Source organism: Sylvia atricapilla, chromosome 1 (assembly GCF_009819655.1).
Source record: "Sylvia atricapilla isolate bSylAtr1 chromosome 1, bSylAtr1.pri, whole genome shotgun sequence".
Taxonomy (NCBI): Eukaryota; Metazoa; Chordata; class Aves; order Passeriformes; family Sylviidae; genus Sylvia; species Sylvia atricapilla.
In genome coordinates, this window is record NC_089140.1 from 146232495 (window position 1) to 146376673 (window position 144179).

A 144179-nucleotide genomic window follows, 5' to 3' on the forward strand; every position below is an offset into this window, starting at 1 on the left:
AGATAACTCAGGAAGAGCAAAAATATCTGCTTATTTCAGGTACTTATTTAGTTCTTATTGCTGAAAAAAAACCCCAAAAAACCAAAAAACAAAACAAAACAAAACAAAACAAAACAAAACAAAAAAAAACAACAAAAAAAACCCAAAAAAACACAAAAACAAAACAAAACAAAAAAACAAAACCCAATACAACCAAAAAACAAAAAAACCCAAAAAAAACCCCCAAAAAACCCACAACCCAAACAAAGAGTAATCATGTAGTTCTACTCCAGAGAGAGAGAAAAAAATATTAAGTTCAAGAATGTATTCACTGAAGAGTGGTCAGGCATTGGAACAGGCTTCCCAGGGAAATGGTGAAATCATCATCCCTGGAAATCTTCAAAAAACATTTAGATGTGGCACCTAGGCACATGGTTTAGCACTGGACCAGGCAGTGCTGGGTTTATGCTTGAGCTTGATGATGTCAAAGGTTTTTTCCAACCTTCAGAATTCTATGAATCTATGATAATATTCTGCCTGTTTTCTTCTACCTTTATTAAAAACACTTGTGAAATTATAGTCAAGTTAAATGTGGGTTTCAGACCTAGTTGTCATTGCGGGAGATTTCAACTTCCCAGACAAAACTGGAGATATCCTGCTGTGACAAAATGACAGATCTTGAAAATTCTTGAAGTTCGTAGGACATAACTTCTTGTCACAGGTACTCAGTGAGCCAACCAGGAAAGATGCCCTCCTAGATCTGTTGTTTGTGAATAGAGAAGGATTCATGTGGGATGTGATGGTAAGTGGCTGTCTTGGCCACAGAGATCACAACATGGTTGTGTTTAAAATTTTCAGTACAATGAGAAAAAGAGAGAGGAGAGTTGCTATCCTGGACTTCAGGAGAGAAAACTTAAAGCTATTCACAAGCCATTTAGCAGATAAGAATCTGCTTTTGAGGGCTTGGAAGTCCTCACGCACTGATCAGTATTTAAGAAAAACCTTTTTGCAAGTGCAGGAGCTGGAAATTCCACTGTGTCTTAGGTCAAGTAAGTGGGAAAGAAATCCAGCTTGGCTGAACAGGGAACTCTTCATGGGGCTCAAGAGGGAAAATAAACTGTATGATCTTTTTGCTCAGGTTTTTTGGGAAGAATACAGAGATTTGGATACTGTCCATCACAGCATCTTCTGGTGAAGTTGTCCAGCTATGGAAAGATAGATACATGGAGCACTGGCTGAAGAACTGGCTGAAGGGAGAGTTACAAAATTGTCACCAATGGTATTCCTCTGGGTTTGTTTCTAGTGCCAGACCTGTTCAATATATTCATCAGCAATATGGATCCAGGAAAATTGGATGCACCATCAGCAAGTTTGCTGAGGACCCCAAAATGGGAGGTTTGCTTTTCTGAGAGATAAAAGGCCTTACAGAGGAAACTAGATAGATAGGGGAATCGAGTTATGATTAATAAGATGAAATTTAAAAGCTGAAACTGTGGATTCTGTAACTAGGGTGGAGTAATGCCTGGCAAAAATCTAAATAGGGAGAGCATGGCTGTAGGTCAGCCCTGCAGACAAGGCTCAGCTCTCCAGGAGCCAGCAGTGAGCCCTGGCAGCCCAGAGGGCAAATCCCACCCTGGGGTGCATTAAACACAGCATGACCAGCAGGAAAAAAGAGAGGATTTTCCTGCTGCGCTCAGTGTTGTAGGGGGTGCAGGACTGAGATCCACCAGGCAAGGATGTGAAGGTTCATTACAGTACCCAGATACGATACTGTAATGAATCATAAAGAAAAAAATATACATAAAGGTGGTGATGGGGCTGGAAATGTTGTGTGGGAGCACCTGAGGGCTCTGGGCTTGACTGAAGGAGGCTGAGGGGCAACCTCATTGCCCTATAACAGCTTTGTGAGGGGGGAAGGGGAGAGGGAAGTGCTGAGCTCTTCTCCTTGAGATCCAGTGATAGAACATGTTGTAATGGTTCAAAACCTTTCTTGGGAGGTTTAAACTGGACATTAGGAAGCATTTCTTTACTCAGAGGGTGATCAAAACAGTGGATCTCATCCTAGACATGTGGTCGATGCTCCAGGCCTGTCAATGTTTAAGGAGCATTTGGGCAATGCCCTAAAAACACTTTAACATTTGGTTATCCCTGAACTGGTCAGGCAGTTGGATTAGATGGTCTTGTAAGTCCCTTCCAACTGAAATAGTCTATTTTGTTTAGTTCTGTTATTGTGATTCACAATGATTAAAAATCGGCTCTGCCCCCATACTGCTCATTGTGCTGAGAGTCCCTCCGAGTTCGTTCAGGGACCTGTGATGACCTGTGTGTGTGTTTTCATCCCTGTGCTAATGAAAATTAATAATATTACAGAATCCATTTTGAAATCTGCCATTTCCAACGTTGATATCAGAGGTAACCTGAAGGTAGTGAATAGTTTCATTTGTTTCATTAAACCATTCAGTCGATCAATTAGCCTAAGCCTTCTGGGGTTACGGGTAACCAGAACAGGTTTCTTAAACCACTTGCACAGAGTACATAATCAGAGAGCATTTAAAAGATTGTATTTCCAATGTTGTTATTACAAATTAGGCCTTTCAAGGCAGATATTTCCTGAAAAATCTGAAATTTGACCAAATGAAGCTCATATAACCTTCATAATTTGGAAGAATAATTTGTACAGGACTGAGGATTCTTTGTCCTTTTTCCCTAGAGGATAATACTGTTTCTACAAGCTGGTGGGAGTAGAAAGCTATAAACTACTGCTGATGGGTTGTGAACTGAATAGAATAGTCATCGTAATTAATAACTTAGTAATAGTCACTACTTTGTCATGACCTGGCAGAAACGTCCATCTATAATTAATTATAGTCCTCATTTTGGATAGACCTTTTTTTTTTTTTTTTTTTTTTTTTAGAAAAAGGAATGACAGTATTTGTGCTTATCTAGTTAAACTGCTAACATAAGCCTAATTTCATTAACAGTGAAATTTTGGGTTTGATTTCAACAATGAAATCAACAATGAAAACTCAGATGCATAAGTCCTGAAAATTACCTTAGAACTAACTAAAGATTTTCTGCTTTTACCAAGGTACAAAATTAGAATTTTTTCATATAAAAATAAATTAACAAAATATGCACTTGCGTACACTTATTGTCTGGAAATTGCTGTCCATTTTTTCCACATCAATAATGTAGTAGCTGTTAGAGCTAAAAGATAGGCTTGGAGGACATTTGCTTTAAGACTTACTCCATGGAGAGTTCCTGGATTTATACGCTTTTGTATGGGAAAGGGCAAAACAAAAACAATGTTGAAAACTAGGTTATATAAATAGAGCATGTACCTAGTTATGTACTATAAATCATGCAGATGAGTGTTTTTAACTGGGCAAAGGAGACACAAGAACAATGAAGAAATATAGACATTCGTAAACCCTAAGGTGATGATATTCTGTTCTGGACACGCCAAAAATGCACATAAACATTGAGCTTACTTCTCAAAGAGAGCTGAGAAATGAGGAAAGGCCTCCCAAGGGGTTCCCTTAGGTTCCTTACATTTAACAAAATCAAAAGTACTCTTCAGTACAATGCTTTTTCTCACATCTTTCTTCAATAAAATGAATTATGCACAAAATCAGTTTAGTTCACTTTGGATGCTTTGGAATTTCTGTTATAATAAACAGGGCTCTGAGAATTTCTCTGTAAATGCTGTTCCTGTTTATTTATGTAATTTTTAACAACACTAACACTTATCTCAACCTCAACGGCTTATCTCCCCCCCCAAAAGCCCCACAAACCCACAAATTATTAAGTTGGAGGTGCTGAGATATTTTTAAGTTGCTACTTCGCTTCATCTTTTCATCTGCAGAACAAATGGAATAGGAATGTTTACATTCCTGCAGGATTAATAGTAAGGCTTTTTACATTCATTACATACTTAGAAAATGAATTCTCTGGCTCTAAGTTAATTTTATAATTAAATCAGCTGTAGGGTTTAGGAATAGTCATGTACAATTAAAAAGAAAAGTGAAAAAAAACCAACCTCAAAAAAAAAACCCCAAAACCCTCAAAAACAAAAAAAAACAAAAAACAAAACCACACAAAAACAAACAAACAAAACAAAACAACCCCAAACCAAACCAAAAAAAAAAAAAAACCACCAAAAAAAACCCCAAAACCAAAACCAAACAAACCAACCACAAAAACACCCACACAAAACCCAAAAACCCCCAAACCAAAACAAAAAAAACCCCACCAAAAACCACCCCCAAAAAAAACAACCTGAGGATATTTTCAATGGTAACTCCATTCTTTACACAAACATGGCTTTTTCTTTTTTTTTTTTTCTCAAACATATGTAATTATGTCTTCTTTCCCTCAGAGTGAGCCTAAAGCATGAGCTCTGTCAGGATCCAGAAAATATGTAGAGCAGTGCCTAAGACTCAGACACCCAGTCTGGAACATGTCTTCTGAGAAGAGTCAGAAGACATACTTAGAAAGACAAAAGCTGCCAAAATACACTTGTAACTTTTTTCTTTATAAAAACTGAGCTGCAGCAGCATCTGTCATTATATTAGCCCAGTAGCCGCAATATTTACCCAGAAACTGTTGAGAACTAACTGTATGCTTTGGGAAGATTTTCCTCTCTTGGAAAGCTATACTAGTCAGCAATTCATTCTTTCACATCCATTCTCCTCTTGCCATATGAATCTTTCCTCCTTTTCAAAACAGGCAAGCACTTTGAATATACCCACATGCTACTATATTTTTCATTCAACAGACATTGGATTTAAACAAGAAATAATCTTGAGGGCAAGTTGAGACTCCAGGATTCCATACTCTAAATTCAAGGCATTAAGCACCGGTGTCAAAAGATTTCTGATTGAGTGTTAAACCCAGAAGGTTACTTTACACAAGAGCATCACAATGATTTTAGCGCAATTTTTTTTTCTGTTTTTTAGATCAGACGTCATCCCTCATAACTGGTTTTGACTCTAGACTCTGAGCAGGTTATCTAGAATGTCCTTAATAAGACTCTGTATGGTGCTTAAATTGCAGAAAGGACAGAAAAACTGACTTCCCCACACTCAGAGTTTTCTACTGGAAACTGCTAAGGTATCAGCAGTGCCCTAGTGAATCTGATTGTCTCCTCAAGGGTACTAGTTCTTCCTAGAGAAGGAATATGGTAAGCTCTGACTTCCATTTCTTGGGATCAGCCATCTAAAAAAAACCTATTCCAAAAAAATCATTGAAGTCTTTATCCATTTGTCTTTAGTGTGCTGTGTGAGACAATTTCACTCCAAGTTGTTTATACTGAAGGAGTCCTACTTTACTGAAGCACTGCCATAGAAAATAGCTGTGCAGATCAGCTCTTTTTGGAGGATAACTTTACTCACTGAAGCAGATGAGAGTCGTCCACAGACTCATACAAGCTTGAAAAAAGCAGGAAGACAAAGAAGGTTCATTTCAGTTAAAATTTTGGTGTCTCTCTGTTCCCATTATAAATGTGCTCATTACAGTCCATCATAAGAGGTCTTCAGATATGCTTGAAGTTAAACACCTGCACAATCTTTTGCACAATGAGGTCATAGCTATTACCAATTTTGCTGGTACTTCTTTTTACATGCTCTCATCCTAGTTTGTTTGTAAGAGGTTACCAAAGAACTGTAATGTCATTAAATACCATTCAGACACGAAAAGCTTGGTGAAGAACTTCAATCCATATAGAAAAAAAAATGTCTAAGCCACATAGAAATAAGTATTTACACTTTTTTAATATTTTTGAAATTACTCGCCTTACCGAGTAGACTTAATCTGTGAAAACAAATCATGTTATGATAGATTTCTTTGGGGTTAACATCAAGGAAACATTGTGTTGCCATTGGATACACCTCAGCCATTTAGAGGAGAATAAATATTGTCTGAAATCAATGTATTTGTGTCCTTAACCAAGATGAGAAATCCCAATCATTCCAATTATTTTTGTCTGTAAAAAGAGATGGTGTTTTTCAGGGACTTTCCATAAGATACAAAGAAATTCTCCATGAATGGGAAAGGGTCCAATTCAGTTGTGAAAGCACAAGCATCTAGTGCTCCTAAATGCTAAGGTGTAGACATACATATGTGTGTGTGTGTGTTTGCACCTTAGGAAACACATAAATTATATGTATATATTCTATACAGCTGCAGGTCAGGTGTGCTATTCCAGATTTTTCATGTCACATCAGACACATATTTGGTCCCTGCCTCCCTGCTAAAGTGAATACTGTGTCACCTTTATACTGAAAGACAGCTCAGGCCTTGCTGTGCACTCAGTGCTGAAGCACAGGGGGTGTGACCTTGCTTCCCACTTTCACTGATGGTCAGTAATTTAAACAAGGAAGCCAGAACTACACTCATGATTATCAGCAATTCTTACTCGCCTTCTATTCTCTCTTCTTCACTTCTATAAGATGTGTTAAGATCTTGGCTAGAGGTAATTATTTTTCATATTTGAAATTTAAGCTATACATTTTTATTTTTCAGACACAGTTCATGCAAAAGCCAGTTTAGAATAGAGTGTTTTGATTTAAACATCGATTAGTAGGTTCAGATTGACAGCTGAATTTAAGAAAGAAGAATTCACTGAGAATTTCTAAAAAGAAAAGTCACACAGTTCTAGTGACCCTGTTATAAAATGTAAGAGATCGCTGTTTCACAAAGCAAATAACAAGTCTCATTTTCCTGGAAATTTTCCTCTGTTCAGATTCAATGCACTAAAACTGTTCTCCAGTGGTAGAGCAACATCTGCCTGCAGGGGAACATTGCAGGAAAACTGACTTCCACAGCGACTAAAACTACACCCTGCATACAACAGAGGGGCAGAAACAAAAGCTCTATCACCCCAGTGAATATTGAAATAATGGCATAAAACAGAGGATTCCAACTACTACTACCAAAAAACAAACAAAAAAGAACCCCAAAAAACCCCAAAAAACCCCAAAAAACAAAACAAAACAAAACAAAACAAACAACAACAACAAAAAAAAAACCCAAAAAACCAACAACAACAACAACAAAAAACCAAACCAAAACTCACCAAACTCCCCAAAAAGCCACTGTCTTAATAAGAGCTCAACAGATAAATTATTGCATGTTGCTCTCAGACCCTATTATGAAGGAAATAATGAACCCCAAAATAAATTATGTTTTTGTTTATTATGTTAATAAAAAACATGTCCTGACTTTGCAGAAAGAGATCAAAATACAGGCTCTAAACCCATCAGATAACCCAAACCAAATGGACCACAAACAAGGTTATGGACCCTTGTTGCACTCTAATGCTCCCTTGCTCGTGCCACAGTCTTTAACTGTAAGAAAAACTTTCACCACACACTACCAACTCTCCAGCTCCTTTTTCTCAGGGTGTTAATAAGGTTTAACTAGCAAAATAACTATTTGCAGTACAACTGCATTTCCCAGAGTGGTTTTCTTTTTACAAAGTAGTTCGTTTTCAATACCTGTCAAGATCCACATAACAGAGAACTTTCTTCTCGAACCTTTGTCAGGAAATGGATTTTAAGACCCTATTGAATCAGTCAATACAATTGGTATTGCAGACTTGTTCTCAATTCAGGGCTTTCAGGTATTTGTAAATGAAGACAAAAGATTAAATTTTTACAGGGACCCTATCTTGTCTTAGCTTACTCCACCATTGCATCTGTACAATGTTTCATATTATAACTGATTACCTCATAACAAAATTTAAAACAGGAATAACACTTTCTAGGAATTTCCTCAGCCCAAGAAGTGTTAAATAACATGTGACACAGGAAACATCTAGAGCTTTTGGGGGGGGGCTTAAATTTTTTTAAAACACACAAAGGATTTTTTAATATGAGATAATTTTTTTCATATTTTAATGCATATTAACTTTTATTTCTTCCAAAATTTCTTATATTGGTGCTAATGCCCTTTTTGGTAGGTTGGTTCTAAGACTCTGGAGAAGCAGAAATGGATGCAAAATTTCAGGGCTTCTTTTTTCTCAGTTCAGATAAAGAAACACATTATAAATAGCAATAGCTGTGTGTGAGGCCTTAGGGTTTTGTGGGTTTTAAGGGTGGACATTGATGGCTTTTTTAAAACCAGGTTAGAAATTATTCCAGTAAAGACTCCTGCTGTGTCAGCAAATCTGGATGAAAGTAATCAGTACAAAATGATGTATGGGTTTCTTTTCTTTAATAAAAAACCCATACCAAACCAAACAAAGCCCCAAAAGAAAACAGAAGTTGAGAGCTCAAAGTAAATGAGGAAAAGCTAGCTGCTGCTGCTGCCACGAATGAGCGGTTTAGGTTGCTCAAAGAATCACCAGCAAGGGATCAGTGATATAATTTGCAAAAGCATGGCAAAGTTTGATGGCAAGGTTCACTCTACTACTGACTATATAAATAAAGCTCACAAACAAAAATTTGTTGAGGAGTAACCTACAAAAACCTTTGCTGAGACCAGGGACACAAATGGATAAGGAGGCAAAAGAGTAAGGGATGCAACGGGGTAACAGATCCTCCTTTTGATTCCCAAGGTTCAGAGTGGATGCCCTTGCCAAAATGCCTCAGAGTGGATCATCAGTTTAGGTCTAAAGGATTTAGCATAATAATACCACAGAAAATCTTTTCCATATATAGTGAGGGGTACTATAGTGGCAGGTAAATTTAGGCTTTTATATTTTGTTTGATATAGACAAAGGGTTACAGGGCACTTCTATAGATACCTAGATTTGAAAAACATCACATAATTGTTCACATTCTTTAGGTTGGGTGAATATTACTAAGCAAGATACAGAATGCATAAAATCACCCTGCTAAACCTGAACAAGTGGGATAAAATTTATTATCTTACAGCTTCAGGGCAGAAGCTCAGGTCCTGCAGCAAGCTCTCTCCTGGTACACTCACAGCCCTCAATGCTTTCCATCAAAGGAGGTGTCTGAAGGTGCAAGGGAAGGCCATTACTAGGGGCATGGTATCCAAGTTTTGGCAGGGCAGTTCACCAGATATTAGTGGTCCCTGGACTCTTTTCTCAGGCAAACTTGGATTAGATGACCTTGTGGGACCTGGTTCACTCTCCTTTTCTTTGGTTCTGTGTCATGCAGCTCACTGTAAGATTGTGCTGTCTGTGTGGTCAAGAAAAAACAAACAAACAAACCATGTTGATATTTTTCCTGCATGTAAAGGACAACAGCATCTGGCAAAGCAATGTTTTATAAAGCTGCACTTGACCACTAACCTGTTGTGTTAAGGACATTGGAATACTCTTCCATATTGAAAAATCAGCAAGACTTTAACACCACTGTAGATAAATACCATAATTCTTGAAATGAAAGGTATGTTTCTTTCACACATTCCCACTTTTATGCTTCAGGTTGTCCCAGCCTACCTGAAGTGTTTTTACTGAAATTAGATCTGTTACAAGCCTAAAACTATAGCTGTTCTATTTCTGTGATATAAAAAAAAAAGAAATAGAAATGTATCTGATTATACTCAGCATTGGATATTTTTAGTATTGTTTCCTAATCTTGCTGTGGAAATCTAATGCAATATAGAACATAAGAGATCACATTATTATACTTATAGCTATAATATAAGCAATCAGGAATAAAAAAACCCAACAACAAGCAACAACGGGTATTAAAAATCTAATTATTTGTGGGTTTTAGAGCATAGTATTTGTTTTATAATACAACCATGAATATGTCACATTTGTGTAACACATTCTGTTTATTGAAAAACAAATCCAAGATGAGATAATTTTAACTGCATATGGTATCATGGGAACAGGAGATTTGTGGCAAAACACCAGGAAAAAAATCACAGTAATGAATGAAAAAAACAGTAGCTGAGAAACTTACAGCAAGGGACCCATTTGTTCTTTAGGATTGTTATGCTAATTTTTGAGACTTGCTAGAGCAGCAAAGTAGAGATTTTAGGATGAAGGCATCAATTATCAAATACTAATGCTATAAAGATATCATTTGCTTCTCAAGGTAATTTCAAAAACCCATTCATACCCTACTTTTCAAGCGCTGCACTTTTACTTGAACTCTGTAAGTGGTAAAACTCTTGAAAAGTCAATAAAACTTACCAGTTTCTTTAAGAAAACAAAAGTAGTTTCCTTGGGAAATATTATGTACTAATCCTTCACTAATTTGAAAAAAGATAATAAACTATTTAGAGGCCCCTAAATAAGACCCAGAATTGAGATATTAGAGTACTGATGTATTATTTTTAAGGAAGTGTGTGCTTGGATACATTTTAAGCCATACTAAGCACTTCTTACCTGAGTTTATGTTTGTGGCTGCTCACTGCCAAAATAAGGCAGTGCGTGAATAAAATTCAAATTATTGATTTTTAGTAACTTATTTTGAAAAAAAAAATATTTCTCAATATAAGTCACATAACTGCATTAATTCAGAATCCCAAATTATTATAGGGGAAATAATGGGGTGAGGGAGGGACACTGCATCTTATGAAAATATTCCATTAGGAAAGAAAAGACATATTTTTGCCTTAACATTTCACTTTATTTCATCTATAATGAAATAGTCCTGCTGTAATGAAATGCTCCTACTTCTTACTTTCCCTCATTTTGTGAAAACTTAATACATAGATGGAAGTGCTGCAATACCTGTGAATGTATGATCAGGACTATTTTCTTTCCATTTGAGTTCTAAATTAAAAATCTGAAATCAGGCTATTATTATCCATTGAATTCTCAGGCTTGGCTTATAGAAACAGGTGTTGGGGGGTTTGTTGAGTTTTTGTTTTGTTTTGTTTTCCCAGTGACTTCTCCTTCTCTTCTCACAGCCATACTTCTTTTAATATCCCCAAAGCAACAACTCTCCCAATTCTTCTTGCAATATCTTGCAGTGCCAACTCTTCTTGGAGTGTCCTGTGCAGGGCCAGGAGTTGGACCCAACTCTGAATATTCTGTGATTCTATGATTCTATCTATGTTCTGTCTAAAGCTAAAGAACTACTTAACTTAAATACATAATACATTGTTTGCTTACTGCAAAAAAAATTAAAGTAAATTTATGTAAGTAAACATTTTATTTCAAAATATAATACCGAAATGATTAGAAGTTTCAATAGAAATAACACTAAACTTATGTGACAAATTTATATAACAGATTTCTTGTGAGATAAAATTCATAAATATATATTGTGACAAAATTCTGCCTTGCTGCCCAAGGTGTTTTTTAAATTATTAGCAATTACCAATGTATACACAGCTGAAATATTTTGAAAAAAAATGTTTTGCATATATCATCTCACTGGCTTTGTGGTATTAAAAAAATAAGCAATGAGATACACGTGCAACAGTCACATCAACATTGTGGAGATGGTATTGGTGGGTAGGTTCAAAGAATTTGCGTTAGAAAACAGACCTATTTTGTGTTATAAGTGCAAATGACATTATTTGGAGCTGGACATAAAAACAACAGCCTTCTCAGCAACTGCTGGTGAGCTGAGCAAATTATTCTCTTTCTGTTCCTTAACTCTTTGCATCACAAAACATACCAAGAACAGGATGCTGAGAACATTTTGTACTGCTTGATCCGTCCACTGTATCCTGGCAGAGTGGGTGCATGTATAAAATCCACGTTTCACAGACTGATCTGTGTATGTGCTTTGAGTGGAGCTGTCTTGCTGTTTTACATGGTGAGTTCCTCTTTCACCTGTTGCCTTGCAGAAGGTATAGGAGCATAGTTCCACTTCCAAACAGAAAATGTGTTTTTTTTGTTTATTCCCTCCCCCCACCCCCGCCCTTGCTTCTTTTGAGACTCTCCTATAGCTGCTTTGCTTCATAATCTCACTTAAAGTATGCAGACTCTTGAAGGTTGCTTAAGAGCAGCATTGCTTTTGTATGCACTTTGGTCTCAACATAGTCTGCAAAGATTTCATGAACTATGTTCTTGCTCACCCTACAGCTTTTTGAATAAGATTTTTTTATTTGAAGAGGAAAATGGACATTTTACTGCTCTCCCTCGTCCCTCTTAAGAGAAGCTTAAGAAATGCTTTTTATAAGACTGCTTTATTGCTACTATGTAGAGTTAAAGTTTAAAAGGAAATGCAATAAACCACCATCACCAAATAGCCTCTATTATATAACTTTAGTTTACTCTGACTCTCTGAGGAGCTGAGCAGTCTGAACAATGTTATTTTCTGATATATTATCAGAAGAAAAGAAACTGTGGTTTTCATGCAGAATAATGAAAGAAATAGGCCATGGGTAAATCAGAAATGAAATATCACAGAAAATAGTGCTATATAGAAGATATTAATGCAGCAGATTTATTTGAGGGTTGGAGTAGCTAAAATACTTCACCTTGGTTCCACTAGGTAACAAGCAAAAAGGCACTGATATTTTCAAACATCAAGTATCCAGTAAACTCATGCAAGTAGACAGGAAAACACAGATTGTAATTTTGAATTGAGTTCTGTTTCTTTTTCAAGAAAACATCACCACACAAAGATAAACGCTGGGAGACGCATCATAGTCTTACAAAGACAATGGATAACTTATGGCTGATGAAGCCTTGGTAGTTAGGAAAGACAGTCTGTGAGAGACAAGCTTTTAATGGATTGAATATAAGAAGAAAAAAATTAGCAACAAACAATTTCACCCTGTAAAAAGCTGTCCTAAGAACAAAAGAGAATATTCATTAGCACACAACACAATGTGTTAAAAGATGTGAAAGCAGGAAGAGGACAGGTATAACAGAGATAAGGGTATACTGGATTTGGCATCACCCACGTTCAGAGCAATAAAAGAGGTACGTGGGAGGACCAGATGCATCAAGATTTGTAATGCACATTGATTGTCCCAGCACCAGAGAAGCCAGTCACAAAGTGCTCAAATAAAATCACTTTTGTAAGTATACTAGGCAGGCATATAGGAAATTAAAGAGCACGCAATTTTGCAGAAGCTCCTAGCAGAGAATTTAGCAATAGTACAACATTCCTTTATAGCTACATTATAAGATCAAGAAAGAGTACTAAAAAAAGTATTTATATTCAAATATGACACAAGAGAAAAAACCTAACGAGAAAGAGGTGTTTTTTTTGCCATGATAACGTTTATATCTTTTGCATCATTAGAACTATAGAAAGTGTGTATTAGCAAGTACATAATAGAAGGATACAAAAATTAGATTTTTAACAAATACTTGTATAAAACAAATAACAAGCTGTAAAATCATTGCATCTTATTCAAAACAAGATTAGAAAAGACCCTTTTAATATGACAAAATGCTTCAGGGCAGAGAATACAAAGTTCATTAAGATGCCTACAGGCACATCATATGACCAAGGCTCATGTGTGTGCAGTTCTAGGACTATGTGCAGTGCTACAACTGCCATTAGCAAAATATCTACAGGAAAGAAAAAAAAAAAACCAAACTTGAGATTGTGGCATACTTGAATATAATGACAAAGGTGGTGAGCTCAGTGCAATGTATTGACTCAATTACTGCACTAGAAATTGGAGAGACTGTTCTGATACAGTGTGTTAGCCTTTAAGACCTAGAAAAAAAGTAAAGTGACCTGCTCCAGATGATGTAATCATTTTGCTCTACCAGCCTCATACATTCTATGCACTTTGTTCTACCTTAACTTGGCTGATTATCTTGATCAGGTCCATAGAAAGTCTAAATTTTGAACAATGAGGCAAAATGTTTAAAAGAGAAAGATGTGAATTTTTAGAGAAAAGCTTTTGAAAACAATTGGTCACAGATATTTTGACATAACAGTACACTTATTTATTTTTTCATATTTTAAAACACATGCAAGTTAAAAAAAAAAAAAAAAAAAAAAAAAAAAAAAAGATAAAAACCACAGAAATACTGGAGAAAGGAGTGCAATGGTACTTTGGTCATGCCTAATAGAAATTGGCAATTAACACACTGTAATATTAAGGAAGCCAGAATTCACTTAGCAACATGCTAGTCAGAAGTGTAGTGAGTCACATCAATCACTAAATGTGGTATTTGCAACAAACTATTCCCCAAACAGACCGTTTTTCTACAGGTCTTCAGCTGTGTGCATTTTAGTGAGTTGAAGTCTCAAATAAATAATGATTCTCTAACAGTCTATTGTGGTCTGAGATTTAAATCAGCAACAAAGGAGTTAATTAGAGGCAAGAACTACATTAGAGGTATGTAAAGTCTACCACAGAATTGGAAATGACACCAGCAGGGCGATAGCCTGTGAATGCAGTGCCTTCTGTATCTGGAGTGAGGATGCTGTGTCAACAAGTTCCCCTTGATTGGGTGCCTTGTAGTAGATCCCAAGCACAAGGTTGATTTTGCCTAAACTACTGTCCACTCTGTTTGGTTTTTCTCCTGTGACAGTGTTCCATCTATTGAATGATCACACCAACCTGTCACTGACTGTGGTGTGCTCAAATCCCACAAAGCCAACCCTGTCCTGGGCTGCATCCAGAGCCCTGTGGGCAGCACAGCGAAAGAGGTGATTCTGCCCCTCTGCTCTGCTCTCATGAGACCCCACCTGCAGTGCTGCATCCAGCTCTGGGAGCCTCAGGACAGGAAATATATAGATCTGTTGCAGGTCTAGAGGAGCCCACAAAGATGGTCAAGTCTGGAACATGTTCTCCGTGAAGACAGGCTGAGTGAGTTGGGACAGCTCAGCCTGCAGAAGAGATGGCTCTGAGGATGGCGTTTTGGTACCTAAAGGAGGCTTATAAGAAAGATCAGAACAAATATTTTAGCAGGAGCTGTTGTGGCAGGACAAGGCAAATGGTTTTTAAGTAAAAGACAGTAGACTCAGACTAGACATAAAGAAATTCTTCATAAGGAGCATGGTGAAACACTAGACCAGTTTGCCCATAGAGGTGCTGGATGCCCCATCCCTGAAAACATTCAAGGTCAATTTTCATGGGGCTCTGAGCAAGCTGTTCTAGTTGAAGATGTTCCTGCTCATTGCAGGAGAAGAGTTGGATTAGACTCTTCCAACCCAAAACATTCAATGACTCCACAGAAATGACAAATATTTAGTTGTACTTGTGATATTTAGAACACAGACTTAATGGTGAAATTACTGCTTGTAATCACTGCTTGTTATGTTGATCCAAAAAAATAAAGAAAATGTAAGTAATTTAATTTGTACAGAATCCATAATCCAGAGAGAGGACACAGCTCAGTTTCTGCCTCTTTACACATGGTTCCCTCACATCCTGTTCTTACAAGAAAGTGAATCTCACTCTTGAAAGTGAAGATAGCAACACATCCTAATGCTTCTAGCACATATGAGTATTAATTTTGGCACCTACAATTTTAGACTATAGATAGGCAGGCACACTGTCAGGTCAGATAACTGGTGCTTAAAAAGGAGCAATGGATATTAGCCTGACATGGTACCTGAATGATGTCCTCCCACCAAGCTAACTTCCTGAGACTACCACATCCATTAAACAGCAAGGCAGGCATGTACTGTAAGGGAAAAAACATATTTAAGTTATGAGTTTTACAAGTTTGGATTCATGGTTTTTCAATATTCATGAATCCTACAGCTAATACTTACCAGTCAGCTCCTTGAGCAAGCTGCTTTTCAAGCTTTGCATAGATTTCAGCAGTAAGGAAGCAATCAATCCTTAAGAAGATGGTGTTTCCTGCATTTCCTGGACAGTAAAAGTGATGCTTAGCAGGCTTTTCCCAGCTAACCACATCCTGTGCTGCTTTCTAGGGCCCAAGGCTCTTAATTTCCCATCCTTTCTGCCCTCATCTTGTTTTATTGCATCCTAGTGAATTTCATTGGAGAAAACAATATCCTGCACTTGTTATGTGCAGGTTTGAGTTTCAACAATAGAGTACAATGTGGATAATTTTATAATTCCTATATTACTACACACCTGGAGAGAACCAAATCTTCAGACTTCCAGTAATTCTTTCTCTGTTGAAAGCCAGAGGAAATTGGTATAATTTGGGAAGAAATACTGTGGTTTCTTGAAACACCAAATGTTTATTTAATCAGTTACCAGGGAGAATATGATTCTTTCCAAGAAAGTGGCATTGTGTTTTACACAATTCGTAATAACATAGCTACCTTTCCGTCTGAGGTCCTGCATGCTTTAAGCACATTAAGGCTTAACTGGCAAAATAAGGATTTTTTTTCTCCAGGTCACTCAGTAAAGATTACACTCCTACATATTGTTCTGTGTCAGAGTTGTTTGTGCCTGCCTGTTTCACAACAGATGGCTGCATTTCAGTAGTTTTATATAGAAGATGTATATGGAAGGTTGAAAAAACATTTGTTTTAATTCAAGTTCTTCCAGCTGCTTGTATGCTTTAGTTCTATCCATTGAGCTTGATGTCATGCAAGTGAATTTTTTAAATAGAACTTTGTGGTTTTTTCTGTTTATTCTGGATCAAGATTTATTTGGAATGGTTGAACAGAGAGTATAAATTGAGTATGCCTCATGTTGTAACATACCAGGCATTGTTTCATGGGGTATTGTCATCTGTGAAATACAACAAGGAATAAGATACCTTGAAGTATAGTCTCTTGGTTTTCAGGGTGAAAGAGCACTTGCAGTTCTGAGAAGGGAACCTTAACCTCTGCTTCTAAGCGTTGAGTGAGCATTTCTCAGGCTGGTCCACTCTTCAGAGCTTTTTTTCCTTCCTGTACTGCGAGGATATGAGTAAGACACACTGCAGGGTTTTTTTGTTTGTTTGTTTTTGTTTAGTTTGGTGTTTTTTTTTCATGAAATACAGAAGTAAACATATGGTTATTCAATTCACAGATATATTTTCAGTGGTCTTTTAAGTCTAGATCATCAAAGTTCCTTATTGGCTTTTCCAGTAAGCATTGATTTAAAACGGGTTTGGCTTCAGTGATTTAGTAATTTTGCTCTGCTTTGTTTTGCCCTTGTGCTCTGTGACAGAGAAGAGCTGGTCTGGCTTCTGACACCCAAGATTCATTGACGAGACACCTAAAGGACTAATAAGGAAGCGATGTAAAGTCACAAAGCTAAAGAACACAGAGAATCATGACCAAGTACAACAAACGCCTCCTCTGAAAAAATAAGAAAATAGGCTTGAGCAACGTCTTTTAAACTTTGCTCCTCTTCCCTGTTTTAGAACAGGGTGAATCCCAAACCCACTTACAGCCGCACATCTGGGTAACTCATCAGAAATACGGTTTTGTGGCTGGTATTTATAAAGTGGTTTGTATTACTAGAGGAGCAAGTACAGAACGCTGGATAGAGGATACCGCTGTTTGGGGCAAGAAAAAAAGAAAATAAAATCGCCTTTGCTCCCCTTTCAATGCAAGATGTGCCTTTCTCTGTAAGATCTGACAGGGACGGAAAGGAGGTCCTGGATCCCCGACACCTCTCACGGATCCTACGACCCAGGGAGTCCCTCGAAGGGGACTTTTGTGTCGGAAGGGTCGCTGCGGGGGCTGAGAGTGTCTATGGTTCTCGCTGACTCAGGCACAGCTCTGCTCCTCACACCACCCGCACGGCTCCCGGCACCGAGCCGCTCTGGGAGCGCTCCCTCAGCTCCGGCCCCACACCGACCGCGGGGAGGCGGGGCCAGCAGCAGTGACCAATGAGAAGCTGTACATCGTCTCTGACTGACAGGCCACGCTATCCAATGAGAGCTTTCACTTGAGCAAGGTGGTGACGCTTGGAGGGCCCTGCTATCCCCGCCCATTGGAAGGAGCTGGGGCGGGGCACCGGTCCTGGGCGGGGCTAAGGGCAGCCGCGGGGGCGTGGTCTGGGGCGGTATATAAACCAGTGCGGCGCCTTTTCCCCACTTAGTCGGCGCGGTGTCGCCGGGCGTGCAGTTTGTGTTGCGGGCTTGTGCACAGCGCCTGCCGCCGCCTAAGTCTCTTTCATTGTGTGCGCAGCCCCCCTCTTGCCTGGGTCACCGTCTCTTCCCCGTCTTACCTCCTTTTGCACTTCCACAGAGTGATTTGTCCGCGCCCCTTGGCCGCTGAAGGGGGGCGTCCCCCCAGCCCGCGCCCCTTTTCTCCCCCCTCCTGGCCGGGGGCTTGCGGCGCTTCCTCCTGGATGCGTCCCCGCAGCCCCGGGCGGGAGGCGGCCAGGGGGAAGCGCTGCCTCCGAGGATTTACCGCCGCTTGGGACTCGGACCCGCTCTTTCCCCGCGGGCGCACCGGTTCCGCTGCCGCTCCGGGCCGCCGCCGCTGCCATGGACGAGAAGTACCTGCCCGAGCTGATGGCGGAGAAGGACTCGCTGGACCCGTCCTTCACCCACGCCTTGCGGCTGGTCAACCAAGGTGAGGGGCGGAGCGGGGGCGCCTTGTCCCGCGGTGGGGACGGGCCGGAGTGAGCGGCGCGGATGCTCAGCCGGAGGTTCGCTCTTCCTTATTGCACCGCTTGGAGGGGTTTGTTGTGCTCAGCCTCCCGGTGAGGTTCTCGGTGAGGGGTTCGCCCTCGCCTTGCACCGCTTGGTGGGGTTTGTTGTGTTCAGGCTGTCGGTGTGTGTCGGCTCCCGGCGCCTTCCTCTGCCGGGCAGCTCCGCCCGGGAGCCGCGCACGCTGCTGCCTTCCCGCATCGCCCCTCTTCCATCGGCGTTTTCTCTGCCATCGCTCACTGATCCAGTTATAGATTATTCCGAGTTGAGTGGCTGTGTAGGACGGCTGCGTGTGCTATGCTCTGCTCGGGCTGCACGTCAATTAAAACCTCATAAGGTTTCCCTGTTTTACCCTGTTTCTGAACAATGAGCAGCCGATTGTTTACATGTGTGAGAGCCTTCTCAAGAACGAGCCTACTACCGATGGCCTTTTACTAGAAACTTAGTTCTCTGCGGCTGTGGTATTATGGAACCAAGACTACATTTTAGTAAACCTTAAAAAAAAAAAAAAAAAACACCCAAAAAACCCCCAAACAAACACGGAGCGTATTTTGTTTTGCAATTATATAACTCCAGATAATAAATTACTCCCACACCTTCTGCATCTGTTGTGTCAGATGTGCTTTAAAGTGCTAGCTTTATGTTTCAGTGGTGCAATACTAACTAGAAAAGTCATTCTGTGTAAATTAAAGTATGATTTAATGTACATTTGGAGATACTGTATAATTGACAGGTGACTTTCAGGTACTGCTCTGGAGAGACAAATGCTTGATCTAGTGCTTAGGATGCTCAAGTGAAATAAGCTATGAAACTGAGCCTTTAATATACGCCAAACATACTGACAGCCAAAATGATTTTGATTTCAATTGCAATGATTACAAAGCCATGCCTGGTGTACTTTACATCCTATCACAGGAACAAGTTGATGTGGGTTCCTCTGACGCTGTAGGTTTTAATGTGTAATAGATGCAAACGCCCGTCTCAGAATCAGAAGGAAGATTGCCATTGTACGAAATACTCTGGAGCTGGGGTAGCTGTCACAGGTTCAGCTGTGGAATGTGTGTGTGAATTGAATTGAAGGTCCATGCCCATGGGTGGTTGATATTTTGCATATTTTTCCCAAACTTTGGATCTGTAAAAATGTCCCTGTTGATTGTGGGAAAAAGAGAATTATGTTTAAATAGCAGGTTTTTTTGCTGTGTTTGCTGTAAATGAAAAAAACTTGTAAAAATTAAACTGGATGGCTACAAATTATTGAAGTTCCTCTCCAGGTGGTGAAGATTTTTATTGCATGTGTAAATTACTCCAGGGAGTTACAGAAGTATGTGGTTTACTAGTTTGTAAACAGGGTTAAAGGGAGTAAATCTGTTCTTTTGACTGAGTTCATATTTTTTGAGGTTCTCATTGAAATGATAAATTGGAGGACTGAATTTTTTGCTTTTTGTCATGGTATCTGCATGCCTACATTCAGCTCCAAAAAAAATATACTATCAGTGAAAAAATGTAAATGTATGTGCATCCAGCTTCTGTAATCTAGTAGATGTCTTGATTTTTTGTTTACTTTGAAAGTCAAGTCTTGCATTATATCTGAAGTGTTTCCCATGTTAGAGATGGGGAAAAGAAAGATCGAGGGTGACTAATCAAGTGGCTAACTGTAGTTTAAAATGGAAATTTGTATAATAGCCATGTAAAATAGATGGTTTAATAGTAGAATCACCAAAGAGCTAGATAAAATGAAGTGACTATATAATACAGGTGGGAAATACAACTTAATGAGGGGATGTTTTACAAATCCATCCTGCCATGATACTAACTTTATCTGGGACTGTTTTTTTTTCAAGTATAATAATTCTGTGTGCTTAAATGAATGACAGTTATTAGTGGAAATGTATATGTAATGGTTCTGGCGTGGATTTTATGTGCCATGTCCACTGAGTATTTTCTATATTAGTTAGTGTGGAGGCAAATGAAATAGCTTATCCAATTTTTTTAACTGGATTTGTTTATCTTTTAAGTTTAGAATGAAACAGGTTTCCAAGTTTGGCTTCTTATGGGTATCTGTGAGAATGTCTTAGCAAAGGTTTTAAGTGCTTTAAATAACCACCTTAATTATGTAATAGCATTTTGGTGTCTTAGTGGTATTAAATTTGCTATCTGTATTTCCTTAAACTGAAATACTGTACATAGCTGGTTTTCTTCAGAAACTCAAGAGTAAGTTATTAAGAGTTCTGTGGATGAAGTAGAATCCTTCTGAGATGCTGAGGTAATTCAGGTCTGTTTACTGCTTAGACAGAGGAGCCAAATTGGTAACAAATTTCCAGTCATGTTGAAATTTTGTTTCCAGGGAAAATTCTGGGTCTAGAGTTCTGAAATGTGGTAATTATAGTTTTCAAATGGAAGTGGATTAATTTGCATATTATGCTTATAATTACATATTATAATTTGTGTACACACAAATTACATAATTTAAAATTTAAAAAGTGGAGCTCGACCTGCTTCAAGTTCCTGTATGACATTTCAGTTAAAAAAGAATAATGTGGAGATAATTAAGATGCTGTAAGAATATTTTTGTGGGCAGTATTATTTATTTTTCTAAATTAAGGTATGACAGTAGCTTTTCTGTCTTGAGACTGTTTTGAAAGTACTAAAATCAAATATCAGTATCCTTCAACGTTCCTGCTCAAATAGTAGGTCCGGATTTTTCTTGTTGAGAACTTTGTTCAATGATTTGATGCCGTCTCCTTGGGACACAAATACAATACCGATTGCTTAAATTTTGTTTTAAAGAGCCATTGAAAAATTTAGCTGCTGCTTGGAACAGTGGGAATCTTTTCCAAGAGACTAGACTTTATCCCTTGTTCTAATTAAGATGTATTTGTATGCTTGAACATTAAGCTGTTCTAAAAAGGAGAAATTTTTTTTTGCCTGTGAACCATTAAACATGCTATAGATTAAAAGCAGACTTATGTGCATGTGTAGTAAGATGCCCATGCTAATAGGATTAATTTGCAGCTGGTACCAGACAGTGGGAACTGGAACATTTTGTCCTGTTATTAGCTTACAGTAAGTTCTGTAAATGAAGAACCAAGAAAGATGAGATTCTGTGAAGAAGCAAGATTTTAGTACATTTGTATTTTTCCTGTTTTTGACTCTTGTGTGCTCATCTTTATGCAAAATCCAAAAAATATTTGCCTGCGGGAGTGTTGGTAATTCTGAAATCAAGCCTTATTTCGAAGGCTGACTTTGCAGTTGTGGTTGTATGTAAATGTTGGTAAATGTGGAAGTGTTGTGTTGATTGTCATGACTTGGTTCATGAGTGATGCTCTAAAAATACTGAAGATCCCTGAGAGAAAAGTTACTTTACCTTTTCACATTTATTTATAGTAGTGATTCAAGATGAGCAGTTTGTGAATGTTGAATGAAGTATGTGAAACTGCAGATGGAAGAAGCTAACTGTAAATAAAACATGGTGATACCAGCCACATTTCCAACGGGGGAGAACTGAAAATGGGTTCTTGGCAGTTGTTTGGTTTGTGTAGATAGTAAGTTGTGTAGATAATGAAAGTTAGGGCTGCTGCCATTGCTAAGAGATGATGCTCTCGTGCCGACTGGACCTCAGGAATTCTTCCTTCTTTCTTCATTTTAGCTGCTTTGAGATTTGAGGTAATATCTGAAATTGGCAAAGCTTCCTTTAAAATGTCAGTGAGACGATGTACAGCAGTACCAAGCCTTCCTATCAGTAGATGGCTGTATGTGCTAACTGTGTATTGAATGACTTCCCTGAGCCACATATCTAGTGGTGATCAGCAGGGGCTTGCTGTTTCTTGTGTCAAATTTTGCTTGGGAGTTCAATAATCAGAGCTGTACCTCCCTAAATATCAGGGAGAATGGAGTGTGAGGGAGTGTACTTGCTGCTTTGTGGAGGATATTAGTAGTCTAATTTTTTTTTTCAGCAGCGATGGCTTTGTAAAAATGGTTGAAGCAGGAGCTTAACAATAAATTAAGATTATATATATATTGCTGATTTTCCTCATGGTTTAAGCTCAGCTTGGTTGGTAGGTACTGTATAGCCACTCGTTCCTATTCCTCTAGTGGAATCTGGGGAGAATTGAAAAAAGGTACAGCTTGTGGGTTTAATGGCTGAAATAAAGTAAAATATAATAATTATACTGGAAAAGAAAAAGAAGAATAAAACCCAAGAGAAACAAGTGATGCATAATACAGTTGTTCCCCGTCTGCTGACTGATGCCCAGGCTGTCCCCAAGCAGCAATCAGTGGCTCTTACTCAACTGCCCCCAGTTTATATGCATCCTGTGGTGTGGAATATTCCTTTGTCCAGTTCAGGTCATCTCTCCTGGCCGTGTTCCCTCTGGGCTTCTTGTGCACCTGCTCCCAGCAGAGTGTGAGACACTGCAAAGTCCTTGATTCAGAGTAGGCACTACTTAGCAACAACTAAAACATCACTGTGTTGTCAAGTCTCATACTGCATCTGAAGCACAGCACTGTACCAAGCACTAGGAAGAAAATGAGCTCTAGCCCAGCCAAAAGCAGGAAAACTTTCAATAAATCTGTCTAAGTATGCAAGGGGGTTTGTGTTTTTCTTTAATTTATCGAAAATAAATGTTATTTTGTGTACTGGCATACATATGTTGTAACGTAAGCAATCAGTTTGCCACTGGAACATCCACTTTCCCATATGGACAAGTTTCCTGGCATGGCACAGACACATTCCCAGTCACTAATGGTATTAAATGTACTCCATCAGGGTAACCTCAAACTCTCCTTTTTGTCATTATAGTATCAATCTCAGAAATAATACTTGTTTCAAGTGTTCTGCTCTTTGAGGATTTCAAAGCACTTCATGGAGGTCATAGATGTTTTGAACATGAGATATGGCCGTAGAAAGCTGATGGCGTTTTAAAGTTATTTGGAGCATTGTATGCAATATAGTAAATTTTGTGCTCCTCACCTTTTCTTTTTTCGAACAGCTGGTTACTTTTAGTTGTCATTTATAGATGTTAACCAGAAATAAACTCTTCTGGTTTTAGTCTGACTACTAGAAGACAACAGTCTAAGGAAAATGTTTTGGTGGAATTGGGTATTTTCCAGGTCAAGTGTGGTGACAGTAATGGGAACAGATATGATGTAATGATTACACCATCAAACTAGGGAAAGCTGACTTGGGTTCTACTTCTGTTTTCTTAAAGCAGCATGAAAAGTAACTCTTGGAGAGCAGAAGAGATATTTGAGTCTCTCTCATCTCTGTACTTGGTAAAACTTCAGAAGTTCACATTTTTGTTATGGTTGCTCTTTTCTTTTACTGCAGTGAAACTGTATTGGAACAGTCAGAGGCTTCCTAAAAGTTAGATTTCAGTCTTGCTCTCTGAAAAGGCTGGGAAAGTTATTCCAGTCATGTTAACAGGGCTTCTGCAAAATGCAGCTGAAGATAATCATACCTTCTTCACCCCTGGGCTGCCCTGTTCCAAAGCCTAGAGCCACTCACTGCGATCATAGTTAGTGTAAAGCTGACTCCTAATTCTCACTTTGGCAGTCAATGAGAGAGACTGAATATAAAGGTTTCAAATGCAGGCTGACATGGTTTGTCACTTTCAATCCTTTTTGACACCAGCCCTGCAAATTAAAGCTGTAACCCTCTGAGTACTTATTTACTGGGGAAATCAGAAAGAAGGTCACAGCACTGTTCTTCTGGCCTGTGGCTTGTTTGACTTCTCATGCATGTACTTAAAATTTATGAATGTGACCTTTCTGCCCTCTGACTTTGTTTCCCTCCCTGACTTGGACTATAATTAATAAACAAAAGAGTTTAGGGTGCGCTTTTGTTTGAAAGAATCAGGTATCAAAATTCAGAGTTGAGAAGCGTCTGTAAAGTATTTAGTGTGGTACTGCATGACTTTTTAATTAGTATTTAGCAGGGTTCAGTAAAAAGCATGTTTAAATAGATTAAGTGGTAACTGATACACCTAATATTTTATGGTGAATTAACTGACTGTTCTTAGCTGAGTTCTGCAGGAATCTTGAAAGCTTAATGTTTACATTATTAATACTGTTTTTCAAATACAAGATAATGCAGGACAGGGCTTCTATACTGGGAATGTGGAATATCTTGATAAAGTGGGGTTGTCTTTCCCTGGACCCTGGGAAGGCAGGTCTCACCCATGCCATTTGCTGTTTAGTAGGGGTAGTGGGAGTTCTGGAAATTATTTTGGAGCTATGTATTTCTAGCCAAGTGTGATTTTTTTTCAAGTGTAGGACTAGGTAAAAAAATAAATATCTTTATGGCCTTAAGCTAAGGCCATAAGGGCATATGGATTTAGGAATTTAATTTTCTTGTGACATTCTAGTCCCAGAAGTCCATATGTCTTAATCTTTGGGGAAATCATGGAAAAAATACAGCTTATTTTGCAAGCTTGAAGGTCTGTAGGCCTCTTGCTAGTCTGGTTGGTGTGTGAAAGTGATCTTCAGTTTGTGCTTTGAGAGCCTGACTGCCTTCAGGAGTGAATAAAGGTGCGAAGAGGCTGGTAAAATGGTCTGGCCAAGAAGTAAAAATGAAAAAATGCACAATGCTTTAGCAATGGTTGATTAACACTCAAGCCAGATGGAAGGACCAGTAGATTCTGTGTCTTTACTTCTTTGGTTTAAAATGAGTTGCATTTATGGACATTTGATCCCTGCTAAATTGTTAAGCTCTTTGACCTGTCAATGACTTGGGCTGTATGGTAGCTGAAGGTTGGCTGTTTATGCCAAGGAGCAAATTAAAGAGCAGCAACTGGACAGATAGCATGAAAAAGTGTTGCTAGACTGACTGATGTATTTTTTTACCTCAACAGCTGAGCAGTGCATGTTTTATTCTGTGTGTTTATCCTATCTTAAAATTTTCTTTAAACTCACCTTTGTTGTATTTATCACTTATGGTTCTTTTATGTTGTGTTGTTTTTCAGCATTTTACCTTATTGTCAAGGTAAACTTTTATTAAGAAATTAGGCAGTTAAATGAATTTCCTTTCTACATCTCTAGTTGCTATTTTCTGGATGCCTTTAATTTCTTATTTTGGTGTGTTTATCAGACTTTTGGCTGCAGGTAGCAACTCAACTTCAACAAAGTTGCAAGGCAGCAAAAAATGTCAATTGAATTCTTGTAGATGGTAAATCTTTCACTTTTTTGGGCTTGTATAGGTGTTCTTTTATAGATCTTTATTTTCTAGGAAGAATTTGTTGACAAAGTAATTGGAAACCTGAAAGATTAGAAATCATTTCAGTAAACCCATTGTACTTGATCCAACAGAAAATTTGTTATAACAACTGCTGCTAGGCTGATCTTGGTATAATATAGTGACAGTGAAAACCTGATGTTGCAAATCCTTTGAGGATTTACTGATTTTGTTTTACTTTAATAATCCATCAAGATTGTTCAAAAGGAGTAGTCTGAAAAAGATGCTTTTATGTGGACAAGACAAAGAATATAGGAAAATGTCTTAAGTACTGTGTGCAGTTTCAGAGGCCGCAATATAAATCACAATATAGGAAAGATTTAAAGCTATTAGAAGGTGTTCAGAAGAGGGCTATGAAGATGAAGGGTCCGGAGGAGAAGCCATATGAGATGTGGCTGAGGTCACTTGGTCTGTTCAGCCTGGAGAAGAAGAGACTGAAGAGACCTCATTGCAGTCTGCATCATCCTCCTGAGGGGAAGAGGAGGGGCTGGCACTGATCTCTCTGGTGACCAGTGACAGGACCTGAGGGAATGGCCTGGAGTTGTGTCAAGAGGGGTTTAGGTTGGATATTGAGAAAAGGTTCTTCCCCCAGAGGGTGGCTGGGCGCTGGAAGGGGCTCCCCAGGGAAGTGATCACAGCACCAAACCTGTCAGAGCTCAAGAAACATTTGAACAATGCTTTCAGCCACATGGTGGATTCTTGAGCTCATCTTGAGCAGGGCCAGGAGTTGGACTCCAGTCCTTGTGGGTCCCTTCCAACTCAGGGTATTCTATGATTCTGTAAATTGAAATTGCTTCTCGCTCCTGCATTTTTTGAATACTTGGAGAGTAAATGTCTGTAGCCTTTTACTGCCTTAGACCACTCAGTAACTGTGCTCTGGGAAGCAGATGTGTGTGTCAAAGCAAAACCTTTTGGATGTTTTCAGCCAATCTTTCCTGCTGATTTGGGATAAAAATGACAATTTTTCAGATGTAGAAATGGAAGGACTGCTTTTAATATGGTCATTCTTCCTTTCATGTGTGCTTTTATGTTAGCTGGTAGTGGACAAAGGTTTTTGTTACTGTTCGTTTTGATCCCTGCCCTGATTTAGTAGAGGTGGTTGTGTACTAGTCCTCCTGTGTCCCTGGTCAGAAGCCCAGTTTCTGGTCCCTGCAATCACATGTGCAGTATTTGAGGGTTAAGGAGATTTCTGTTGCCTTTCTTCTGCTATTAAGCATAAATACTGTGGTGCCCTCTATGCCAACTTCAGTGATACAGCTCCATGGGGTAAAGCAGTGAAGTAAAAAAAAAAAAAAAAAAATCACCCTTTTCTTCTCTACCTAGGTCCAGACTAATGCTAAATGATAAATTTCACTTCTGTGAGAGTGAAAGGCACTATGGTTCATCATGTCTGTTTCATCATTGTTTGACTTTTTATTGTGTTTAACTGTACCCCGTCTCCCCTCCTGAACCTGAAGGAAAGCCGATTTTTCTCAGCTATAGAAACAGAGTTTGGATATGATGTTCTTGATCCATTTGTAGAGTCATGAAAGTTCAGAATGCATTTTTTTCTCTTTACTTAGTATCCAACTGCTTCATGACCACTTCCAGCCTAATGTTTTAGGCTCAGGAAATCCTAATTTTGAAGAAACTTGGTCACAGATCAGTTTTCTGCCATCCTTAAAAGGGTTCTTCAGAATCTTTGTTGAAGATGTTTGGAGATGTTTCTCAAAGCAAAAGGGTTTGTTCTTAATGACTGATTCAGTTTCTCCATTTAAAGTCTGGTGTGTCTGGAGGAGCTATGCTGCTTCACAGCAGATGGGCTGCAGTGACACCTTTAGCTGTAGTTAACACTTGCTCCCTGTGTGGAGTTATCCCAGTAATATCCTAGGCTGGATAGTCTGCAAGGTGAAATGCAGCACCTCAGTACTAGATCTTAAGAACTGGAAAAGACTATTGTGGTCCAATTTGCCTTCTGTTACACAGCTTGGTCTTAAAGATTCTTTTCACTTACCATACACCCTTGAACTCTTTATTACACTGTGCATCCGTGGTCTGGAAAAATGATTAGGTTTTTATTGGCCTACCTTATAAAAGCATACAACAAAAGCTTTATCATGTTTAAAGGCTTGCTGTATCTGTTCTTTAGACCTTTTTGTTTCTGCAGGCACCTGAGTCTTCACAGAAGCCTGTTAATACCATGTGAAATAAATGCAGGGGACAATGTAAGTGTAGTCATAAAGTGCTTGTGAGGGATGTAGTCGTTTTAGCTGAGGTTAATTTTTTGTTCCTAGTAGCCAGTGTGGGGTTGTGCTTTGGATTTGTGATGAAAACAGTGTTGATATCACAGGGATGTTTTCATTACTGCTTAGCAGAGCTTATGCAGAGGCTTTTTCTGTTCCTTCAAGACCTTTTCTGCTCCTCACCCCACTGGCAAGGAGGCTGAGGGGAGGAAAAGGAGTGGGGTAAAACACAGCTGGGACAGCTGACCCCAACAGACCCAACAGATGTCACAGACCATATACTGTCATGACCAGCATATAGAGCTGAGGGAGATAAGGAAGAGAGGAAGCTTGGAGCAGAAGTGTTTGTTATCCCAAGTCACCATTATGTGTGATGGAGCCCTCCTTTCCTGGGAATGGCTGAGCACCTGCCTGGCCATGGCAAGTAGTGGAGGAATTGTTTTGTTTTGCTTATGTGCATGGATTTTGCTTTACCTACTGTTAAACTGTCTTTATCTCGACCCACGAAGTTTATTGATTTTACCCTTGTGATTTTCTCCCCCATCCTTCTGGGGGGAAGGGAGCACCTCTGTGAGGCTCAGCTGCTAGCTGGGGCTAAACCATGGCAGAGAATTAATTACCTCTGAAGACTTTTTCCTGCTTTGTATCATCTGTAAATTTGAGGATCTTGGGCGATTATGAGCTGTTAATATGGGCATACTTCGGAAAGAGCAGAAGCCTTCCACAGTGGGTTTTTCTACAAGATTCTAGTACGTCTTACGTGTCGTAGTGCAGGACTCCTGACGATACAGTTTATGCAGAAATGTTTTTGAATACATCTTTACCAGGCAACTCTATTATGCTTAGGGCCCTAGTTATTAGAGAAGGCATTGTGTATATTCCGTTTTGGGGGGAGCTGTTTCGGGAGAGCTTTAGAGCGGTTCGGGAATTATTTCGGGAGCGGTGCCGCCCGCGCCGAGCGCTGCCAGGAGGGGGCGACAGCGGCCCGGCCCTGCGGGGCTCCCGGGAGCCGGGCGCGATTCCCTCGGGATCGGGGCTCCCGGGAGCCGGGCGCGATTCCCCGAGAGAGGCGGGATCGGGCTCCCGGGATAGATCGTGATTCCCCTGGGAGAGCCGGGATCGGGGCTGTAGGAGCTGGTGTGATCCCCGGGAGAGGAGAGATCGGGTGTGAACCCGCCGAGAGCGGGTCAGTCCCCCGGGAGAGCCAGGCCTAGGGCTCCGGGGAGCGCTGTCATCCCCCGGGAGAGCCGGGATCGGTGTCATTCCCGGGAGAGCGGAGCCGGGGCCGCGGGTGATGGGCGCTGTCGGCGTTCGCCCGTCACGGCGGCTCTCGCAGCCAGATGTGTTCTGTCTGTTCCGCGTCTCCAGGCGCAGGTGTGTCCCTGTCCTGCTGTGACCCCAGCCCCCAGCTCGGCCCCGCAGCCGCTCCCGCCTCCGCGAGGGGATCGGAAGAGTAAAAGCTGCAAAACTCTGGTTAAGATAGGACTCTTTAAGCAAGGTACGAGCTGTGCACACAAGCTGAATAAAAACAAGGATTCCATTCGCCACTTCCACGAGCAGGCAGGTGTTCAGCCGTCTCCACGAAGGCAGGATTCCGTCCGCCTGACTGTCTCGAGGAGACAAACGCCTCCACTTTGCACATCCTCCCCCTTCCTTATTCCTCCCACTCCGAATGTCCACGTCTTCCTTCTGCCCCCTCACTTTATATATCCAGGGTGACACATAGCATACACGGGGATGATTTTAAACTAAAAGAGGAGTTTTGGATTATATATTAGGAAGAAATTCTTCTCTGTGTGCTCAGGCACTGGCACAGGTTGCCCAGAGAAGCCTCATCCCTGGAAGTGTTTCAGGTCAGGTTGGATGGGGCTCTGAGCAGCCTGGTCCAGGGGAAGGTATCCATGCCCAGAGCAGAGGGTATGGAACTAGATGATCTTTAAGGTCACTTCCCCCCCAAACCCTTCTATGACCTGAAGTAGCTTTAGCCTGTGATGTTTTCTTCATGTATGCTTGAGCTATTAAGGCTGCTGTCAGTCCAATTTCATTAAGTGTTGAATAAAATTTTAAAAGAAATTTTCCTAGACTTTTAAACTTCAAGCTCTTAGAATATTCCTTTATTATCAGCTGATTAAATGGAGAGTACAGGGAAATTACCGTAATGGTATTTATAAATTATTTATTTATAGATGCACTTATATGGTTTACAGACCTGAAATAATAGGCCTTGTTTGGAACTAAGTAATAGTTCATGTAGTTCAATATAAGGTTAATTAAAAATGCTGGTGTGTATTTCATTACCACATAAGTGGCAAGTAGCTGGCTGTGGGATCAGCTCTTTAAAGAACTCTAAGCAAATTATCCTTTAGATTAATACCCTGACAGTGGGAAATGAATGTGATTTGCTTTCTTAACTGTTAGATCATAGTTTCCTTAGACTTCAGTGGTGTGCTGAGCTAACATTGTGCTAACATGATGTATTTTCTGCATCTGAGTAGGTTGTAGGTCCTGGAGGCAACAATCCCTTATTCCTGTTCATGTGTTCAAAGCAATGACCAAAGCTTCTGATGGCTGCCTGGGCTAGGAGGCTGCTTGCTATGATGCCTTGCATGAGGCTGATGCTGAGTATTTATTTAGTTACTCTAGGCAACAGCTAAAGTACTCAACTTGCTGGATAGCCTCCTGCTTGGTCATGTTTTTTTTTTTCTGGGGAAAGCAGTGAAATGGATAGGAAATAATTGAATCAAAAGTACTTTTCTTTCCCACTTGGGTAAAGTATAAGGTGAAACTGTAGGCTTCTACAGCTTCTGTAATTCTTTACAGTTCTTTCAGAATATTTTGCTTAACTATATTACTGCACTATAGTAACTGCCTAGAGCTCAGTCCTGTATCTCAGTAAGTGTTTTATCAGTAACTATTAATTATTTCTAAGTCTGTGCAAATGATGCTACTCACGTAGGTATGTCTTGTCAGCATCTGTATGAGTTTTTTTTTGGCTCCTCATTTGGGAAGGTTTCATTGCTGTTATCAAAGCTGAGATTTGAGGCTTTTCTACAGAGTCATCAGAAAAGAGCTTAGTGGAGGGAATGCAGAAAGCAAACATAGTTTCTTTATTCAGGTTTGGTACCTTAAACCTGGCTATGTATACTGTTAATAGTAGATGTCAAGCTGTGCTGTAATAACACAAATGTTAGCATTATTTTTCTTTCATTTTATGGATGACTAATTAGCTGTTTGAGCTGTATCAATTATAGTCAATCAACTTTTTGTAATAACACCTTTTCCCCTTTCAATATTTCATCCTCAAGACAAACATCCTGAAATGCAAGAAATTTTACATATACCGAAATGAAATCCTAACAGAATAGTGAATGCAATTTCAAGCGAAGCCGCAAAATGAAGAAATAAGAGCAGATGGCCCCTTCAAAAAGATAGATTAAACAGAACAGATACATAGTTAATCTCATGCATCTTGTCAAGGGCTACTGCCAATAGTTAGTTCTTATGCAAAGGTATAGTAAAAGCTGTATGAATTTAATGAAAAAAGTTTTTCTTAATTCCCAGCTCTTTCTGATAATTTAGTGTTATGTTCCTATTTTTAAAATTGCAGTTACAGCAAGTATGACTAGTAACTTACTAAATTAGTTGTCTTGCTTCAGAAAGGGATCCGGCAAAAAGAGCAGCTCTGGGAATGCAGTTCCACTTATGATCAATGAAAATTCATTGTAGCATTTCTGGTGTTTTCTGGCTCTGTGACACACTGATGATTGAGTCTTTAAACCCGCATGTCAGATTTGGGAGAGGGATTTGTGAGTTTTTCTCTCCTGTCGGCATGGGAAAGAGCTTATGTCCCCTGTGGTTAAGTGGTTTGTTTTTTTTTTTTTTTTTTTCAGATGTATTAGTGCACAGTCAGATTTTTCAGTTCAATGAAGCACATTTATTTTTATTTTTGGGGTGTAATGCAATTAACACATTCCAGCCTCTTTAGGTAGTTATTCTGTCTGTGACTGGACGTGTCATTCCTACCCTTGCTCTAAGGGCAATGAATCCAGAGGGGGAAGTGAGATTTGAAACTTAGTAACACATGCCTCTTTCTCTAGGAAGACTTTTTCATGGGTGCACAAGTATCCCTTGTGACTGAGTTCCTTTCCAAATGCATGTTTTTGCTTGGTTTCTCTCTAGTAGCAAGGAGCGATAGAAAAATCTACCCTAATAATTGGTTATTGCTGTCTCAGCTGTCCTTCATCTTTAAGGTACCTAGACTCTAAATTTCTTAAGCATCTATATTTTTTACAATGCATTCTCTTTGTCCTCTGCCACATCTAGAAGATAACTTCATTCTGTACTTTTGGAAAACGGAGCATCAACATTTTCTTTCCCATATAAAAGCAATCTAAGCATCACTGAATCAAGAAGTAATGGCACCTCAGGTAGTTTGCGTTGGCACTTTTCTTATTGTTTCTTGGCAGGCAGAAGTGATGAAGGAGCAGAAACTTGAATATATGGGGCTGTGAAGGCAGGTGGGGGACAGGCAGGGCAGGTGTTTGGTTAGAAGCAGCTTGTGCAGGTTCCCAGCACTACTGTTAAAAATATGACCAGTTTTGTTCTTGCTGTCTCACCTTGAATGTAGGTGAACTTCCCTGGCTGTGAATTGTTCCACTGCACTTAAAGGTGCCAGCTGTCTTGTGCCTGTGATACCTTGTAGTATTGATTTTTGGTGTATAATCTGGAAAAATGTACTGAAATCTGCTATTTAAGCTATTGAATATAGGAATTATTCCCCTAAGAACACACATACTTGTCACTGGGAACAAGTTGTGTTTGGTGAAAGTTGGCATTCTGAAATTAGCGCAATTGAAACTAAAATAGTAACATGTATAAAGTTAGTTTATCAAATAATTATGTGACATAATTTGGTTGTAGTACAACTCAGGCATGACATTTTAGATTTCTATATAAGCATTTGATTTTAAACTGTTTTCAAGACCAATTAGTTAGACAAAAGAATTTGCAGTGTGTTGACTGCTGAGTAGTTGCACAGAACATGCAGTTCTCCTGATTATTACAGCTATACCATAACCACGTCTGTTGGACAGAAACTTGGACCGTTAAAAATACTTTTCACTGAAGAAAGATTGCTTTTTGTAAATGAATTTACTAACCCAAGATACAACTTACTCAGAAGGAATTGCTTAGTTCTGTTTGAGGTAAACATGAAGATACTTTCTCTGAGTCAGAGTGTGGTGTTGGTTTTTTTTTTGTTTTTTTTTTTTTTTTTGTGGCAAGTAAACCCATACCATAAATGCTACTAAAGCTATACTATATTTTAGCTTTGTAAGATGTGTTTCAGCAAAAGCTTACTGGCATAAGTTGGTAGTTAGTTCAGATATTTATGCGGGTATAAAATTGGTCTGTTTAATTTTTTCTTAAATTTGGAAAGATTAATATTTTATTAGGTGAATGCTAGAAATAGTAGTTTAAGAAAAAAACTCTTCATAGATACTATGAAAGTTAGAAGATTATCTTCCTCATGGAAGGTACTACATGGGCAGGCACATTGTCCTACAGAGGCAGAGATTTATTGCAGCTGTAGGTGTGGCTGCTTTCCTGCAGGAACTGGTCTGTTGAAAGACGTTTTCCTTACAATTTGCAGCTGGATTGAGTCCATAAGATGGACTTTCAAGTTTATAACACTTCTAGGGGAGTCTGATCTTGTTCTACAATTCAGTGAAGTGGTTAAACTAATTTCATGAGAGTAAGTTTGATAGCAAAATATTTGGGAAAAAAATTGAATGTAGTAACAATATGCATTAATTCTATGTAATATGTGTCTTCATACACAGAAAGTAATTTGGATTTGCCTGCTATTGAGCATGTGGAAGGGATTGTAATTAATGTTATCACTCTGCTAGTTAATTTTTAACTTGGATGCTAGAAGTTTTTAACATCCAATTCATGTTGAGGCTCATACATAAAATTACTGCACAAATTTCTTTAAGCTGTGCTTTCCCATAGGGCAGTAGATGTGCAGGCTGCCTTCGTGCATTTTTCCTGACAAGTTACATTACTGCAGCCCAGGACTGTAATGGGGGAAAAAATGGAGAAGTACTGCCTACAATAATTTTGTCAAAAATGGTGCTTTGCCTCTTTTATTTGCTGACACTGCAGGTGATGACCTTCTGAAGGACTCATGAAGTGGTTTGGGTTGGAAGGACCTTAAAGGTCATCCTGGTTCCAGTCTGCCCTGCCGTGGGCAGGGACACCTTCCACAGGACCAGCTTGCTCAAAGCCCATCGAACCTGGCTTTGAGATTAGAGGACTAGGGTTGTGTTAACCTAATCCAGGATGGTGTGTTGGAATTAGTCCCTTTTCTTTTACATGTGCCAACTAATGTCCATACATTTGTTTCCTACATCTGGGAATCAGAATGCAAAAATGGTTTAGGAGGCTTTAGGTTGTTACATTTTTCATAAATATTATGAACACATTCTTAAAGTGGGATTTTTTTGTTGTTGTTTTACAGAGCAATATACAACTCATCTATTTTATGAGCTTTGACATCCACCTGGTTGTGTGATTTTGTGTTCTTTCTACACAGGATTACTTTTTCACAGCTTGCTTGAACATCAATAGTTCCTGCTTTAGTAAAACAAAGTTTCAGACATGGCAGTCACAGGATTCTGAAAAATTTGCATCAAAGGACCAGGAAACTTGTCTTAAAAATTAGCAATATGAGAAAAATTACAAACAGTAGGTTGAAACAAGAGATTATACATGAAGGTTACTCCAGTGTATACTGTTTTCAGTGGTTCGTCTTTTAGAGGCTCTAAGCAGTGATTGCATTCACTTTCTGATTTCACTTGATCAGTGCAATGCCATGGAATATATAGATTTTTTTATCAATTCTGTAGTAAAATTAAGGTTATACTTTCTAGTAGAGCTTATGTAGGATCAGCAGATGTGAGTTTAAGTCAGCAGTGTCTGGTGCTTACTCTAAATGTCACTGAATTAAATACAAGAATTCAAAAACATTATATAGATACTTGCAGTAGCTTTCTCTGTTCCTTTCCCTAACTCTGCGTGAAATACGGACACTGACAAGGTTTTATTGGACAGAAAATGTGTTTTGGACAATGTAGCATTCTGGGAAGCAGTGGGAAGAGCTGCATGCTGTGTGTGTTTTCAGCCATGCACAATGAAGAGAGAAAACAAAGGACTGCTCTACTCTGGACCTGTCCATAGCTGTTTCTATGGACTGCTTTAGCATTCTTATGATGAATGAATAACATTAATTTCTCCTGTGCTTTCAGGTAACAAATCATGGCTTTCTATGCTCCAGTATTTCAAGAGACATAAATCTGTGGCTGGGGGAAGAGTTTATTAGAACTAGTATTTTTTTAAAGCATCAAAGATCAAACAAATCTTTCCTTAAAAAAATGATCTCAGAATTCTTCAGCAAAGCAGCAGAAATCAAGAAGCTTACTAGAAATTCCATGAGAGGAAGGATCACCACTGCCAAAGTGCTGGCAGTGCTGTTCTGGTGCAGCCCAGGTGCTGGTGGCCTTTGCAAGTGCAGCTTCCTGGCTGGTGTTCAGCTTGTTTGACCTTCAGGTCTTTTTCTGCAAAGCTGCTTTCTGGCTGTTTAGTTTCCAGGCCATTCTCTTGCATGGGTTATTTCTCCACAGGCACAGGACTTTGCACTTCTCTTTGAACTGCATAGGACTGCTGCAGCCCATTCCTTCTCCTCTTCGAGGCACTTCGGAGTGTCATCACAACCCTCTGGTGTTTGAATTGCTCAGTTTTCTGTTATGTGTAAAGCTGCTGAAACTGCACTCTGTGCCATCAGCCGGGTCATTGATGAAGGTGTTAACTATCACTGACCCTCAGAGCTTCGCCACTGATGGCTGGCCCCTATCTGGCCTGGTTGTAGTGCCCCTGACAGAGTCCTTTGAGCCAGGTGGGTCAGTTTTGCCTGCCTCATGGTCCATGTGTCTATCCTGTGCCTCATCAGTCCATGTGAGTATGGGGGTGGGAGGCTTATGAGAAGCCCTACTACAGATGGGGTGGGCACATCAGCTCTTGTCTCATCTAATATTGTTCATAGCACTGTTTAGTGTGTGTGGCTTCCCTGCCATAAACTTGTGCCAACTGCTCTCATCTTTCTGTGCTTGGGAAAGGTTTTCAGGAGCTGTTTACTACATCACCTTCCAAGAGATCGAGGTGAGTTTTACCAGGCTGTGGTGGCCCAGCTCCTCCTCCCTGGTCTTGAAGATAGGACTGATACTTGCTTTGCCTCAGTCATCAGTGACCTTACGGCCATACAAAAACAGTGGCCTCTTGATGACATCAGCCAGATCCTTCAGTAATTGTGGGTGTTTCCTGAAACTTCTGCTTTAGTGAGGATTTCAAGTAAATTGTGACTTACGGAAGATGTGAGTTGCTTTTTACTGGTAATTATCAGTGGGATATTACTGAATTAAGGATTGCCAGAGTGTGAGGCTCTCTACCTTGGCCTTCTGTCATTGGGATGGAGGCTCCTGGCAAAGCTCTAGTTGCCTAAAAATGGTTTTTGGAGAAGTAGAAGATAACAGTTTATCTTGTTGATGGCTACATAAATCTTGCATAATGCTAAGTAAACAACTATACACTTACTTGTGTAACTATCAATTATACAAAACACAGGGATGTGTTTTGCTAGCATAGCTATCTTCTAGTATTAAATATGGTTTGTTAATCTGCTGGCAGTTTCTTAGACTGCAGTCTTTGCCAGTGCCTTCAAGTGTGGTCTTAATAGTGCTCAAGTCTGTCTGTTTTAAGGGTCAGCAACTGGATGCGCTTTGGCTACTGCTTCACCTTGGCAATAGTTTAAAATGTGATATTTGCATATTGAGAGCAGCAGTTGGTATTCATTTTTCAGTTCAGATGTGACTTGGGTGTTTTCTTGTGAAAGTTGTCAGAGGAGTCCCAGAATGTTTGTAGTGCTCTGCAGTGCTGTGTGCATAAGGAAGAAAGATTATAGACCCTTCTTGATGTCTCACCAAAATGTCGAGTGAAATCTTGTGTAAGAGCTACCTGTCTGTAGGTCATACACGTAATTGAGAAAGGTGGAACAGCTGCTTGTAAGGACTCTTGATAGAGAATATTCACTTCATTTTGCCTGAGTCCTACTTGCACCAAGTAGTATAAGATGCTCTGTAATTTGCATTTTATTTTTAAGTTACAGAAAACATGATTTGACATTTTGTAGTTAGTGGCTCCCTGACCTTGATAATTTTAAAATATTCATGCTTAAAGAAAGATCTGCTGTAGGTAAATGTACAGTAGGTAAATCATACAGCTGACTTTATAATTTTGTTATAAGTTGTCTTCAAAATGAAATAATTTTCAGTGGAGTAGGTTGAGGATATGGTACTGATGTCTGTGTATACCTCTTGTTTTCTTCCTGAGCAAGACTGATTAAGCATCTATTAACACCTTATACATGATTTTGACAGTTCCTACTGTGGTACTTCCTACCTTACTGCTAATACTAATCAGTCTAAACAGATTTTAGTGAAGTCATTTTTGATGTGAAGGGAATAGGTGTTCAATTAGTTTTGAATTGCCTAAATAAAAAAGCTAATTCAAAATATTTGTCATATTGGTGACTGAAATGTATTTTTAGATCAGCGCAGATAGTAGTACTTAGACTGTAAAATAGAACTTAAAATGCCTGTGAATGCAATTTAAATAAAGATTGGTTTGAGTCCTTCAACAGGGATATTATTATTAATTTGAGGATTCTGAATGCTGTAGACATCATTCTAGCATGAACTGCTTATTTTATTGTAAATTGAAATTAGGTTCATTGTCAGTTCCTTTTACAAAATTAAGGTGGCATATGAAAGACAGTTATTCAGAATTCAACTATTGTAATAATGCACATTAGTTGAAACAAATTAGTGTGGTTTTTTATGCACAATTCATGCTCTTAATGCATTACTTTCTATGTTGGTTCAGAATTAGGACCTATTACGGATGCAAAACTTGAGATTTTTAAAAAGACTTTTTAAAGGATTAAAATGTTGGCTGAGGAGAATAGGTAAAGTTTTCTGAGGCTCTTAAAGGACTGGGGGTGGATGCAGTAATAGAGCAACAGCATTAAAAACCAAAAAATCTTTTGCATTTTTTAATTTGTGTTTTAGACCCACTCAGGATGAGTCCAAATGTTGCCATTTTGCATATATTTAGTTTCCTTATTTTAAGTATTTTGAGGTTACTTTTGTTTGCTTGATTGCTTTAGTTCTCTAATTTTCACTTTTTAAATACAGATACACTAATTAGTGTTTACTTTGGAATTATCTTAGAGGGTGGAAAAAGGGATATTTGACTAAGTATTTACTCATATCAGACAGTGTTTAGTTGCTGAACTTCTGTGTTTTTCTGGGGGATTTGGGTGCTTTATATACAGTTGAAATTGGGAAATTCTGCATTTTTTGTCAATGTCTACACAGAGAAACTGCTTTGAAGCAAACTAGAGTATGCTAGACACTTTTTTAAGATACTCAAAAGTAGCAGGCTAAGGTTGCCTCTTCTGTTCAGTGCAAAAATTGGGGAGGTTGTCCAGCTTCATGCAGTTCAAGAGGACAGGGAGTAAGTAGTAGGTCTCTTAGAGGCTGTTATAAGGAAATCTGTGGGGTTTATTTCAGCAATCTTTTTGAGTTATATTAAAGCCTTGATGTGATTCTTTTTCAAGTTCATGCTGTGCAGTACTGTTTTCAGCTCAAAAGATGAGACATGCTGGTTGGAGAGGTGCTGATTCAAACAACTTTTAATCATCCTGTAGTAGAACAGGTAATAAAGCAGTCCAGAGTAAAAAATGTATAATCTGAAGCACAATCAAGACTGTTTTTCTAAAACAATTAAGCTCATCAGTTTAATCAAACTTAGGATCGTAATTGGGTTCACCATCTTGGTACTGTACCCTGGTTGTACAGAGCTCCTGGAAGGACTGTGGGCATTTAGTCAGCATTTGGCACAGCAAACTTCCTATGACTTGGCTTCATTGAGAAAGTTGTAATATTTTTTTAAGGATAGGTATTCTTAAAATGTGTCTTCTCAGTTAAATTATGGGTTTTGCCTAAGTGAAAATTTCCAAATAAACAGTTTGGAATGCTGATATTGTCAGGTTTTGTCCACTAAGGAAAAACTAATGTCTTTTTTCTGAAATTCTGCTACAACTGACTTGGAGTCCTCCTTTTCTTCTGGGACCTTGTCTCTTACCAAAGCATGAATGTGTTCCTTAACGGGAGTCTTCATAAAATGGAAACTAATAAATCAAGGTCAGTTTTCTGTAGTACCATAACTTTGATTTTTTTTTTTTTTTCCTGATGTGAAACCAAAAGGAATCATGCTGCCAGAGGAGATGGCCATCCAGCTCAGTGTTCTGTCTCCAGCACTCAAAAGCAGTGAGTTTTCAAGAACTAAGAAGGGAAATATGTAAAGATACTTAGCCTTCCCTTTGACCTAAGAGCTTCATGAATTGAGGAGGATGTGATTTTTCAAAGTCAACTGTGAAGGTTTGAGAATTCACTGAGAATTCACATTATTGTTAGTGGGCTGTGCTTCTGTAGTTGTATAATGTGCTTGATTGAGTCAGTCTAAATTTTGCTGCATCCTTTTCCTAGATACAAGGCAATAAATTTGCACAAATAAAGCAAAATCTATTACTTCTATTGTATAATGTCAGTAATTTTCAAACCCACTTGATTTAGAAGTCTCTTTAAAGGATAATGTAATTCTTAGAATATTTTCACTATCAAAAATGAATGTGGAAACTACTTCTAGTGCAATTGCAGTGCAGTTCCATCAATGCCTTGTTCTCATAAACCATGATCATGTGGATATCCTTGAATGAGCCTTGCATTTTGCACTTGTTCTTCTAATTGAAGTAGGAAAAAGTTAGTACAAGTTTGGTAGTAAAAAAATGTGGATATAATAGGATGTTTGGTAATACATCTGAATCTCAGGAAATATAGTAGAATTTTTTTTAAGGATTTGTAGGCAAATTGACCTGTTTTCTGCTTCTCCTGATCTTGTGTAAAGGAAATATTGCCTTAAGGACAAATGTAGTAAACATTTGTTTACTTTGAGGTTGCCATTCAATCTTATATTTATTAAATTGATTTACTTCAGACAAATAGGACTTTACTTTGCTCAGCATTAAACACAAGTATTTATATTGGTTTAGCTGAGGGAGCTGGAATCCTGGATTGTGGTTCTGTCCCAGGAAGATTAATTCTAACTGAAGAATAATGTGAAACAATTCTACTTCATCATTATCTGATGTATCTACCACTGTTATTTGGTGAATTAACTGAGGAATAATCATTGCTTAGATCTCTGCCATGATTAAATGTAAAGGAAAAAATCCATGCAGTTATTACTGCATGCAGTTAAATTCCTGTTGCATTAGCTGCATCCTTGGTCTGAGAACATGAGATTTTAATCTCTAGCATTATGGGAAGCTTTAATCACATGTTTATTTACTGTTTGTGATTGAGGAAATGGCATTGCTTCATATAGCTAAGCAGTGCAGTAATCTAAGGATTAAGAAAAGGCAAATCTTCCTATCCATTTGACCTTGAAAAACTGATTGGATTTCCTGTGTGATCTGGCATCATTTTTCCCTAATTATCTAAAACTTGATGTCTGTGAATGATATTGCAAGAGCTACGTGGATATGGATAAATTTCTAATGCTTAGCTGAATTTCCCGTTCTTCTTAGATTTAAAGTTCAAAGAAATAAAAGACTGGACTTCCTTCATACAAAACTAAAGTCTTTAACAATAGCAATGAAGAGGCAGAAAGTCATAATTTTGATTAACATTACTATAACAGGAAAAAGTTACTTAATCTTACTTTGTACTGCTTTGGCAATGGGTTATAGCTGTTTGTTAGTACAGTAATTTGTCTTTAGAACAAATGGGGGAAATTGTGATCTGTTTTGCTGAGAGCTGATTTACAGCCTATTAAGGGTTTCAGTAGCTTCTTCAAGCAAAAAGAAAGTTGTTTAAACAGTGCAAGTAAAAGAATAAAGGTTTTTTGCTTAAAATGTTCAATAAAGCATGTAGATACTTGGGGTAGGAAAACTGATTTTTGGAGTAAATAATGTTTCTTTTAATAATTATTTCAGTGACTTTGAAGTTCAGTATCTGCTAAAGCAAAAAAAGAATGGCCTTTTTGTGGTTTTTATTAGCTCAATTTAGTCCCATATTATGAGCATATTTAGCATTAATCACATTGTTGCGACCAAATCCTTCAAATACTTAATTCAAGTAACTTCTCTAAGCTAAAGTATTTAGGAAATACAATTAGCAATGTATTGATCTCTTAAGGAATTTATGCAGCTGGCTCAGCTGAAGAATGTTACTGAGGTAGAACTCTGTGCTTAACTCTTCAAGTGCATTTTAAGTGCATCTGAGGTGTCTGAAACAAATAATTTCCAGGTGTAGTATTTCTTGGCAATTTCTAGGAAGTTCCTTAAACTACTGTTGATTCATAAATTTGTGGTTCTCACTTTCAGGTGGGTGGGAGGGAGATTTCAGTCTATGCCATGCTGTGCATTTGGGGGTACAGTTTGTAACTCAACAAGAGAAATCAAATTTTTACCTTTACCTGTTAAAGGTACTTTCATTTTTTTATGTTTAGATTTTTCAAGATAAAGTCCTTTTTTGTAACATTAATTATGGTGACTGAGAACTCGGAAAGGTCTTGTATGAGACCTAAATCATTTGAACTACCTGGAAATCTTTGTGCACTACTCTGTCACAAAAAAACACAGCAAAATGCATAAATTGAATTTAATATTGAATGCAGTTGTACTGTGCTTCTCTGACTTCGAACAAATTTTAGTCCTAACATTTAAAATCAATACTAAATCACATCATATCACATTTTGTTGCGACTGCATTTGCTTCAGTCATAACAAATGGATGCATTTTTATGACAATTTTAATAATCAGCATTTCATGGTGTAAAATATTGCTAAAGAACAGCAGAGTTCTGATCAGTTTTAAGCTTTGAGTGTTTATGCTAATAGTGCAATACCAACAGCAGCCTTAAAAATTGGGGTTGTGTTTTTTACTTGTAAAATAGAAAATCCTCTAAGTACCTAGTTTTGTTTTTCAATAGAAATCAAAGAGCTTTGTCACTACTGCCCTTTTTATATGAAGAAAGAGGGGTGTTAAATGTATATCTGTATTTGAATGCTGTGATAATATTATGCTTTTACACCTGAATGTGATATTTGCAGAACTGACTTCTAAAAGTTGCCAGTCACCTGATACCTGAGTGGGAATATCACACCCTATAAAATTTTGGTCTTAATTTCATCTGGAAATGAGTTCCAAATTAAACTGATGTAACTTTACATCTGTTTAATTGCCTGTAATTCTCTAGTCTGCAATGTGGCATTTTGAATTTTTACCTTGCTAAAATCCATAGGAATCAAAAACTCTCATAGAGACTTGAGAAGAAGTTTTGAAAGTACAGCTGTGGAATTCTTTTCCTTCAAAAAGCCTTTAGTCTGAAGCTGGTTTGACTTAGTTTTCAGTCACTGAACAGTAACTTGGATACATTGTTTATTTTCTGTTAGTGAAACTTGCATGGAGGATAAGTTTTAGTTACTAAAAGTACCTTGGCATTTTAATTTCTGTAGTGCTTAATGGAAATGGATTGGTATTAAATTAAAAGTCTGCTAATAATGAATGGATTTTTTTCCATAGTTAGAAATTTGTTGGTTTATTCTGTTTTTTTTTCATTGGACCTAATTTCAAACCAGGTTGTCTTTAAAAGTGTACTAAAGGCTGGTTTCTTCTACATTTTTGATAGGTTTCTTTGTGTTTGAGTTTTTATTGCAGTCTCTTCTTGGCATAAGATCACATTCCCATTAAAGAAACTGCAAGGTCTTGATGAGTGTCCCTAATTTCTAGTGGTCAAGTAGAGAAGGGTGTTTGTTGTTGTGACAAATTAACAAGATATATGGAGGTGCTTGTGAAGGACAAATGCTAAATTCCCATTGAAGAATTTCTGTGGCACTTGTGAAATGAGTTGGATTTTGGTGCCTGCTAACAGCTTTAATGCTGCAGTCCCCAGCAAGATGGACCCAATCCAGCAAATACCTCAAAAGTGCTTCACTTTGCCTCCCTGTATGCTTCTCATGAATCTTCTCTAATGAAATGAAATCTGCAGTTTTTCATTAGCACACTAGAGGGTCAATATTTGGAGAAAAGTATAATCAGGAGTCAGTTTTATGTGCATCTTTGGAATGAATAGAGTCATGCAAGCCAGGGTTTGAATTTCTAAATCCTATTCCTAATAATGTCATTGTTGGTATAACACTAATCTCAGATTTTTGGGTTTGATCTATGTGCCGCAATTGCATTCCTGAAATTCCGAAAGATTAACTTGATATTTGTTCCTAAGTGCACTGTAGAAAGCAGCCATTAAAACTCTATACTTTATTTATAGTAGAGGAATAAAATTGTTGAATATTAACTATGTTTGTTAATTTAAACATGCTCAAATGTATCTAGGTATAGTCCTCACTACTTGAGCCATATCAAAAATGTATCATAAGAGTTAAGTGAGTACAGTGTTTGCAATGCTAATTCAAGGGGCTGATATAAACATGAATATCAAAAAAGGGAAACATGCTTTACCCTATTGGCCTTGTATAACCAATTACATGTATTAATTACACAATATGTCATTTGTATGCCATACGAGCTACTATATTAGCTTTGAAATTTATTTATATTTAATTTGAAGATTCCGAGCTTTTATATTGTTGCATTTAACTGGAAAAATAACTTTTTTCTTTAACAGAAATTGAAAAATTCCAAAAAGGGGAAGGAAAGGAAGAAGAGAAGTATATTGATGTAGTCATCAATAAGAATATGAAGTTGGGACAAAAAGTTCTGATTCCAGTAAAACAATTCCCTAAGGTAAGCCAGATTTTCATATTTGATAAATATAAGTTCTTACAAAAGACCTTTCACTAGTGTCTTAACTATTTTTTAATGTAACATTTAAAACTATTACCATTCACTACTGTTCTGCAATCTGTTCTATAGGAGCTCTAAGGCAGAAGTGATTCTTGTTGGAATAAGCATGCAGGAAAGTGGTGCTATTCACACGAAATAGTATGTTGAGAGCAAATGGATTGAAACATGTATTTGGGATGGCAGGCTCCTCCTCTTCAGAATATCAAAAGGAAAAACAAATTTTGAAGTTGAGTCTGATGCCAGGCTTTGAAACTTTTTTTATTGTAGCTGGAAGTGCAGCTTAAAATGCACCATTAAGGAACTAGTTGTGTAAATGTTCTTCTCATCCTCTGAAGTTCCAGCCATTGTTATTCTTGAATGAATTATAGCTTGACTGCTAAATTATGCAGTCTGTTCTGTAGGGGTAGAGACTGTTTCATTAATATCTTTGCCCACTATGAATTCTTAACACTTCTTTACTGCCAAGTATTATCTTGCACTAAAATATTGCTGCCTGGAAGCATTTATGCAACATTTAGTAGGCTGTGGAACTTTTTTATTTTGGTGCTGCTTATAATTTTAAGGTTAATGTTATGACAATCAGATTAACATTTTTTTAATTTGTTTGCAATGGGGTTCTTTTCCCACTAGAAATTTCAAGACTTTCTGTTCATGGAGGAAAAAAATCACCATTCGCTCCTCCTGTTTAGGAAAACTGTTTATAGTTGACTTTTTTTTCTGCACCGTATCAGTGTTTTTCTCACAGGCCTGTGTAAGGTAACTTGCAGGGATTTCTTTGCTGCTGTTCAAAGTTTCATGAAATATACTTTGAGTGAGTGCAAGGCTGTGGTCACCTCTTTGGAACTCTGACTTAAGTCATCTTTGTGACCAAATAGAGCTATATACAAGCATACAGAAACATAAAACATATACAAGCATACAGGACAAGAAAGGCTGTTAAAAAGGGAAACACTGTCTTCTGAAAGATATTCATGCTTCTTTATCTCATGTCAACTTTCTTTATAGGACTTAACACTGAATTTATTTAGGGTAGTTAGTAGGAAAGCCCTTGCTGTATTTTGAATGGCTAGAGATGCTCTGCTGTTTGATCAGTACTTCTGACCCATCAAGACACTGAACTAGAGTGTGTGCTATGGAAAGAATCCTGAACTGAGGTCCCGGCAGATCTAGGGGTGCAAAATAAAATAGCTGTGCAGAACAGACTTATCATACGAGTTCCTGCATCTCCACTGGGACTGCTCCACAGATATCAAAATACTGTTCTCTATTCACATAACTTTCCTCTTCTGACAGGGTGAATAAAACCCTAGATACTGAAGAATATTTTTACCACAATATTTGGGGGATCAACTTCTCTTAGAAATGTTTTTTTATTAAATATAGAGGGATATTTGTTAAAGGTTGCTCGTTAAAGATTCTGTAGAGTCAGAATGAACTAAGATTTCTCACTGTATAGGTGTAGTCTGGAAGGTATCAGTTCAGAATTGTGATAGGTACTCTTGATATCTCTGAAAAGCACCTGCCTTAAACCACAACTAGTCACTGCAATTTGCTATTGCTTGGTATTAGAACCAGACTTGTGGTTTTGTTTCTGAGATCTAGTAAATTATGATACATTGTTTGAAGTTACATAGCTTCAAGGTGGCAAACTAAGACCCTTATCCTGGCATATGTCTGCAGTAAGTGACATGAGTTTTAAATGCCTGTACATGGGAAAACAAAGTCTTTTTGCATTAATAAATTTTTGAAGTGCTGATCCTAGTTCTATTTCCTGTGTTCAGAGAAGGGCTCAGAAGTTAGAGATGTGTGGGGTAGATATGGAGTTGTTTCAATCATCTTGATTCTCGAGATGTATGTAGAGTGCTCGTGTTGGATATTTATCCATGTTGTCTGACTGGTGACAGCCAAGGTGGCTTCACTAAGGACAAGTTGTGCCTGACAAAACTGGTGAACTCCTTTGATAGGGTTACAGGGTTGGTAGATAAGGGGGAAAAGCAAGTGATGTCATCTACATGGATTTCTGCAAAGAAAGTATTTGACACTGTCTCATGTGTCACTCTTGTCTCTAAACTGCAGAGATAATGGACTTAATGGTTGGACCACTTGGTGGGTAAGGGATTATTATACTCAGAGTTGTGGTCAGTGGTTTAGTGTCCAAGTAGTGATCAATGACAAATGGCATTCCTTCGGGGCTGGTACTGGGACTCTCACTGTTTGACATCTTTGGTGACATGGATAGTGACACTGAGTGCACCCTCTGTAAGTTCACTGACACTGAGCTGTGTGGTGCAGTTGGCACACACTGGAGAGACAGGATGGCATCCAGAGGAGCCTTGAGAGATTGGAGTGGTGGGGCTGTGCAGAGCTCATGAAGTTCAGCAGAGCCACGTGCAAGGTGATCCCTGTGGGTTGGGGCAATTCCAGACAGAAATACAGGCTGGGCAGAGAATGGAGCAAGGGCAGCCCTGAGGAGGATGACTTGGGGTGCTGGTGGAAGAGAAGCTCAACAGGAGCTCAAAATGTGCTCTGGCAGCCCTGAAACCAAAGGTGTGCTTTGGATGTGGGCCTGTTGGAAGAAGTCTAGAGGAGGTCGTTAAGATGACTGGGGCTGGAGCACCTCTGCTAGGAAGATGGGAGGTGAGAGTTGGAGAAGACTCCAGGGAGACCTTCCAGTACCTAAAGGGGGCTTACGAAAGAGCTGGAAAGTGACTTCTTACAAGAGCATGGAGTGGTTAGACAAGTGGGGATTGCTTTAAATTGAAAGAGGAGAGGTTTAGATTAGATAGTAGAAAGAAGTTCCTCACTAGAAGAGCAATGAGGCATCTGGTATAGTTATCTAGAGAAGTTGTGGATGCTTCATCCCTGGAAATGTTCAAGGCCAGGCTGGATGGGCTTTGAGCCACCTGATAAAGTGGAAGGTGTCCCTGCCCATGGCAGGGAGATTGGAACTGGATCTTTAAGGTCTCTTCCATGCTATACCTTTCTGTGAGTCTCTACTGTGGAACTTAACAAAAAATATTGTGGTCCTCATAAAAACCTGAAATGGTGTTTCACATAAATGCTCTGTGCCCCAGTACTGCTGTTCTGTCTGTGTGTGCAGTCCCCTAAATAAATGGTCTTCTTTTAAACTAGATCAAAAAACCCAAGTTATTAAAATTGTTAAATCCTTAACAGGGTTAAATAGATGGAAATGAAACTAACCACAAATATAAGTGATTTTTGCCAACAGAAACTATTTCCTTTGTTTATATTTGCCAGGGATGGCTCTGTGAAAGAAAGATGCCTCTGCTGTTTGCGTATATTGATATTTCATTAATCCTATCCTAATTTTGTTATAAAAGAGGGCTGTGAACTAAAACAACCCGTCAGTGCCCTGCCCCCTAGCAAGACAGCTTGCTAGACCTGAAAAGTATATTACATTTCCTTTTCCTTCTTTAAAACTTTTCTGTAATTCTGACTCCTTGAATAAATCATAATAGCCTCAACACAGGTCAGGCAGCTCAGGCTCTGATCAGATCAGCCTGGCATGGTAATGCTTGCTCACATTTCCTGTCCTGTCAGACACATTCTCATGAGCCCATGGCTGGGTCCTGTGCAGTTGCCTCTGACAGCCCTGGAAGGTGACAGGTTAAGTGCTTCAGCAACTCTTCAACTAAAGTGCAGAGGAGCTGGTTTTCTGTTGGAAAAGAATCTAGTAGACCTCACATTCAAAAGTATCTATTGCACTTTTTTGTGCATCTTTGCTTACCATGAAAAAAAATTGAGTTGCTGGTCTTTAGCGTAGTGCACAAATAGCTGAGTGTTCCTGGTGATGTGCTTAACTTGCCTCCTACTTAAGAGCTCTTGATTCTTTCTGTGATACTCTATAGATTTGTCCTTTAACTGGGGACTTCTGTTGTACTCAACCCTTGGCAGCGTTAGTTAACATGTTTAATCTCATGCTACAGATAATTGGTCTAAATGTGTTTTTTTCCAGATCTTGACCTTGATAGAAGCTGATAGAATAACCAAGACAACCTGAATTTTGTCTGTGCTGTGAAATAACTCAAAGTGGTTAGTCCCAGGAGTTATGCTCAGTTTCTCCTTGAGGCTGGCTCTGCATTTGAATAAATTTCCTTTTGTTATTAGAAAGGAACAACAGACTCCTTTAAAAAAAGTCCCTGATTTAATATGTCTTTATATGGTGACAGGTAAGACAAAGTCTTGTGGAAACTCCTCTATAGATTGCAGGCCTAGTCACATATTTTCAAAATATGACTGTGCAGAGTCTTAGAGATTTTCGATCTGGTCCAGCTCTGCAGATGCCTTCAAGAGACTTGAAGTGCTGTGATACGGAAATTAATCTGAGGTATTTAGGTGAAGCTTGAATAAGCTTTGGTAATGCTGTCTGCAATCCTGTTGTAACTGGGACATCTACTACAAGTAAGGATTAGGGAGTTTGAGCTTTTATGCAACCTTATAGGAATAGGGGCAACTTTGAGTTAGAACTGATTTTGAAATAAAGTTACCTATAGATGGGAGTCCATGCAGATGCTGGATGTGTAAATTGCAGGTAGTGGGATGAGATCTTGTCAGCTTAGGACACTGAGGTTAGAGTGACTTGCTGTTTGATCAGCTGAATAACTTAACTGACTCTGGGTCTTGTTTGAAAATGTGACCCTTAAACTTGTGTTTCTGTTGTGTTTTGTGCTTGAAAATAATCTTCAAGTTTTCACAGACTTAAAGGCATAAAAGTGAGCTGGCCACTCAAGGGAGGTCCTGATGTGGTTGTGTTGGTGGAGGGACTCTCTGTTTCTGTCCCAACACTGCTATGAGGAGCCGTCACGTGTAAAAGGTGTTTAAGAGTTTTATTGGGTACTTGTGAGGCAGGAGGGTGTTATCCCCCTCCCATACATTTAATGAATGTGCATTGTGAAGCAGATTAGTCTTAGAACCCTGATTTTGCTTTGACAGTTTGCTGAACTTGGGTGTTCTGAATTAGGTGAAAAAAACAGCTTCAGTGGATGGTGAAAGGAATCATGATAGTTTTCCATGAGATGGGTCAAAACTGTGGAGAATAATTACTTCTATTTTGAGAGGCTACCATTTTAAAAGTTGCTCACAGATCTACGCTTAAATACTGGGTAAATCTCAAAAGTTAAGAAGAAATGTTTGTTGTACCCCAAATTGATACTTCCAGTAATTTTTGAGAAAATATATTTAGTTGTGGAGCTGGCATCCATTTAAGCCTTTTAGCTCAACTTTTGAAGTGAAAATACCTGTTTTAAAATGTCATTGTCATATACAATATATCTGCTGTTATGTAAAGTCATGGAAAGATTAATATCTTAATCACATGACTAGTTAGAAAGCAATTTTTCAGAATAGCTCAGCTCTAAGGATTTCTTAAAGCAGAAATGAGAAAATGTGGTTGCATAACCACAAGTGGTGTGGAGGAAAAAGCATCCATTGTAATAGCAGGGATAACTTTTGAGCAATTTAACAGTAAAATTGACCAAGCTTTCTGCTATGAATGAATGTTTAAAGACCTATTACCATGTTACATGAAAGAGAGTAGTTTGTGGTGTAACATAGATGCTTGAGGCACTTACCTATCTATAGAAGCTTTCTCTCTCAGAAAGGAAAAACCTTGAAGTTTGCCTTGTTTCAGGTCATTCTAAGGGAAAGTGCTCTGAATCTTGTATTAACTTTTTTTTTTCCTAGTGACCCTGTCACAGAGAAACCATTGCAGGAAACTAATATGTCAAGGAAGCTTTCTATGGCTTTAATAACAATGGAGTGCTTAAAGCTTTACAGGAAAGCATTTGGTCTAGCATTTATACTTTCACTAAGTATTTTAAGCTGGATGAAGCATTCTTAGTAGACTTGCCTTGGTTGGGGATAAACAAGGATTATTTTTTCTATTATATCCCCTTTTCTGTAATATATACATTTAAAATGCTGTGGCACTTGCATTAGTTGGTGCTTTTTTTTTGTTTGTTTGTTATAATTCTTATAGTAGATAAAAGATCAAGTGATTCTGGAGAGAATATCATGTTCTATCAATGTTCTTTGTAACTGTTTCTCCAGAAATGTTTTCAGGAAACAATGTTTCAGGAATGATGATTCCGAAGAAGTGAGTGCTGAACAGTAATGCCCATAATCTCCATTGTATGATAACTGAGAAAATGTTTCTTAAAATGGGAATTTATGAACATCCAAGACAAGAAAAAAACTTAAAGCAAAAACCTTATAATCATTTTTTGTTGTTTCTATTATGAAGGATGTTTTCTATTTGAGATGTATTTTAAATTGGGGATTTTTGTTACAGACTTTAATATAATCTGTAGAAGGAAAACAGATATACTCTTTCAGTACAATTAACCAGTATTTGCCAGCTAATGGACACCATGGTCAAGTCAATTCCTCCCATATGCCAGGAACTGGAGGAATGGCTGTTGCACTGCATGGTGTCTTTACCCACAAAGTAAACCACAGGTACAGGAGGATGTGCTTTCAGTAATCATAGATTTTAGGAAAAAGAACACCTCTCAAACCTTGCATCCTTTTGCTCAAATGAGTGTATTATCAGATGATATTTTGTTCGGAGGTTACCATTTATCAATAGCAGAGTATTACCTGGTTAGAAGTGTAGCTAATTTTTCCCATTTTATGTAATTATTTTCTCCCAGATCTGTTAATCTGAATCTTGATATTGTTTTTGCAAAGATGCTTGTAATTTAGCTTGAGGTCCCATATTTGCCAAATCCCTCAGAGCTGGTCTAGAAGCAAATTTGGGTTGAGGACTTTATCTCCTCTTTTATATGCCATGGTCCATAGTTTATTGGTACTTAATACATTAGAAGCTGTGTTAGTGCAGAGACAATTCCTGAATTGACAAAGATGATCCAGTATAGAATGATGTTTATGGCTGACTCTTAAGAATTCATCAGTCCTGTAAAACTGAAAATTTCACCAGCTTGCACTGGAATGCAGTGCTACTGCTTTAATACAGTGTTAAGCTGAAGCTGGTGAAGGTGAGTTAGTGATTGGGTATTTTTTTTGGTATTTATAGCAGTTGGGAGGTAATTGTGCTGTGTTGAGGGGGGTGAGTAAAGAGAGGAGTCTGGCATGTCTGATCCTGATCCAGCACTAGTGAATGTGACTGGTCTGACTCAGGCAGAGCTGTTCAGCTATCCAGTGTAAGTCAGAGATAGTTCATAAGCCTGAGTTCAATAATAAACCTGAATTTGTTCTTTGTTCTTGTGCTCTTGGGGCAAAATAAACACTTAATGTGGAACATGGGAAGCACCCATTCAACTTGTATGCAAGCAATCTGGTGTAAGAGCTAATCTGGATCTGCCAGGCTTACTTGCCTCTGTAACACCAGCAGACAAACAGGATTTGCTAATTTTGTAACTAAAATTTGTTTTACTGTGTGCTGGATTTGTACCTTTAGGTTTGAGTCCTTCTACTATTTGATTGAAAGCAGTGTGTAAGTAATAATAGTAACTTAGTGACTGATACTTTGAGTGTTTCTATATCTATGAAATATTTCAAAATAAGCCTTTGATTGGATGTTTCCAATTTGATGTAAAAGGGAGATAAAGCAGTAGTTTGAAGAAAATGCAGTACCTGTTCAAAGTAAATCTGTTTTCTACTGAAAGGATTCCTTCAATATTGTAAATTTATGGAATAATCAACTGAAATGTTCCAAAGCCTGTTAGTTTTGTTATGTGGGAGCTAAAATGCTTTGTGATGACTCCATTGTAAGCCACATTTTACTAACCTTTGTGCTTTCAGGCTACACCTAGAGGAACTGTGCTTTCAAATCAGCAGAATTTCAACTTGCAACACAAGTTTCTTATGCTTCAGACTTGTCAAATCAAATATTTGAAGCCACCGTGCACAGAAAAGAATAGTTCAGTGGATCTCAGGATACAGACAATACACTTTCATGTTCATTAAATGTGTCTAGAATATGTCATCTGTGCAGTCCTTGTATAGCTTCTGTAATATCTGACTTTGACACTAGAGATTTCATGGATTTTTAAAGATGACAACTTCTGGAAGTATTAAACTTTGGTAGGTCAAGTTTTAGGCTTACACAATGTTAAACTACTTGGTTTTGACTAAAAGAATATAGCTGCAGTAAAGAGTGTTTATTTTTATTCCCAATGGCTTAAAAAGGCTATTATAAGTAGACATAAGTAATCTTAAGTAATGCTTGAAAAACTGAGGTAGTGTTCCACTATGTGAAAGCTTTACATTGAGCTTAACTATGGACTTCCTTTAAGGAAACCCTTAATAAGGAGTAATTGACTCCTCCAAGTTGAAATTTGTAACAAATTGTTTCAATTTGTTTGCTTTCCTTAGTTGTACCTTCAGAAACAGTAAAATCAGAAGTCCAAGTTAAAAGGTATCTCTAGGGAAGACTTCTACCTTCAGATGCTCAACCTTCTGTTGAAATACTGATTCTAAATTAAATTGCACAGGACCCCATTAGTGGCCCTGAGTCTTGAATATTCTCAGCAAAGGAAAATTCTATGTCTATCTGCTCAATCTTTCTGATTAATATTTTTCTTGACTCTGTCTTAGGAACTATATTAAAAAAATAGACAACTCTAATAAAAAAAGAAACATTGAAGATATTCCCTGAGGATGTCTTGATGTGACCTGATAATTTCAGAAAAGACTGGTTCATGCAAGGCCTTAAATTTAATAGGTTCTGTGGACTATAGTAATCCATAAGCCATTTTCTCAATATTGTTATGTCAGGTCTGCATTGGGAATTGAACTTACAACTAGTAAGGGGAATAAACTTATATTTTGATGTTTAGCTGACCTTTAATGCTTGCTTTCTTTTTTGTCTAAAGCTGAAAGAAATGAACTGGAGCTCTAGACTTTGTGTGTTGTAGAGTGAGTGCAGCTGGGCCTTTGTTCCATCAGCACATCCAGTAGCAACAAGAGATTTGGGGCTGCCATTGCCACATAGTTGAGTCCTTTCAAGTAACTCCAGGTGAACAGGGAGACCAGGGCAGCCCATCTTGGCTCTTCAGTGACACAGTAGGAGAAGGACAAGCAAAGAACTTACAAACTGTTTCATGAATCTGAGGCCACAAAGCTTAAGCCTGTTTGCTGTTCAGCATCACTTTATTTCTGCCTAAGACTATCTTTTTAATGTGATTGTGTCACTTCAGTTGAGTACCTCAACCTTCTTATCTATTGTAACCAGTTTTCCATCATGGTTTATCAGTGGGAGTAAGGGGTAACACCTTCTTTAACTTTCCTTTTCTGGTTGGGACTCTTGGAGAAGTCCTTTCTGTTACTCTTTGGGTCCTTTGGCAGATTCAGTTTCAGCTTCATTTGGGCCTTCCTTATCCCAGCTTGTAGACACACAATCGGATTTCATCTCTATACTCCTCCCAGGTGACCTGTCTTAACTTCTACTGTCTGTGCATTTGTTTCTTGCCTTTTTCTTTGACCCGCTGTCCCTGCTCAGCGATGCTGCTCTCTTGCCTGAGTTCTTGCTGCTGAGAATCTCTAGCTCTTGTGATCAATGAAAGACTTCCTTAAAGATTCACCAGCTCTGTTCTACTCCCTCATCCCTGAGGGCAGTCTCAGGGGATCCCACTCACTGACACCCCAAAGAGCTGGAAGTCTGCTTTCCTAAAGTTCAGCAGCCCAACTTTACCCCTGATCTATATTCAATGTGTGGTTGCTGCCTCCAGTCTTGATGTCCCCATTGAGCTCGTTTGCTTTGGTGGCCAACAGATCGATTAATGCCTCCCCTCTGGTGGGTCTGTCTCTTACCTGGGTCAGGAATTTATCCCACATGCATTCTGGGAGTCTCCAGGGTTGCCTGTAGCTCATCTTGCCACTCTTTCAGCAGGTATTGGGATGGTTGGAGTTCCTCAGCAGGACAGAAGGACAAAAGCCTTGGGCACAATGCCTCCTGTTAGCTGGAGCAAGATGGTTTTGTCAACAGGCTCCTCTTGATCTAGCAGGCTCTAGTGGACACCAAATTATCCTTGAATTCAGATACTTCTGTGTTGCTGGAGCCACTGACCTTCTATTAATTGTACTATATGATTTTACTTAATGTTTTTTAATTTATGATCCAATCACTTGTACCCATGACCAAAAGTTGTCTCAACAAAATATCCCTCTTAATTTACTCATTAATTTGCAATAAAAAAACAATGAAGTTTATGTGTTGGGTTTTTTATTTTGTTTTCTTACAGTTCAACTTTGTGGGAAAACTTCTGGGCCCACGTGGTAATTCTCTGAAGCGTTTACAGGAAGAAACACTGACAAAAATGTCTATTTTGGGAAAAGGTTCTATGAGGGACAAGACAAAGGTAAGGCCTGAGTATGTCAGTGGAGTTTTGTTACTTACCTTAAATTTCTGAGGAGGGGAACAAACATTATAATGAAAATTGGAACAAATAAAAAGCATAGGAGATCACAATATTGATTATTGGTTAATGTCCCTCTTTGGCCAGTCAAGCCAAGATTCCACATGCAGTGGGCAAACCAAGCCAATAGATGCCAAGTAATGGAAGGCAGAATTTTATGGGAGCTAAATTGCTGTCAAAGAGGGATACTGGAATGGGAACAAGTTGCAGCTTTTGTGTTGGTCTTCATAGGAAACAGAAAAACCCCTGAAATGCTAACGTGTTCCCGAGGTTGTGAGATGTAGCCAGTGAGTGAGCTAATTTTCATTTGTGTGCTGTTGTAAGTTTTAGTGTCTATCCCAAGTTAGAAGGTACCTGCATGGATCATCAAAGTTCAACTTCTGGCCTTGCAAGGAATGGAGAATTAATGGAAGCATTGCCAAGTCATGTTACAGAACTAAAATAACATACAATAATAAAAGTGAACATAGCAGAAAAAGCACAGAGTGACTTGAAAAGTTTGGTAGTGGGAATGATCTTAAAAAAACCTGCGTTGAAATTCTGTATGTTTTGTTAAAGTTGCTGATTGAAATGCTTTTTTTACCAGGTCCTACTCAGAAAATTGTGACTTTTCTATTGTGTATTGCTGTTAGCCAACTTTCTTGAGAAACATAGAAAGGAAGTTTCTTAGTGTTGTTTTCTGCATAAACTAACTGCACAGTGATTTTTTTTTTAATTCCCTCTTTAGAAAAAGACAGGGAATGCATGGTGCAAGTATATACTAAAAACAGTATATGGGGATCTCAACTAACTTCCAGTGCTTGTGGCTCATATGTTTTGAGTAATTGTTCCTAGGTATTTAACTGAGAAGCAGTTTGTATTAAAACTACATATTTGAGCTGTGATGTTTGTATTAGCTTACTTTCTATTTTTAAGATCACTTATTTGCATTGACAAAATAATGACTTGCTGACGGAGTCTAATCCTGCTGAGTGACCTCTTAATGTTCTTGCTCTTGGTGCTCTGACAGCGATCTAGGCTGATTTTTTTTTTAAACATCTTCATAGTGAAACACAAATCATGTTAAGAATGTTATCCATGAGAAGCAGAAATGGATTGTCACATATAAACCTCAGCCTGTAATTAGGGGTGTGCAGGAGAGAAGATTTCAGCTATCATTGCAATTTACAATTTTAGTCATCTAAATGGTGAAGTGCTTACCTGGTGCTTGCCAAATATAAGAAGCTGCAGGGGATTGTTAGTATTTTAGACAACAGGACTGCTAATTATTTGATATAATGTTATCTAGTAAAGCAGTGAAGGTATTTTCTCGTGATGATTTTATCCCTTGGAGCTGTCAAGTACACATGGGCAAGGGGCAGTTGGAGAAAAGCAAGTGATGTCCTTTTAGTCTGTGAATATTTTGCATGTGAATGTCAGTATTTGAGAACAGCTCTGCTTTACTCCACTGAACTCAGCTTTGCAGTCATTGAAGTGGGTTGGGTGAAGGAAGATGAAAGAAATAAGCTTGCTTCTGAAAGAGCTAGTGAACTCTTTTTGCTGATGTCCTTTTTCCTCGTCTCGTATGCTGTTAGCTTTATGTCCAAATAGCACGGTTCTGTGAAGGACGCACTCACTGGATAAAAACTTCAGTGAGAACAGAAAATAAGTATCAAAGCAGTATAGTAATACTGTGATGGAAATAATGTTGGTAAAAGAAGGTTACTCTTGTGGAATATTAGATCAAACCTGTTTCTGTAGATGTTACTTTCAAGAAAAGTGTGCTCTTCGTGAAACTGGTGCACCTGGGGAAACTCTTGGAAGCATTCCTCCTTGTGTTACAGTTTCTGTATGTTAGCAAGATCTGTTGGCTCTTACTTCATGTTACTTTTTCAGTTGTAGACACCTGAACATGAGTGAACAGTGTTTGCAGATCCCTCTGGAGAAACTTCAATACTTGCATAACAATGTTTCAAACAAGAATGTGTAAACCCAATCTTTTTCTTATCTCCTAGGAGGAAGAGTTGAGAAAAAGTGGAGAGGCAAAGTACTTTCACCTAAATGATGACCTACATGTTTTAATTGAAGTATTTGCTCCACCTGCAGAAGCATATGCCAGAATGGGACATGCATTGGAAGAAATCAAGAAGTTCCTCATTCCTGTTAGTATTTTATTTTTTATGAGAATTTTGGTAGTATTGAATGAGAAATGTTATCTCTAAAACCGAGGAAGCTGGTGAAGGTGTCCCTGCCCATTGTGGGGAGTTGGAACTGGATATTTAAGGTCTCTTCCAGCCCAAGCTGTTTTATGATTCTGAACAGTGTACAATATTGGTCAGATCATGTTGCTTAATGTCCTTTGTGAAAGAAATGCTGATTGTCAAATATTTTGCATTTTGATACAGGCAGTTACTGGGTGAATCTGTAACTGTCCACACAAATCTCAAGATGTGACCTGTAGTAAAAGAGAAACTTATTCTTGCTTTACTAGTCATATGCAAAATATCACAGACTACAAATAATTATAAAAATCTGTAGAATGTGTGCCTTTTCCTTTTTCTTGGTACACATGGAGTATCAGTTTTGTTTAAGAATTAATAAATTTGAAGATGCAGTATTTCACCTGTAATCCTGGTTTAGTGTAGAGAATTAACAGGCTTATCTTGTATCTTTATTTTTATCACAATACTAGTGATACATGAGCTGTATTTTTTTTCTGGGGTATACCTCAGCTTCCATTGTATGGAAGCAGCATTGTATAAAATGACGTCTGGTTTCCAGTACAATTTTGTGCTCTCTGTTTGGAATATGTGTAGGTAATGGGTTTCTGATGTCCTTTATACCTTCATCTCTTCCTCATGTAAGAACCAACCTTACTTCTTTGCAATATTACACTGCTTGAAAAAATCCAGCTTATCTTAGGAAGCACTCTGGAGCACTTGGGGTGATGTTTCTGTGTGTGAAGTTCCCAACTGATTTAGCTCTTGAGTGAACATTTCTTCAGTCTTTATTGGTGATCAGAGGAATAGTATAGAAAGCAAAGCATCCTCAAGATGCATTGACTTCTGTTTATTTTTACTGCTGAAAATGTTGCTCAAGTGTTAGTCTTTATTTGTGTCAGATCTGGGAAGTGTTGGGACCTAGCTAAGGAAAGTTTCCTGAGGCATGTGTCAGAGTGACAGCAGTTTGTAAATGTCTGAGTGGAGCCAGCATGGCTGTATTGGGGACCAGTTGGAGGTGTCTCTTGTACAATGTTTGGTGGTGATGACTTAACAGTGCTCCTGTATGTATTTTGGGAATTACGGTTTGTACCAAACCTAGTTCACATCTATGAAACCACCCAGAGTGTGTCTGGGCACCAGAACAGGCTCCCCAGAGAAATGGTTACAGCACTAATCCTTGCTGAGTTCAAGAGTTCAAGAAATGGACAGTACTCTCAGGCACATGGTAGGATTTTAGGGATGACCTCTTGTGGAGGGCCAGGATTTGGATTTAAATGATCCCTGGGGGTCCCTTGCAACTCAAGGTATTTTATGAACTTAAGTCTCCAGGTGATTGGAGCTGTCTGGTCCTTAAGTGTTTCTTCTGACCTTTTGTTGTCTGAATGAAGTGAGCTTTTGTGCCTCAATACTACACTGTGACATGAACCAAAGCATGATAAATAACATTCATCTGGAGGTTCAGTAGGAACGTGTCCTGGTGTGAAATAACTCGAATGTAGACGCACTTTTAGGACAGTTAAAAACCAAAGATTTTCTGGGTATTATGTTCTCATCTTACAAAAAATCAAGCATTGCATTGTACAATTGTCTGCAGGTTCCAAATTGCTTTTTTCTTGATGTATATGAGAAGAGGTGTATGAGCATTCTACTGTTCAGACATCCTAACTGATCACACAGAGGATACTCAACAGAGTATTTGTAGGAATTCTGGGCTGTCATAATGTCCAAGGTTACTCTATTTACAAGTTCATGATTTAATGGTGTGGAGAGAGAAAAGGGAGAATTAAGTTCTTGGCTGTTCTAGACATTAAAAAGCTGCCTTTTTTTTAGCTAGAAATATGTTCAATTTGATAAATGCTTCTTGCACCTACTGGAAGCAAGGATATGTCTGATCCCCCCATGCCCCCTTCATCAGAGGTCTTTTTTCTCCATTGAGCTTGATTTCTCTAATGTTGCCATGAATTAAGTAAGCTTATCAAAACCTGGTCATTAGTATGTTAAGCCAGTAGAATTACAGAGTGATAATGAGCAATTCCATTGACTGATTGATTATACACTTTTCCATCTTTATTTTTGACCATTGCATCTTTATTATACTGAGCTGAACTGTGATGCTACATAATTTTTCCTGAACTGTGGGATCAAGAACACTGTCTTAATTTCCCTTTGGCTTTCCATATGTAAGCTTATCAGAATTTCCCTAAATGCCCTAATCTTTTCCACCACCCCTCTTGCAGCAGCCACTGAAGGAATAAGGAGCAGCTTTTTCTTTTCTAGAACTACTGTTTGGTTTGCTGCTGCCAAATGCAACTTGCTTTTTATTTTCTCCAAGGTCTGTTCTATCTCTCTTAAGAAATTACCTATTTTATTTCAGGAGAGATGTCCTGATATGAGTATATATGATTATGATGATACTTTACATTCTCCTTATAATGTAGAGACACTATGACTTCCTACAGTTTTAGTTGCTAGACTCAATTTATGAATATGGTTATTGTTCATCTTTCAGATCAGTGCTGAACATAACACCACATTTGGTGCTAGAATGCAGAATACAGTTGTGGTAGCTGACTGTAGCAAAACTGCCTCAGCCTCTCTTTTTGGATCTTCAGATCCATGGGCAAACATCCTTGCATTGAAGTTTAACCTCAAGCAGCTGCAGTTGTGTAATTTCTGTTAAAAAATATACTTAAAGTCAGAAGCCACAATTCAAACTGCAGAAGAAAAGTAAGGCTCAAGGCAACATAAGCACAGCCAAAAATACCATCAAGCCCAGTTTTATGTTTTGGGTTGAGCAATGCCAGTAGTTTATCTTCCTTTGAATTAACCAGTCTCTTTATTCTGGCCATACTCTTTGCTCAGCACTCTTGTTCAAGTATTAGATTGGTGGGTGTTGTGCTTGACACAGGTTATCTCAGAATTACTTTTCTCAGGTCAGAAAGCCACGTACGTTCAACCTCACCTGGTCCTAATTGCTGGATTGTACCAGAGCTTCAAGGCCAGGCTGGATGGGGCCCTGAGCAACCTAGTCTAGTGGAAAATGTCCCTGCCCATGGCTGGAGAGATGGAATGACATGTTTTTTTAAGGCCCTTTCCATCCCAAACCATTCTGTGATTTCTATGGTTATGGCAGGTTTGGCCATTAGAATTTAGTCTATTTTGCTTAATTTTTGAGTAGTGGCAGTCATTTGTCTTCTGACAGATACAGCACTAATTACCCTGTGCCATTGGTTACCAGAGTTTGTTTTCCTTGTCTTTAAAGCAAAGTGTAGAAGTGTCTTTGAGAGAAAAATCTATGCCAGTTATATGACAATTTGAGCAGAATTCACAGCCTTTTCTTGTAGCCTGTCCTGCCTTCTCCATGTTTGATATGTAGGATGTGGTGATGAAATAGCTTTTAATGGCATTTTGAAGAGCTTGGTGGCCTTTGGAAGCTCTCACAGACTTTTGCTGAAGTAAGCTGGCAAGTAACTGTAAGGTGTAAAAGAGATGGCTGGAAACTTGATAATTGGTTGCTCACTGTTGGGTAAAGATCTACTTGAGTGTTTTGCAAAGCTGCAGGGGGTTTTGTAGGGATCTGTCCTAACATGATATAAATAAATAGCTTTGCTAATAGTTTGAGATAAATAAGGTCTTAAGCTAAAGTGAGCTGCTGCCAGTGTGTTGATCTGGCTGGGTGAAAATCATAGATAAAATTTTAAAGAAGGTTTAGTTAGAACATGTAACTATGGGAATTGTGAGATGAAAATCTCTTGGAGGGATCTTGATGTAAATGCACCCTCCCTCGTTAAATAAGACTGTAGTTAGTCAGGATAGGCAGTTTATTCATAAAATGAGAGTACAGCTGTTAAGCTGAGATTCAGAAGCAGCATTTGACTGTAATTCAAGTGCTGCCACTGCCTAGGTTGTTCTGAGGAGGGTTGCAGTCTAAAGGGTTTCCACGTCCATCTTCTATGTGAGGAAAAGATTGTCTGCTTAATTTGACTTGAAGTGTGCTGTTTCCAGCAGTGAGTATTCATAAATTGACCATCTGCTACTTTTAATTGAGGAATCCATTTCAGAGTCTAATGGATTAACACTGCAGCTTATCATGGCAGCCTTGTACTGCCCCTTCAGTCTGCATCCTCCTGCTGCCTCTGGCGTGTGTGATAAGGGCCATGTTTTCTGTTTTGTGCTGTGCACACACAGTGCAGCCCTTCTCTGTGACTTAAGGCTGCTGCTGTGTCTGGTAATGTGCTGCAGGAAAGTGAGAAAGCATCAGAGAGAAAAGAAAAGGGACCCAACACACACAGTGGCTACCTGAAAACATCTTTGCTAAGGAATTGATTTGAGTATAAAATGAGCAAAGGTATTCTTCCTGAGGACCAGTTGTGAAGATGTTTTGTGAAGAAATTATAAATGGCATCTGATGCAGGCTGTCAGAACTTTGATATTGTATGTTGGTGGTACAGTTCTGTGACATTTTGTGTCAATATTGAAGTTTTTTTCTCTACAGGACACAGAATTTTGCATTTGTAGCCAGTTCTGGTCCAGCAACAAATAAAAATACAAAGTAGGTTTCTGTACAGTAGCTGGCCAGAATAATGTTCAGTTTCCTGTTTGTAGTCTATTCCCTGTGATGAACTGGTTATGTATTGGGTCCTGGTCATTTAATAATGGAATCTGTTTCTCAAAAGCTTCAATTATGCCATTTGAAACAGTTATTTCAGTCTTCTAGACCTTTTTCATATTTGCTGTTTGGTTTCTGCTGCTAAATAGAGGATGATCTCAGGTGGTAAGTTGGGAGTTAAATTTCAGAACCTATTTAAGGCATTTTGGACAAAATGGTGTTATGGTGCTTCTTTTAACACCAGTTACTTTCTTCAGCAATGGGGATATAAAGGACAATTTTATTTCCATTTGTAGAAGTCTAGGAGAAGCAGAATGTTACAAGGATAATTGAGAGATTTGAATTCATGGAAGTTTTAATCTCCTTTCAATGAAGGGTTATGTTTCAAAGTCTGTAAGACTGCCTGACAGTCTTTTGGTTCCTGTCTAGTGAATAAATGTAATAAACTCAGATTTGCAGTGAAATGCAGATTTTTTGTTTTGTCATTGAATTGTAAAATGGGTGGTGGTAGAACAAACCTTCATTCTTGAAGTGGGAGGATTTGCAGAAGAGCTGTTGTATCAGAAGTATCCATTTGTTCCTGTGGGAGCACCTGTTAATATTTTGATACTCAGTACAGAGCCACTTTGGGTAAAATAGTTATCTTTAATTCACCTTTATGGCTGCATTCTGCTTGGCTCATTTTAAGTGGAGGAGAAATGATAGAAAAATACTTATACCTCGAGAGTTCACTGCTGGGTCTGTTTTATTCCCGTGTGCTCTGCTTGTTTCGGAGGTTGACTCAAGGTCCCTGAAAACTGTGCTTGAGAAGTACCATATTAATTCCATGTGTAAAAACCTGTGTTTTCTTTTGGCTAGACCTTGAAAGTAATGGATTTGTGCAGACAGAAATAAGCCATATGTCCTTGGCATTTTTACCATTACATATTATAGAATTTAATTTTTTCAGCTCCTCTTATTTAGATAAGTGTATGTGTGTATTGAATGAATCCCTGTGTTTATTCTATTACTCCTGACTTTAAAAATGTGGATTCCTAATCTATTCCTGTGTTTTCATGTGCTGTTCTCAGCAGTGTATTTATTTGTTTTGCAACTCTCTCTCCTCTTTTTCCTGCTTTTAACACAGTCATTCAACCACTGGAACTACAAACTGGATCGCAGTTCAGAATATGGAATCTTGATTCTTTTTTTCTGGTTTCCTCTTATCTCTGCAGCGTTTTAACCATTGCCATTTTAATTGGTAAAGCTATATATAAATATATGCAAAGGGAAAGAAAAATATGCCTGAGCAAAATAGGCAGTTATTATGTAGAATTTTCTAATATTTGGACTGAATATTGTTCCTGTTTTATTATGCATATTAAGCTTTTTCAGTGTAATGTGTAACTTTTTAAGAGGAAACTTTCAGGAGCAATGTTTGCTGAGGCTGGTGGGCAAACAAAATGTCTTTTCTCACTCTGCCTCCCCCTTGTTTTAGGACTACAATGATGAAATCAGGCAGGCACAGCTTCAAGAATTAACTTATTTAAATGGCGGCTCAGAAACGGCAGAAGTTCCAGTTGTCCGTGGAAAAGCATCGATTCGAGCAAGAGGAGTACCTGTTCCTGCTTTGTCCAGGTACGTGGAATGTCATTTGGATGTATGTATTTCAAGCTTCTCCCTTCAAACACTATTTCTCCCCCAAGTAAAATACATGAAGGATTCCCAAAAGAAGAGCAAAAGGTTGGGGAAACATCCTTCATTTTTTGATGAAAGTTTAGTTCATTTGGACTGAATTAACAAGGATTTTGTGGAACTTGAATGCTTCCTTTGTAAAGAAGAAGAGGACAGCATAAGGAGATGCTCAATCCTACTGTGAGCAACTTGGTTTCTAGCCTTGAGTTGCTCCTTTGGTGCAGCCTGTGTTTGGGCCCTATAGAGTTCATAGCAGCAAATCTGTCGTACCTCGGTTGACATGAATTTCAGGACTATGTCAAACTTACACAGGATGTTTTTCTCTTTTTATGGTACCACTAAGTTTTCATAGTCATGATGAAGTGATACAGAAGTGCTCTAGAGGTAGAATTTGGGTTTTCTTGTCTGAGTGCCATATACTTTGTGAAAAGTGGCTTTTGTTTGATTTGGGGGCAGGCAGAGTCTACTGCTTTTGCTTTTTTTCTTCGTTGCAGGAAGTGCTTTATTTTTACTCTAGCGTCTCCGATCTTCATTACAGTACTGAGACGACTGTTTCAACTCCTTCAAGTTCTGAAGTGTGAAAACAAACCTAAATAAAGCTCATAACTGTTTATGTTACAGAGTACAGGGATTGTGGCTGCAGCACCTAAGTGTGACTGTTAACTGTGGTCATGTTTTTTTCCGTTTTGTGTACAGTTCTTGTTAATGCAGCTTGAAACTTGCATTTCTGAATGCAAGTTGTAAACTAATTTCTTGTTTCAATCCATTTCTCATAAACTTATTTCTGAATAATACCCTGAGGCATTTTACTGCAGATAGTAAAGCATGTTAGAAGAAGCAGCACTAAGGAAACATTCCATTTATATAGATCTGCTTAGTTAAATGTATCCTGACAATAATTCAAATGCAATGCAGAGTGAATCTTAATTTAAAGAAGTTATTCTTACTGTGGGCTGTGTCCTGGGAGAAAAAAATATTCTTTCAATCATCAAATTGTTGTTCTTGTATTTTGTAATAGTCTGCTTTTCTTGATTTTAATGTTCTGAATAGTGTTAATTATATACCAAGGTTCACCCCTTGGCACTGTAATCAACCTTGCAAGAGTTCTTTCAGGTTGGAGACCTCATTTGATTTTTGGAGTAGGGTTTTTTTGCAAATTTTTTTTGGTTTTTAAATAGCTGTTTGTAACTTTGCCACAGATGCCTCTAGTGATGCTGCTACAGACATTCAGTACAGATACATTTGCAGTACTATTTCAAGTTTACTTCATTTTCCATGTCCTTCAGCTAATATTTCTGTGATACAGAAACTTGTTTGGTTGGATCCTATCACCAAAGCATGATCACTAATTTACACTGTTAGTCTCTAGCATGTGCATATGTAAATAGTTTTTTAGTGTACTACATTTCTAGCATTGCTAGAATGTTAGAAATTCTGTTCTGTCCTCTGGATTTTGGTAAATTATTTTTTCAAATCTGCATTTTATGCTAGTGATACATTGTTACACAGCTTACAGAATCCTGCATAGTTGGTGTACTACTGAAGTGTCTTCAGGGTAAATTTAAATGTTATTAGTGTTTGACTTGGAGATAGCAGTAAAAGGTTGGAGTTTTGTCATCACCATTTTTCACATATATTCTAATGGGAAATGAAAAGTGTCTGTTTGACTTGTTCTTTCTTCAAGGCTCGTCTTAAACTCTTAAGACGCTTTTCTCACAAATTGAAGTGCTGTTAGCATGTTCCTTAAGTGAAGTTCAGTTGTGTTGCTACTGTGATCCTACAGCCATTGAGCTGTAGATCTCAAACTCAGTTATAATGATCTGATTCTCTTTTAGCAGAAATGGATTTCAATGAATAATACTTTTGCAAAGCTTTTAAAGGCTTTGTCTCAGTGTTGGATAAAACAGTTTCAATAGGCAGCACCGTGAGATACCTAGAAGAAGCTGAAGTAAAGCCTCAGAAGACTTGCAAAACAAAGTGTAAAACCTTCATCCTAACCTTTCTTTGTAATCTGCAGAATGGTTTTGTGATACCAGTCTTGATCCTTGAAACATCCTATTGAGTGTGTTTAAGTTCCCCCTTTTAAAACCTTTATTACTCCTGAATAGTTTCAGTTAAAAAAAAAAGTACTAATTTATGCCTTTTTTGCTCCTTATATGTGAGAACTGGATATAACGTATCTTATCAAATCTATTTTAAACTCCATAACAATTTTATTTTGTAGAAAACAGTACATTTGTGTTTGCATACAAAAAATCTAGTTCATGTGCAGACATTTCTGTGTGGTAAGAAATTTCCTAATGGTTGTGGTTTGGTAACTCTGTATTCTCTTTTCTGGATTGTTCCTGATTTTCTTGACTATATTTTTATTACTCTAGAGCCAAATAAGGTTTTGTGGGTGACTGGATGGAATTTGTTCTGGAAGATCTGTGTGTGTGTTGTGAGCTTTACATTCACGAATGTTCTTTCCTCATCATTGATCTTGGAGAATATAGCTGCTTCCTATAGCTATTTGTTTTCCCCACCTTGCCTCATGTTTTTGTCCCTAATACAGTTAAAGATGACCTTCAGATGTAATCACAGCACTTTTATTTTCGGCAGAGTTCATGCTGAGCACCTGAACTATTTCGACATAACCTCTCTTCTGTACAACAGGAAGGGAAAGTGGTGAAAGTCTGGTTTTTATTCCTTTGTTCTAGTGGAAGGTGTTGCCCTCAAGGTTGCCCATGGCAACCATAGCTGGAATTTGATCATTTTTAAGGTCCCTTCCAACCCAAACCCTTCTGTGAGTCTCTACATGTTAATGTACACCTCTAAGGAGGTTTTGCAACTAAAGCAGCATCTTTCTAAAACTTCACACTGTTTTAAGAATAAAAATAAGATTCAAGGATAATTCAATCGTGACTCCAACGGAAGATGTTTAAGAAAAGTGAAATTCTAGAAGATGATAGTAATAAGTCGAAGAATTTGGCTAAAAGTTCCTCCATACTTTGGGGTGGCATGGTGGAACCACTTTGTGTCATTTATGGATAGAAATCAGTTCTGGAATCACAAAATTATTTGGGTTGGAAGGGACCCATAAAGACCATCTCATTTCACCCCTAGCCATGGGCAGGACACCTGCTCCTTGAGCAGATTTCTCAGGGTCCCACCTTCGCATTGAACACTTCCAGGGATGGGGCATCTGCAACTTCTGTGGGCAACTTATTACAGTCTCACCACCCTCATAAATTTCTTCCTTATGTCAAATCTCAACATGCCCTCTTCAACTGAAAGGTGTTGTCCTTTGTCTTAAACAGACCCTGCTAAAATTACTCTTTTTCTTATAAGCAGCTCCACTTAGTAATTGAAAGGTTACAATAAAGCAGAGCTGGCTGAGTTTACACACTGGATTAAGAGAGCTTGCATTTGAAAACAATAGCCTCTTTAAAGAAATGGCAGATTTCTGGTTTATGCTTTCAAGAAGGTGTGGAGGTTTTTATACTTTCCCATTTGTTATTCATATTTCAGTCTATGCATGGCTGGGGTCCTAATGGTTGAATGATTGTCATTGTCAGGGGAAAATTAAGACTGCTACAGAAGCTGTGAGTTAGAACTTGCTGTCTTATATGTTAGAAGTAAGGTGAGCTGATGTGGATCACTACTGCAGTGTGTTCACAACTTCCAACTGCTTTCCTGTCAAGTCTGGAATGAACTGGTTTCCTTTTTTGAAGAATAATTTTTTCTTGAGAATATGTAGGCAGTAAAGTGCAAAAGATTCTGTAGTAAAAAAATATTTGATAAAGCCAGTTTAGGATCTAGGCCAAAGACAGGTATTATTAACGTTCACTATTTTGTTTTAATTTTGTGATCTCCCACTTTTCACAAAATTGAAGCATGACCATGTGTATTACTGTTTTAAAATATAAAATAAGACTTGTGTAAGAGGGCTAACCCAGTGGTGGCACTCTTGCAGTTTTATTTTAAAGGATGAAAATCAGGAATCTGAGTTCTGAGTTGTATCCAGGTATCAGTGTTTTAATATTTTAAAGTACCAGCACCAAAATAACAGGTCTGTTATTTTCAGATGTCTAATAAAAATAAAAATACTTACTGTTTGAGGAACACTGAACGTAGGTGGCTGTGGTCAAATGAAGATAATATATCAACATTTGGTAACCAAGTTTGTTAGATCTGTTTATTGAACAGTGTAAATCCCTGCAGGTATATAGAACTATGAATGCTAAAATTAAAGAACTTCAAGTGTTTCCTCTATTAATAATATAGTGTTTGAGAACTGGTCCTAAATTTTGTGAATGTTTGTATTTTAAAGCTGTTCTTCCATTTTATGTTTCTGATGGGAGATAGTGAAAAGGATCTTCATAACAAACTGTTTCTATTTTTTGTTTCACTGAAAGCGAAGGAAAACTGTGAACTGATTCTAGTTGTGATTTCATGATCAGAATAATTTTACTAACTCAGCCATCCAGTGATAGGCTAAATTTGAAATAAAAATCAATGTGATTCTAGAGCAGAGAAAGTGCTAAATGAAATTATGAAAGTGGCTATTGCTGAGGGCAGCTGGAGATGAGTGTGAGTGAGATGCTGTGCCTGCTACTGTGGTCAAGGGCAGTAACTTAGTTTGCTGGAAATAAATCCTACAAACACTATGGGACTCCTAGAAAATATTAATGTCAAATATTATTGCTAACAAAAGCCAAAGAGGAAATATCTAAGTTGTATAAGCTGGTAAAATACTATTTCAGTGGGAATCAATTATTAGATTGGTACTTGTGAATTCCTTCTGAACATCCACAAATGTTTTGAGTCTAATGTAGTGTAGCATAGTATGAAGTGGTATTAGATTTTGTTGAGAATGTTTATATACACAATAAATTCAGGATTCAAACAATGCAATTCAATTGCAAAATTCAATACTTTAGTAATATTGTAAGTGGATACAGTAAGGTGGACTTGCATTTGCACATTTTTTAGACATTATCTTCTGTCATTACTCCACAGTGTTTACACAACACCTTAGCACCTTCTGACACTTTTGTTAGAGGCTTTTTCTCCCCTTCTGTAGTACACACTAGAGAAGTTTACAGTTTTACAAAAATTGTGCTTCACTTTGCATTTTCTTTTTCCTCATATACTGAATTGCAAGTATAAGTAATGAAATAATGTTATGAGAGGAGAGTTAGAATCCAAAAAACAGCTTTCATGACAGTATCTTCTCAGGATGATGTGGTATGTAAGTTAAATTAGGTTATTCCTCCCATTTTGTACTGAAACAAAAAGCATTAAATGAGTTACTGGGATTTGCTTTACTTAGTCTAGTCCAAGGTACCCAAATATAAAAGATTTCTTTTTTAATGCAGAGCCTACAAGATAATTATGCAACTTCGGGAGGAAAATTATTCAGAATTTAACCATGTAAATAATTTGCGTGTTTAATTGGAGAAAGGTTAGCTTCTACACTGGCTTCACCACTGCCAAATTAATGAATTCAGGAAAATTAAACCCAAAGTGATTATAAAGATGAAACAAATATTTCAAATTTTCTTGAAGAAATAACAGTAGAGAGCAGGGCATGGTAGACTCAAGTCCATAGATGAGCATTTTGTTGCTAAAGCCTTGTTGGAAGTGACAATAACAGCACCTGGCTAGGCAATGGGATTTGCTGTGTGTTTACAGCCAATAATTAAGTACTAGTATCTGTTTGATAGATACTGTTTGAAATTGCTGTTAAAAGGTACTTAAAGTTTTTGTCAAAAACAGCAAAAAGAAAATCAAATACTTGTGTCCCCTGTGATGCTCCAGTATTTGTCTACTGCAGTGTCTTACTCTGAGGGGTTATTGGCAGAGAGATTTTTATTTCACCTTTACTGAAAATAAGACAGTTTAACCCCATTCCAAAGTATTTGCATAAAGCACTCAAAAAGTTTGGGAGGTTCAGTGCTTATTTGTGCATGACATCAGCCTGGATATATGGACTCAGCACTGTAAGAATTCTTACTCATAAGAGGTTTTTACTGAGGACATTCAAAAGATTTCTGACAGGGACAGAAATTACACCATGATAGAGAGGAGGGAAAATAAAGACAAAAAAATACCTTGTATGTATTTTAGAATATGAGCTGTTAGTCAAGGTTGACAGTGGGCTGACAAACCAGCTTTGATAATGTGTAACTTATTACAAAGATTTTATAAAGAAAACAAAATTATTCAGCAGTCTAGTAGCAAAGACAAGGAGAGTTGGTGGCACCTGAAATTTGGCCTGCAGAAGGATGTCCTTGGGTAAAAGACCAAACAGTGGAAGTGGTCTAGGAGCCATGAGAAGTTTGATTTGATGGTGAGGTATCTCTAAATGTGATAAAACAGAGCTGGGATAAAATATGTAGAATAATTGCTCTAATTATTAGTAGTAGCACAAATTCTTTAATTTATAGGTGAGATAGTTGTAGAAGGGAAAGGGTGGAGAACAGACCCTCTGTGTAGCTTCTCCAGAGGCTTCAGAAGTAGATCAATACCCCTCAAAAGTAGTTGACTAGGAGATGAAAAGTCCAGGAAAGAATGAAATTTCAAAATCAACTTCATTCAGTTTTGTTCGGTCCTTTGTGGTCACCAGAGAGAAGCCCAGAACCTCCTTTTCCACTGCCCCCCTTGAGGAAGGTGTAAGTTGTGCTGAGATCACCCCTCAGCCTTCTTCATTCCTCTGATGTTTCTGTTGGATCCATTTGATAAGCCTCAGTTGTCATTTGTAGTATGAAGAGCCTTAATCTACTTAATTGTTCCTGATATGTGAAGAGTTCTAGACTGCTTGTCATCTTTGACAGTTTCTGATGCCCTTCCAGTTAATTTATGTTTGGGTTGGGTTTTTTTTGGGGTTTTGTTGTTGTTTTTTTTAATTAGGAAAGAAGCTGAGTTAGGAAACAAGTCTGTGAATACACACAGTTGAGTAACAAAGTTTTGTATATACTCTTTATGTTTTCTAAAATCGTACTTTTTAGTGTCCTGACCTCTGGGCCAATCTTAATTCTAGATGTTCTATAGTCATAGTGCAGAACCTATTAGTTTGTGTAATGGTAGGATATATAAATTTGTATGTGTGTATTAACTCCCAAGTGTCCCCTCTTGTAAGCTAGATTTTTTTAGCTATTTTTATTTCTAAAACTTTTCTGTTGAGATTCAGCTGCAGTTTATTGAAAAATAGTGCACATACTTTCATTTGTTCCTTTTGTTCTGTAATTTGTCTCTAAGGCATTGGCAGCACTATCCAGTGGATTACTGTAAGAACTGTTCTACCATGACAAACTTGTTCAGTTATTCTTGATTGTGTAGCACAATCTTAACTTACATGAAGACATTCATATATATAACAGTTTATCTGCACTGGTGATTGAGGCTCGCTCTGGGAGGTTTCCTGATTCTGGGACAGTTGAAGGATTTCAGTTACCTTGGACTTGCTTTTCTGAGTATTTTGTTTTATTGGGATTCTTCTTATAGGTTAGAGTTCGATTCAGCCTTTCAAGTGATACCTCTTTTAAAACCTGTTCTAGCTTTACTGAGCTCCTATTGCCCTTTCTCTAGCTTTTTCTTTTTTGAACATTTTTGTGTATTTGCTCTGATTTCTCACAGAATTCCTGTCTCTCCATATAATATACATTTTACTCTTTAAACATTTTTAAACATAATTTGTGTAGCTGCCCTTTTCAAATTAAGCGATATCTGAACAAATTTGTTGTTTTTGCAAAGCTGTGCAAAGGGTCCTGTTCAAGTGGTTCCCCAGTTTTGAGTCTGTTCATTGTAAATGTCCATCAAGCTTCTTTAGCTCCCCTATAACTTCTTGAGAAATAACAATTCCTAAATTAAAAAGGATATACGATTTACAACATACAAACTTATATATAAGTATAAGAAATAACAATTTACAGTTTCTAAAAATTTCCTTTTATCATCATAACCTGATACTATTCAAATCCATTTGGTGCTGATTAAACTCTCCTATCACTGGGTTTTCTGTCTTGGTGCTTTTCCAGTCTCCTCCAGCCTGGTGCAGTAACCATGAAAACCATGCATCTCAGATTAAGAAGTTCTGTAGGAGGAATGAACAAAGTTATGAAAAGTTAAGATCATAAATGATCTCATAATACAAGAGAAATTTTATTACCCACCCATCACTATTCCAATCCTATTAACTGTTTTTTGAAATGCAGAGAAGACCTCATCACATGGATCTGGTTTTCTAATTACTTCTCAAGCATAAATCTGTTACTTTGAAAAACTGTACGTTTTTTCTTTCCTTAGATGTTTGTCCATGTTTTTCATCATATCCCATTTCCTGCTTTCACCTGCATCCTGCCTGAAGGATGCTGTCGAGATTATGCCTAGTGATTTTTGAATCTTTTTGGTGACCTTTTTCTCTTTTTTTAACTTGGTATTTATAGTCTATGTCACTAGGTTCACTTCCCTTTCTATGGCTTCTCTTGGAAAGTATCACATTTGTTATTTCTTTATATTACTTTGGCAGGCTGGGTCTGGGAATTTCACTGCTCATCCCTGCCCCCACTACAATGAAGTCAAATAAGCAGCTGGTACCCTGTTCTGAGGAGGCATTCTACAGATTAGCCAAAACCAAGTAATAAGCACAGTTTTAAATCACTTACACTCTAGGCTTGTTTGAAATACTTTGTGACTGTGTTTTGATCAGTAATTAAAATTAATAAAATCTGTCTTGGTTGTATCTTTACACTTTTTGCATTCCTCATTCAGTGATGCACTTTTTGAAATACTGCTTTTTTGTGGTAAAATGATTGCCTTGTTTTCTGATTAATTTACTGATGTGAGATTATACAATCTGTATGAAATGGGATAGAAAATCATGAGGCCAAATCTGGATCTTCATAATACTGTTCAAGTTGGAGTTTTTTTCTGAAATCAGGACATTTTTACTCAATTAATTGAGATGAATTAGATAATGGCTTGGTAGGTAGAAAGACAAGGTAGAGCTTGTCCCTTGTTTTCTTCTATGTATCTGCTAGAGTGTATGATGAGGGCCTGATTTTGGAACAGTTCCATTTGCCAACAGCAGTCATTCAGACTCAATTATAGTTCATGGATTGAAATTATCTCCTTAAAAAGAGGATGTCTATTAGCAATGTTTTAGATGTCCTGTCTAAAAGAGAGTAAATGATACAAATTTCTCACAGATTGTACCTCTTAGTCTCTCCTCTTACTACAGAGAGACTTCTAAATGGATCAAATGTTTTTTGAAAACTGGTTCAACTGAAGTCTCATATTTTTCATCCTTATGTTAAGTATCCAGAATAATGGAATGCAAATAAGTGCTTATCATACTTTCAGAGTTTTTAGACCAAATATACTGTTCTATTTAGTGCTGTTAAATGTATGTAGGACATTGGGTTATATCCTATAATCACCCTGCATATTTTATTACATTTGGATGTTTCCTGAAACAGGCAGAAATCTCTTCAGAAGCAGAAGAAAATATATATTTTGTGACCCACTTGGTATCTCACACCCAGTGTGATCTTTCGGTTCTCTTCAGAAGCTTTCACAAGATCAGAAGGGAATGGCAACTGATTCCTCTGTCCAGGGTTTGAGTATTATACAGCCTGACACTTTTAAATGAAGCTGTTATTCTGTGCTTGTGATTTCACATACTAGAAGTCAAATTCCAGTGAAGTTGACTGATTCCAGCAGATTGTTTTGGGTGTGTCTGCATGTGTGAGAATGACTCAAGTCAGCGCAAGGTTCATCACTGAATCCCATGTCTAGTTTGTATCTTCCAGCATTTTTTGCATAATGTGTGTAATCGGATTTAAACCTACAGAGAGATGACGAAATCTAAATCTCTTTTAGACTTTTTCTGGCTGTAGCAAAGCAAAGCTGTCACGATGTAGGGGAGGGAGGTGTTGGTGGGGAGGCCCTGGCTATAGTGTTTAATGGTGACTGATCTGTGTGTTCACAGGGGCCGTGGGGGAGTGCCTCCACCACCAGCAGGAGTGCCCAGAGGGGCACCAGCTCCCAGGGGAGTCCCTCCCAGCAGAGGACCAGTCAGTCGGAGCCGGGGACTTCTGGCACCCAGAGCACGAGGAGTTCCTCCCCCGGCAGGGTACCGGCCCCTGCCGCCGCCCCCGGCACAGGAGACCTACGGCGAATACGTAAGTGAGCTGTGGATGTGTGTGTCATTCTGCACGGGTCAGATCCCTCCACAACTCTGTACAGAGTCTGCAATTTCACCTAATTCAGTCCTAGCCCCAGTATCTCTGACAAATGTGGTCATGTGTCTTTACCGTTTCAGGCTAGAACCGTTTAAATTTTTAAAAAATCATGTTATATGTATGCACCACCATAAAGACATTTACAGTGCATTTGGTAAAATAGTTATGTACCTCTTAAATGTTTAATATTAGGTTTCTGCTTTCCAAAAAATCTGAAAAATCACAATATTGTAGCTTTTAATTCTCAACTAAAACAGAATAATATTCTAATCTTTCTTAAGCCTATCTTTGTGGTCATATAGTTGTTTAATGATTAGACAAGTAAAACATTTTTATGGAAGCTTCAGAACTAATCCTAAAATTTTAACAATGCACAGTGTATCTCAGTGAGCCATACATATTCATCTTCATTTTATTGTGTTAAGCATTAGAATCATATCAAAATACTTTTTATGTTGTATATGACAAAATTATGCAGTTATGAATTGTTAGGGAAACTTAAATTGAACCTAAAGAGCAGTAAGATAGAAAAAAAAGATCATTAAATCAAAACTATAGTGATAAAAATGAATTTAGTCTTAGGAAACAAAAAATACCATCAAGGATAGTGCTTTTAATGCTTTATATATACACTAAAGGTTTTAGTGTGCCCTCTTTACAGCCAAGTGTGTCTGGACATTTTCTGTTGTTTAGACTAGCAAAAAAGGAGATTCTGCATTCCTGAAAATGGTTTTGCTCTTTGGATATTTTTTGCTTTTCTATAAACCTTTCTTTCACCTACCTTTGCTTCTCTTCTTCCAAAGATCCCCACCAAAACCATCTACATGAATTTTTTTCCTTTTGGCAGAAACCCAGTTTTCTGCATAACATTTGTAGCTTTTTTAGGGAAGAAGTTTAATGTTGTTAATGTAAACATCTATGCATATAACTGAAAAATTCAGAAGAAGTTAATGTAGGTCATTAATTCTGAGGAATAACAACAACATGCCTAAATTTTCCCTGGCTGTGCTTGACTAGTCAAAGTGGTTCTCTCACAATGCTTTCAAAGGAACCAGCCCTCATTGAACAGCCTGTTTCCAGGACATACATTCTAGAACACATAGAGAGATGGGGGAATTAAATCTCTTTGAGTAACTTCATTTTTATATGTAATCTGCTGTTTATAGCATGTGTCCATAGAAGTGGTGTGGAAGTAACAGCTGTTTGCCTCAGTATCCTGAAGTATGCTTCACTTCTCGGAGAATAATTAGAAAAAAGCACTGTACAGAAAAATAGCACAGTGCCAAATAACTTCTAAATATCATTTTCTTTAGAACTGGATCACTTGTCTTCCAAAAAAGATACCTTTGCTGGGATAGACACAGTTAGATAGATAGGTATAGTGCTAAAAGCTGTAGTTGATAAAGCAGTGCTAGATGATCTGTTTTTTCTTTAGAAGAATGTTTAGCAGGGACAAAACCCATTGGTGTATTGCATGTTCAGTTTTAAATTTTATACTTGGTAATTTTTTTACCTGTCCATTTGCAATATATTATCTAAGTGCTTTAACTGTGTCTTTTACAGGCTAAGGGAGCATGGTAGGAGTCGTTAGTAGTATTTCTGCCCCTTCTTTACTTATTCCTATTTAGTTATATCTAATACTAAAGCATTAGTTTGCCAACCTGAGCAGAATAAGATGTTGATTGAGAAGTGTGTGTAGAATGTGAACATCAGAAAGACTGAGGGGTTCCATAAGTTATTTTAAGCACCATCCAAACTTTGGAGACTGAGATATCCAGGGAGGTTACAGAGAAACCTTTAGAAGTGGATTGGGTTTTTGTAGCCAGGTTTTGGTAGTGAAGGGGTGCCAGAGTAGTTTCTGTGAGATGCTTCTGGAAGCTTCACCCATCTCCAGCAGAGCCAGTGTCAGCCAGCTCCAGGTGGTCCTGCTGCTGGGCAAGCCAAAGCCCAGCAGCAGTGGTGATGCTGCCTCTGGGATAATGTATTTAAGAAAGAGAGGGGAAAAAAAAAAACAGTCTGGAGCACTTTGTTCCTAAAGGACTTCACTCCATGGAAGAGGCCTACACTGGAACAGTTCATGAAGAACTGCATCCCAAGGGAAAGACTCACATTGCAGATGTTTGTGTTGGACTGTCCCTGTGGGAGTGATCTGATGCTGGAGCAGGTGAAGAGCAGGGGATGTCCTGTCTCTGGGGAGGAACAAGCAGAGACAAGGTGAGGTGAACTCATCACAGTCCACATTCCCAAACTCCTACATTGCTATGAGGGAGCAAATTGAGAATTCTGGACTGGAGTTGAGTCTTGGAAAGAAGAGAAGAGTGCAGGGGAAGGTGTTGCTAAATTGAGTTTTTATTTCTCATAATCCTACTCTGATTTCATTGGTAATAAGCTAATTTCCCTGTTGTCTGTTTTGCCTGTGACAGTAACTGGTGAGTGATCTCTCTCTGCTCTTATCTTGAGCCATCTTGTGTCTTTTTGCTACAGTTTCTCTCCACTGTCCACCTGAGGAGGGAAGTGACAGAGCAGTTTTGGTGGGCACCTGGTGTCCTGTCAGGGTTAATGCACCACAAGAAGACTTTCTATATTGGATTGGAAAGTCCGAGTATTCATGAAACTTTTCATTCCCGAAGGCTTACAAGCCTTTGCTTTGTACTCATTAAACTAATGTGAAACTGCAAGTCCAGGAGGAAGCAAACTGTGTGTGGATGGAGGCTTTGAACCACTCAGTCCTTTAGCTGTGAATATCTCCAAGGTGATTTAGGGCTTTCAGTATGTAAAGTCCTTGCCCATTTCTTCTGTCGAGAGCTGTTAAATCTACCTTGTTACAGACAATGAATTACAAACAGCTTCCTTTTTCCTTCACTCCCTTTGCTCACTCTGTATAGTCCTTGAAACAAATGAATTTTTAACATTTATGACTAAGTTCTGCCTCCTGCTTATCCTGATATCTCTTCCTCTTATTGATTAACTAGCTGTTTTTTGAAAGTTATCATCAAAATGGGAAGAGGAATGCCTATTTCATTTTGAAAAATTGGAAGGGTTACTTCTGGAGTCAGTATTTCCATGGGAAAAATAGCACAGGCAAAAGGTGGATAATTTGAGGTGCATTTTAATGTAGGCTCAAGATAAAGAAAACTGTGTGAACATTGCTGTCCTGTGTTTAGAGCCAACAGGGAAGTGTTCCAGAACCTTGCCCATTACTGAAAGCTCTACTCAGAGTGAGCTGCCTCGGTCTTCTGTCAGCTTTCTGGGGTCTTTACATTGGTGGCCTTTGAGTGCTTTGGCTTTCTCTGCGTAAGTCACACAACATACTGGACTTGCAGCAATATTGGCACATCTTTCCAGTTCAATATAAATAATTTTCCCACTTCACTGTTGCCAGTCTCATTTATGTATGAGTCTCAACCGGAGGACTTGTTCCCCCTAAGACCCCACCACACTGTTAGTACCATGATGAAGTTCTTGAAGCCACTAAATGACAGTTCCTTATCATTTTCTCTGAAGACTGACTCTTTAGTAGCTGTAGCATCAGTTTAGATAGGAAAAATTATCTCTACAGCCAGCCAGCTTTATAATCGCTGTTCTGACCTCACTGCTGTGGTTGCTGTGATAAACTTCCTCTGAAGACTTACAGGACTCTCATTTTTCTTTCCTCAACTGTTCAGGTCAGGAGAACACCTGTTGTGATGTGTGAAGCACAGCCAGGATTATTTTTGTAATAGTTGGATGAGGGAATCTGGACTAGATGGATGCTACATTTGTTGAAGAACTTACAGATGGTTTCAGGAACATTTTTCTCATAATTAAATGTGAATTTTTCTTTACTCATTTAACTATACTATGTAATAGATAAAAATATTTTTATGGATTTTTAAGCTGACAACTTGTTCCACTAAAGTAAGAAAAAGAAATTGTATTTAACTACTAGCTGAGAATTTTAAGCTTTTCTGTATTTTTCCAATAAGCAGGAAATTAGTAACAGTGTAAGGTCAATTCCTTAGCAAATGTTGATTCAAACATAGGTTATAACAGAACTGCTCAGTCTCAGTTACTGTCTCAACATTTGCTGCCCTTGGCCTCGTCGTGCTGTCGTCGTCTTAGCAGCTTCCAACCTCTGAGGCTTTTTTCCAAATTAGCAACACGGCAGTGGGACTGAAGCTTTTTAAGGGTAGATTTTTATTTGATGCTGTTTTCATTTTACAAAGGCAAATATTTTGCAAATATTCTGCCAGTCTTTCACTTCTGTACTTAGCATGAATGTATTTGTGATGATGCTGTGTCAAGTCCTCTTTTGGCTGCTTAACTGTGTTAAATGCAAAGTGAATTTTATCTGAGTTCATGATCAGATTTTTAGACATTAAGAACTTTATACATGGATTTAAAACTTGTTGTATTGGCAGTGTGGAATTTCTACACTTAAAAAAAAAGCCCTCATCAGTCTAGCATGTTGTGGCCAAAACTTGCTTCAGCACTACTTTGGAGGACAGTCAGATCTAAATATTCCTCCCCATTCTGGAGAAGATTTGTGACAGAGCTTTATTTCTGGTTTTGGCCAAGTTATTGATGCTTTCTGGTATTCAGACAAGGGTTAACTCAGTGTCAGTTTTCTGATGCACTGACCACATGTACAATTTCTAGCAACTAATGGTTCAATGACATTGCTTTGTGTATTAAGAAATGGAACTGAGATATAATGTCTATAATAAGAGACCAAGGGAGCCTTTCTAATGTTAAGTAAATTGTAAACTGAAAAAGAGCACTGTGAATTATTTCCGTTTAGATTTCAAGATTATTTTAAGCTGGATACAGATACAGGCCACCCAAAAGGATGTACAGAGCAATCGGATATGAAAAAATTACTGATAACAACAAGCTTCAAAACCTACTCCTTAAATTCTACATTTTTGTTACTTCTTTTCTGCAAAACTATAAAGGTTAGGGATGTCTTGCAGAAATACATTGCTTTAACTCATAAACAAAGCAGACTTCAGACTCAAGATTGTAGTTCTCACACTGAGTCTCTATTGTGAGACTATAACTAGCACTATATGTGTACTGTGAAGTACATGTCCATTACAGGTAATAAAATACCATGAGACTATGCTTGTCCTGTTTCCCATGAGAAATGGAGAAGACTCAAAACATTACTGTAACCTGCTCTCTAACAAGATCTCACCCAAAATAATGAGCAGATGGTGTGTTGCTCTGTCTCTTTGTAAGTGAAATCTCAATATTTTTCTAGTGACGGAAGGCTTGTGGTTCAAATTCCTGTTAGAGTTGTTCATATTCCTTTGTTTCTGTCTCGAGATGGTGTGCTGACCACCAGGATACTGTCCCATCATACACAGTGCTTTCTGTCCTTTTGGTTTTGCAGGAAATCCTACAAATTTGGTAAGCCATAGGGAAAGTTGATTCACAAATAATATTTGTCTGGATGGCTAAGAAATTTATTTCATGATCCAGTGATTATTACAAAATATGAATGTAGACATCCATTAGAGAAAAGAATGATTGTAGTCTTTCTATTTACAGAGGAGAGCCTGTTCCATGGAAAACTCTATAGCCTGTTATTTAGTTCACTTCCTTAGAAAGCCAGTGCAATTTCTGTTTTAATCTCTGGCCTTAAGCTTAAATTCCCTGTCTCCTTATTGAGATCATAATTAATTTAGATTTTGAAAAATCGAAAATTAGGATTAATGTGGAAGCAATTTCTTGGAGCTGTTAGTACACTGCTGATTTTGTGTGGGGTACTGTTTTTAAGGTAGAGTTTCCTCATTAACATTAACTTGCTGTTTGAGGTTGAAGAAGGTAAGATCTGTAAGAAAAAAAAGAAAAATCTCTGTGTATCTCCATATAAAAAAACTCCAATTTTTCATATTTAAAATAAAGACTTCCTGAAGTTGAGGTAGCAAAGTATTAGTGAAAGTAAGGGCTAATCCAGATGACATAAAACTTTGAAAAGAATTTAAATTCTTTAATGGAGTTCAAGTGTAATTTCAGTGTCACTTTGGAAGGTGTACACCATGTTTTAATTTACCTTGGTCTTGTGAATTTTGATAGCTTCCTAATGATGTGTAGCATTTTAGATCAGTGAGTTTATTAGCTTACTTGTTTTTAATGTGAAGCTTTTTGTTTCAGTTCCTTAGAAAGGGCTCGAATTAGCTTCAATCTCTAAGAATTAGAGAAATTATCTTTAGTCCATACTGTCCCTGTTCCCCTTGGTGGATAGTGTTGTGGTTTCCATTTAGGTAGTGCTCCATTTTTTTAGCAGTTTTACTGAGTTTTGGCTTTTTAGAAGTACTACCACTGTTCATAAATTCAGGGGGAATTTGCGTAAGACTTTAGGAAAGCAAGATCATAACATGAAAACGTTATTTCTTGGCTTTTTCTTCCCAGTACAATGTTCTTTGTCGTTGTAAATAGGACAAGCAAGAAGAAATAAATGTGGGGAAAAAACCTTTCATATTTTAAGCCATTCAATTAACTGTTTTGTTTCGTTTCAATTGTTTTATCTTCTCTGGGGTTTTCAGGATGAGATGGAGAGAGGATATTTCCATTTTCCCAGGAACTAGGGTGACATTGGCTGTGGAAAAAGTGAAGTGTTTTGGAGACAAGGCCAAACAGCTTTTTCCCTTGCCTAACTCAATATTCTTCTATTAAGTTCCTATAAAATTCTTTCCCAAGTATTTTAATTTAAGCTGTTTATCTAAAACTTGGTATTATTGAATGAGTCCTCCTGATTCTGACACTGCTCCCTGCTGTTGTATATAGAAAACCAGACTTGTTTTCGTCTGATAGTAATTTGGTTTAAACGTTGCTGTCTATATTCATTAGCAAATCCTCAGGGGTTTTTTGAGGTGCCTGAAAAAAATCCACTCCTGCATATCCCATTCTAGGGAAACCTTATTTGTTCTGGTTGGATATGCACTAGGCTCCTTCTGGATGAAAACAGATGAAAAATCTCCAAAATAAGAGCTTACAGTCTGTGCATGTTTGCTGCTAATGTCCTGATGTTGGTACTCAGCCTTAAGATGGTTGTAGCTACCCATATTTGTTTTGATTACCCCATATTCCCTGTTGATTAAATGAGGGGAGGAGGGGGGGATGTTATTCCCACATAACAAAATGGCTGTTCCTTCTCTTTACAGTTCTAATTTGCCAAAAGAAGTTCATTGCGCTGCACTGATATTGTTTTGTGTTTTCTCCTTCAAGTTAATCTCTGCACAGACTTTTTTTTTTTAATTTGATAGGTTCTATCTAAAAGGAATATGTTCATGTGTTCTGGGATAAAGTAGTGGTGTAAGTATTAATTTCAGAGAATGATGAGAAAAAGAAACCATGTAAAAAGAAAACATTTTAGCTGTAGTGGTAACAGCCTTGTTTTTTTCCCTTGGATGCATTTCCTTAGATGGGAACAACTGGAAAATTGATTTCCTATTGATTTCATGATCTTTTTTCCAGTTCCACAAATGGCCTTTTTGCTAAAGGCCACTTTTGCCCTCTTCTTTCTCCCTGTTTCTCTGTCTTGTTCTTTGAAACATTGTTCATTTTCCTTAAAGAGGATCCAAACAGTAGTCTGTCATTGTCACTGCCAGTAGATTACAATTTAAAACCACCGTTTCCTATTCTCCACTTGCAAGGGTTTGTTCAGAGTGCTGTTGTAATTAAAAAGTACTGATGAGCAAGGCTTAGCATGATTTATAATGTTTTGGGAGTGCAGAGGTTTTGGCAAAGATTGCTTTTATCATTTTTTTAACCCATTTTAGTAACTTGATACATTCAATGGGTGCATATTTACACATTTCCTTTGATTCTATTAATGAAAAATGTCTACTTTACATGGAGCAATTACAGCTACCAGTGGTGCTCTTTGGATTTATTTCACCTGTGGGCAACATAATTGAGACCACTACAGGCAGAAGCTCTCGTAGTAGAAATGCTTATAGGTTGGCATAATAAAGGGCTTTATTAATAAGCTTTGAGATTTTACAGAGTAATTTCATATTCTCTTCAGATGATCTGTGTTGTAACCCCAGCTTTTCTGTTACTTTGGGAGAAGGTTCTGAAGCCTAAAGCCAAGACAGTTGCTCTTGGTACCTTTCTGGTGAATACTTCTAATGTTGAGTGATAAATACCTGTAGTTTAAAAGGACTTCAGCATTTTCAGCTCTTTTTCCCTGCATTTCTGTTGTAAGTGCAGACTGTTCAGAGCACTTCCTGGCTTTTGATCAGACTAATCTGATAAGAATTTAAGTTTTCTAGGTTATCCTGAAAAGTAGAATAATGAATAACAAAGGGAAGGCTTCTGTTCATGGAAAGAAGACATGATCTGGTGTGGACTTTGGGGTTTTGAAGTGGGAGATGAACTGTGGGTTCACCAGTAAACTCTGTGATATCTGAGTACATTTAGGAGAAGCTATTCATAGACATACGTAGTATGAATAAAGAAGGAAGTCCATTGTATTACATTTAGTAGGTGGAAGGAATACAGACACTGTCATTCATGTGAAGAAGAATAAGGCTTTAAGTAGAAAAGTGAATGCTTTTATAAGTACCTGAAAGATGCCCAAAAATCAGCAGGAAAAATATGATGAGAAGGTTTTTATAAAGGCATAATTCTTTTGTTATTATATAGAAAGAAATCTGTATAGCAATGCTTGAGCTTAGTAAAATGTACTTAGTACAAAAGTCTGGTTTAGTACAGGCTTTCTGTGCATGTAGGTTCAGTTCTATCCATTTTCATTATATATGTGTAAAACTGGTCGTTATTTCGTTTAAGTTAGCATGGTATTTTATAGCACTGGAACATGCCAGATGGCCAAGGATATTTCACCTAAATACTAAATAGAGAGAACATTCAGTGAAGTCACTACAGGTCTGATTCAGAAAGAAAATACTCAAGTAGTGTGGATTTAATTTAAAATGTGAAAAATTCTGTCTTGGTTGACCTTATTTGTAACCTCCTGAAAGAGAAAGTTTTCAAATACTGCATGACTAAGAGCAAATACTGTCAGACCTAGTTCAGGGAAAGCTCTGAGACATACTTCAGCTGCTCCTGCCTAATTGCTACTTCAAAGGAATAGTGCAGAGAAAACACACATTTTGGAATTTGAATCTCTTATTTCTTAACAGACCAAGCTATTGAGAGCAAACTCATTTTATTTTTGGAGCATGTTGCACATATTAATTTTGGTTTTAGTGTAAACTTTGAGGTTTAGAGCTGTAAATATAAGGGAAAAATTCTTTGCTGTGAGGGTGGTGAGGATCTGGCACAGACTACCCAGAGAATTTGTGGTTGCCTCATCCCTGGAAATGTTTAAGGCTGGGTTGAGCAGGAGTCTGAGCAGCCTGGCCTACTCTGGACACATGGAAGTTGGCCCTGTCCATGACTGTGGATGGAACAAGATGGTCATTAAGGTCACTTCCAAGCCAAACCCTTCTGTGATTCTATGAAATACAACAATACAAGATAATTGATCAATTTAAGCAGGTTATAGTAATCTCAAAAGCACAGGTTTACAATTTTAATTCAGACAGGAGTCCCACATACAAACCACAAACTAAATATCTTTCCATACAAGGCTTCTAAGAGCCACCATCAACATCATAATGCAGGGCTTAATTTCAGCAGTTGTCACCTGATTAACACATGAAGTGGTGAACAGTAATGTATCCTGGGGCAAAAATTCTCTGGAAGACAAGTGCTAATAAAAGTTCAGTCTGATATAGAATGGACTTCCCCCAAATATTCCTTCTGTTCTGCTGAACATCTTATGAAGGATCTTCTCATTTCAAATTTTTTTTGTTCCTTTGTTTTCAGTAAGTCATAAAAACATCATAACTTCAAAGTAGTCTCTTACCATCTTTCTTTTGTGATCCATGTTTTCAGTGAAATGTGAATAAATGTGAATGAGAGGACTGATTGCTCAAGAAGTATCTAATAATTCCTTAGGGGCAAAGCTTTCCTAACACATTAAAAGGTTAATTTCAGTCCTCCAGTTTCATTTGTTGCCACTGCTGGATGTGCCCAGTTTGAAGTTTGGAAGCCTCTCTCAGGGATGACTGGTTCACAGCTGAGAGAGTCCATGAGAAGAGACCAAATGTCATGTAAATGTTCTGGAACAGAGCAAAGAAATTGACTCAGGCAGCTTCTGCTGTTGGTCAGAGTCTGTATTGTTAACAGATGTCTGTGTATTGCATCAATAAGTAATAAAATGCCTGTTTGGAATATCTGCCAGGAGGCAATGGGGTTGGGGCTTCGTCTGTGGCTTATCAAGAAAAACCCATATCAGATGGTCAAGAAAATCCAGAGAGACTGTTTTAATTTTTAGTTTCAGGGCAGTGAATTACTGAAAGAGAATATTTCCTTTTAAGAGAGGCTATTTATTCATGAATCTCCATGCATCTGACAGTTGAAAGAATCCTAGTTTCTTCTTCCAAACCAATGCATAAACTCACTCAACTGGTGCTGTCAAATGTTCAGACACACCCTTCTTCTAATGGCTGCTGTGAAACAATCATGTGCACTGATCTAGCAGTGGTGAAGCTCTATGGATAGGCAGGTTGCCTGTTTTCCATAGAAGCAATTTTAAATTACTGGAAAACTTGCTAAAAACTCATAGGAAACTTGGTTTCCTATCAGTTGTTTTGAGGATGTCACTGGCTTCTGCTATAGAAAGCTGTCAGATTCCCATCACTGGAGTTGTTTTCTACTAGAGTTAGACAATCCATCATTTGTCGCTCCTATCTGAATTGATACTGATTGTTGGTTTTGTTTTCTGTCCCTATGGAAAGATTCTTTAATGTCCTTTTTTATGAAAATGTTTGTTCTTTCATGAGACTTTATGCTGTAATTGCCAGGGCTGGATACATACTTACTCAGAAAACATCATTTACATATATAGATAGATACATATGTACATGAAGGATGGTGCTCCAGTCTTTGAAGTGTCTTCTCATTAGGTCATTCTCATCTGGCAGCACACTCCTGAATATCCAGCAAGGTCTTTTGTATTTAGACAGGGTTTAGGTATTAGGATTTCCTAGGAATCAGTGCAGTGGATGTGCCATTTCTGCTTTTCTGCCATGTTTAGCTTGGTTAGATATATTATTGGACAAAACAGTAAATTGATGGTAGTTCTTCAGATTTCTACAGCTCATCCTTCTCTGTGAAAACACATAATCACTTTCACTTGTTTTTATCCTGAACTTATATATGGCTGGGCTTAGTAGTTTGTTTGAACTGGTGTTCAAATACAGCACTGTTTTGGGAAGATTCTTACAGTGTATACTTAAATGGTGTGAATATGTGGAGAGAAGTAAGAAATCCTTACTTCTAGTTTCTTGTTCAGTGCTAAACTCCCACAAGTTGGAGAGTATTCATTCAGAGTAGTAAAGCTATAATTTTTATCTTATTTTACTAGTCTTATCTCTAGGGAAGTTCTTTCCTATCCAAAGTTATGTAGAATATTGAATTTATTGTCCAGAAATAGGTCAACTACCTAAGTCAATTGTACGATATTTATTCAGATGTTTTGTTTCCTGAGATGCTTCCCAGAGCTTTCATGAAGATCAGTAGCTCACTCAAACTCAAGAACATGGAGACATGAAATGTTTGTACTGTCATCTGCACAAGCTAGTGTTAACTAAAAAAATCTTTTCAAAACACATTCCCAGTAGCTTAAAATACCCTTAAAGAAGTTATGATCTAAGTTTCATAGCTAGAAGTAGTCTCAATATTAAGATTTTCCTACTTCATGGTGCACATACGGTATACATACATTTCAGGAGAGTGTTGTCTTTCACACACAGAATTAGTTACTGCTCTGTTTCTGGAGTGTGCTTGAAGTTAATATTGCATCTTTTCTATCATTTCAGGAGTATGATGATGGCTATGGAGCTGCTTATGATGAACAAAGCTATGATTCCTATGATAACAGCTATGGCACTCAAGCACAAAGGTAGGCCTCCAAATCAACTGTAACTACCTTTGAAAAATTGTGTGGTTGGCCATTGCTTTTACTTAAGAGTTTTTCAATTTCATCTTAAACACCAAGGGTATTATGAGAGAATAATTTAGAAGTAACCCCCATGTTACTTGCCTTTACTATTACGTAAGTATAAAAGTTAAATTTCCAAGTGGCTGAAAAGAAACAGAACTGGGAACTTGTAACCGTTTAAGTGATGCCAAATCCTAAATCAAAGTTTTCCAAAGTTCAGGAAATTCAGGGGAATTTAATTCAGATTCATTTTGGGAGGGAGGAGTAGGTAAGGAGAGGAGAGGAGAAAAAATGGAACTTTATGGATGGTATTAAATTTTCTGAAACACAAGTGGTTAAATTTTCTTACTACTTTTACAAAGTTGTGTTCCAATATTTTTCATGTATTTCACTGTATGAAAAATACACCTGTCTGTGATTGCTGTGAGGTGCATGAAAGGACGAAGCAGGCAGCAGGAGGTCAAGCAGGAAAGCTTCTACTTTATTTTTCTGATTCCATATAGATAGTTTTACAAACAGGCCAAGGTTGGCTACACAGGTAGCCACCTCTTTGACCTCGTGGGTGAACATCACCATCAATCATCTTTCTCCTCCTAGAGGAGAACAATGTAAACAAAAGATAATCTTCTAAAAACATACATAGTTTAGTTGAAGCTGCATGAGAACAAAATGCAAACAGTGAAAAGCAGGCAAACTTGAGGCAACACTTGTCAGGTTTCTTTACTCCTTTGTGGAACTCCTTGTGAGAAATTTGAATCTCTTGCTATTTGTTTTCCTTCTCCCACTCCATTTTCAGCAGTATTTTTAAGCACTTTTGATTTTTTATTTTTTTTAAGTTTTGCTTTCTTCGAAAGAGTCACTATTTGGCAACTCCATGCATGTGACCCAATGATAGAAGACATGCTGTGAAATACAGATGATTTCCTTTATGGGGTTTGAACTTCGTGGTAAAAATCCCACTAAAAATGTAGCAGCTTGAATGATAATCTCCGTTTCTGGGCATTTTCAATGTATCTGGAAACTGAACTTTTGTCTCACCTTCTTCTGAGTTGTAACTTATTTTCATTCTTTTACTCTCCAACCAAGCATTCAGAATTTGCTCAATAGTAGATGCTTAAATGTCTTTAACAGTGTCCTGAAATTTTATGGCAATGTTGTGACCTGCCTCTGAGGTAGGGTTACTGAGGTCCTGTTAATAAATCCTTGTGTTGAATTAAACTGAATAGTATATTAGTGGCAGATTTGTTCTGCCTTCTTCTAAATATGTCAGATTTTCAACGCAGCTTTATCTGAGCTGGAGCAGGACTATCCTCAGCAAATTTGAGAACAAAGCTGTTTACGCCTGGCATCTGTTCTGCTGTAGCATTGTCACACCCAACTGTACAGCAGTTTTGTTGTGTGAATGCATATTTTTCTGTGCTGAACAACTTAGTCAATGTGAAAAAGCTTAGTGGAGAGTTCAGGTGTCATTATTGTAGAGAACTAAAATAATGAAATTACCTTTGTGTCTGATACTTGGCTCCTACAGATTCCAAGCTTTATTAAAATACGACTTAAGAAATCTGCGCTGTACGACCTTCAAAATATGAGACTCTATAGAGTGTTACCTTTTGAGAACAGTTGCTGGTAATGGATTTTTTTTTTCCCCAAAAGACAATTGCCAAAGTAGTCCTCAACTTTTATGTTGGCAATTCTGTTCTGCCTTCTTGCCTGTACTGTTGGTAAATGGGTTTATTGTGCACAAACATTTGGACTTCATTACAAAGTCATTTGCCTGAGCCAAAATTAAACATTACTTGGATCTGATTTTTTTTTCCTACATTAAGAAGGTTTTCATGAGATTTTTTTTTTTCCTTTCCTTTCCTTTGAACTAGAATTAGGAAAAAAGCAAATCTCCCAAGGAATGAAATTGCTCTTGTAAAAGATTAATACATAAGAATATGTATAATATTCTTAGATACATGTGCAGATGCTTAGCTGTCTAGAAGGAGATAGTTCCTAAAAAGATTGCTTTCTTTTTATTTTACCTGTAGTTTCACAATACATATATTGTTAGATTTTAACCAATTTTTTACCTTCTTAATGATTATTTGACTTTTTTTCCCCTAATTTTATTAAGTGCTCTGTGGCAAAAGAAAACAAGAAATTAGTCACTTGCATGTTTCTCACAGGATAGCAACACTCATTTTCTGGAATATTTTCTGGCTTGGCAGAAAGATTTTTAGAATGGTATTGGCAGGCAAAAAGTAATAACTATAAACAGCCATCTGAGCTACCTAGACCAGCATTCCTGTCTTTAATCTGAATATCATGTAGTAGCCTATATTGCAAAACACCATTCTGTTACCACAGTGAGATACTTATCATATTTAGGTGCATTACAAGGCCTTTACTATGAAGGAAATTAGGCAAAAGTGCATTGTTTTCATAGTTTAGCCTTATAGTCTTGATTTTTTTCCCCCCTCATAAAACATGGAAAAAACCTGCTTTTGCACATGGAGAGCAGTGATGTATTTAAAATGCATCATTTGGTGACCAGCTTGTGGAAATAACTTATTTTTTCCTTCTCCAAGTTGAAAATAGTCATCTTGAAGTAATAGTATTTCTATTTCTTGTATGTCTTCTGATACTGATTCCTCTAGAAATACTGTGATATTAGTGATCCTGTGTATTAAAGAGGAAATCTGAGAAATAGCTGGTAAACTGAAAATTAGTTCTCTCATTAAATTAATTGCACTAGTTTTTAGTATATTGCTAACTTGGAGTTCAGAAACAGGGCTTAATGCTCACCAGTGTACAATGTGTGATACGGTGGAAACAGTTAAAATTTTCATTTTTGCTTTAAACATTTTGCTTATTTAGTGATTCCTCTCTCAAAGACAGAAACTTGCAATAGAACCTAAAATATCTTCAGAAATTTTTGGAGATCTCTAAGAGGTTGCACGACAGCAAATCTTGTGCTGTAGGTGCACAAGAGTGCATTCTCCAAACTCAATCTTCAGCACAACACGGTGTGACTTTCCTTTACTGCTCTTTTAACCTGGACATTTCAAGAGTAGGAAACTGTGTATTTCTGTTTGCATTAAGGTAGTTGAGACTTTGTTGTTTCTGCAAATAAATTATCCCATTCTGTGTGCTAACTGCTTGCTGGTATCAAATAGTGAGTGGTTAAAAGTCTAATGATATTTTATTTGACATTGTGTGAGACTGTCCTTCCTTGTGCCTGGCAATCTGAAGTTTGAGTTAAGACTTGCCACAGCACTAACAGAGAGAGAAGCATGAGAGTTTTCTGAGTTCTCATTTATCTCAATGCCCTGTAATCCTGTAAAAAATGTTGTTTTCCTTTAGAACATTTTATTATCCACTGTTGCTTGTTCATGCAACAAAGCCCCAAACAATGCTTCAGGATGTCCTTTAACAGAATTAATTTTATGGTCAAAAAGACTTAAAGTATCCCTTGAAGCTGTACTGTGCTTTACTGGATACCTAATTGATTTTTAGAAGATTAAATTACATGGGTTTGTTTGTTTTTTGCAGAGAAATTGTTAGATAATTTTATCAGTATGAACTGCGTTGTTTAATCAGCTGGTTAGTTTAGTCTTTTTATAAAAAACCAAAACAATCTAAAATTTAAAAAATATTTTGCAATTTTGGAAAACCAGAGGGTAGCATAGCAAATGCTTCGTAGAATCACAGAAATAGTTTGGGTTGGAAAGGACCTCAAAAATCATTTAGTTCCAACCCCCTGCCATGGGCAGGAACAACTTCCAGTAGACCAGTTTGCTCCAAACCCCATCCAACCTAGTCTTAAACACTTCTAGGGATGGAGCATTCCATCCCAAATTCTTTGGGCAGTATCTGCCAGTGCCTCACCACCCTCATAGTAAAGAATCTTTTTGTAATACCTAATCTAAATCTCTCCTCTTTTAGTTAATAGCTATATCCTTCTCCTATCACTTCAAGCCCCAATATTCAGTCAGGCTTTAGGGTTACATGATATGCACTCAAGGGCATGTTATGTAGTCAGGAATTCCTTCTTAAAATTTCTCCTATATACATATGTATTAATTTCACCTGTGCAGTTTTGTGCACCTTTTCAGGATCTTATGATAAAATATGAACTGTAATTGTGAAAGCCAAACTTGTGACTCCTGGTGTTGGTATTTACCTGTCAGACACTTGTAGACTTCTCACCAGCATGTATGCATCCTTATACATTTTAGGTCACTCTTAAAGGACTTCCCAAGCCTGTCTAGAATTGTAATTATTTACTTGGATTGATTGCAGAAAGTAGTGGGTGCTTTAATGGCCCGGTGTTAATGCTAGATCAATTTTATTATGAAAATTTACCTAATAGTATTGTGGAGGAATCAAGAGGATTTAGTTCAATCGGCATTTAAAACTGTTGTGTAAATATTTTCAACATGAAAAAAATCTAGTTATTTTAAATCTCTGAAATAGGCTTCAAATTGAGCCAAAGTGCTTTTGGTCCCTTAGTGACTCCATACATGATCTGCACAAGTGTTTGCGAGGACAATAATATGGCAAAGGGAAATGGATGCTAATAAATCAATTGTCGCTGTCAGCTCACTGTTTAATGTTCTCTAGAATACATAAGATTTATCACTGAGGAATTGTAGAATAATGGTGGTGTATGGAAACAAAGTCCACCAGGGAGATGTACTACATCATTCAGATTTAGCGCTGCCATCTGCTTAATGGCATTGAGATGACTACAGAGGTACTTATGATCAACCATTCATAGCAGTGACAGATGCTGCAGAGAGTTAACATGCCAGGGAATGAGGTTTGGTGCTGAAATCCAGATTATGTGGCAAGGTTGCTAAGAAAGGGGGCTGGGTTTGTTACCTCTCCAGTAGCATTAGAGACTTTACTGTGTGCTTTCGGGTTTACTATTGAGAGAGAATGGCTAACACAGTTACTGTAGTGCAAAATAGAATATGGACAAACCCCATCTGTCTCCTTCACACACTCAGAAGTTTCAAAGAACTTCTTTAGACTTGTCTGCTAGCATTTAAAATTGGATGCTTTTCCTAGGGATAAAAGAAAGGTTTTTCTAGGTTTATTTTTCAGTTTACAACAGAGATCAGAAGCATAAACTATAGGAGGAATGCTTTGTGTAGTTGTATGCCAGAGTCTGGTTAGGGAGAAGAATGAGTCATTTATGTAGTAATGTCATTTTGTGTTTATTATAATTCATCATTTTAAAAGTATTTTAAATCTTCAGTAAAGGTGATCTCACCCTTACTGCGTTGCAGAATTTAATCTAAATTCTAAATACAGGAAAGTGGGAAAATTAAGACTTGGAGAAAATGCTGGATTTGTTTACAATTTTCTGTGTTTTTCTGTGGTTTCCACATTCACCTAATAGTGCTATAGATTTTTCTTGGCAATGACCATTTTGCCATTGGCTTAAATAGTGTTTCTCAAATGCTCCTTGTGCCTATCTAACAATAATTACTATCACTTCCAATCTTACCAAAATGTAATAAATTCAAATCACTACAAGTTGCTTGTGAGTCTTGGAGCCACACATTTAACCTAATATGAGCTGAGGGAATTGACAAATTCTCTTTGGTATACCTAAGTTTATTCAGTGCCACTAAATTATTCTGTGGTTATTGTTGATGTGTTGGGAAGTAAGAATGGCATGCTGCAACTCTGTTAGATCATTTACTTAAATGTGTAAAAAACATAACTGCCCCTATGTTAAGTCCTAGGCATATTAAAAACATGGTGTTATGAATTATATAATTGTTCAGACCTCCAGAATGAAATAAAATTGTCAACCCAGCACCACCATGTTCACCACCAAACCATGTCCCCAGGTGCCACATCCATACTACTTTTAAGATTTTCACTGTTTCTTGGGCAGCCTTTTTCAGTGCCTGACTACCCTTTCAGTAAAGGAATTTTTTGCAATATCCAGTGTTCCTCACATGACAGAGGACCTTTTCACAACCTCCTTTCATGTACTTGTAGGGAGTGATAAGTTTCCTCCTGAGCCTCCTTTATGGTTCATTACCTTATTTACCATTTATTTCAAAAGTGACTGATTCCAGATAAAATTTCCTTGTAATAGAGAAGACTATGCACAAAACCCTGTGGTATGAATGGTTTGAGGAATTTTGTGTTTGGTAACTTGTGGTAGTTATCTAACAATGCAGAAACTGGATGCTGTGTTGAAAAGGACTTAGAAAAGCACCCTGGAATCCAGCAGTGGCCATTGTTAACTGATGCCTGAAGAATACAACTATATTGGTTTGCTAAAATCCTTCAAATCTCTAAGTACTGCTTTTTATGTTATTCCAGAGGCACTTTAGTTATAAGAGAAGCTGATTCCTAATATGCAGCTCTTGGAAATAGCTTCCTCATTTCCCACTAGGAGCTCAAGTTTTCAGGTGTTTTTTGAGACTATGCTTAGTAGTCACACAAAAGATGATGGCATTCCTGTTTAATGGGAGGATTTTCATGAGGAGCTGAGCATATGGATTTGAAATTGGCTTATGGAGATGTTGCTATTGGTATTTGAAAGTTAATTGCCAACAGTTTGTTTGTGATGCTCAGTGTTTTAAATTTACATTGTTGAGTTTGTCAGCAATCATGCATTTCCAGGATGCATAAATATGCATTATATGCAAATGAATGTCTGTTACTGTAGTTTTCCAAGATGTAATTCGCTCCATTTTAATGCTTGTAGCTGTTTGTATTTCATGCTTTGACTTAAAAATCAAATTAGTCTGCAGGAGTTTGATTTCGGGGGATTGTGCAAAGGGTTGGCATTTTGTGTTGCTGTTGTTTATGAACACCTGGTATGTGTATCAGAGTGTACTGGAGGTTATAATTCTGCAAAATAAAGCCTTAAAGCAGTAGCATAAGTAAGCTATTGTAGCTTTTGAATGAAAATCCTGGCATGTGATTTCCTGCTTAATTTATGCACTTCTATTATTAAAAGAGATTATTTACTGCAGTTTTTCAGATCTAATTTTTCAGGTTTAGATAGGTGTTTTCCTTTTAATTACATGTTGGGAGGCGACAAGGTAAACTGTTCAGAAGTGTCCCAGTAGCATAGTTTTATTTGTGAATCTAGTGTATTTTAATTTTTTAAATTGATTTACAGAATCCTGTCTGAAATTTCAGTAAAAGGAATAAGACTAAGATGGTTCAGCTGTAATCATGGAAAAAACCCAAGAATATCTCATGGTGCACTCATAAAACTGGAAAAGCTTTTTTGAATCCTCGTGGTATGTTGGTAGATGGCTTCACTGTTTGATAAATGTCAGGATTACTCTTCATCTGTACTAATTATAATCAATAAAATAATTTGGTTTTTCATGATTTTGCTATTAAATTCTACTATGTTTGTGCCTCAATATTTAGGAAACAAGTAAAAATGCTTTTGAAAATAAATTTAGAAAACTGCTAGAGAAAACTAATATGCAGGTGTTACAGTAGTACAAAAATAAGTAACATCAAATTACAAGTATTGAGGAATCAAAAGTCATTATTTCATAAAATTATATTAAATTTGCATGATTGGTTTAATTTTACTTAGGTGATTTTACAGCATCTTTAACTGGGTGATTGAGTTTCACAATATAATTAAAGAGTAGTTGGTAGGAATTTGAATTTTTTTCCCTGACTGACTGCACAAATAACAACATGAGGAAGGGAAAGGTCCAAGTGGATTTTCATCCACTTAGTCCAAAATAGGAAAAAAAAAATCATTAACGGGGAATATTTTTTAAACATGAAGTGTGGTATTGTAGCTGTTAGTGTAACTTGTAGAATCAGTCACAGTTTTAAAAATCTTAATTACATGAAGACTTTTTAAGTAATTACAGGTTTTTTTAAGAAAATAAGGTTCTTTAAGCTTGAAAGATGGAGGTAGCAAAGGGAAAGGGAAAATACCCAGTTGCCAGGCATGGGCAGGATGCTGAAGAAATGGTGCTGGATGTATGGGCTCTAGAGACAGAACACAGATAATCAATCTTACAAATTAAAGTTACTAATTTAGAAAGGACTTCCCAAATATCTCACATTATATTTAAATTTCCAGCAGTTTGATTAAGAGATCCAAAGATAAGGAAAAGAGACTACATAGTTTCTCCAGAGTAGAGAAAAGACATCTTAAATTTACATTTGCAGACTAGAGAATGACATAAAGATACAAAGATATATAGGAAAGAGGTTTTTTTTTCCTTTCATTGGTGTGGAGCGAAGAAGAAACTTCATTGGAAAGTCACACTTGGGAGCTAGTGGCTTTTAGCTGAATGAGAAATCAGGTTATATCAGTTCAGGACATATTATTTTTTGTCAGAGAACATGTTTTTGTAGATAAAGATTTGACATTGTTTTTCTGGTTGACAGTCAATGCACTTTGTCTGCTTACAAGCAGTAATTGAAAGTTGCAATTTTCTCTCTGAGTACCCTGTTTCACTTTGCTTTTCAAGGGAGAAAAAAAAATCTTGCTTCTTTCTGTTGGTAAGAAAATACCCACTTAATTGGGCAACTTAAAAATGGGACATGGTTGCAGGAAAACTTTATAATGGTCTTAATTTTTTGTCCATGTATTTTATTTCAGTAGAAATATTGAGGGCTGCAAATTGTGTTTTTAAGCATAATTTAGATATATTTGAGGTATAGATGGTAAAAAATAATGTATTAGTAACCAGCATAACCACATTTATCATGATGCAATTGTATTATAAGTGTTGTATATAAAGCACCTGAAACGTGCATGTGGATGGAAGTGGTGGAGCTCACATGAGACCACGAAATGAGTCTGTGCACTTAAATGAATTGAGTTCTCCTTACTGTAGTTGGAGAGACAAGGTTTGGACCCTGCTGGTGCAAAGGGTGTTAGGAAAGATCTTGAACATGATAAAGCTTATGATTATGCAGCCCTGAAAACAATTAAACCTAATCTTTCTTTGACCAAATGTATTCTTTGATGGCACTTAATTATTTTTGAATTACAGAAAACCAAGATGGAATGATACCTTTTCTCTCAAATGTTCCTCAGTCTCAACTGGTAAAGGCCACAGATTTTTAGAAAAGCTGAAAGTTGTACTGTTACTTCAGTAAATTAAAAAGATAAGCAGGTATGATGTATAACTTCTGGAGCGGTATTTGTGATGATGGAATGGTGATAAACCACTTGTGCACTTTTTGAGGACAATGTGTTAGAGGCAGTGTTGTCTTGTACTCCCGTCCAATCTGTGACAAGTGACATAATTTTGGATCTCTAACAGCATATGCAGAACTTCGGGGATATTCAAGAATTATCTGGAATAATATCCCAGAACTTTGCAGTATTGCAGTGAATAATCTAAGGATTTTTAACTGATATCTTTCAGATCTTCACTGTTCTCTGCTGCTTCTACTGCCCCGAGTAATCTTGTCTGCTTGGAGAGAGAGGGAAGAAAACATCTTTTACTGATGTTAATGTTGTGTCATGTCTTTTTTTCTCCATTTAGCAGCTGAAATATGATTGGTACACACCTGGATAGTTAAAGACTTCCAAGTTTAGCTTCCTGTGGTAGCAGTTCACAAGGCAGTGCTTTGCAAAGCAGACAGATGAGGTGAGGGGTGTCTGGGGCTTGGTTCTAATTCATCAGTCAAATCAAAATGTTGAATTTACTCAACTTGAGTTTTTTAGTTTTTCTACTGGTACTTTCTTAGTTAATGTAGCAAATTTTTGGTGTTTATATGGTTAGCATTTCTCATTATCAGTGATGTGTTGCTGTCTTCTTTTCATAGTTTCAAGGTAAAGCTGTAGCTCCTGCTGCTGTTCCTGAGAAACCTTATTTATACCATGTGTTTCAGTCACCTCATTGAATTGCCATTTTCCTTTCTTGTTTTGAGAGGTGGCACATGAGAATCTAGTGGGGAAAGACTGAGTGAGTTGAGACAGCAATAACTGGGCATTTCAGATAGTAAAACTGGTCTAGGCAACTGTGTAAAGTTCTGCTAGAAATACCTAGATATGTCTGTGGGTGGTAAGTAGTACCAGAATGCAGATGCCTCTGAGGACACTTCACTATTCAGAAGTGAAATTTCTCATTTCTGCTGTAAAAAAGTAATTCCAAAATAGTGATAGCTAAGGGGATCTTTGAGGAGGAACTCTGGTCCACTTTTAGGATTACAGATAATAGATCTGTTGTTTGTATGTTCCATTTGAGAGTACAATAGGCTATAATTCAAGGAAGATTGTGTAGTTTTTCTGTATTTTATAAAGCATTCACATAGCGGTCCCAGTTTTCTGAGATCACTGTCTGTTTGACAGACATAAACTGAGCTGCAGGAATAAAAAATATGTACTAAAGAAACCTACTAAGTAGCAGCAGAACTTGGCATTAACTAAAAACGTATCTTCAAAATGCAAGAAAAGATGTGTGTCTCATCTTGATACTCGGGATTTCTGCTGTCCCGCTGTAAGCGGAGTTCCAGAATAGGATGTTGTAGTGATCCACAGAAGCACTGAGAACAGCTACTCAATGTTCAAGACATTATGGAGTTATGGAAGCTTCACTGCAGCAGTTGTTGTCTTGGGCATTCTTTCTGTTTCCTTTTGACAGAAGCTTTTTCTTATCAGAAATAGCTGAGCATGGTGATCTGAGAGGAATGATGGAAAGAGGCTTATCCTTATGGAAGAGTTCTCTTCAAATGTGATCATATCAGTCAGGGTCTATATAGAAGAACTGTTTAACTAGGGAGATCCTCATTTGCTTTTTCTGTTCTGTGAAACTCTGCATGGAAGAACAGAGGGTGGTGTTTGTTGGAGCTTCCCTTGGCAAAAGAAAACCTTGGTGTTTGCAGGGGTTTTATTGTCACTTTCTGAAACTGCCCTGTTTTTTTTCTGAAGGGATCAAAATTACTTGTGATACTTGAATGAAAAAGAAAAAGGCAAAATTTTGGCCAATTTTCCCCTAATAAGCATTACTGGAAGCTGAATTGTTGGCCAAGGCTGTTTTTCATCAGAAGCCAAAGAAAGTTTCAGATCACTCGGCGCTTATACCAGGCTTGTCAGTGCTTAAGTCTGGGAATTGCCAGTAAACTAGAAGCTTTCAGTCAGAGACCTTTTAATCTTCCCTTAGCTAGCAGGCTCCCTGCCACACTGCATCTGTTTCAAACAGAAATATCATAATGGCTATTCTAAAAGATGCGTGTATCAAATATAAAGAGCTGTGGCAGTCAAATCAATTAAGTGCAATATATTTTTATTACCTTTGTGCATTTTTGAAAGTACACTTGGACTTTGTGGTTGATATGCCTGTTCTAGGATTGTCCCAAAAATAGCCTAGTGACCTCTTCTGATATGGAATTACAGGATCATTAAGGTTGGAAAAGACCTCCCAAGGCAAGTCCAGTCTTTCACCAAACACCACCTTGTGAACTAAATCACAGCTCTCAGTGCCACTTCCAGGCATTTCCTGAACACTTCTGGGGATGGTGGCTCCACGACCTCCCTCAGCAGTTCATTCCAAGGCCTGACCACCCTTCACCCAGTGAAGAAATTCTTACTGATATCCCACCTGAATCTCCCCAGTACATCTTGAGACTGTTTCCTCTCATCCTGTTTAGTTGCCTGGGAGAAGAGACTGACCTCCCCTGGAAACAATCTCCTTTCAGGGCTGTGTAGGGAGCAATAAGGTCTCCCCTGAGCCTCCTTTTCTACAGGCTTGTGGCTAAACACTCCATCTCCCTCAGCTGCCCTTCATAGGACTGCCTTTCCAGACCCTTCCCAACTCTGCTGTCCTTCTCTGGACACACTCTGGCACCTCAGTGTCTGTCTTGTAGTGAGGGACCCATGAGAGTTGGGTTGGAACTTAGTGTTCTGTTGATATCACCCCTAAGGGAATATTCCAGTATCTCTAGGCAGAATAACCTAATAGTTAATAAAGTGTAAAAGGTGAAGTTCCTTAAGACTTCACCGTCATGTCAAGAGCAGTTACTCGTATTTCGTTTTTATAAACATTTGCTCTGTTACGGTTCATCAAGACATTTTCAGAAACAAATCATCTTAGTAGAAAAGCCTGAGAAATTGAGGTCATTTTTCATAGGGCCTTTGAAGGCTTATGTTGAATACCTCTAAATTAAAGTATTTTAAGATACTTCTCGTAGTGATTCTAGAGAAATGGCAGGAAGCTTCCCAGTCCTCTAAGTTTACTAAATAAAGCCTTAGAGAAGCATTTCTGCTTCATCAGTGTTGCTGTGCTAACATCTGAGCTTGCTCTTTTCTGTCTGAAGCTTTTTCTCTTAACACAGAAAACAAGCTCTTCCCCTGGCCTTACTTACACTATTTAAGCCTCATTTCACACTTCCTCTGAACGTTGTAGGATTACTGCCCAGCCCTCAGCAATTAGAAACAACGTACTTAAAATTTATTGTTGTTTTCTAATCCTTTCATAGCATTAAGTGGTTTCAAGTTTTTATGCTGACATGGAAAATCAAAGCAATTTTTCTTTGCCATCTGTCTTCTTTCTTGTCAGCCCAAAGCCATTATGCTGGAATGGGAATACAAAAGAAGTTAAAAAGTTGGGATATAAGCAAAAGGTCTGTGTGTACAAAAGATCTGAATCACGGCAGATACTCCAGTGTTAATTGCACTTTGTACCATTTACTTGATGGTTAGGAAGTTGTTTGACAACTCAGGTATAGCATGTAATCCAATTGTTTATCCAGAAAAGTAGATGCATAGGTAATGAGGAAGAATAAAGAAAGTGGTTTCATGAAGACAATTCACATCTGAAAACAAAAGAACTCCCAAGTATGATCCTTGTCTTGGTGGGTTAAAAAAGGAAGAATGCCTGTCATGTTTTCTCCTTTTTTTGTGAAAGGAGGGAGTCACATGAGATAAAGAAGAAAATTAACTAAATTTTTGTGGGGGTTTTTTTGTTTGTTTTGTTGGTTTTTTTGTTTGTTTTTTTGTTTTTGTGTTTTTTTGGTTTTTTTTTCTATGAGACAAAATGAAAGGAAGAGGAGCAACCTGAGCTACCTGGTTAGTGAAAGGTGTCCCTGCCCATGGAATTAGGTGATGTTTGTGGTCCCTTCCAACCCAAGCCTTTCTTTGATTCTATGAAAAGACTTTTCCTTGCAAAATAAATCCATTAAGGGAAATAAAGTTTAATATTATTTAGTCAGACTGCTAAGATGTCAGGAAATATATATAAACGAGTCTAAATGTAAAATTATATACCTTTTAGCTTTAAAATAATCCTATCTACTGTCCACAGGAAGAATTATGTAATGAAGCTGGTTAAGTCTTAAGTAAGCAGCAGAAATTACTTCAACTATCTCAGTTATTGCAGTTAATGAGTTAAGAGGTACAATTTAGAAGTTCAGTGTTGCTGTAGGGTGCTTTGAGTAAGTTTGCTCTTTGTAGGCAGCTGCTTTGAAACAAAATACAATTCTATAATCTGTAAGTTCATACACAGTACTAGAATTTTCTGTAATTCTAAAAAGCTCAAAAAACCCCATTCACATGAGTCTTAGTTGTGAACACCATGGAATATTCAGACTAACAATTTTTAAATTTTTTTTTCACTCAAACCTCCTTAATACTGTCTGTTGTAATACCCTTTTCTTTCAGTATTGAAGTTTTCTTATCTGAAGCTTTGGGTTTGTTTAACAGGGAGTTGACTGGAGAATTGTTGGCATTTTTCATAGAATATGACTGAAGTAGAACAGGGAGTACTGAATTGCACTGGGCAAGTTTACATCCCATCATACCTTGTACTTTTCAGACAGATTATTAATTTTGAAGGGTTTGTCTGCTAATAAAGATGAGTTGTGGTATACTTTTAGTATAAGTAAAAGGTTCCTTCCTTTCTGATGTTTATTTGTTTTGCAGTTTGTGTGCTGTAAAATGAGTAATTTTTTTTGTTTAAAAGGTATATTAGATCTATGAAATGAGACCCTACAAAATCATTCTGACAGGATTGACAGATACAGGGATAGAGCTCAGCTGCTTTAGACTTCTAAACTTGATCACAGTCTTATAATAAATAAGTGCTACGTGGAAGGATAGTGAATGTCAGTTTTCAGTTCATTGTCAGAATGGACTTTTGTTACTGGCTGCTGCAGGGAAAAAGCACTTCTTATTCAAACTTTACCCTTATCCTGGGGTCCTCATCACCTGAGAAACCATAGAAAAAAGGTTTTGTAGAGATAATTCTTTCTGGGTCTTCAAAGTGCAGGTGGTTAATTTTTTTATTTGGGGAGCATTATACTAGCAATAAAAAATACTCGTCCAGGTTTTTTAGGTATGCATTTACACCCACCATAACTGTCTTTTTTTCTGGCGTTGTTATTTTGAGGTGTGTTTAAAACTTTAAGGGGAAAAAAAAAAAAGAAACCCAAACTAAAACACAAACAACTCAAGCACAACACAGTCTGTTATCAATTAAGAAGTAATTGTGATGTGTCATTTGTTTTATATAAATGCATTACCTGGTAATTCATGTTAAGGCTATAAATTGTCTATTTTCACTCTGATGTTTGTTTTGTTAGCAATCAATCTAATGTTAGGAACATTTTGTCAATATCAGTAATTACTTGCTAGTGATCATATATTAGTGATTTCCTCCTCACTCAAGAGATGATTCTATGAAAAGGTCTTTCCTTGCAGAATAATTCCATTAAGGGAAATAAAAAGTTTAAGAGTCTATTCATTTGGTACCATCATTACATAGAGTATTTTCCAAATCTTGTCAGCCATGAGTCTGGCTGTGCTTAGAAAGAAGAGGAAATAACTATTTAGGCACTTGCTTCTCATGTCCTACAAACTGTAAAAGACAACACGTTGCATGAAATACAGAAGCATAATGGAATGATGTGTAATAAGGGTTGTTCTTCAGTTTCTATTCACGGGTCTTAATACAAATATAAAAACCATTATGAAATGGATGATTGTTTTAGGCCATGATTATGGTATTCATCCATACTTTTAAGTTCTAATGACTACAGATTTTGGCTCTTAACAGAGTTCCTACTGTCATTTCTTCCTGTTAAAATGATAGCCTTTATATACGAGTTCTGTCATGTTTTGAAGACACTGGAACTTGTACAAACACAGCAGCTGTATAACTCTCCAATCACCAGATAGTTTGCCCTTTATTGTATTCTTTTCAGTGAATTTGAAGATATAAAAGCAAAATACTAGGTAGCAATAGGTAATGAAAAGGAAATTTTAATCAAATTAATTGCTTTAATACCTACATCTCTATTTTTTTCATTAATGCTTGTAAGATCTTTAACTTTCCCAACTATAATTTTAAATGGAAAGTTCCCATGTCCATATTTACAATGTGTATGAGTAGCCAAATGATGAAAAAAATCCTAATTGAAATTACATCTAGTTTCTAATTAATAAACAAGAAGGACCTCAGTTGTCACTGTCACATGGATACTTACCTTCCTTAGACCATGTCCTATGTCCTTCAAGCTTTCGTTTCAGAGGTAGAATCTATAATAACTATGTTTTCTTTCTTGTTCTCCCCACACCCCTCCTGCCCTGCAGTGGAGCAGATTACTATGACTATGGCCATGGACTGAGTGAAGACACCTACGACTCCTACGGTGAGTGATTTTATGAGCTCAATCACTGCAGCAGCAGACTCTTGGAAAAAAAAAAAAAAACCATAATGAAAGGATAATTTCCACGAGGCAAGGCTTAGTCCTGCAGCAGGTAATGACTGCTCAGGGATTCCTGAGATGACACAGAGCTATTTGTGTGCTTATTGAGAAAAATGCCCTCTGTGGTCTGTTAGCTAATGCAGTCATGGGAAACTAAAACCAAAAAAGTAGATAAAATAAAACGTAAATCATGATTCACACAGCCTTTTCATGTCACATTCAATGAGATTAAGAAAAAAAATGGGGATGAAGGACCTTTTGCCAGGAACTTTTGGCTGCCAGAAACAAATGCTTCTGGTGTGGCACAACTTACATTGAGACTTGGTACAAGGTAGGAATCTGCTGAAGCTCCCAGCTGAAACAAGGCCTAATTGAGTGTGGTTTAGCCTTGTATGATCCTTTTGGTTTAGTTCATTTTCATGCATCAGTCTTGGGAAATCAAGCAGGGAGTCATTATGTAAAGGTTAGGGAAGTACTTTGGGTAGCTAATAGACATGAGGGCAGTGGGTTACTCTGAACAGAGACAAAACAATGCATAATGAAGCAAAAAAAATGGCAGTTGTAAAGATCACTTTTTTTTTTTTAATACAGAAACATGATAGTGACAGGTTTAATTAAAGAAATCTGCTGCGGGTTAGAAGCATAAAGCATTTTAAAAGGCACCTTTGCTTAAGGGATAAATGCTAAGTCATTTGTCTAGTCTCTGGCTAGAGATCAGAGAAATACCATCTAGGTCTCTCACATCTCAAACATTTGAGGGTTGTTAGTAACCTGTGTAAAAGTTGTGATTCTGAGTAATGAATGCTTCAATGACTTCAGAGGTCTGCTTGAAATTTTCTGAGGTCTATTTCTTTAACTCCATGTGGAAGTGCTTCCTGCATGAAACTAAAATGACCTTAACTAAGTTTTGATAAATGCACCTAATGCTGTAGTTTGCCCAATCTGCTTAAACTACTTGTTTGGCTTAAGGAGAAAGTTTGTCAAAAGAAGAGGTCACTTGAAATTCCTCTGACCCCAGCACTCTGATTTGGTGTTGATAGATATATAGCTTAAATCTTTATTTCAGCATTAAAATAAACTGTTTGCCATTATAAACCTGATATTTCTAAGACTATTTCATTAATGCAAAATTGATGGGGGAAAAATGTATGAAACTGCTTAATGTAGATAGACTGATGGGAGCAGATATTGATTGTGGTATTTAAGGTTGAAAATACGGATTTTTCATTGGTTTTGGATTTAAAATTTGTTTTCTATTTATCGAAGCACAGCCACTCAGAATATTAAATGATGTATTTATTCAAGTTGAGAGAGACTATAAATACCTTAAAGAATGATCATGGGTTGCAGCCACTGTACGTTTTGCACATATAAATAGTTCTACACTTCATTTCTTACATATATCCCTTAAAAGCAGAGTTAAGAGATTAATAACCATCTTCACTATATGTAAACAACATTAGATGCCTCAAAATAAGTAACACTCCTAGTGAGCAGGTAGTTGTCTAGTTCTGGCCAGGAGGAGATTTAGATTCCCAGGAGGTATCTGAACTCATCCTGAGAACCTCAGGTCACAATCCAGAGGGTGTAGAAAGAATATCAGTGTTTTTAGGATTTGGAGCACCTGAACAGCACCAAAATGAAAACTGAGAATGGCAGCAAAATGAAACTGAGTAAGATGACTCTTTGCCCTGCTGATTTGATCAACTGCTTGAAAAAGAGCCAAGTATTCCCCTTAAACTGTAACCAAGACTTCTCTTTTCATTTGAACAATTCTTGCAGCAGTGTTTAAAAGCTAGGATATTTTTAATTCCTACCCTTCAATCAGGGTCTTTTTCTTTTTTTAATATATATTATGCTTTCTGTGTGATGAAGAAGCACAAGAGATTGTTACCAGATGCCCATAGAAATTGCCTGAGGTGAAAGTTTAATTCTTTCAGCTTTACACCAAATTTGAACTTGTTCCTTTTACCTCCTAGGCAATTGTCCTCACCATCTATGTATGATTTATAGCCTGGACTCTGCAGGCAGCCACCTACCACCTACATTACTAAAAAGTAGTTAGGATGAGGCTTCTGCAACAGGATTGTGAAACCCTTGACATATGGAATCCTTGTCATCTAATTTCAGATGTCTCATGTCAGAGCAAGTTACCTCAGCATTCAAAGTGCAGGGTTCTTTGAGTTTTTGGGGTTTTTTTGGTGATTTTTCTTTTAAATTATTATTATTATTGACTAGAAAGACAGTGATGTCTACATTTTATTCTACCATACATTTGGATTCTGCCTTTAGTGTCTGGATTGTATTGGGTTCACTGGAGCACCTGTCTGTTTAGGGCAGGGCAGTTCTGCAAAAATAAGTATGGAAACACATACACTGTTTTAAGGTGTGTTTACTTTTGGGGTTTATTTTTGGTGCTGCCTTTTTTATTTTTGTTCTTCCAGATGTGACACAGTACTCTGATATGCTTGCATCATTAAAGTGCACCTAAGTACTGTTTCTTTATACTCTGTGCTCAATCCTGTGTTTTCACTTTTGCAAGTGCCTGGCACAGTAGGTCTGACTCCCATTTAAGATAATAATTTTTTCTACTTTTTAAAAATATTTAATACCATTAAAAGGTGGTAGGATTATGAGTCAATAAATAGAGCATAAACTTTTCTACAAACTTGCTTTATAGCTAAAATATATGGTTCAAACAACCAGTGTTCCTTGTCCTTTTAATATTTTTTTTAACCTGCCTTCCTATTTCTTGCATTTCAGAGAAGGTGTATGTTTACCTCCAGAGAAAAGGGATATTGGCCCTAGGATGTTAAACGCCACAGTTGTTTGTAGTGATACTTGAGGCTTGGTTTGCGTGTTTGAATTAGGCCTAAATTGGCACTGATGCAGAGAAACTTACTTCTGAGGGCAGCTTATTTCCTTATACATAATTCATACCTTCCATTCATTTCATCCCATTGCAATTACTGGTGTGTCTGCTGCGAGAGCTGACATTTCAGTGAATTTGCAACAAGCAAGTCCAGCTGAATTTCCACAGTCGTAAATACCTTTGCCATTAGCTTGTCATGTTCCCAGCTCCTGTGTGCTGAGAAATCACTGTGGGATAGCTCAGATAGATGTGCTGTGCCCAAATTTTTTGTTTCGAGTGTTAAATCTGTACACCTTGGTTTCTGTTAACAGAATGTGACTGTTTGATTCACAGATAAAAATTACATTCGGTATCTGAGAATGTTGGAAGGGCTCTGACCGTATTTTCTTTCCTTGCAGGGCAAGAAGAATGGACCAACTCACGACACAAGACACCTTCAGCAAGGACAACAAAAGGAGTCTACAGAGACCAGCCATATGCCAGATACTGATTGTACTGTCTGATGTTGTGAAATATCCAATCTCCACCAGTCCTGTATACTGTTCAAAGTAATTTTTTCTATGAACAATCCCTTTTTATTAACTCAAAGTGCATAAAAAATCTGAATGGATGGACTGAACTTAAAACATTTGTTGAAAGAACAACCTGGACAGAAAGATATGTAAAACAAGGAACTTTGTTATTTCCAAACTGTGTTTGAAAAAATAGGTGATCAAAAAAATAACCTTTGATTAACTAGTGTTAAACAAAAAATAGGTTTACTAAATACGTTAGTCCATTCTTTTTAACATAAGCGTAACCTTTTATTTTAAAGGTTTTCAACAATTTAGTTTTTAGCTTTTTATTTTCAGCCATTTGCTAGATTTTCTCTTTGCAAACATGCGTAAAAAGGGAAGCAAACTACAAATGCGAATAATGTGGTATTTTGTAACTCAAGTCTTGAAATGTTCTGTAGTGTTAAGCAAAGTTTTACCCTTGCTTGATACTAAATAAACTTTTGAAAGAAAATCAGTGTGTGTGAGATTAATTTTATGCTTTATCTTATAATAAAACTTCATAAATAGTAGTAAACAGGGAGAACTGTTTAACAGTGGTCAGCATAAAAGGCTCATATTAAACATTGTGCAACTTCTTTTAAAACAAAATGGTTTAAACCTAAATGTATCTCTCTATATACTCACAGTAGATATAAATGCTGTTTAAAATATCCAAATGGTATGGATCTTCTTGAGTGCCACATTAAATCAAAATACTTTTGTTAAAAAATTGTTTAAAATAGCTAATGAATTTTCTGGAAAAAGATGTTACTAGTTTTCACCTTGTTGAGCATTTTTTCACTAGTGCAACTTTGGAATTTTTATGAGAAATTTGGTACGTTAATGACCACCTCGCTCCGTGCTGGAAGCAATAAACACAAAGCTTTTAAAGACTTTCTGACTTGACTAATTGAGGTCGCTTTCGTCAGAGGCAGAGGATGTGTAACCCTTAAAACGGTCTTCATTTGCAAAGGTAAATAAATCAAATAAGATTTTAATCTCACTTAAGTTATCTTAATATAACCAATAAAAACAGGGAGGCTACAACTTAGAAAGTGTCATTTTAGAATGTAGGAAAGACTTGTGAGGACACCTAAATTCTCATTTTAAAACGTTTAATTGGTATTAGTCATCTAAAAAGCCTTAGCTTAGTTAGTTAAATTTGGACAAACTATTCCCTATTAAACAACTGTAAAACCTCATAACCAATAGTTTGTAATATATTATTTTTCCATAAATTCTAGTAACTTAAACATAGCAAATGTTATCTAAAGCTTTTTTTAAGCATTGTTTATATTAATTATAGTTTGATTTACATTGTTTTCTTTAATTTTTATTTGGAATGCTTTGAAACTTAGTAAAAACATCTCTTCTTTTTTCTCTCTTGTCAGGAAACTCACCTCCTTGGACAGCCAAGAGAACAAAAACCCTAATCTTCTGATGCTTTGGTAGGTATCTTTACTCATCTGTGAAATTATTAGATAGATAACAGAACTTTTGGTCAGGTCCTTAATTCTGCACAAAACTTTAAGTTAGGTGTCACTGTCTGTGTTCAGTTCTGGTAGGAAAAGTAATAGTTTTAAACTTTCAGTAATCAGGACCTTAAGCTGTCACAGTGTGTGGACACTCCCCTGGCACTTTATTGAAGGGTGTGCGTAGCTTTGACAGCATCTCAAACAATTAAGTGTTTGATTGCACAGAGGAAGCTGAAGAAACCAAATGTAATTTGATGTTTGTAGTTTTCAAATAGGAATTTAATCTGATCAACAAACATGTCTAAAATACAAAAAATACATTTTTGTAATCTGATTTTCAAAGCCAAGCATTTCTGCACAAGTAGCAGACTGATTTCTGGCATTAATTGAAGGAAAACAAATCCATTAAGAAACATTAGCTAAAGAATTGCTGGCTCTACTGTTTCTGGTCAACTCAATATATAACGTAAAAAATAATCTAACTGTATTTATGCTCAGATGGTATATATTTTAAATAAAACAGATTTTTTTCTACTTGGAACAGTAATTCTTCCTGCTAACCTCATGATCTCAGTGCTTTTAGTTGACAAGGCTCAGATAAATAGAGCTCTATACTGTGAAATATTGCATAAGTTGCACTGCCTCTATGTACTGCAGTAAATTTAAGAGGCTGCTGTCACAGGCTAAAGGAACCTTTTGTACATACAAAATGGCTTTAGAACTGTTATGAGCATTTTAAGGGCTTAAATCAAAGGACTCTAAGAGTAGGAGAGCTTGAAGAAGATTTCTCCCCTTTGGGGCTCAGAGGACAAAGATTTAATACCAGCTGCTAGAATTGCTATGGCAAAACTGAATATATAAATACCCTTTAAAAATATTTATAACAATTGGCACACTCTCTCCTTCTGGTCACATCTTAAATCACATGATGAATTACATAGCAACTGTTCATCTGCAAACATCATGTATTATATTTAATAAACAGAATGAAACCTCAGGGGTTGAAACTAGAATGCCTAGTAGCAAGGATGGCTAGTAGATAAATAAGTGAATCAGAAGTGGTTTCAGTGTTCTGTATTGTTTATCCAACTCTTTTATTTAATGCCATATTTTCTTACTGCCTCCAGCATGGAGGATGAACGTGTGATCAGCATGTGTGATTTGTGCCACTGCTCTGCTACTCTGCCCTGAAGTCCTAGTGAACCTTAACTTGTTTTTGGTTCCTTTTGGGCTGGGAAAATGTGTCTCCCTGATAATAGAGGCTCACTCCAAGTGCACCACTGAGTGATTATCATACGAATTAAGTCTTCCTTCATTGCTCTACATTGATACATCTTATTTCTCCTAAGAAAATGTGTTTCTATGCCTCTTAAAAAAAAAAAAAAAAAAAAAAAAAAAAAAAAAGTTGTATCAATTTTCATGTCCTATGTGTGCACAATAAGCTACATCAGTTCAAACAAATGGTGTTGAATATTCTTCAAAACTGTATTTTTGCAGTGCAAAATTTAGCTTGGCTTTTCCTCAAATAACATGCACTAGCATTGTTCTACTATTGCATTTCTCTTGTGGGTATTTTTCTTTTTCTGTTGAGTAGTCTCTTAAATGCATTTGATTTTGAGCAGAGGGAAAAATAATCTAAAAAGGTCTCTAAATGAAAGAAAATCAATGTAGAAGGCAGCCTTTCTTCCATTGTGACAAACTCAGAAGTTTGTTTTCATTCTAATAGATTTTTGCACTCTGACACTGGACTGTTACTGTATGTTATTGGTCAAAAAGTAATGTTAATGGTCATAATTACTCATATCAATAATTTTCCTTTATTGAATCTTTTTATAAAATTTCCACTGAATTTCAATGATAGCAGTTTCTGCAATGCTTGCCTAGATCTACATACATTTATTACATGCATAGTTGTCTGATTCCTCTACTTACAGTCTGGCAGGCTTCAGAAAATTCATGATTTCTAGTCTCAAGATATATACAAATGAAGTGTATTTTGCTCTTTTTCAGGGACTTCTGCCATGTTAATTATGGACTGTTTAGAGCACTGGACTTACCCGTGTGCTCAGACACTGATGAGACCGAGTATCAAAATCCTGCTCAGCATTTCTTGTATGAAAGCCTTAAAGTGTATAACAGCATACACTTTTTAAAATAATTGTATATTGAAACTCTTAACTGTATAGTCATGCAACAATGTTTTATTTGGAGCTCAATAAAGAATTTCCATCTAAGTTCCTGTTACAAAGCAATAATGCAACCTCCCATTCTTTAGTGACTCTTTTTCGCCTTATACAGCAAGTGTAAGAGAGTGTGTGAAGTCTCATGACTAGAACTTAAATGCTTTTGGAAATAGCTTGTCTAATGTATGAACAACATGGATAAGTCAACATGAAGATTGGTGTTTTCTGCTGAAGCTTTTATTAATAGCTAATTGTAAACAAGTCTGCTCCAGACAAGACTCTTGGGTAGAAATAATGCTCCAGCTTCCATTTCCTCCAAAAACTTGTATAACAAGGTGTTTAATCCCTGTCAATTATACTATGCTGCTTATTCTCTTTCACTTGGTGTTTGATGCATAGAAATCTTTTCTCTAATACGCAGTCACAGGTTTTCTAGTAGTAGAGTCTTGGATGAGGCTTTTACACCTTGATAAATCTTGTATCCAACAGTCAAGTTTCCTCAGTGCTTTTTGTTTTATATTAATTGTGATTGTGATAATTTGTAAAGAAAATAAAGTTCTGATAATTTATTTTCTTGTGTTCTTTTTGATAAATACTGCTTTCAAGGCATGTGTGCCTCGTTCATCAATTATGGTTCCATCAGATGCATTTTTCTTCACTGAATCTCAATTTATTGCAAACAAAAGCATATTTCATTCTGTGATGTTGCTGTTTTGAACATAGACAATACCAGTTGAGAATTTCACATCAAATTCTGCCTCTTCAACAGGTTTTCATAACTTCTAATCCATATACTGACTACTGAAAAATAGCTTTGAAGTTGTGGGGATGTGGATAAAAATAAGATTTCCTATTAACTGTGGTACCAATCAAATTATCTTGAGTAAGGCAATTTTTAATATACTTAGAAAACTGACCATTAAAATGTCTGTATTTTTTAACCTCTGAATATTTAAGGTGATTTTGTCAGTTAATCTCACCATCGGGAGAGGTTTTCCCTGCCTTCATCTCTCACTGTGCTAAAACTGCATTTCTAAACTGTTTTCTACAGCCAGCAATAGTAATTATTTAAATAAGTGAAAGCAAAATCAAGAAAAAACTTCTTTGAATAAGCAAAAGAGATATATAATAATGATTCCTTCAGACTGACAGGCAGGACCCTCTGGTGTGGAACAGCACCTGACCAAGTATAAAAACTGTATATAGATACTGTGTGGGGAATTTAGATAAGCAGAATGCAATTTTACTTTCTGTAATTTGGACACCAGGACTACCAGCACAAGCTCATTTGAGAAGTGCTATGAACTACTCAGACAGTTAAGTATCACCTTCCACTCTGGAGTCATGCACAACAGGGCTGCTTAATGGCAATGCTAAAATAGTTTGCTAGTATGACTTATCATGTGACTATCGAGGCTATCTAGCAAATGTGGTTTTCTGGGGACTTGTCTGATTGCTGAGTGGCCTAACTGGAGCCACTGGGGTCTGGTCAAAGTGGGCTGGCTATGGCTATCCAGCTGTTGGGGTTACAAGTACTTTGCTTTGTTTCACCAAGAGTTTAAGGACTCCTTGCAGCCTGGACTTCAAGCCCTTCCAACCCAAACCATTTTCTGATTCTGTCTCTCCATTTTTTCTGGGTTTTATAATCACTAGATAAAAATCTAAGTTTTTGTGATTGTGTTTTTAGTGAAATCTTGGTCTTGTTTGTCACTCATTTCAAGAGCACATGTGCAGTGCAGCCTTGTGCTGCCACAGTGATGCTACACTGTGGGACAGTTCTGATGCTCTGTTCCCCGGTCTCAGTTATAGGTGACACCAATTTACTTCAAAGGTTTTGAGGAATGACATGAGCCTGCTACTTTGAATGACATGTCTAGTCTGCATCACAGCCTTTCCCATTGTGTCTGCTCTTTTAAGGATGACCCCACTTTGAGGTACATAATACCTCAATAATAAATAATATATCTATGAAAAGATGCTTGTTCCATGACTATGAATTAAAACATACTTTGAGGTCAGACACCTTTCTAAGTAATGTTGAAGAACATACATTCCATGTTGTAACTTCATCCTTCTGGTAATGAAGGAACTGAAAATTTGAAGATCAGAATGCAAAGCTCAACTTAAAATCCATATATAATGATTTGGTATAAATAAAATCAAATCTGTTCTGCTCAGATTTCCACACACAGAATTTTGCGATCTTTTTAAAGCTATTTTAGCTGTTATAATTGGATTTCTGTAGCAAGTTCACAAATGTGTGCTAGAAGGCCAAATTTGTAGAATTTCCAGGTTTCCAATATCTGTGAACATCAGCATTCCTGGCAGCTGCAGTAAATGTACACCAAGAATCTAAATATCTTTGACTTTACAAGTTTATGAAAAAGACTAATTGGATGAAGGGGCTGAGAATTGCTTTCACAAGCTCAGCAGTTTTGTCTAAGCTGCATTTGTTTAATGGGAAGAAAAACCCCTTTGGTAATTATTGAAGGTATTTAGTATTAAAGCAGATACTGTGAAGATAAATGTTTGTGCAGCCTCAGATATTTTATTGTGCATTGACCCTTGTCTTCAGGCAGGCTTTCCACATGATTGCAAGTCAAGAGAACATCTCTGGCAAACCTGGATTTTAAAGATGTTTAAGCTGTAGCCAAGGGCCAAAATAAAGCTGCTTTGCTGCATAGTTCTTTTTTAGGTCTTTTTTTCTCATCAGTGGAAAGGTATTAAAAAGTATGAGACATTGACACTCCTAAAAATAGGACATTAGGAAATAGGCTTAATGGACACTTTAACTTTTTGGTCAAAGATGTACTGGAAAAATATGAAATTAAAATAATTTATATTTAGTAAAGCTTTATGACAAAATTTATCAGGAGTCTATATATACAGTAATCAGAAAAACTCATGCTCTTTCAAGATAGCCACTGAGCTAAAAGTCCTGACAAAACAAGATTCTGATCTTATTACCCAGAGAAAAATCAAATGTAAATCAGTACTTACAGTTTCTGCTTTTGCAAAGTTAAATACTAAACCCATTCTTTATGCTTAGAACCATTTGGCATAAAATAGCTTAAATAATTTTATCTATGTTCTTACTGAAATTTAGAATTTAAAAAAGTTTTCACCAGAAGTGAAATTCTGGTCTCTTTGTGAAGATAATGGGAAGTTGTGGGGTTTTTTACTGAGCTCCACAGAGTGATTTTTTTCTCACTTAGACAAAACACAGTAAACTGCTGCAAATATTTAGTCAAGCAGTAACCCAGGAACTCAAGTTTTTTATCTTCTGTGGCAAAAGAGTCAGTGGTAACTGTGCTGATCTTCATAACCAGATCAACAGCAAGAGCACAAAAGGTCCTGATGTCCCAAACATCAGGAGGATGGAACACTTTTTAGTTATTTGAATATCTGCTTTGTTTTTTTGTTCCTTTATTAAGAGTTGAAGTTTCTTAGCTTGGAGGTAGCTGTAGACTCCATCTCAGAATTAACTACTCTTATTAAGATATTGGAAAAAAAAAAAAAAAAAAAAAAAAAAAAAAAAAAAAAAGGGAAAATACATTTGTTACCAGTTCATGAATTATGGGCTTTTGCTAAATAATTTTGCAACATTTGTATTTCAATATAAATATTTACTGTTTGAAAAATTCGACAGACCTTTCAGACAGTTAATTGCAGTTTGAAATCAAATAAGAAGACTATAGACATCTACCTGCATGTAAACTGGAAATTATCTGACTGATGTTGATTATCAGAATAGTCCAGATGTGAAAGTTGACCTTAATCTTTTTAATAGAAGTTTACAGATTCCTGGAGAGTTGGAAAGGACCCACAAGGATCCTCAAGTCCAGCTGTTAAGTAAATGGCTCATACAGGGACTTACCCCACAACCTTGGTGTTACCAGCACTGTGCTCTGACCAACTGAGCCAATCAATTATAAGCAACTAATAAGACTGCAGAAACCTGCTTTCAAATTTCAAATTTAGAGCATATACCATGCACAGTTTCACTATTTTACAGTACTTGAGGCTCTAACTTCAAATAGTTCAAATAGAAAATTCTCTTAGATATTTAAAATACTTCAGTGATGATTTTCTCATACAGCTTACTAATAAGAAAAGTGTATGTGGGTTTTTTGGTTATTCACTAAGACTATGGGGGTTTTTTTCACATCAGAAATAGGATCACTCTAAGACTGACAGAATGAATAAGTCAAGAAAGCAGAGCTGATCCTCAGGCAGTTCTCCTGAATGAGCTACAGGATGAATGCATAAGGGATTGTAGCAAAGTTTTGTGGTGTTTGATGGTGGCAGCCATGAAATGCATTTACCTTATTAGACTAATTATGGGCTTGAGGAAATGAAAATGAAAAAATAATATGAGCATATTACGCAACACGAAACTGAGAAGTGGTTGGTAAAAAGAAAGCTAAATACTAAAAGACAATTTGGATTTCAAAAGCTGGAATATAAGAGGAAAACCGTCATGTTCCAGAGCATGTCTTCCATAAACTAGTTTGTGGAGCCATGCAATAGCTGCTGATTTTATTATTACTATTATTATTATTTTATTATTATTATTATTATTATTGGGATTTTTTTCTGTCTAGGCTATTTCAACTGTTTTCCTCTGAAGTTCACTCTCAGTTGAAGCATACTTGATGTTAGGAAGTTGAAGTGATATATCCTAGTCCAGAGGGGCAAGATAAACACAGGGCACAGTTGCAGTCTGTGATAACTAACTTTTTTTCTGCCTATATGTAACTGGCCTGGCATTGAAATTCCTCACATAGTAGGAACAGCAGCACTAATTTTTGGCGATAACACTTCAAAGATATAAGCATGTAACTTTCATAAATGCCACAATCAATATTCCTTTGAAAGGTCACTTTGTGTACTGAATAATATTTATAGGCATGTGTACATAATTTAATGGTTTTGGTAAGGGCCCTTCAGAAAAATAATTCAAAGGACAGAAGGTGATATCTTACTGTGAGAGACTAAAAAAGCTTGATTATGGTTTGTAATTGCTCGCACAGGGAGAAAATAACACATACTAAATTACTCTAATCTAGTAGTGAAAAAAAAGAACTAATGCTGAGTAAAAACCCTGCAGTCTTAAATGAGAAATTAGGCTCAAATGAGAGTGATTAGCCACAGCAGCAAGCCACAAGAAAAGAATGGGCTTCTTTTGTTTTTTCTATGTAGCAGCAAGACTGTGTGATCTAATAACTGTGTCTGAGTTTGAGAGTTATGGATCAATGATTGTTGTATAATAATTCTCGCTGTTACTTTCTTTAACTGGCTTTCAGACTAGTAATATGTGAGAGTTAAGATGATCAAAATTCCTTTTATTCACAGGGGTGAATTCTCCATTTCTCTCTGTGTTATCTATGTACTACACATCCTACTGTCTTTGCAAACTGAAAGGGGTATCAGTTGGTATTTACTAGTGCTGACACTTGTTCCTTATGCAGGCTGCGCCTAGAAATTCTGGGTATTGCTGTGGCAACCTCACAAAGCACACTTTTAAAAAGACACTATTCACTTTTTTTAATTAACAGAAAGCTCTTAATTTTGTTAAAGAAATATGCTAGATTTTTTAGTTCTGACTTATGTATGTACAGCTCAGATGACAAACCCTTGACTGTTTGCTCAGGCTCCCCTTATCATCGACCAAGAGAAACTATCTCAAATGATAAATCAGAGAGAGAAATAATGCTTTTTGAGAGATAAATGAATTGAGCTCAGGGGACTGACTCACCCTCTGAAAGCACCTGCCTCTTCCCCCTTGACCCATGTGGGTGATTAAACTTATTTGAATTTTTAAACCCTAGATGTCAGAAGTAAAGCATGATGAATCTCACTCATATTTCAGTTCCAAAACCACCTTTGTTGTACCCTAAAAAAAAGGCAAGAAACGAACAAAGGCAAACTTTTTTGATGGCTTCTGCTTCAAATATTTCCCAATCAGCCTTTTAGTATGTGCATCGATCAAGAGGCTTTCATGCTCAGTATTTGTTTCCAGAGCCTTCTGTTAAACAGAGCCACATGCTTTTGGTTGTAAGCATCTTAAATCTCAGGATTAGGTAGAATATTGGCTGAAAGGACTTTTACAAGAGAGAATTTCTGTTCCAATTTAGGATATTCTCTCAATCTGTATTGTTGGGGCTATCCTGTGCAGGGACAGGACTTGGACTTCAGTGGTCCTTGTGAATCTCTTCCAGCTCTGGCTATACAATGATTCTATGAATTTATAGTTATGCTGTAAATGTTAGTCACTGATCAAGAGAAAGCTTTAAATTCTGAAGGAAAGCCAAGAGACCAGAAAAAGCAGATTAATTTCTGTGCATAAATACTTAGAACAATGCAAAGTAAAAGTTTTCCTCTTTCAGTCTAGTGTTTGAAATATTAGTATCCAGTCCTCCCTAATAACCACTAGATGTTACACAGAAGGAAAATAAAAACCTCCAGTGTACTTATCCAGTTATCCAGAGCTATTAAATAACATTATCTATTCTTTGGAATATGTGCAGGGTATCTCTCAACTAAGAAAGAGAAAATATGAAGCACTTCTGCTAATGAAAATCTAAGACTTTATACCTCTGTGGCTCGTAACACTTAAAGAATTTACTAATTTTCAAACTGTTCTGTTTAGGGAGTAGTGATGCAGGTAGATAATTTTTTGCACTATACAAGAAAAGAGCTAAAGCAAGCATGAAGCTTAGCATTGGTGAAATATTTCTTGGAAGCTTAAATTTTCTGAGGAAAATATGGGTTTGCAGAAAAAAGGCATTGGAACAGAGTTACTGTTTTAATTTTAAAATAACTTATATCAAAATTTCTTTTCAAAAATGTATCTTTTTAAAGGATGACTTTCTTTCAGGACAGTGTACTAGTCAGCATTTACCCAACACACAAAAGGTCCTTGAGAGGAACCTAAACCAATGCAGGTCCTTCCACTTCTGTGAAAAAAATGCATGAGAAGGAGGTTAAAAGTGCTCTTCATGCTTTCTTGCTGTTACTTTTTCTCAAATCCATCAAGGTAAAACAAAGATGTTTGAATATCTTTATTTCTCCCTTAGCCAGCAGGACTTAGGACCATTACAACTTTTATTCAGTAGTTTGGAAGCATCTGCACAGCATCACTGTCTATTGAGGTTTATGTGTTTCAGATGTGTTGGACCTAGATAATGTGACCCTAAGTCTGGCCTGTAGCTATTCTAGGCTCCTTTATAGACAGTTGTGGTAGAAAACAATTGAAGAGAGAGGGGAGCAGTGTGCCAGGTGTGATTTTGTTACCTTGAGAAATGTAAGGAGCTCTGCTCCTAGGCCAAGAGCCTCATTTGGTTGCCTCAGGTTATCTCACACCTCCTTACTGACTCACAAAAATGGCTTTGAAACTAACTGTAGTTGCTAATAGAGTTTTAAAATTAATTTAATTTTGAATAAACACACTAAACATTAAGTTCATGCTCCCTTCTCTGTCTTCTGTCCTGTGCAAACACTAATTTTAAGTGAGCTGATTAGAAATAAGTTGAGTTATCAGCATATTTCAGCAGGAAAGTGTTTATTTCCTTGTGCTAGTCCTCTTATTGTCCTTCACTGTTGAAACCTGCTCATTCCAGTGAAGGACTGTGTCAGTAGAAATGCTGTTAATCAGATGGTGCTTGAGGTACAGTGCTACAGATAAATTATCCCTCCAGATCTTTTGTTCTACTACAGGTAACTTTAGAGAACAAATGCAGAATTTATATAATATATTCAGGAAATTATTTTCAAGGAGTTTTTCAGTATTAAAGCATCACAAAATCTAGCAGACTACAATATATTATTTATTTTCATCTCAGAACCTACTGAGTATTTCAAGTCTAGTGAGCAGAACACAACTCTGCATTAGTACATATATCTCTGAATGCCTTTGTCCTATTAGCCCCATGTAACAGGTATTGAAATACAAAAAGATCAAAACTAAAAACCTATAGAAAAAGACATGCCTCTCAGTGTATCAATAACCTTCAAAAGAACAATCAGAAGTTTAATTCTCAGGACAAAGTGTCATAGTTATAATAGAGACAGGATGGAAAGATTTATAGATATGATTAAGACAGGTAAATTCTCACAAAAAGGCAATGACACTTAGGCAGTTCAAAATTTTCTAATATAACATATACTATAGACAAATAAAGACAAAAAAAAATAGAGTTCCTAAAAAAAAAAGAAAAAAAAAAGCCAAAAAAAATCATCAAATCAAATGCATTCATGAAAAAACCTCAGGAGAAAATATAACCAAACAAACTGAAATGAAATAAGGACCAGTGAAATAGACGGAAACTTGACAGAAAAATAACTATTATGAAACAGGACAAAAAAAAGTAGGGAAATAAAAAAAGCAAACAAATTGAGGAGATTAAATGCTCCAGACAAAAAGAAGACAACAAGGAAAAACAGGCAAAAGAAGAAAAAAAAATGCAATGACATGAAATGAACAGAGATGGAACAAACCACGAAAAATTTCTCTTCTTTAAAACACTAAGATTTCATTTCCTTTCAGGAAAGGAAATGAAATCTTGGAATCAGAGAACCAAGTGGAGCACACCCTAGGGAAAGGAGATATGATCCAATGAAATACGATGGGAAAAAAAGCCAAAAATCTGCAAATGGCCTGATTCAAACCTAATGGATTGAGATGAAATGAGGAGCAATGGAAAGGCACAGAAAGCTGTCATCATTATTGCCCTAGATGACCCCAAATCAGGCAAGAATGCTGAGCAAGACAGCAGGCTGAGCAATGGAAGAAATGAAATGCTCCCTAGTGACGAGAGAAAATCCTGAAGAAAAAGGCAAAAACAAGAAAAGTGAAGGAGACGCCATGAAGTGCACAGAGATGGCACAAACCTGGCCGATTTGATCCTTATGAAAATTGCAAGATTTTATTTCCTTTCCTGAAAGGAATATTTTTCCTTTCAGGAAAGGAAATGAAATCTTGAAATCAGAGTGCCAAGTGGAACAAACCCTCTTTAAAGGAGATATGATCAAATGAAATGTGATTGGTATAAATATATTAAAAATATTTTGTATTTTATCAGTATTTTTAAATGGCCCGAGATGATATAAGGAGCATTGGACATGTAAGATACATGTCGCCTTTATTCCCACTTTCATTCAAAAATATGGCATGTATATGAATAAAGAAATAGAGAAGAAATTTAAGAAATTAAACCTTTTGAAATTAATTCATTTATTTCTTTTTAAATGCAATTTTAAAAAACCAATGGTGTGACATTAAGTGCATGGTGGCTGTCTAAACCTTGCCCATTGGATCTTCTTTTGTATTGCAAGTCTTTGTTTTGTTTCTTGCCCAGTATACTACCATTTTAATATTTTTCCATATAGGTCAGTTGATTCAATATTTTGAAGGCTCATTTGCACTTGAAGATTTGGATAGGGAGTGGTCACTCAGCAGTTGCCATCACAGTGTTTGTTGAGTTTGGTAAGCACCTCTTACCACAAAGATTTTCTGGCTGATTTTTTTATTATGTCATTTCTTTGAGATTATGGACCTTGTGTCCATATACAGTCAATTGGAGCAGCAGAACTGACTCACAAATTGCTGGAAATGGCTGCAGCTTTTTGGGTGTAGATCAGGTCCCTGGTGTGACTTTAGAGCTTCTGTTCAGTTGTGTCTTCAGCCTTCAAGTAAACCTTAACTGGATATTAGGAAAAATTTCTTCACTGGTAGTCAAGCATTGGAACAGTCTATCCAGGGATTTTATGGTATCACTGTCCTCGAAGTGTTCAGAAATTGTGTAGGTGTGGTGCTTAGGGTCATGGTTCAACACTGGACCTGGCAATGCTTGGTCAATGTTTGATCTCAATTTTCCAACCTTTATGTTTCAATGATTTTTACTGTCCTGGTCAGGCCTGTAGGTTAGTTACAGTGTGTCACACTCCACACCCAGGCTGCTCAGGCAGAGGCTACTTGTCCAAAACAGACAGCTCTGATGATTTATTAGATCACCTCCTCTCCTGCAGGTGTGAGCTATTTGTGAGCCCCAAAAGAACTGCTTCACTGTTCCTTCTCTGGATGACCTTTACATTTACTGATGCTTTAATTAGGTGTAGCAAAATTCCTTTATGGGCAAATCCATCTCCACCTCCTAAGCCTCTGGTGAATCTTGTTACTTGTCTCAGATTTCCAGCAGCAGTGTTAATTTTCACCCTGTGCTTCCCCCCTTATGAAGCAAGTAAAACATTGATGAGCTTCTAATATTCATCCAGAGCCAGATATTTGTTATCTCATTTCAGTTTCCTGTTAACTCAGTAAGTGGTACAGCTTTTGATTCATGTTAGGATTGCTGCATTTTCTTTTCCCAGTTTTTTTGGTTTTTCTAGGTTCTTTTTGTTTTCCTTTTTTTTACCCCACTCCCTTTTTTAAAGCAGCCAACGTTATTTGCACCAGCAAACTCTGTCTGTAACCAGAGATTGCTCGTGAATGAACTTGTATCTGCTGTTGTGACATCAGAACAGCACTTGCAGCAGCAACAGCATCAGAGCAAAGGGCCCTGTGAGGTGGTGGTTGCCAGGCTTCAAACAAGATATCAGACTTCAGACTTTGCCACCAAGGAGTGTTTAAAGGCCCTGTGCTACAGGAAGCTTAATTTCCATCTCTGTCCCAAAAATCTGAAAGGGTAATGACTGCACAGTATGTCTAGTGAAGTTCCTGGTGCTGCTGTGCTTTCACATGCAATTTTTCCTTTCCTGTCAAGTTCCTGTGTGGCACCACTATGTGTTATTACACAGCTGCTTCTCTTTACCCCAGAGAGAGAGCATTTCAGCAGAAGACAAAGCAATTGCTGTTCTTCAAGCATGTGAAATTCCCTGGGAGTAAAGAGCTCCTAATCTTCTACCTTATTTGACTTTAAAATCTTTTTCAAACATCTGTAGATTTAAAATCTCATGTTTGGATATTGGTAGGGATGCATCTTTAAATTATTATATCCTTGCAAATGACTACTGCTTTTCACCTCCCCCCACAGAAAAAAAAATCCTACTGATCTCTTCTAGATAAAACAGAACAGACTTTCAGACTTACTAAATCAGACTAAATAGTTGTAATTAAATATCAGTGTACAAAAGGTCATTTGTATTTGAAACTAAAAAATAGCTTCAAAATCCTACCAGATGTGCTCTTTCTGACTGTTCTTGGGATGAGTTATATTTAATTTCAGTTTTTGTTTATTCCTACTGTAGTTTTTCAACTGACTTCCTCCATTTATACCAGAAGATCTGACATAAGTGTTCTGGTAAAATTAGATAATAAGTAAACAATCTATTATGCAAACAAGATGTTAAAAAGAAAAAGAAAACCATCCAAAAAAACCCACCAGAAAACACATCCATACACTAAATATCTATTTTTCTTTCAAGAAGGAATATGCATCATCTTGAATATTTCACATAACATAGAATGAGGACTGTGAAGTGACTCTGATGTAGCTCATTCAGATTAGCCATTTTTGGTGTGTGAGCTCCTTTCAGTCACAGAGAAAAGTCTAGTCATGAGCTGCTTCTGGTTTTTAGGATCAGCCAAGCCAAGCTTAGAAATGGACCCTGCAAAATTCAAGGACACTTATTTTTTCCAGACCCTCAGGACTGGTCTTTGTGTACAGCTCCCCTAAAAACAGTCTTCACACACAGATTCTCTGTACATATATGAAATTCACTTTCCTGCAGTGCGAGCTCCATAGCTCGCCTTCATTTCAGCAACTTTACCTTTTTTAAAGTAGAGGGTTAAAAGAATTTCCACAACGGAGAATAAGTCTCTGACATCTTAGAAGGGCTGTCTCATGAACGGGACAAGTCACAGTCACGACTGGATTGGATGATGAGTTGGAGTGCTTCCCTAAATGATAGATATCAGATAATGAAGCCAAATGAAGCAAAAGACATAAATTTAAATAGTTTAATTAAAGTCATTCAGTTTTTTATGAGATCCTCTGATTCATAGAATGATAAAATGGTTTGGATTGGAAGGTGTCTTAAAGATCATCTCATTCCAACTCCCCTGCCATGGCCAGGGACACCTTCCACTATCCCAGATTGCTCTGAGCCCTATCCACCCTGGCCTTGGACACTTCCAGAGATGGAGCATCCACAACTTCTTTGAGCAAAAGAGCTGAACAGTCTGTAAGAAGTGGTGAAAAGAGACAAGAGTTTCCCATGTAGGCATCTAACAAAGTTTCTTTTGGTTCACAATGCTGGATTCTACAAACCTCAGTTTCATATCTGGAAATCAGCTGCTAAAGCTCAGTGAGGTGATGCCTGCTTTGTACACTGAGCTTGATTTGGGGTATTTCAGCTAGGAAGATTTAAGTCAATTGCTTTTATCCCTCAGCATTTTCATCCTCTTTTCCACCTCTCATATTAAGTATGTTGCTATGGGACATGCTACTGAATGTGTATTTCTGCAATGTGTCCACCTATGTACAGAGAGACACATTCCACATTTATTTCCTCTGTAGAAAAAGTTGAAAAGATCATTCTAACTCCCATTTGAACCAACAGTAATTGCAGTTTGCTCGTTAACAACTGTAACAAGCAAACTTATGGAGGGAAGGGCCACACCAAGTGGAGCACAAAATACCTAAATCTGATGGCTTTTTCCTTCGTATTTTATGAAGGTAATGAAATCCTTCTGGAAATTATAAGTGCTCATCTGATAACTTTAACTTGTAGTGCAAGAAATTTTTAAGCCTTAGCTAAATTACTGTGCTATGGTTGCACTGAGTGCAGCACAAAGAATCCCAGTCCTGCTGCTGGTGCTTGTATTCATTCAGCACAATACACTTAAATGTCTTTTCCCCCGCAAAAAATGCAAATTCAACAATTTTTTTTCCAAAGCTGGATAAAAGTATCTCAAACCTTTTCTAAAAAGCCACAGAGGACGTTGCCTGCTCTTCCTTTCCTTGTGTAAGTATTGTGCTTGTTCCAGCTCTTAACAATGTTATTTCTAGGGTATCATCACTGATTTTTAAGGTTGAATTTTGTAGTCTCTAGTTTCCAGGTCTTGTTAACAATGCCAAAATAAATATTAAGGTGTTTGCATGCAATCCTATGGAGTAAGTTAGCCCAGACCTGCTACCAAGTGTTTTTATTGTATACTAGAAAAATGTAGATGATGAGAATATTACATTCTGTTTGACTGCAAGTCTAGAAGGTGGCACAGTGATATCTTTTCTAAAATTTCACAGTATGTCACTTCACTAGTACCAGAACTGACACAGCAGAGAAAGTCTGAGGAAGTCAAAACCACAAACACCACAGGGAGGGTAGCTATTAGGAGAATAAACTGTTGGGATAATGCATAGGAAGGCTTCAGGGGAAAAAAAAAAAAAAAAAAAAAAAAAAAAAAAAAAAAAAAAAAAAAAAAAAAAAAAAACTCAATCAAAAACTCCCAACAAAAAGCTATCAAAAAACAAAGGCTGATATTCAGATAAAAGATGCCTTGGAGTGTAAAATTCCCTGCCCTGTTCATTAACTGGCACCTTCACAGAGCTGCCTGTGCAGATGGATGTAAATGCTGTGCTCCATCACAGAGAACAGCAAAGGGAAAGGGGGAGCACCTCCACAGCTCTGGTGGGACTGGGAGCTCTGCTTAGCAAAGCTAGAGCTTTTGGTCCTTTTATTAAAATGACGATAATTTGATAGTAATAAACATTAGGCTGTCACCGTAATGTAGCAGTTTGCAAATAATGTTGACATTATCTTATGCTTCATGTCAGAGTATGGGTCTGCTTCATCAGCTGATTAACAGGGAAATTGGATGAAATTCTTTAAATCTGACAAAGGAGCTTGGATTGCACTGGGAATAAATTCTGTTTTCACCTGTTCCTTTTAAGCTCTGGTACTGCTTTTTCATCTGTTTTTGGTTTTTCAGGGTTTTTTTTTTTCCTTAATTTTGAGCATTTATGTAAAGCTGTGACAAGTTCTACATAAACGATAATGTTGTTTAAACTACTGGAAGTGCCATTTAAAGAGGTTCTGGAGTGGTTTTTTTTTTTTTTTTTTTTTTCTAGAAATACACAGTTCTGAAATAGGGAAGTTTTGCTTTTTATAGTGAGGGGCTTTTTGGGGGTTTGGTTGGTTGATTGGATTTTGTTGGTTGGTTCCTGTGTTTTGGGTTTTTGTTAAAGTACTTTCATCATTAACTTCTGTCTCCCTGCTGTCATAGATTGTTGTTGTTCCTACACAGTAGTGATCTAATACAAATTATGATCAGCCTTCCAGAATTAATTTTAGAACTGAGGGAATTATGGACACAGAAATTTTCCAACGCCTTGCCAGGGATTCTCTTTGTCATTGCAGCCCCCCATTGTGAGCCAGGCAATCTGTCACACCACAGCCTTCCCAACCACATTTTTCCAAATCTTGAACTTTTCTTTCTTTCAGGATTTCCTAGAAATGCATCTGGCTCTAAATGACAGGCACCAAGAAGATTTGAACTTTGCATTCATTTCATAACTGTGTGTACGGTTCAAATGCATTTCTTGCCACCGAAGATGAGGATCAGGAGCAGGCTACTGGACATTTGTACAGATGCCAGACAAAATCATCAATTGTCTTCTTTTCAGAAGGCAAAATATCACTGTGTAATATCTCCCTTCAGAGGTGTTTGAGCTTTGTGCTGGAAGCACATCTGGCTCATACTGGTTGCTGCATGTGCTGAATGTGGAGAATAATGGATATTCCCACCAGTCCATTCTCCCAGATGGCTCACACAAATGGAGTATCCATCACCAACATGCCAATTTCATGTGCTCAACAGATGTTCAGGGATCCCAGGAGACCTTTATTGAAACTTTCTTCTCCAAACAAGGTCAGCTATGGGATCCTATAACATGGCTCAGTTTGTTCCATTTGGGTCTTGAAAAGCCCTAAAGATGAGAAGGCATGATGTAGCTGGTCAATCTGCTCCACTGCCTGGCCATCCTCATAGAGAGAAAAAAACCACCTCTTTCTATTCAGTGTGAGACTCTCTTATCCTCCCACCACACACTGCTGGGAAAGGCCTGGTTCTGTCTTTATGAGGAGCTTGTCGTAGCAGCTGCTGTAAGGTCCCCCAAGGCCACCTCCTCTCCATGCTGAACACTGCCCATCCCTCAGCCTCTCCTCTGGGGCATTCCCACCCTGATCACCTCAGAGTCCTCCACAGAATTTGTTCTGGGTTGGTCATGTATTTTCTGTACTGATCTACTTAAATCTTAGTTAAGTCAGCTTAGGTATGAATTAATCACTGCTAATACCAATTAATCCCTGTTGACCTGGTACCAAGTGCTTAGGCCTATTCTGTGAATGGTAATAACCTGCCCTTTCCATCTCTGAGTATCATGGGGAGGAGGACAGGATTATCTTTCTTTCAGGATAAGAGATTCAAACATATTGCCCAAGCTAGACAGAGGTGACAGAGTCAATCATTCAGTGACAGAGTCACTTGTCATAGTCGAGGTAGCCACTGCACTCAGAGAGCTTCAATAAAAACCTCAGAGGGCTCCAAGTATCAGCACCATGTTATCAAGAAGTCTTTCATACCTTTTCTAGGTACCAGTCCTATGGGCAGTTTCACACAGCTCTGGCTCTTTATCTCCTTCTTCTCTTCTGCAATCCCAGCTTGCTGTTTCCTGTCCCTAGCACGACCTCCTGTCCCTTCATCCCCACAGCACAGCCAACAGTCCCCAGCTAGCTCCCTACCAACTAACTCACCCTTCTATTACACCCACCTGTGAGAGCAAGGCTGTTCCCACTCTTTGGTAATTAACACAATGCATCAGGGACAGGATTGCCTTCACTACCACAGTCACTTAGTCCTTGTCCAGCTTTGCTGGACTGGACCTCAAAAATCCATTTGTTTTTGCTGGCATTGGATGACAATGATGATTGAATTTGGAATGAGTGTCAGTAAGTACCCCCAAGAGGCACTTGACACCCTCTACAGGAAAGTCAGCAGCCTGTATTAAAAATCAATTAGCATTTTCACAGCACAACCTTTGCTATACAATGTACAATGACCTTTATAAGCCAGAGAAGAGTCAGTTTAATGTACTTACTATATAATGCCAGGTGGTAATATCTTCCCTCACTTAGGTGGCTCATGATTAAACTCAATTATCTCAGCTACCAATTGACCTTTATCCATCTCCTACTATTTAGTGAATGGAAGTTGGTAAAAGCTAACAGGGTAGATACATCATGTTATGACAACATCTTCTGAAAAGTGGGAGTGAGGCATTTCTGATATGCAGTGGTATCAAGCAAATTTTGTATACTTCCAGATAAAGGAGGACTTGTTGAGATGCAACCAGGTTACTTTTGTGTCCTATGTGTAGATATTCCTTTCCTCTTTTCACTGTCATGCTTAGTTGGAGGTGTTCAGTAGATAAATATTTTCCATTTATCCAGAGTAGGAAGAGATATTTATCATACCCAGCTGGTGGTCCAGTAAACAAGGAGGGAATTTATTCTCCTTATTCACCTTTAGAGGCTTTATTTAAAGTACATCCAGTAGTTGATATTATGCAGAGTCGCAGTGCAAGAAATGGCCTTTGCAGTAGTTGCTTAGCTCCTTGCTGATGCAGTAGCTTCCCATGATCCAGATATTTGCCGGCCCTGGAGGTCTGACAAAAAATGTTCTGAGATCAGTAGTAAAATGAAGTATCACAGTACAATCTCCTCTCATGTGCAACTAGATTACTGCATCTCATTTATTGTATTTTTAAATCCATGCCAGCGGGAGACTAGTTGATATTTCGAAAACACATATAATTTTTCAACCTCTTCAGTTCATCTCGAGGAGGAATTTGTCATTTACAATTGTATATTCATTTGAATTTTACAAGGCATGTATGTGGCACATTTGCTCATCCTGATAAGACTTCTTGACAAAGTGTTTCTGTTTCTTGTAAGTGCTCCTCACATCACTGTGTCCAGGATACCAGAGTTGGAAATCTGGTTTAAATCAAAGCTGATTTGAGCTCTCCCTGTGGAACAGGCTGTAGTTAACTCTTCACTCCAGTAAAGCAAACACAGCATTTGAAGAGTATTTTTTTTAATGAAACAGCACAACTTTGTAAATGAATATTTTGCTTCTTTGCTTCTCTTCCATGTCTCCTTTCTCTTGAAATACTCTGGAAGCAAGGGAAGGGCAGTTTTATAATTCCTCATTACTGTGGGCTTATATTTTCTGCTCTTGTTGTTTTTCACTCTGCTCACAGTTTGTCAATGCCTAATATTTTTTCCCTATTGCAATTGTGATTTGGAGCTCTATTTGGCAAAGCTCTCCTTAAGATGTTTTCATTTCCTCTCCAGGCTCCAAAGATGCCAGCATATGGCCATGAAACACTGTCACTGAATTACTGTCTCTTTTCATGGTAATTAGTTCAGACTTTTGGACTACATCTATCCTGGATAATTGAATGGCACCAGGGAACATTCCCAGCAATGGGAACTTGATAGACAGTCCTGTTAAATGATTCCTGCTATGATTTTGGCCCCATCCAGCTGGCACTCTCCCAGATGCATCCTGGACACAGTTGGGGAGTCAGCACAGACCCAGGAACATTCCCAGAAACCACTTTGGATGCCCACCCATTTTCCAAGGCTGGGAGAGTTTAACAGTACAGATACAGGCAAATTTGTGCCAAAGAAGAATCTCAGACACATGTAGCATAATTATCTAGCTATATTGTAACCCAAAAGCAGGTTTGGATTCTCCCTTTCTCTCTTTATCTGGAAAGAATCACGATCACTGACTTTAAAAAAAAACAAACAAAAAAACTTTGCATTTTGAAAACATGTATAACACACAGCTTGGGAATCTCTGTCATTTTCTGTGACAGCTGAATTGGTGCTGTTCAAAAGTATCTTTTACCTTCCAGCCATTGATTGTACAAATACATGCATATATTGCATCTGTGTACTGGACCTGCTCCACAGATGAATCAGGATCAAGCACTGAATGGGCTCCAATGCCCAGGAACGTGGCTTGTTGCAGCAATTAAGTGTTATATGATGAATAAGAAAGAGAATGTGGGGATGGTAGTGAGGATATCTTGCTTATCATAGTTTAATACTGAACTGAAGAACTAGATACTATCCTTCCATCCAGTGCAGAGCTCCCAAGAGATGCTCCATGAGACTCAGAGCCAGTAGTTTAGCCCAAGGTGGAAATTTAATTTATGGCTCTGTAGAAAATGGCCATTGTCTGTATCTGCTGGCTGTAGACAAATTCAGAGTGGGCTACAAAGAGGCAACAATGACTCATTGTCTTCCTTAATCAAAAGGGGAGGGAAAAGAGGCAGGAATTATGTCTTGGTGAAAAAATCATATATGGCTGTATCTAGACTGATTTTTGGGATGTTCAAGTAGTTCCTGTAGGATTTTCTGACTAATCCCATGGCAGATGTTTTCATGCCAAGACTTTTTCTTCTCTCAGAAGACCTTGAGACAGCTCCCTTCCAATGGTCACATATCCATAGCTCCACACACCCCTTTTTCAAGTGACCACATACTCCCTTGAATAGGGATTTCTTGCAGTGAAAGCTTTCCTGTGGTGTGCATCAACCACACATTTATACAGACGTTGTGGTCTTGACACCAAAAGTTCCTGCTGGCTTGGAATGATCTTAACCTGATTGTGAACTATCCCAGTTGCAAAGGCCTGACAGGAAATTTGCAGCAAAACCTAAAATTTCATGTCAGAATTAAAAAGATCCTGCAAATAATTTCCTTTTTATGGAATGTGAAGTTCTCTTTTACATCAAAATGAGGAGAAAATCTACTATCATTTAAAATGCAACAAAAATAGTTTTTCAATTCAACCTATTAATATCAGCATTGTAAAAGCAACTCTGTGCTCCAGAGATGTACAATTCAATGTCCCCAGAATGTAATATCAAGGATAGCAGGTATTATTGATTAATTTCATTATACAGGGTACAGTATTCACTTTGGAGAGTCACTCAATACTAGTTATCAAAATATATGCAGAGGACAGGTAAAGGTTACGAAACTGCCTGGAGAGCAGAGCTAGCAAAGTGAACTCTCAGTTGTGAGTCCTGTGCATGACTTAGTACTGCTAATAGTGCAAGTATGTGCATATTAGAAGCCCTATTGATCATCAGGAGCTACACTTCAAGTCAGAAATAACAAAGGTAGTAAGACAAACACAGAAAATAATAGCCCATTTATCTGGGTAACACAAGCAAAGTGTGAAGTTTGAAAGTCAGTGGTAGAACTGTTTTATTTTACTCTGGTAGTAACTAAAGAGAAGAGAGGAAGGAAAAGTGGTATCTTTCCTCTATGTCTGAGGTTGGTACTGCAACGGGTACAAGCGCAAACCCCATTACTTTTTAATGCTATTATTATTGTTCCCTGTGTCCTTAACATCTCTACATATATAGGTTTGTTTTCACCAATGGGCAGTAACTTCCACTGCAAATTATAAAGATAATTTTAACAATTTACTATAAGGGTATATAAATATAAGGGTTCTTTCTCTGAAACAAAAATGCTTTAAAACCACAGGCCATTTGCTAAGTCCTTCTCTGCTTTTACCACTTTTGCTTTGCATTAGAAACATTACCTCATTTTGTTCCAGCTGATCTTCCTACTACAGCTGAAAGATCTAATGCCTTATGATAGTACAAATGAATAATAGCTCTTAAACACCAACTAAGAACTTAAGATTAACTTCCACTTTAGTAGAAACCAAACTCATCCCTTAACAACCACAAAAAAATCCCTTCCCTAAAAATATGTCTCAGTTCTTAATTTTTAAAGTTTCAAACTTGTGGAACTGCACAGAAAAATCAGACTATCTGGAAACTTTTTTATACATGTTAATTTTAATCTAAACTATAGCAATTTCACTCACTTTACATGGCTATTTCCAGTTATTTGAGGTGACAGGGACAGTGAAGGAAGTGAACTGTGTCACCTGGCTGATGAATGTGTTGGACATCATTCAAGTTTCCTCTTGACAGCCGAAATGAGAATCCCCTCCTCTCCCCTTATGGATGTGGTCAGCCAGCTGCCTGCAGCTGGGGGCTGTTACATGCACCAAATCACACCAAGCTGTATGGCTCATGAAGAATTAGAATTCCATTTTTTATTGCTAAAGAGGAAAGTTAAGGAAAGATGGCCAAGGAAATGGAAATCCGCACACTGAGCTCTGTGGCCACCTGTGTCTGACAGGCTTGCAGGTTCATTTAGCTGGTGGAAACACATGATTCACTGGATTACAGTGAGAAGATGGAAACTTGAACCCAGCTGAATCCTGTAAAATTACTTTTCCTCATGATGTGGCAGCTTTGTCATCTTTTACCATGACTTATGGGAGATAACAAACACTCTCTACTGGGAGGCTACTCTAACTCTCCTATTGATTTTTGCCACTTCTATGTGCTTGTTTAATAAGAAAAATGTTGTTCAAAACTGAGTCTGATAATCTTAAATATGTTATTTACTTTTTGAAACGTGATCTGGATTATGATTAATATGGTAAATAGCTTAAACCTAATAGAGTCAATGCTTCTTTATATCTCACAGTGGTCCAGTCCTGGTGCAGTGAAGAAAGTAACAGTCAAGCCTGAATTAAACATTCTCAGCTTTCATGTTTGCAGTTTTGATTTATTTATTGATATCTATGTATAGACCTCCATTCAATCACAGGAGCTAATGCCATCCTTCTACATAGCTGGAGATGGAAAACTCGGCTATCTCCCAGGTACAATCTCCTTTCACACTTCCCCTGCCCTTTTCTGGGGTCAGTCAGCACTGGAACTCCACCCAGTTGATGATCAGCTGAGAAACTTGGTACATGTTTTCCTGTGAGTACATCAGACCCACTTTTACAGGGAATTCATGATGGTTCTTGTCTTTTGTTTGCACTGTGAGGCTGTGACAGGCCACCAGCACAGCCTAGGAGGAAGGGCACAGATGAACCACACCAAACTGCACTGATCCCTGTCCCTCTCTCCTCTTCATTCCTTCTTGTTGCCCTTTTTGACTGAAATCACATCCCACCCATGCACCAAGACCTTCAGCAACTCCATTAGGAGTCACCCTAGGATGGGACCAGGCCCCCATCAAATACCTCTTGCATCCCTCCGCTGGAAATGGGGGTTGTTTACCATGAGACTGCAGAAGATGCAGCTTCTCCTTGGAAGTGCAGGCACAATGGATTCCAGCCTGGCAGTCCTGCACTTCCTTGCTGGCTCTCAGAAAGGTCTCCAAGGCCCCTGTCAGCCATGAACCTGTCATAAGAGGTTTTTGTGGTGTCTTTCGCATGGAATATACAGCAACAGGAGTTCTCCTTGCTATTGATTAGCAGCAGCTCAATATAAAAATGTTTCAGGTAGAAGAGTTTTACTGGAACTGCAGTTGCTCCTGGTGCTGCTGACTCCCAAAGACAGAGCATTGCTCATTACACTCTTCCTGAGCTCATCTTCCCTTCTCTTGAGATCACAATGTACATTTGTCATGTTGTGCAGGACTCTACTGACACCAGTGCTTGCTTTGATTTTCCTCTTGGCATCCCAGCTGGGCACTGAGAAGTTGTCTTGTCATGCTGAACTACTGCTTTGTTTTGAAATTTTTTTACATAGTGATACAGTATTTCCCAGCATCTTACCTTGAACTTGGACCTGGGCCTAAATGGATGGAAAAAAGCCACCACTAGTAAAACTTTCTTGTTAAAATGGAAAAATAAATAAAAATAAGTATTGAATAAGGCTTTATGAGTTAATTCTCATAATGAAATTTATCTACAATGTGGTTTACAGTTTCCATTTTAAACTTGTGGTAGCTTTTTACACTGTCAAAATGTAAGAAGTTTCCTACCAACTTTAATAAACCATCTGCTCAGAATAGCAACATTTATACCATGTTCAAAATAAGGTTGGAAAAAAACTCAGTCAGTCTAAAAGCCTAATCAGTATTTATTTTTCTTATTGATGCTGGGAGGAAATTCTGATGTGTTTTGTGAATTTATGCTAGGAACATTTGACTCTTCAGTCAGGACTTATTCTGCATAAGGAAACAAGCACAAGTTAGTTAGTAAGACATCAGTGACACTGTGTTGAAGTCATGAAGAAAAATGAAAAACCAGAATAACTTATGAATAGTGGTCAACCTTCCCAAAAAACTGTGGTTAAAACATCAGCTGCAGGTTTGTTTTTTTTTTTCTGTGCTTCAGTTAGCTCGCTTTTCTGCTTTAAAAGGAATAAAATATACATCAGAAAGGCACCAATACAAAAATGAAACTGAGGAGTATTTTAAGTAGTTGAGCATATGTTTAGTGAGTGCTGCTGTGATCAGTGAAATGTATGTGGTGAAACATCTGCTCTGGCTCTCATGTCAACATAATTGTTCTCATTAAGTGTGTTTCTGTGGATGGAGAATCCATGCCATGCCTTTTCCATGTGGATTATTTGGTGCCTCAATTATACCTGAAGTTGAGGTTCCTTGGGGATGACATTATTTTGGATCTTCCTTTACGTTTTTCTTCACAGCATAAAGAAATTTGGTAGTTTATATTTAGATTCCTTGCAACAATATGAAGGTAGAAAAATTCAATCCACTTCCCTACTCTGTCTTTTCTTGCCCCAGTGATCCTTCCATCTTGCAAACATTTAACTCTTGACCTAGCTTCTCCTTTATCTCACATATCTTCAAAGAAAAAAAAAGGAAAAGAAAAATAAAATATAAACAAACATGAAAAAAGCTACTTTCCTTCTTAATTTCAGCTCCTTGTCCATCTCTTTTTCTTATTAATGTTGCTGTCTAACAAATAATCCCACAGTTCTGTTGAACTTTCAGTTCCTTAGCAGTGTTCAAATTTAGGTCTCATCTATCTAATGGACTACCTATCTTTCTCAAATTAAAGGCTTTTGTAGCCATTCTGACATTCCTGCTCAAGTTTTTATCAGCTCTTGCTTTCATAACCAAGAAACTTGCCTGCATAACAAGAAACTTGTCACCCTGTACAAGCTGAACTTCCTCTTCTCCATGTAAGTCATTGCTGTCAGGAGTGATCTCCCAGGCTGCTGAGACCCCATCACCCCACCATGACGTCTTCCTGTGCTTCCCTCAGGATTCTCTTTTCTTATTACAAGAAAACCAAAACAAAGCACCTATTTGCCTGAACTGAACCAAATGAACTGAACTGAACCATCTCCCCAGCCTCTTTCAATCAGTATCACAATGTCAGCTCCTGCCTCTTCTCCACCCACAATCTGCCAGCTTCCACTAGTTGCCCTCTCCCTTAATGCTCTTTGTTTCCCATAACAAATGGCAAAATTCATGGCCTCATCCTTCTTAAATACCCTCAAAATCCATCCTCATTATGAACCCTACAAAGAATTTAACACTATGCAGCCACCCCCTCTGCAACCTGGATTTTTGCCTTTGTTTTCTTGGTTTTCCCACTTCTAACCAGGTGTACAGTTTCAACTTCACTGGAAGCAGTTTTGGGGTAGAGCCTTCACTGGCTGCCTGCTTGGGAAGCAGTCTTGACTTCTCAGTGCAAGAATGTTTCCCCCAAATGTCCCAAGTCTAATTTGATGTGGTTTTGTATTTTATATTTTTACATTTTGCTGTATGATTTTAATCTCAGAACATTTAGCTTCAAACTGGATAGACAATAAAACTTCACAGGCACCAGAAATACTGCTCTAGATGTGTAACAGAAGCAGGCCCATATTCATGTTTCTCTTGGACACTTCCTCAAGCTCACTGACGCTTTCTCATAACTCCAACTTTCGTGAGAAACCGCCCTATCAAAACTCACAAGCCTTTTTCTTTTGACCTTCATTCTTTTTATTATCAGATCCATTCAGCCAGTGCCTTTTCTTCTTATTCCTCCCTCCTCTGCCTGAATGACTCATCTGTTGTATCCCTTCTGGCATTTAACTTCAGAGTTGTCTAGGCAGAGATTCTGTTGCTCTGATTTAGCTTTACAGCATCTGGTTCTAAGGAACTCAGATCCCCAGTGATGGTCTTACAGCAGTCCTGTTTTCCTGGTGAAAAACGTTTTCTCCTTCTCCCTCTCCTGTAGCAGGCTGCTCAAGAAGTACCTGAAAATATATTAAGCATGCAGCACAAAGATGTATCCCAAAAGAATCTGATTTAAGGCCAAATCTTTGCTTTTACTGTATACTTTCTTGTTGAACAGTTCAAGTTAAGGACAAAGTGTCAGCCTAAATTTACCATCTTTGATTACCTCCTGTCACAGTTTTCATCTCACTTTAATGCAACTTACTTAGACATACAAAAAATAAAGGTCATTTCCTTCTACTAAAAAGAATTTGTATTTCTTTATTTTTAAGAATGACCTTATTGCTACTGAAGAGACAGATAGGCAGCTGAGGAGTCTGGAATAGTTTATTCCAGAGTTTATCAAGCATGGTGAATGTGCCGTTGACAGTGCTCAAGCAAAATGCAAATTTTTTCTCTGAAGAAATCTGCACCTGCTGGTTTCTTCAGAGATGTGTCTGAGCCGAGTGTTTGTGTTCTTCTGTCTAAGGACCTGCTTGGTCATTAATGCTGATGAGGCACAAATTGGTGATGCAAGTGCAGATGGAGAAAGCATTGGGTTAGAAGTGATGGCTGCATCATGTTCATGAAGACATAGCTTTGTGTTCTTGATGGTGGAGGGCTTGGACAAGGTCATGGAGTTTTGCTTTAAGGAAAGGGAGTGAGAGTACAGTAATGAGGGGTTAACTCAACTTGCTTGTGCGAATTGTCCAAAGCAGAGCTCAGAATGGACCTACAGCTGTGCTGCTATCCAGACAAGTCAATGCTGAGAAACACTTGCTAGGGTGCAATGTTCTTTCAGAGTACACCACAAACTGACTAGAGGGTTTGAGATTATTTACCCCCAGCCTGTGTGCTGGCTTTGCCAAGGTCCTGTTCTCTACCTTGCACAAGGGATTATGCTGATATGCGGGAATTTAGGGGAAGGCTGCTATCTGCCCCTGTACCATGAAGATAGCATTACATTACTTTCAGCAAGGTAAACAAGGAGAGGTGGAGCTGTCACTGGGGAATTGTAAGGCAATCTGGCGTGAAAGCTGCTTCTCACTCCTGCAGGAAGTAGCTCTTCAGAAGTGTCAGGAGAATTTAAATAAGAGCGAGACAGAACAGCTAAAATATTTATTACCAGACAACTTTTAAAATTAAAAATAAGGGAAAAAGGTATATTGAACAAAATGCCATGAAGACACAAAAAGACAGGTATTTTTAAATATTCTTAGGAGTATGAGAGACAGTGAGTTTCATATCATGGTATTTTGTCAAAACGAAAATGGAATGAAATAACTATGCAATGTCTGGAATTACCTCTTCTGTCTTAGGTTTTATTGTCTTTGAAAGCCTTTACTAAATAACATTTTTGAGACTACAGTCTTTCTTCCCTCAAAATCAGGGTTACATATAAAAGTTTGTTTTTCAGTTCTTCCTTTAAGCCTCAGCACTGTATCTGTGTATCCTGCAATGACTGTGTCATTGTGCAATATCTGAACCATATTGAAATCACAGTAAGCCAAAGGATGAGTTGGAGAAATTTGCATCAAGGTTTTCATGTCCCCCGGGTCACCATCTGTGTGCTTGGTGACTTCAGTGATTGAACCAGAACTGTGTCATTTGCTATTTAATACCTTCATTATTGGCAGGGAAATTTTCTTTGTCTTTAGGGATTAGCTAGAATAATAGAATTACTATAATAGAATGAATCTTCGCAAGACAAAGTAAAGAGTTGTTTCCCAAGTTATTACTTTTATGAGTGGAAAACAGAAGTAGTAACATTAGTAGTAGTAATAATAATAATTATTGTTATTATTATAAAACTAACAATAAGACTCTAGTAAATGATACAAGATGTGGCTTCTTTATAAAAAGGCTCAAATGAGCCTTAAAAAACAAACAAACAAACAAACAAAAACCCCAAAAAACCCCCAAACAAACAAAACAAACAAACAAACCCCACCAGAACCACAAACAACCCAAACTCGAACAGAAGTAAAAAAAAAAAATCCAAAAAACCAATGTATTTCAAACTAATCATTCTGTCACTTGACATAACCTGTTGAACTGAAGCCTGGAAAAGTCAGTGTATTATGAAAAGTGACAAAATCTGTAAAAAAGTGTCATAATCAAATTTCTCTGCTCTGGTCATAGGCACATTCAAATTTGTTCTACAAGATATAGTACAGGAGGTCCTGAAAGCAGAACTTCTTTCCAATTTCCATGGCATTGAACCCAGCAGACTGATGATTTAAACAAGCTATCTAGATTTCCAGCTAGGTATGCAATCAGAATATAAATGCACTGGAAATTTTTTATTCATGCTACATGGAATTTATCTCACCATGAAGACACTTTGCAATGTCCTTTTCTCAGGATCAGTGCTGAAATGTCATTCTTGATAATGCTTTGCATAAAAAGGGGATATTCTACGAAACCTGAAGCTGGCTCTCCTAGCAGGTAAAAGAATCAACCCTGATGGAGGATAAAGTAATAAAGGATACAACACTGGAAATATTAATAATGTCTTTTGCTTTGTGTGTGTGAAAAGGAATGGGAGAAGCTATTTTAGATAACTTAATTAAACATAAAGAAAATTGACATGCTGGCAGCAGCTGTGAGGCAAGGATGTCATGTGTGGGATTGCCTACTAATCTCAGTTCCTGCCCATATTGCACTTTGAGAGCTATTCCCTTATAATGGCTAAGGTTATAGAATCATAGAATGGTTTGGGTTGGAAGGGACCTTAAAGATCACCAAGTTCTAGGTCCCCTGCCATGGGCAAGCATCTAGAGCAGATTGCTGAAAGATGGTCTCTTGTAATTTCTGCTACTGATTGGAAAAGATTGCAACTGACAAATATGCTAGAATAACAGCAACAGTAATAATACGGCTCTTTTTTTGCCTTATCTTGCTTTTACCTGCCCTCTTGCAGTACTTGCAGTTATTGTTTAAAGAAAGGATTTATATCAATCAACATAACAACAGTACTGCAAATCCTTACTTGGACAGTCCTAAATCAGTTTAAATCAAACTTATTTCACATTAAAGCTGCTTTTTTGCAGTCCACAGAGAACTTGATGGGGATTTGCACCGACTCAGCACAATTAGGTGATGGGTGTTTCCCGATCTGTGCAGGGACTCCCATAGGGAGTATCTCTATCTGTTGGGTACAGATCATGGCCATTTTACCTGAGATCTGTAATTCAGTCTGTGAAATCTCTGTAAGAGTTACAAGGCAGAATAAACAAACTAATAAATTACACACACACGAACATGACACCCCCTGGTTTAGTCCAACCCACTTTATACTGTATAGAAATGGACCTGATAGGGCAGCAGCTGGACATGAAGAAATGACCCTTTATGAGACTATGAGATGACACTTGTCTGGCAGAACCCACAACAAAATTATGCCCTTGTGCCAAATTCACAAGGTGCCTGGTTCACCCTGCCCCCAGGTTTTGGATTGAGGAGTCTGGGTAGGGAAGTTGGTCATCTAAAGTCTGATATTTTAAAATTTTGTTTTACTGTTTCTCAAGGGGAAAAAATAACAATTGCACGTTATCTGTGACAGGGTATCAAGCTCTGGCTCTGGGGCTATGGAAACCCTGGAAAACCTGAGAGCATGGTGGTCTGGTAGCTCTCAGACAGGGAGTTTTGGCTGTTGAGGGTCCATGACGTACAGCTCCATGCTCAGATCTCGTCCAGTCTGGCAGTTGAGCTGCCAGGAAACTGGAAAGTATCAGGAAATTTGGTAACATGGTGGATGACAAAGTGGGCTGAAAGGTTAGAATTAGACAAACATGTAGATTACCTATGAGAATCCTGGAAAATTAACAATCACCTCAAAATTGCACAATTTTGGATAATTCCTAAATTCTGATAAGACAGAAAACTTCAGCCTTGCTTGCTTTGGTTACATTATTTTTAATCTATGTTTCTACAGTAGGAAAAAAAAAAAAAAAAAGAATTCTTCTCCTTTTTTCCAGCCATTACCAAAGAAATAATATTAAATACCATTATTGCTCAGACTGGTGTCTTTGGTGTTAATGGAATAAAGAATCCATTGTCTTTAATGGAAGTAAGTTCGGACTCATCTGCCGTTTTCCAATTTCTGTTCATTGATGTATCACCCACAGGAATTGCTAAAATGTTGCTAAGAGGTAGATTAGCAGAAGGGAAATGGAGATGAGATCCCATATGGGTGAGCTTGACTCACCAGAATACATAATCAAGTGTTTATCTGCTTTTGCTGGCTACAGAGCTATTCCAAAGTCTTCAAAAGGTTTACTGGGTCCTGATTAATCAAGGCAATAAGGAAGATAAGTCAATTAATCTATCAGACTTTTGTTGATGGTGATATTAGTAGAAAAGAGGAATTAAAGGCATGAGTTTTACCAACATAATTTTAATATGGCCATAGATGTGTTTCAAACATCCCACCTCTCAGAAAACGTAAGAAATACCAATACTTCTTGTTATGTACGAACTCTAAAAAGAAAAGTTTTGTCCTTCTCCCTAGAGACAATTATGGCTCCTTGTTGACCATGAAATTTTATGGCCATTGTACTTTTGTTCCCTGCTGGTTTTGCATGCAGATTACAGCCAAACCTGAAGGGTGTGTTGGCAGATCAAATAGAAAGAGTCAAATTCCTTTTCCTTTAATGATATGACAATATTTACATATGCAATATCATAATAGAGGATATCAAAGTGCTCAATTCTTCACTCTTGATTTTGAAGAACAGAGAGATGCATGCAGAAGTTGGTGGTATTTTTAATAGCTTTATGGACACTCTCTGCAGGAGGCCCCACCTCTGTTGTTAGCTATGTTCAACTTTGATGATTCTCCACATTTTCTGTGTACAAGATTAATTAGTTATCTCACAGAAGGTTCCTGTTTTCTTTAATTTGGTAATACATCCATCTGTCAACGCAGATTTTCTCTGAAATCTGCATCTGTGGACTGTCCATTTTCAAATAACCTTTTTAACTGTGAATTATCAATCACTTTGTATTTCACTTCAGACAGATTAGGATCTGTTATCTTCCTTTTACTTCAGATACAGATTAAGACCGTATATATATATATATTTTTTTTTTAATCAAGTGTGGTGAAGTATAACCTAAAGATATTTGTAATCACGTTTATGTTCTTTATGTTTAATGCTGAGATTTCTCAGCATTCCTAGAAATCCAAGTTACTCAGTTATAGTAACAGAATATATTTGTATGTGTATATATGTGTATATGTAATAACTGCTATATAATTACAACAATATTGTTGGTATTTATCAAACTTGTTTAATGAAATTTGCTCACATCTCTTTAGGCTTCAAAATGGCATGAGGCAAAGGGATCTCCTTACCCCTTCCTTTTGTCTGGAGAAAAGCTCTCTGGTAGAATTTGCTGCGTTGCCTCACCTCCCCCTGCACGGGGAGAGACTGAGGGGCTGCTGATGGAGGCTCTGAGCAGTGGTACCCAGCCCTCCATCTGCTCCAGGTTGTTGCTAAGGAACGTCTGCTGCAAATAACAGCAGCACCTTCCCCCACCTGCTCCCACGCCGGCTCCAAGGGCTCCGCTCTCTCTCCTTGACTCCACAGGCCGGGAAGCACCAGATGCTGCAGGATGGTGTGGAAGTTTTTCTCTCACTTTCCTCCCCTCCCCAGTCACTCCTTAAATCCTCCAAACTGAAGCACCCGCTGCCAGCCCAAGAAGAAGCCGCCCAGCCTGCTCCCTCCCAACCATGCCAGTGTCAGTCCTTACAGAGTTTTTCCCTCAGGCTCCTTTCCTCACCTACTTTTCCATGATGCAGTGAAGAACATCACGATTCAAACTCAAATACTTTGTGCACAGATTTACAGAGAAAAGGTGAGAATTCATGCAGCAAGTTCCCTCCTCTCCACGAATGCATGATCTAGTCCCTTATAAGAACTGTGTCTTGGATCTCATAATTCATGTGTGCTTGGAGGGAAATGAAAAAGCATGTGTCTGACCATCCTCACACTTTAATGACTACTCTGTTTGAATTAATTATATCCTTTTTGGTATTTTTGAAAGGTCTGTGGCTGATGGTGTGAGATATGATTTTATAGGAACAGAAGAGCTGACCACTCATGTGATTATGAAATGATATACAATGATATGAGCAAATATTCTTTATCTCTACAGAGAGGTAAGAAAAAGTTCATAGGCAGAGCACCCTACTATGAATAATCTTCTTATTCCTAATGCCACCCAGCCATGCAGACTTAAGGATAAATACAGATGAACTAAGAGAGGCTGAAGTTATTAAATGTAATGGAAATGGACTTTAAATTTGGCAAATCAAAATTTTGGATTAATTTTTTTCTTTTAATGTGCTTGAATTGCCACCGTAGCAGTTCCATTTTCCTCATCAAATTAGTTAAGTGGGAGATGAAATGATACAAGTTCTGATCTGTCAAGGAATCACAGCCTCTGAAAAGAAACAATTGAAATATGGAAGCAGCTGTTGCAAAGCCAGATCTCATGCCAGGATGAAATGCAGACTTTTATTCTTTAGAAATTCTTCTGAAAGGAGGTGTGTACTTGCAGTGAAATGGTGTTACCCACCATAATATGATTTTTCTTTCTCTTTCAGGTGCTCCAAACCATTTTATCTATAACTTTGGGCTGCACAAAAAGGGTCTTGGAGCATCCAACAGCTGGGAGAGGAGGAGGTTTGGAGGGAACATGATCTAGGTTAAAGATATATTATAAAATTACATGACACTTCCCACAGCTGATGATGTTTAATGGAGCCCATTTTATGAGTGAAACTGTTGGGAGTCCTGGAGGGAGTGAGAAGGCTGGAAATCTGCTTCTGAGGGATTCTGGGAAACTTATGGACAACATGGACCTTGTCTGCAAAGATGGTCTTGGGAGAGCCTGCCAGGTCTCTGCTTTTCCCCCCTGGTAAGGCTGAGGCTCTCTCCTGCAGTTGATGGTCTTTGTAGCCTGGATTGTGTCCAGAGATTCACTGCTCATGGGAAGCACCACTTGGAGTGATGGGAAATAGGGACATCCATGGCTAGGATGGATTACTCCCTCCTGATCTCCCACCTATCTGTGAAAAACATGTTTGTAAAAAGCCTTTTTTTTTTTTTTTTTTTAATACAATTCTTAGTACCTCAGCAGTAAGAAAAGAAACCAAACCAAAACATACGAAATATAACCTGTTTCCAACCAGGCATAAACTGATAACATGCAAATTGCAACACTTAAAAATCTAATCATCCTCGTGAGAGAGACTCCACTAGAGGAATCACAAAGGCTATGGGCTTTTTTTCTTTCATTTCCACTTAATTTCCTTTCATTTTTCAGTAGTATCTCTGTTAAAAACATCCCAAATTAATGTGACAGTGCAAATTTAAATTATCATTGAAATCAGCAAAGTTTTCTGAAAGTTTTGGCCTTACATAAAAATGTTTCTCTATTTAAAACCAATTTGGTCTCATCTGTGCTGTCCAGAGTTATGATTCCATGAAAAATAAGGTGTGTGAGTAGCTTGCCTCTGGTTACTATCCTCATGAGTCAGATCTCCTGGTGTATAAGCAGGTTTGGGGGCTATAAACACTGTGGTTCTTCCTTTAATTGAATCAATGGGTGTTCTGCTACTAATTTCAGTGGGAAATGGTTTTTCTAATTAAATGTTTCATATTTTTTAGGGCCTCTCCAAGTCTGCATGAGGGTTCTTTTTATTTTGGGAATAGGTTGAGCCCAGCTTTATACTAGACAAGTGAAACAAGTCACCTCTGTAAGTGTATCCTTCAAGAAAGCTGGTACTATGTAGAGCGTTTCCGTTTAGCTACTAAAAGAAGAGAATCAATCCAAAGAGAAACATCTCCATCAAAGATTGTCATGGGGACAACTCACCTGCCCCCAAAGAGCTGAGACATAGATCAAGGGCTCTGGAGAATTCTTCAATAGGACCCCCAAGCTGATTTGTACAGGGCATTTTTGCATTCAGAGCAAGAAAACAGCATTTGTGGTGCTGAGCCAAAGCAATTTTGCTTTCTTGATCTCTGCCCTACGCAAGGAGACTGCACTGCACTCAGAGCAGCTTTCAAATCTCTGTCCTTCACTCTCTTCCTTTGGGAAGATCTATGCTTTCTTAGTCACTAGGGTGATGATTTTCCTTCTTTCCTGTTTTGCTTATTAAAACTTGTTATTTGATGTCATCAGAGAATAGGGGATTGACATGTTTATGTTTGTTCTAATTTTCTTGAATTTCACTTTTTTTTTTTTTTGATACATTGATTATTAATACAGCAAAAAGTCTTATCTATTTACCCATTTGTTCATCAGTTAAATTCCCAGGTGCCCAGAAAAAAAAGAGAATCCCAACTACAATCACACAGAAGTGTAAAAACTGCAGCTAAAATATCAGTCTAGGTGGATGGTGAGGATTATTTGGCCATTCCAGCTCACACCCTACAACAAAACAGGGCTCTGGCTTCTTTTCTAGTTGCTCTGATATTTCTTCCTCTGTTGCAAAGATACAAACCAAAATAATTGTGTGTTAAGGGTGCCAGCTCCTTGTTCCCTATCCCCAACTAATTCCCTCTAATATTCATGCTAAGGAACTGATTGTAGGGTGTGCTGTTGGTTGGTGGGTTTTTTCACCCTTTTTACCATCTGTCTGCTGTGAATTCATCTGAAATCCCTGGCTTCACCAGCTTAAATGTTCTCAGCAACACAATTTTTTTCTCTTCTAATTATCCTTTTAATTTTCTTCTGCTCAACTCCCACACCTCCTCTCCCTTACCAGATTGTTTATATTTTTCCAAAGAGCTTCTGAGAATTGCTTATCCTGCTCTTTTCACCCTTTTCCTGTTCCTTATTCCAGAAATTACTTTCTTGTATCCTCCCTTGCTATGATCTTGCAGGAGTGAATGTGGATCACAACCTTCAAAACAGTTTCTGACAAATTGCCCTGTGGAGAAATAATCTGTGATATTGAGAGTATTTTCCTCTTACTCAGACCTCTCTGATCTGCATTAGCAAGTGGGATAGATTCCAGTGATTATGAAGACATTTGGTACAAACGAATAGCACTTTATTTGTGGAGAGAGCTACTGCATCTAATGACATCACCAAGTTCCACAAGAAGCTGCTAACTGAGAATTGACTCAAAACATGGCTGTAAAGGAGTATTTGAGTGGCTGGAAAAGTGCAGCCTGGAAAGAAATCATGGGGTTGGTCCTGGGAAGAGTATATGCATAGGAGATTTAGCAATGAAACTATATGTCATCTTCCCAGCCTGGGGGGAAGATGGGCATGGATGCAGACAACTAGCATAAGGAATAAGTGAGACTGAGTCTGGCTCCAAAACCTCATTCCCCTTACTTGTTTTTAGGTATCCTTCAAGACTGGTGACATTTTACCTCTCTTACCTCTTCAAATTTCCTCACCCTCAGCCGAGCCCTCTCTGAGCCCCTACTGCTTGTCTAAATGTAATCAGGGAGCAGGAAGGAGGCAGCACGAGGCTGGTGTCTCCTGAGGAGCTCCATGCAGTTTTCAGATCTTCCTTAACATGCAGTGACAGAACTAGGTTCCCCAAGTAGCTGTTGCTGGTGGTTTTATGTAACAGCCAACTCCATAAAACACATTTGCAGATATCTATAAAATGCTTTCGATGTAGTGTCTGCATATGAAGTGCTATGCACTTCATGTAACATATATAGAACACAGTACATATGAAGTATTCATAACAAATACACTGTCAGTTGTACAGAAATAACCATATTAATATAATATAATAATATTTGTTTTATATAATACTGTTTAACCCCGGCTGGCAACTAGGCAGCACACAACCACTCATTCCAGTCCTCCTCTGCTCCCTGTGGGATGGCAAAGAGAAACAGAAGAGTAAAAGTGAGAAAAGTTGTGGGTTGAGATAAGGACACATTAATAAGTAAAGCAAAAGCCATCCACACAAGCAAAGCAGAACAAGGAATTCATTCACCACTTCCCAAGTTGAGGGGGGTGTTCAGCTGTGCCCAGGGAAGCAGATCTCCATCCCTCACACCAGTCACTTGGGAAGATACTCCAAATCATCCAAGATCATTGACTCCAATCATTAACCCAGCACTGCCAAGTCCATCACTAAACCTTGTCCCCAAGTACCACATATGCAGTGATTCCACCACTCCCCTGGGCATTTCAAAAACAGTGACAAGGGTCTTGGCAATGGCATCAGCCAGATCTCAGCACCCTAATTTGTATATGCTGTGATCCCATGGACTTGAATTCAGTTGGTTTAAGTGATTCCTACTCATATCTCCCTCTGAAGAGGTCAATGTTGCTTTCCCACAAAATCTGCTGGTGGGACTAGGGGTCTTGGAGGCCAGAGAACAGACCTTTTGAGTGAATTTGGCAGAGTAGAAATTAAATTTTGCTTTTCAAGTCTATCCACCTGATATCCAAATATTTCATTGTAACAAACATTCAAACTGTTGCAGTTCAGAGATATTTCATAGAAACACAGAATCATAAGGTTGGAAAAACCTCTAAAATCATTGAGTCCAATCATCAATCCAGCACCACCACCATGTTCACCACTAAACCACATCCTCAAGTACCAAACCCAAAAGTTTTTTGAACACATTCAGTGGTGGCGACTCCGTCACATCCCGGGACAGCTTGTTCCAGTTCTTAGCAACCCTTTCCATGAAGAATTTTTGTCCTAATATCTAAGCTAAATCTCCCTTGGGAAAACTTAAGGCTATTTCGTCTCATCCTGTCTCTTGTTAACTGGGAAAAGAGACTGACACCCACATCACCACAACCTCCTTTCAACTTGACACTGAATTATGTCTATCCAAGCTGCTGTGGTGGATCTCAAAAAGATAGTCCAGAGCTTTTCACTTCTCCTCAGGTTGGTGTCCTCACCTCTATTCACTTTCCCTTGAGGCACCATGGTTCCCTTGATAGTTGAGCTGTCCCTGTGATTCACGTGTCACTTTTTTTGGACAGTAAGTTTTACCATTTGAAAAACAGGAAGGACATAACTTTTTCAGACAGTTTTCTTTCATTCAAAACCAAACAAATCAACAGAAGTAGACCAACTCTCACTGGTGATATTTTCACTGATCATTATGTTCAAGCTCAGGGACATTCTCTGAGGTTAAATTCACTTCTGTGAAAATGGAGCAGTGGCATAGAGATCTTGTTCTTGGTCAGCCAGTTGAAGATAAGAAGCCTCAGGAATTTTTGCAGCTGGCTTGAGCAGAAGAATGGAGGACAATAAAGAAGCCCCAGACCTGGGCATCTTACACGAACAAAGATATGCAGCTGAGGGGAAGAGATAGGCAAGATACAAGAAACCAGCTCACATTGATGCAGATTTTATTACAGTACAGCTACTGACCCTGAATCCTCCTGCCAGCCAGGGATGCTGCGGTATTGACTGTGCAGTCAGGTTTGCAGCAGAGCAAGGACCCTGACTGCACAGCTGATCAAATGAGCCATCAATCAAGTGACTCACTTTGTGTACTTAAACCTCCTGCTCAAAGTCAGGTTATAATTCATACAGCTGAACACCTCCCAGAGCAGCTGCCTTAAACTTAAGGCAAGAGATGCTAAAGGAGGTAAAGCAGCTAAAAAATTAAATTGCCAGTTACTAATAATAAACATGAGAACTCCTTCTCCTGACCTCCTTCAAATGGCATCTCATAAAATCATAGAAATGAGGGGTTTTAACTCATTGGGGATTACCTTTATAGCAATGCAAGGAGGAACATTAGAAGATTACTGGAGTAGGAAATTGCTGACCACGCAAAGAGTGGGCAGTGAACATGGCTTTAAAAGGGACAGGACTAGCCAGGTGTGAAAGAGAGACATTGTTTCCTTGTGTGACTCTGCACCAACTAAAGGCACTGGGGCTGGCTGGATCCAAGATGGATCTTGATTTTTTTGGGCTACAAACAGGTTTCTAGTGCCACGTGAGATAGCTTGAGGTGTCTGAACAACTGCAAAAGGAAGTCTGAGGTCAGACAGTACTTCACAGACTGACAGTTTTCAAGACCAGATGCTAAAAGCCAGCTTGTGAAACTCTAGGAGACCTCAAATGGCACTGTCATGATCAGACATAGCACACATCTATAGTACAGATCATTCAAGTTAGCTCAGGTGACTTCCCCTTTCACAGACTAGCAGAGGGGAAACCTTTGATGCAACACTACTCTTGTGCACAGAGCATCTGCTGCTACATTAGTTTAGACAAATTTTGTTTAATGGAACAGGGAAGGAAATTACAGTAGTGCTGCAATTTAGACTCTGGAGTGTGATTCACATCTGGGGCACAGGCTTTGCATGTAAGTCATTGCAGTGTTTCTGTGCTCACCTCCTGTGCACAAAATGGGCATAACTGCATTTTCCCTATTTTATAAAAGTGACCTGTAGTACAA

General features: G+C 37.8%; 1 protein-coding gene across 2 annotated transcripts; it reads left to right on the forward strand.

The window, feature by feature from the left end:
• The first annotated feature begins 17803 nt into the window (after positions 1–17803).
• On the forward strand, positions 17804–108214 carry KHDRBS3 (KH RNA binding domain containing, signal transduction associated 3). Of its 2 annotated transcripts, XR_010745443.1 has the most exons (11): positions 17804–18269; positions 43661–43779; positions 54063–54179; positions 56231–56377; positions 62524–62663; positions 72694–72886; positions 84823–84905; positions 100489–100547; positions 103875–104024; positions 105404–105460; positions 107498–108214. XR_010745443.1 is itself a non-coding variant. In XM_066336520.1 (9 exons), exons 1-9 carry the CDS (start codon positions 18182–18184, stop codon positions 103964–103966), a joined length of 1038 nt encoding a protein of 345 aa, XP_066192617.1. In that variant the 5' UTR covers positions 17804–18181; the 3' UTR covers positions 103967–104484. The 2 variants fall into 2 exon arrangements, 1 of the variants encoding a protein (XP_066192617.1); XM_066336520.1 differs by lacking the exons at positions 105404–105460; positions 107498–108214 and having other exon boundaries at positions 103875–104484.
• Positions 108215–144179: the final 35965 nt, after the last annotated feature.

What these genes read in the sequence shown, in the direction of transcription:
- KHDRBS3 (XM_066336520.1), top strand. Translation starts at nt 18,182, where the DNA reads ATGGACGAGAAGTACCTGCCCGAGCTGATGGCGGAGAAGGACTCGCTG. An exon ending in CTATGAGGGACAAGACAAAG is followed by an intron (nt 54,180 to 56,230) that starts GTAAGGCCTGAG and finishes CTTATCTCCTAG; the next exon opens with GAGGAAGAGTTGAGAAAAAG. An exon ending in AGACACCTACGACTCCTACG is followed by an intron (nt 100,548 to 103,874) that starts GTGAGTGATTTT and finishes CTTTCCTTGCAG; the next exon opens with GGCAAGAAGAATGGACCAAC.